The sequence below is a fragment of the Saccostrea echinata genome, unplaced genomic scaffold (genome assembly GCF_033153115.1).
Source record: "Saccostrea echinata isolate AGI-Se365-2 ecotype Australia unplaced genomic scaffold, CSIRO_AGI_Sech_v1 ptg000001l, whole genome shotgun sequence".
Classification (NCBI taxonomy): Eukaryota; Metazoa; Mollusca; class Bivalvia; order Ostreida; family Ostreidae; genus Saccostrea; species Saccostrea echinata.
In genome coordinates this window covers 3,373,779-3,517,957 of record NW_026889750.1, presented here as the reverse complement: position 1 = coordinate 3,517,957, position 144,179 = coordinate 3,373,779, and the positions used below count along the sequence as shown (strand labels likewise).

The 144,179-nt window shown below is 32.4% G+C and overlaps 9 protein-coding genes across 18 annotated transcripts in view; 4 read left to right on the top strand and 5 right to left on the bottom strand.

The window, feature by feature from the left end:
• Positions 1 to 8,287: 8,287 nt before the first annotated feature.
• Positions 8,288 to 14,622, bottom strand: LOC133179399 (uncharacterized). The gene is made up of 5 exons (XM_061314195.1): positions 14,560 to 14,622; positions 14,337 to 14,444; positions 12,998 to 13,222; positions 12,031 to 12,121; positions 8,288 to 9,256 (listed from the first exon to the last, which is right to left on the bottom strand). The coding sequence occupies exons 1-5, from the start codon at positions 14,612 to 14,614 to the stop codon at positions 8,383 to 8,385; spliced, it is 1,353 nt and encodes a 450-aa protein (XP_061170179.1). The 5' UTR covers positions 14,615 to 14,622; the 3' UTR covers positions 8,288 to 8,382.
• Positions 14,623 to 26,307: 11,685 nt separating this feature from the next.
• Positions 26,308 to 30,420, bottom strand: LOC133183259 (lectin BRA-3-like). Its single transcript, XM_061318223.1, has 6 exons — positions 30,280 to 30,420; positions 27,752 to 27,874; positions 27,442 to 27,521; positions 27,263 to 27,347; positions 26,528 to 26,743; positions 26,308 to 26,361 (listed from the first exon to the last, which is right to left on the bottom strand). Exons 2-6 carry the CDS (start codon positions 27,822 to 27,824, stop codon positions 26,351 to 26,353), a joined length of 465 nt encoding a protein of 154 aa, XP_061174207.1. The 5' UTR covers positions 27,825 to 27,874; positions 30,280 to 30,420; the 3' UTR covers positions 26,308 to 26,350.
• A 6,855-nt stretch (positions 30,421 to 37,275) lies between these two features.
• LOC133183232 (C-type lectin lectoxin-Lio1-like) lies at positions 37,276 to 61,144 on the bottom strand. Of its 5 annotated transcripts, none has more exons than XM_061318209.1 (6): positions 59,066 to 59,178; positions 58,901 to 58,979; positions 44,810 to 44,889; positions 39,168 to 39,252; positions 38,739 to 38,951; positions 37,276 to 37,307 (listed from the first exon to the last, which is right to left on the bottom strand). In XM_061318209.1, the coding sequence occupies exons 1-6, from the start codon at positions 59,132 to 59,134 to the stop codon at positions 37,294 to 37,296; spliced, it is 540 nt and encodes a 179-aa protein (XP_061174193.1). In that variant the 5' UTR covers positions 59,135 to 59,178; the 3' UTR covers positions 37,276 to 37,293. The 5 variants fall into 5 exon arrangements, 4 of the variants coding, with proteins under 4 accessions (XP_061174193.1, XP_061174176.1, XP_061174184.1 ...); XM_061318192.1 differs by lacking the exons at positions 37,276 to 37,307; positions 38,739 to 38,951; positions 39,168 to 39,252; positions 44,810 to 44,889 and adding exons at positions 39,656 to 39,735; positions 57,569 to 57,781; positions 58,066 to 58,150; positions 58,283 to 58,362; XM_061318200.1 differs by lacking the exons at positions 37,276 to 37,307; positions 38,739 to 38,951; positions 39,168 to 39,252; positions 44,810 to 44,889 and adding exons at positions 53,675 to 53,734; positions 57,569 to 57,781; positions 58,066 to 58,150; positions 58,283 to 58,362.
• On the top strand, positions 60,992 to 67,230 carry LOC133183206 (monocarboxylate transporter 12-B-like). The gene is made up of 6 exons (XM_061318157.1): positions 60,992 to 61,178; positions 61,353 to 61,429; positions 63,936 to 64,079; positions 64,231 to 64,377; positions 64,495 to 65,325; positions 66,184 to 67,230. Exons 2-6 carry the CDS (start codon positions 61,381 to 61,383, stop codon positions 66,357 to 66,359), a joined length of 1,347 nt encoding a protein of 448 aa, XP_061174141.1. The 5' UTR covers positions 60,992 to 61,178; positions 61,353 to 61,380; the 3' UTR covers positions 66,360 to 67,230.
• Positions 67,231 to 80,231: 13,001 nt separating this feature from the next.
• LOC133183217 (cyclin-dependent kinase 6-like) lies at positions 80,232 to 94,724 on the bottom strand. 2 transcript variants are annotated; one of them, XM_061318167.1, is made up of 8 exons: positions 94,595 to 94,724; positions 92,029 to 92,336; positions 88,309 to 88,444; positions 85,054 to 85,221; positions 84,722 to 84,831; positions 82,591 to 82,641; positions 82,244 to 82,379; positions 80,232 to 81,749 (listed from the first exon to the last, which is right to left on the bottom strand). In XM_061318167.1, the coding sequence occupies exons 2-8, from the start codon at positions 92,256 to 92,258 to the stop codon at positions 81,585 to 81,587; spliced, it is 996 nt and encodes a 331-aa protein (XP_061174151.1). In that variant the 5' UTR covers positions 92,259 to 92,336; positions 94,595 to 94,724; the 3' UTR covers positions 80,232 to 81,584. The 2 variants fall into 2 exon arrangements, with proteins under 2 accessions (XP_061174151.1, XP_061174158.1); XM_061318174.1 differs by lacking the exon at positions 94,595 to 94,724 and adding an exon at positions 94,325 to 94,528.
• A 2,110-nt stretch (positions 94,725 to 96,834) lies between these two features.
• LOC133183166 (programmed cell death 6-interacting protein-like) lies at positions 96,835 to 116,434 on the top strand. Of its 5 annotated transcripts, XM_061318121.1 has the most exons (19): positions 96,835 to 97,062; positions 98,636 to 98,690; positions 101,224 to 101,293; positions 101,477 to 101,604; positions 101,802 to 101,955; positions 102,398 to 102,507; positions 103,393 to 103,509; positions 104,368 to 104,593; positions 106,184 to 106,307; positions 106,535 to 106,712; positions 107,151 to 107,372; positions 108,992 to 109,151; positions 109,415 to 109,563; positions 109,928 to 110,062; positions 110,650 to 110,818; positions 111,250 to 111,456; positions 111,866 to 111,916; positions 114,391 to 114,450; positions 114,846 to 116,434. In XM_061318121.1, exons 1-19 carry the CDS (start codon positions 96,860 to 96,862, stop codon positions 115,103 to 115,105), a joined length of 2,778 nt encoding a protein of 925 aa, XP_061174105.1. In that variant the 5' UTR covers positions 96,835 to 96,859; the 3' UTR covers positions 115,106 to 116,434. The 5 variants fall into 5 exon arrangements, with proteins under 5 accessions (XP_061174105.1, XP_061174118.1, XP_061174111.1 ...); XM_061318134.1 differs by lacking the exon at positions 114,391 to 114,450; XM_061318127.1 differs by lacking the exon at positions 111,866 to 111,916 and having other exon boundaries at positions 96,836 to 97,062.
• A 4,787-nt stretch (positions 116,435 to 121,221) lies between these two features.
• LOC133183156 (protein HEXIM1-like) lies at positions 121,222 to 123,562 on the bottom strand. Its single transcript, XM_061318111.1, has one exon. The coding sequence runs from the start codon at positions 123,453 to 123,455 to the stop codon at positions 122,583 to 122,585; it is 873 nt and encodes a 290-aa protein (XP_061174095.1). The 5' UTR covers positions 123,456 to 123,562; the 3' UTR covers positions 121,222 to 122,582.
• Positions 123,563 to 132,123: 8,561 nt separating this feature from the next.
• On the top strand, positions 132,124 to 135,145 carry LOC133179286 (uncharacterized). Its single transcript, XM_061314104.1, has 8 exons — positions 132,124 to 132,200; positions 132,548 to 132,607; positions 133,249 to 133,296; positions 133,544 to 133,630; positions 133,738 to 133,788; positions 134,621 to 134,683; positions 134,862 to 134,951; positions 135,068 to 135,145. Exons 2-8 carry the CDS (start codon positions 132,554 to 132,556, stop codon positions 135,128 to 135,130), a joined length of 456 nt encoding a protein of 151 aa, XP_061170088.1. The 5' UTR covers positions 132,124 to 132,200; positions 132,548 to 132,553; the 3' UTR covers positions 135,131 to 135,145.
• An 876-nt stretch (positions 135,146 to 136,021) lies between these two features.
• The window catches only part of LOC133181754 (uncharacterized), a 12,063-nt gene continuing 3,905 nt past the window's right edge, over positions 136,022 to 144,179 (top strand). Inside the window, exons 1-8 of the mRNA XM_061316340.1 lie at positions 136,022 to 136,166; positions 136,829 to 136,897; positions 137,101 to 137,115; positions 138,925 to 139,050; positions 139,202 to 139,231; positions 142,981 to 143,134; positions 143,297 to 143,469; positions 143,746 to 144,179. The exon at positions 143,746 to 144,179 is cut by the window's right edge and continues 3,905 nt beyond it. Coding sequence (XP_061172324.1) covers positions 136,022 to 136,166; positions 136,829 to 136,897; positions 137,101 to 137,115; positions 138,925 to 139,050; positions 139,202 to 139,231; positions 142,981 to 143,134; positions 143,297 to 143,469; positions 143,746 to 144,179 — 1,146 coding nt within the window. The remainder of the gene's footprint in view (positions 136,167 to 136,828; positions 136,898 to 137,100; positions 137,116 to 138,924; positions 139,051 to 139,201; positions 139,232 to 142,980; positions 143,135 to 143,296; positions 143,470 to 143,745) is intronic.

Below are 144,179 nucleotides of genomic sequence, written 5' to 3'. Positions count from 1 at the left end.
TTGCCCACTTTTTAAAAAACTTTAACCTTGGCAATAGCTTTTGAATAGTGAGCACTAAGCCTTTCAATTTTCACAGGTTTATTTCTTGTGACAAGACCTTCCTTTGAAAACCACCAATTTTGACCTTGACCATGGAATTTGACCCACTTTTAGAAAACATTAACCTTGACCATAACTTTTGATTGCATGGTTGGAGCTATGACCTTCATATTTCTTGTGACATGACCTTCCTTTGGGTGCCAACATATTTGGTCTCTGGACTTTGACCTTGTAGTTTGACCAACTTTTGCAAAAATTTACCCAACTTCAACCTTGACCATAACTTTTGAACAATTGGTGCTAGGACTTTCATGTTTCACATGTGTATTCATCGCGACAAGACCTTTCTATGGGTGTAAAAATTCTGACCTTTGAACTTGACCTTAGAGATTGATCCACTTTTAAAAAAGTTTAACCTTGGCCATAACTTTTGAACAATTAGTGCTAGGGCTTTCAATTTTTACAGGTATATTTGTGACAAGACCTTTTTTTGGATATCAACATTTTTGACCTTTTGACCTTGGAGTTTGGCCTCCTTTTGAAAAACTTTAAGCTTGGCCATAACATTTGAACAGTTGGTGCTAGAGCTTTTATATGTTGCATGTATATTTCTTACGACAAGGTCTTCCACTGCATACCATTAATTTTGACATTTTGACCTTGACCTTGGAGTTTGACCTACTTTTAGAAAACATTAATTTCAACCATAACTGTTGAATGGTTGGTGCTTGGGCTTTCATATTTACCAGGTATATCCATTGACACAAGTCCTTTCTTTGGGTAACGACATTTTTGATCTCTTGAACTTGACCTTGGAATTTGACTTGCATTTGAGAAACTTTAATTTTCGCCATAAGCTGCCATACGGGGGCATCAGTGTTTCGATAATACATCTTGTTTTGTAGGAATTAAAATATAGCAATTGCACATGCTCAGTGCAGTTAGAAACTCTATGCACGCAAAAGAGTTTCCGATCTCTTTCTGTTGTGAAGAATGTAATACACGGTCTTGTTGCAGTCTTTGAAAAGTAACTGTTTTTGTGAGCTGAACTCTAGTCATCACGTACCCTGAGTTACCGTTCACCGCTATCAATCGAAGGTTTGAGAGCTCTTACTGACTCCTTAGACTTATATACTAGCATATAGATAAATAATTTTTCAGTGGTCACTGTTTGCATGAATATTAGATACATTGCAATGCATTACAAAGTTACAAGATCGAAAGCCCCCCACTCATTGGATTTGAATTAATTTTTATGCCCCCGTATCGAAGATTCGGGGGTATATAGTTTTTGCCTTGTCCGTCCGCCAGTCTGTTTGTCCGCAAGAACTTTATCATTGCCCATAACTTTTAATTCGTTGGAGCTATGGCTTTCCTTGTGACAAGACCTCTCTTTGGGTACCATCAAATATGACCTTTTGACCTTGGAATTTGACCCAGTTTTGCAAAATTTTAAAAAAACTTTAACTTTGACCATAACTTTTGAACGGTTGGTGCTAGGCTTTCATACTTCACATGTATAATCCTTGTGACAAGACCTTCCTTTGGATACCAACAACTTTGACCCTTTGGCCTTGATCTAGGAGTTGACCCAGGAGTTTTTTGGAAATCTTTAACCTTGGCCATAACGTTTCAACAGTTGGTGCTAGGGCTTTCATACTTCACTTGTGTATTTCTTGTGAGAAGGCCTTTCCTTGGGCATACGAGGGCATCAGTGTTTCACAAACACATCTTGTTTTTTCATGAATAACTCCTATTCTCTACCTGTTATGAAAGGTTTGATATTGAGTAATATTTTGCCAGATGAACTCTCGTGTTTTCGTCACTGAGTCCCTGCATTAATATAAGCTTTATTCCAATGATCGTTGTACTTACGTCGTTCAAAGGGAGATCATTTGAATACATCCAGAGTTACCATATGCAAATTTCACAAGAATACAGCTGAGCATTTGGAAGATAAGTATAAACAAGCAAATTTAAAGAATTGTGGTACCCCGCTTTAGGTATCTTTATATATATATATCTCTTATGCCATTATTTATGGCATGTTGTGTCAAGTATGAACGAATCATATGTCATTCAAAAGTAATAACCAAAAATATTTTTTCAAGGTCAAGAGATCAAAAATCATAGCAAGATCGGAAACATCTTCTCATAGGTAATGTTTATGTCAGATATTAAAACCCTATCTCTTCTCATTCAAAAGTTATAAGCAAAGATAACATATTTGAAAAGTAGGTCAAACTTCAAGGTCAAGGTCACAGGGTCAAAAATCATAGTATATTTGGAAAGGTCTTGTCACAGGTAATGTACATGGTTGAATTAAAAAAATGACCAAACACATATTTTTCAACCTGCACTAAAAGTACAGGCAATGGGAATAAATTTCTATGTCTCAGCATATGTCTTTAGATAGTGTCTAAATACCTGCCAAATATCTCATTGATATCTCAATTCACAAAAAAAGTTATGCCCCAAAATGATGCCAAAGATGTCAGGAGTGCAACACCTTATAGTGACATTTTGAAATTTCAATATTTTTTGAAGATCTGTGAAATAAATAATAATGGTTTATGGTGGAAATAAAGACTTTCCTGATAATATTCAAAGTATTAAGCTTTAAAGGTAGACTGTAGCAACTTTTGTTTGACCAAGTTGTGGTCATGGCTGATGTTGAAAAAAAAATGTTATACCATGTCAGGAGTGCAACAGAAAAAATGTAGTGTTGCTAAAAAACAAAAAACAAAAAATAAAAAAACAAACATCGATTTTAAAAATCTGAAAAACAATTAAGTCAAAAAAGAAATTTCAAAGTGTAAAACAATAACTGATATACAATTTAAAACTTAAAATTTTATATATAAATCACAAGCAGCATTAATGAGAGTCAAGTGTCTGTGCATACCCAATAATGTACGGAGTGCAACATTTGATGTTTTGTTCCCCAGCATGAAAAGAAAACTTTTATCTGTATACGATTCTCTGATTTTTATTTTGGAAAATAAAGACACAAAGAACATTTTTACAAAATAGATTTATCAATTACAGGGTCTGTTCTGTGTTTCAAATCTATTAATCTGGTCAGGTGTGCAACAATTATTTTAAAGATTCAATTTATATATATATGATGAAAAGGCTTCTACTCATGCTAAGAAATATTCTTAAATTAATAATAACCTATTTGAATAATTTAGTACTAAATTATTGACAGTTTTATTATTAAAATCCTCCTCTTTTTCAGTTTTATCAATTTAGATGTGTTTTTATCTTTTCTTTGATTTTTTTTAAGAATGTGAAAAATAAATACACAATGGAAAAAATTGTTATAAAGTTCAAGTAATTCCACCTAAACTTCACTGAAACAACAGAAAAAGTTCTGATATAATTTTTGCTTCACAACTCTACTTTAAAGACTCCCATGCTCTTGTTCAGGAGTGCAACAAATATGTTAGAATTATTGCTGATCAAATATGAATAAATATAAAGAAAAAAAATTATGAGTAGAATGTTTCTGGTTGAGCTCAGTTGCTAACAGTGTTTGTCCCGTGAAGGAGAATATGCTATAACAATATATTTTATCTTCTAAATATATATTTTAGCTAATTTTTTGACATAAATAGGGAATAATTCAAAATATAAAGTCAAGTTTAAATACTTTCATGTGTTTAATTATGAAGTACTGAACTTGCCGTAAATGATAAAAAAATATCAAATGACGAACTGAATCACAAACGAAGAATGGATTACTGTGTGGTATAATTTTTAAAACAATGTTAAAGAAAATCGGATATCAGATGTCAGGAGTGCAACAAAAAAAGGTAACTAAGGGTCACTTCAAAATCTAGTATTTTTTGTAAGAAAAGTTGTATGTCATAATTCTCTTTTGGCTTAAATTAAAAAAAACTGACTTAAATGGACAAAAAATGATTTGGGGGAAATTTTTTTAGTTTCATATTTCTTTCATATTAAAACTTTTCAAACCAGAATAAAAAAAACAATGTAAAATAACAATCAAAAAGCCAAATTTTTCCACATATACAAGAGAAGAAACTCAATCAAGGTTTAGATCTAATAATTTATATCCCTGATACCATTTTGAGGCCTAAAAAACTACCAGCTCTTTCGATTATGTATTTCAGAAAGTTTTCTTCTAGGACATAGTGATATTTTCTTCTTTACAAATAAAGTTTATCTAATAAAAATTCTGAAACTTTTTTTTATTTAATTCTCTATTCAATTGCAACTTCAGGAATTTTAACTAGAATGCATGTATAATATGATGATATAAGTGAAAAATATGTAATGGGTAGTTGATTTTTTTCAAAAAATTTCAATTTGGTGGTCATTTTTTTTTTTATTCACCCACATGCGAAATATGAAAGCACTGTCTCTTCTTGTTCAAAAGTTATGATTAAAGTAAAAGTTTTTGTGACAGATGGACAGACTTACAGAATGACAGACAGACAGACGAATGAGATTTAATACCCCTCGCTTTCGCGAAAGCGGGGGACAATTAGAGGTGGTGGGATAAAATATATTGAGGTTAAATCTTGTTTGCTTCAGGCATATTTTAAGGCACATGAAATGTACTTGCAAGTGTAACTTGTGCACCAAGAGTGCTCCATATCAAATAAGTCGCACTCATTATAAGTTTCACATTGTTAAGATTTTTTTTTTAACCTTAAAGGTTATTTTAGTTATTTTTAAACTTAAGATATTTTCCTTTCTTCAAACTAACGTGTTACTTGTATGCATGAATCAGAATTAAGACTGAGTTCTTCACTTTCCCGGTTCAGCCATACATTTTCTCTTTCCTGTTACATAATCTGGTGCCGATGACTACCCTTGGACTTGCAGGTGAAAGTAAGTAAAGTAAAAGTGACATAAATGTACAAAAAACCATGCACAGCATAACATAATAAAGCACCATCTTCTCATGAAATAACCACATAAGGCAGCTATGGCGTTCCATAGATCTGTGATGTCTTGCAATGAAAGCAGAAGCTTTTTACACTGTATATTGTATTATATAACAATTGATTTAAATACATTAATAAGGATTAATATAACGTAAATGTATATTAGTATAAAAACATGCAATTTTCTCTAAATGCCTGGATAGCTATAATTCTTTTCATCCTAAAAATATTTGTTGATCAATTTTCAATTAGAAATTATTAGATTTTAATTAGAAAATGTTTATCTGGTGATTTTATCCGCTTTTCCTGAAAATATTGAGATTTGGTAATTTTCCCTATATACATGTAATACGATTAACTATAATGACGAATTTTGAAGAAATACTGTACCATGGGTAAATACAGTTTACTTTATGAATTCAGTGTCATTTTGGTGATCATTTTCAGTTACTTAACTGCTGAGTCTCGGAACCTGCATTAGAATCGGACTCCCTGAAATTTGCATGGATTGAGTTCAGCATAAATATACATCAGAGAAAATTCAAAGAATTTCTTCCTATGAATCATTTTATTTACAGCACTGTACAACATACATTGTATGTTTATTTATTTCATATTCATTTTTATTTACGGAAAACTTTGATCGCCTTATACGTACATGTAGCTCACTGATATACCCTTGGATTTGAATGAACATAAATCTACATAAAATATTAAGAAACGTTTGTGAAGACAGGCTTTGACGTTTCTGATCCGGGGCAGGCCCGTAGAACGCGCGGGGGGGGGGGGGGGCACGGCCCCCACCAATCTGATTAAAGTCAGATCTTTGTTACGCTCCGAAATTCTGTACAGCGACCATTAAAAGATCTGATTTAAATCAGATTGGGTTGCTACTTTTTCTGAGTATAGTATTTTGTCATAGTAAATTTTCCTTTAGATGCTGGATGGCTCCCTCCTTTTTGTTGGGAAAGGTCAAGCTCTGGCAAATTCCAAGATTTGGACAGTTAAGGACCCTCTCTACACCAGCGCAAAAAGGTTTTTTGGACATCGAGAAAATTATATTGAGCAAAGGTGTAAATATTGAGCTGATCTATTTAAATTTTAATATATGGTACGTGCCATTTACCCCCGGGAAAAATGTTCAAACACAACACAGTATCTATGAACAGAAATCACAGTTGTTTACTTCCATGAAGAAAATACATGTAAATAATGTGTTCAATTAATTTATCTTGGCCTATTAAAATGTTAAGAATACTTGTATTGATTACAAATTGAGTAATATATTGTAAATTTCTATTTATTGGAATTTAGATCTAAGAGCAGATCACTCTAACTGCAGAAAAATACCGGTACCATAGAATCTGAACTCTTTAGTGTGCAGTTTAGAGAGGGTTCTTAATTTTTTTTCTATTTATTTATTTATAATTATTTTGTTTTTTTGCTTGTCAGATTTTTTGGGGGGAAGTTGGCCCCCACTTTTGAAACCGTTGCTACGGGCCTGCAGGGGGTTTAAGGGGGAAATAAAACTTTCGTATAATCGTAAAAAAAATGAATGACGCTTGAAATGGGTCCCACGACTAGGAGTGGACTCAGGATTCCTGACGTTGTCAAGGGTGAAAACGAAAATTTTAAAACGATTGCAAATCTACAGGACACCAACTATCATATTCCAAAAGATGAATTGGCTACTACCTATAGAATGTAAGAGGTGTTTCAGGAAGAAGATAATTTGACAGACAGACGGACCAGGATAAACAATATACCAGAACTTTCTTCAGAAAAATATGGCAAGGCCAGTTTAGTTAAATTTTTTTTGAAAGACTTACAAACGTTCATACCATTATTCATATAATAAATATTGTTCCATGTATACAAGAGAAATGAATTTTTCAAACATTCCTTCCATCAACAGATGCACACCATTTCTTAAAATGGAGACGGTTACTCAGCATAGTACATATATATGTACATACATATTAATGTGCACGCATTCAAGTTTATAAATGTTGGCAATGCATGTTTTCGTTCCTCAGACGTCAAAAGGGAAGTGTGTATGTAGTGGATAAAAATTTTTAAGATAATAGTGATTATATTTGCTTTTATTCACCAAACTTCATATTTTAATGAATTTTCTAGGAAAAAACATATAAATACTTAAACATTTCCTTTGTGCAATTGAAGGATTTAATAAGAATATTATTTGCCGAGGGCTCTCTAAACTTCTCTTCTAATTGCTTAAGGTCATTGAATCTATCCTGCAAGGGGAAATGTCATTCTCACGTTATCCAGTAAAAATGTTGTTGGTATCCAAAGGAAGGTCTTGTCACAAGGATTACATATGTGAAGTATGAAAGCCCTAACACCAACCGTTCAAAAGTTATGGCCAAGGTTAAAGCTGGGTAAAATTTTGCTAAACTGGGTCAAACTCCAAGGTCAAGGTCAAAAAGTCAAATATGATGGTACCCAAAGAAAGGTCTTATCAGAAGAAATACCCATGTAAAATGTGAAAGCCATAGCTCCAACCAATCAAAAGTTATGGGCAATGTTGAAGTGGCTACTACCTATAGAATGTAAGAGGTGTTTCAGGAAGAAGATAGACTGACAGACAGACGGACCAGGATAAACAAAATACCAGAACTTTCTTCAGAAAGTGTAAATGAAATATTTTTTGGCAAGGCCCAGTTTAGTTAAACGTTTTGAAAGACTACCATTATTCATATCATAAATATTGTTCCCTGTATACAAGAGAAATGAATTTATCAAACATTCCTTCCATCAACAGATGCACACCATTTCTTAAAATGGAGACGATTACTCAGCATAGTACATGTACATAAATATTAATGTGCACGTATTCAAGTGGATAATTGTTGACAATATGCTGGTTTTCGTTCCTCAGACGTCAAAGGGGAGTATATATGTTGTGGATAAAAAATAGTGATTATATTTGCATTTATTCACCAAACTTCACATTTTAATGGATTTTTCTAGGAAAAAAATAACATTGACACATACAAATACTTAAACATTTCCTTTGTGCAATTGAAGGATTTGATAAGAATATTATTTGCCGAGGGCTCTCTAAACTTCTCCTAATTGCTAAAGGTCATCAAATCTATCCTGTAAGGGGAAATGTCATTCTCATGTTATCCAGTAAAAATTGCACGTATGAAGAACGATCGAGCCTTTGAAAAAAAGAAAGTTTTATTCTAAGCGTAAATAAAGAATGCATACACTTTGTTGAATTCTAGTTTTAAATTTTATCTACTAATACTTCAAAATCTTTAAAGGAAAATCTGATAAAAGCAAGTAAAAACATCGAAGAATGGCTAATTTGAAATTTATTTAAAGATGCAGGAATAACAAATTATTTCTAAACATTTTTTTTTTGCTTTGAAATGCTCGAACATCACCAGTGTTTTCATACTTCGATGGTTTCCAAACTAGTATTTAATTTTTCCAAAGCTTCATCTTTTTTGGAGTCCCCTGTTGAATTCCTTGCATCACTTTTCACCGAGTCATCTTTTTCGTCAACGAGCTTTACAAACTCATATCCATTAAAAGTAGATTTGTTTTCATTATTAATTTCTTTTTTCACACCTTTTCCATCGGATTTAATGGATTTCTTCTCTTCATTATTATTCAGATTTGTATTTTCTTGGAATTTGATTTCTTCTTTTGCGTCCTTCGACTCCTTCGACACAACTGTCTTGTTTTCGGAATTTACTATTTTCCCGTTTGATTCCGACGAATCAGTGTTTTTATTTAAGTTTGCATCATTTTGTACCTCACTCTGATTAAAACCGGAGTTTTCTAAAGGATGTTCTGTTTCACAATTTTCATGTTTATGGTCTCTGTCGCAGACTATTCTCTTACACGTGTCTGTTGTATCGTATGTATCGGAATCGACGTCATCTTTTGAGCTTTTAAACTCTGCGCATGCATAATCACTTTCACGTTTCTCCTGTGTCTTTTTGTCTTCAACATTAAGAATATCGTATTCGCCATCTTCAATTTCATCATCATCGTTGATTTTTCTTGGTTTTTCGGATACCATTATTTTTATTTCTTTGTCGGCGTCTTCATAGTCTGGATCTGTGACGTCATACAAATCGCTCATTCGTTCATCGTTGTCCTCCACTTTACTGTGCGTACTCATAACGCCAGAACTGAGATCTTTATCAATAATTTCCCCTCTGTACGTGACTGCAGACGTTTTCCTTCCATTCATTTCATGTAGCAATACACCCTTTTCTGCATCATTTTCAGACTTCCTTTCAGATAATAAACGATTACTGCAAAGAATAACATTATATAAATATTGCATGTAGTTGAGTGTAACATTGAAAATTTTCACCCCAAGAAAACCATTTCAACCGAGGCGCATAATTTCTGCGCAGTCAATATTTTTTGGAATATCACCCGTCGTCAAGCAATGTTGACTGTTGCTACGCTGGAGGGCGTGGCTTCATTATTCAGCGGGTAATAGTTTTTTTAACAAATGTTTCTTGACAAATCAGATTCAACTAATTTACATGAAAGTATAATATTATAAATTAACTCATTTATCCAATGGATTTCAAGTCACCAATACATTTTTCATATCTAATACTTTTATTCCAACCCTTTTTTGATAAAACATAAACAAATAAATATGTTTGCAGTTTTAAACTCAGAAGACTGAGTGTAGCAAAAAATATGAATAAACGACACGAAAGATAATAGGCACTATTTTTAGAAATGTAATACCATGGTGTACATTGTTATTTGGCGTAATTCAGGTGACAGGAAAGCAAGAGAGGAATGAAACCATAAGAAAAGGTAAAAAATTTAAAAAAAGAACCTCTAATTTTGTGATTGAATAATATTTTTATCCAACTCGGGTTTTTTCCCCCATTGCTAAAGGCTCGGTAACAAGAATACGCGCACAACTCGATCGTGGAATGAAAATCATCTCTAATCAAAAAGCTATATTTGAAGATAATAATTCGCTAATGACAAACAAAACGACGATGGTTTAAGGGTTATATGAGCATCAACATATTGTAATTATACGTAAACCACTCTTACGCAACCTATGAAATGCAGGATCCTCGTACATGTTGCATTTTTATATATATGACCAAAACAAAAGACCCTAACAAAAAATACTAAAATAGTAAACTATAGTTAACTATAGTTTACTATAGTTAACTATAGTATCAAAGTGAAAACCTTGGAACTTTGATTTACTATAGTAAAAACTTTGGAACTTTGATATACTATAGTGAAAACTTTGGAACTTTGAATAACTTTAGTAAAAACTTTGGAACTTTGATTTAATATAGTGAAAACTTCGGAACTTTCATTTACTGTAGTGAAAACTTTGGAACTTTGATTTAATATAGTGAAAACTTTGATTTAACATAGTGAAAACTTTGGTACTTTGATTAACTTTAGTAAAAACTTTGGAACTTTGATTTAATATAGTGAAAACTTTGGAACTTTGATATACTATAGTGAAAACTTTGGAACTTTCATTTACTGTAGTGAAAACTTTGGAACTTTGATTAACTTTAGTTGAAACTTCGGAACTTTGATTTACTATGGTAAAAACTCTGGAACTTTGATTTACTATTTACTATAGTACCACCCGTGGAATTATGTTTTTGATTCCCATTCTTGAGATTTTATGATATTTTATTGTCAAAATTCGTAAAAGCTTCACAGAACTTTTTATAAACCCGACCCTTCACCTAAAAAATTAATGTACAAGAAATGAATTTTAATGTAAGGTTGTCTCTCGCGCCGATAGATGAGCAACATTTATTTAAATGTATTTAATTTAATGCAGATGTCGTGCAATTTTTTCAATAGAGAAAGGAAAATGATGTACTATAAAATAAAATTTGCGTCATTTTCTAACCAAAATACCTGCTCCATTAACTTCAGTAAACATGTATTTTTTAATTAATAAATGATAATATTGCATTTGAATAAACTAATTGGTAAATTTTAATTAACATGTACAACAACTCCCAGCCCCACCCAACCCCAACTCCACCCTAAAAAACAAACGTCAAAATAAGAAAAAATTATTAAAATACTTTAATAAGTTGATAAACTATAGTGAAAATTTTGGAACTTTGATTTACTATAGAGAAAACTTTGAAACTTTGATTAACAATAGTAACATTTTTTGGAACTTTAAGATTTAGTATAGTGAAAACTTTGGAAGTTTGATTCACTATAGTAAAACTTTGGAACTTTGATTTACTATAGTGAAAACTTTGGAACTTTGATTAACTATATAGTGAAAACTTTGGAACTTTGATTTACTATAGTTAACTAACTATAGTAATCTATAGTTAACTATAGTTTACTATAGTTTACTATAGTATTTTTTTGCTTGGGGAAATATGTCATTCTTAGAATTATGTTCTTTATTGTGTGAATAACTTACCATGCATGACATTTGACATGGAACATTGTTTTTCCAAGTTTTTTTTTTTTTTTAAATATGATTTCTTGTTCATTAACCACCAAAAATATTTTATACGAGTACAATGTCTAGAAGTTAACACTAGGATTTACAAGTATGATGTGTATTTTTAATTTAAACAACATATCATCTCTGGTCTAGAAGATATGAATTTTACGATTTAGATGTTCTACTAGATAAGAAAGAGTAAAGGAAATTATTGCAGATAATGAATTAAAATTTTCAACGTAAAAAAAATAAATGGATCTACCCTAAGCCTTGCACCCTTTCAAAATGGATATAATTTTCACAGGTAGAAGGCACATTACTTTTTGATAAACAAAAACCCGAGAGAAATCAAATTTATTCAGATATGACATTTTTCTTGATCTTTTCCCCATTATTTAAGACTTAAGATTCCGTGAATTAAGAAATGATAAAAATTTTAATGACAATGCCGATGGACACCGGATGACAGCACCAGATAATTAAAATTAACCTTAATGCAAACTGTGGATCTTTTAAAAGAATTTCAAGCGGATTTGATTTCTAACAGACTCTTTTCATCAAAATTATATTCCATGTAAATCAGTGTATATTATCACTTACAGTTTACGCCTGTACCACCAACAGACAAAGATACTCCAAACTATACTCAGCACCACGATACCTCCGGCAGCCGACATCACAATCAAGGTCTCTGGAAACGTTTATCAATAAATCTTATTATCTAATTAATTTGATTATTAAAAAAACCTTCGACAGGGAAAAAATGACCGGACAGTATGAAAGGAAAGACCTATTAATGCAAGCAAGATTTATTTTGATATGGTTCCATATGCATAGAATATATAATAATTCCATTATCAATGCAACTGAATTAGACAATTAAATGAAATTGCTGTAGGCCTAAACGGAAACGGAAGTCTATGAGTAATCTCATCCTCATTTTACAAGGAAGCAGTTGTCGATGTACAAAATGAATTGCTACCATCAGAAATTTTTAAACATGTGCGTTCTCTTGGTGCTAAAAACCTTTTTACAACTTTAATGAATGAAACAACATTTTTTTTAGAACTATATATATATATTAACGTTATCCAGAAACTCAAATATAAATATTTTCATTTTCAGATATTTTCCTCTATGATTCTTAACAAATTAGAAAACGGTTCATTTCATGAACTACCAGGAAATCATGAATATCTTAATTGAGACGTCATATTATTAAAAGCGTACTTGACGCTTAAAAAACTACATGTATATGGCAAACTGATTGGCAACAGATAAATGATGTAAATATAAGATATGAATTTAATTTTTGAAAATTCTTGAGATACATGAACTATGTTCAACGCTCCACGCCTGCTTGTTTATCTTGAAGAGCTAAACTGGCGTAAAGCTTCGTAGTTCATGTCCACATGAATTTTTCAAAAATTAAATTCACTGTTTAAATAAATGAATGTATAAAAGAAATAGATAAATTAAATAATGAAATAATAAAAATTAAATAAATAAATAAAAAAAGAAAGAAAATCAAAACAAAAGCACTTGTTATAATAGAAATTATGTTTACCGAATCTCATATTCCATGGTAGACTGGAATTGGTTGAATTGCAATCCTGTATGGTTGATGTGGTGCTGTGGTGTACGGTTGATGTGGTGCTCTGCTGTATGGTTGATGTGGCGCTCTGCTGTATGGTTGATGTGGCGCTGTGCTGTATGGTTGATGTGTTGCTGTGCTGTATGGGTGATGTATTCGTTGTTGGGGGAGATTCTCCTTTTGTTGTATCTCTGAAGGCTGTGTTATTTATTATATAGTTTATCTTTAAATAAATGTATTTTTACTCCCAGGTCAGATTGTGCAGTATTTTGCCTAAGATGTTTGAGTCCCCTTTTTCTGACCCCCATTTTGTTAACTGTGTTTTACTTCTTTCATCATTTACTTTAATAAATGACATATTTCACTTCTACATGATGTTATTTGTTTTTGCCTGCTTTTAACCAAAAACAAGCTCAGTCGTTTGGCAGGAGAACTAAGGAACATAAATGTATTTTTACTCTTAATGCACTTATTGTCCAAATGTCAGGACAATTGCTTGTTTTTCTCGCGAGAGATGGGGGAGTTGTGAAGACAATAAAAATGTATTATTGTTCCAAATAAACCTGTGAATATATTACAGAAGTTCAGATTTTATAGCGATAATGCAATTTTAAAAATGCCTATTGGATTGAACACTTTATGCATTCGTTCACATGTTTCAATGACACTACATTTTGTAATTATCTAGTGTTGTCACTTTAAGTATTTATATACATTTTTATACTGGGCCTGGCTTCAAGTGTATCTATTTTTATAAATTGTTAATTCTAAGCAAGAGCTATTTTTCAAGAAGGATGATATGGCGACATTCAATTTTTAAAACTGTAACTGTACTTTCCTTTTTTAAAGCTTGATATAAGTATTTGTTTTGTAATTTTAAATGACATAATTCATCTAATATTGTCTTTATTTTAGTATTTTTGGAATCTTTGAATTCAAACTCTACAATCTTAATTCTAATTCTATAACATTAGTGACTTCACCAAAATTTCATGACGTCTTCTTAAAAAAAAAAAAAAAAAAAAAAAAAAAAAATCTCAATCACGTATACGATTCATTTACCTAAAAAGTGAATTCGAAATTGTTTTGTTTATAAAAAAAAAGTCTCATTATCCTTAAAAATATTTTTTTCTGTGTATGTTGTTAAGTAAGAAAAAAGACTAACATATAGTTTTTAAAAGCTAAGTTTAGATACAATACATGACACAAAAATGTTTTAATATTGCTTGGTCACCAATAAGTACCCCATTTTTTTAAAAATGATTAATTATACTTAATATTGGTAAGGTCATCCCTACACATTGACACTTACTAGTTGTCTGTGTCACATTGTTATTTGAAGTAGAACTGTAATACTCCGTTACTGAGGCTGTTGTAGTTGACGCCGTGGTGTTTACTTTTGGTGTTTGATTTGTTGAATCTAAAGTAGAATCAACGTTTCAAAAACAAATCAGTTCATATTTAGCACGAAGAATAAACCGATGGTTACTTTAATGTATATGATTTCAAAGATATTTTCTTAAAATGATACAAACCTGAACAGGCAAAAAATTTCACATGGAGTTGTACCATGAATAATATCCATATCATTACCTTCACTTTAAACATTTTTAATTCAATAACACATCCAGCCACTGTCCCTTAAAAATAGTTTATGAACGACGGACCAGGAAGTAGCATTTGTATTTCCCTGTCAACTTAGTTTTACTTCATATAAGTGGGAAAATAATCATATTACGTTGTGTGTTAGAGTAGAATCGTCTTCATCGGACTAAATATTTATGTGGAGTCTAAATTATTTTTCCTTCCGCGTCGTCTTAAATAGAAAAAAAAGGATCTTTAAGATCTCCAACATTAAGATTTGAATTCGCCGTTTGTTTCACTATCATGAGAGCACTTTACAAACATGCTTATAATCTTAAGATAATTATATGTATATAATCTTGAGATAATCATCTGCGTATATCCTTTTAAAAATAAAACTGGTAACGCCCATCATATGTAATTGTTTTTGAGCGTTTATACTGTCAGTTTATACTTTTCTTAGTCCTAGTCATCAGATCTCACTATATAACTCGCATCGTACTCAATAAACAAGACCGGATATAATTAGCAACGCATATCCAACTGAACACCGCTATGGGTAAATACTAGTAAACTGTACACTATTTCCCATTTCTTTTCCCATTCAATTGAGTGAAATACACTAGACAAAATTGCTAACGCACCACCTAAATAAATTAACATTTTTCTTTTCAAAAATTGTTTATGATGTTTTTGATATATAATTATGTTACTTTAATAAAAAATGAGACATTTAAATGCTTTAACTGATAAATAAAAACAATGTTTACTGAAGCGTAACCACTTCATAGAAAAAATTAAAATCATATCCATACTTTTTTGGTGGAATAAATTTCTAATTTTTTCTTTGTGGTTGAGTTCTTTATGTTTGTACTAATTAAAAACTCAGAAAAAAAGTTACACCGTATGCGGCGTTTGACTCTAGAAGAGCGTGCTAAGGCAGCCAGTATGGTGTCTACAGGGGGTTCCTTTGAAGAAATTTGTGAAAAATGGAAAGAATTAAATGATTATGAATTTGTCTGGTGAAAAATTGTTGAAAATGAATAAACGATCATAAAAATGTTTACAATAGATATCGACGGCATTAAGTGAGCACCACACAATAATTTCAAGATTGTTCCACAAAATTGGGGCAACCGGAAGTTGGGTGGATTTGGTAGGGACACCAAGGCACTGGATGACTACTAAGCGGTATGGTAGTCAATCAGGGTATATCATTTGATATTTAAGTGGGAGACTGCTCCCGTCGCAACGTCACGGACCACCATCGGTAATCACCAACTTCATATCTTGGCAAAAACGGTGCGCAGGGCACGTCGGGAAATTGGTTTTTGGACAAGAAGGTCCTTTAAAGGTCTTGACATGACACCAAGACATTTGTCAATCCAACTTTTTTGGAAAAGATGGCATATTTTATTATACTAGTACCAATCAGGAAAATGATCAATTCACAAATAAGAATAATAAGTGGTGCGTTAGCAATTTTGTCTAGTGTAGTTATTTGACGTCCTCGATCACGACCTGGAAACTTCACGACAGTTTCTCTCTGGTAAACATATTTATTTCCCGTAATGCTACTCACATTGGGTTAACAATGAACACAGGTTTGTTTATTTGTCAAACGTCCCTTCGAGAATTTTTTTTACCCATATTGAGACGCCATCGCTTGCCGGTGGAGGGCTGCAAATTTAGACCTTTCGGCCTTTGAGCAGTGAGGGATATTTTCGTGCCAGCACTACTACGGGACCTCGGTTTATACTGTCTCAACCGAAGGACCGGTCTCCACGAGTTATGTCCAAGACACGATATAGTTACATATCGACAGATTACTATAATATAGTTTGCTATATTATTTCTCTAGTTTTGTGTGTATATTAGAATGCTTTCTGTTTTCAAGGTATCACACCGGTAATTGACCAATCAAAATGAACTTAGTCAGTTGTAGTTCCATACATAATAAAGAAATATTTTTTTTATTGTGAGAAATTTTATATTTTCCCTTATTCTATTTTTACATTTTTGGTATCTGTGCTGAGAATATTTTATGTACTTTGTAAAATATTAAAGGTTTTTGACAGGAACTATTTCTTTCGGGGCATAGGAGGCCACTTCCTGGGGTGCACACAGGATGTTTATAAACACATTGAATACACGTGGTTTTGAGGGTATTCCTGTTTGCGGATGGAAAAAATCAGAAAATGCCGTGTACGTACCCTATTTTTTGGTGTCAGCTGATGTGACTGGTAACGTTTAACATTTCCTGCTAAATATTTTTTCATGAATTCGAATACCTGATTTTTAATGATTTTTTATTCTATATAGAATTATATAGTGAAAACAATTACCGGTGTTATACCTTGAAGGTGATTGTGTAAAATCATCTACATCCATATTAAAATCATTTTTAATTTTAAAAAGGCATATTTCAACAAAATATGTCATTTTATGAACTTTCTGTGTGTGAAAGCACATATTTTTAAAGTTAGAAGTAGGGTTGACATTAATTTATACAGATTTCTATGTAAAATACTAATAATACATGTATGTCATGTTTTACCCTCAAAACTCCAAATTATGACTTTCAAAGTAGGATTATGTATCTGACATGTAGAAAGAAGTTAGAAAATGTTGTTGTTTTTTTTATTTTAGATGACTTTAAACTCTGTGCACCACCTGACCACAGTCAATTACAGTGTCTACAGACTTTGCCGTAAAAGTACTTTAGGCTGATTTTTTCAGGAAAAGACTAATTCTGGGTTTGCGAATGAGTTTTCAACAAAAGCGACAACTGTGATAAAATGTGAAGAAGTAAAACATGTTTTCACAAAGTGTTCAATTTTACAGAGACTGGATTTACTTTCATTTTATTCACCTTAAGTGATTCATTTATTACTGGAGTGAAGGAATAGAAATAATGAAATGAGTTAAATATGTCTAATGAAAGTAATGCACAAATAAAATTTATTAAGAATTTTTCAAAACTAAGAAGCTTATGACCAAAAAATGCATAAATACTATCAGGGCATGAGAGTGAATACTTATTCTGAGTGCTAACCATGTAGCACACATATTGTACAGAATGTCACTAAGCACCATAGTATGCCTGTTATGGTTCTCTAGACTTTTTCATGCTTTCTCAGCTGACATTCATGATTTTCCAGTTTGCCGGAGAATGTTTTTTGTCATTTTACCACTTTTATGTAGGTGTTGACCCTCTCTTTTAAATTAAGTCTCAGTCAGGGTGCTTATTTTAGCATGATTTGTTAAGAGCATTAATGTACTGAAATATTAATAAATTACAAATTAAAGTGATGAAGAAATTTGACATATTTACACAATCAAAATATCAGAATAACCATAATTCAGCTAATAAAGAGCCCTTTCGTTCTTTTGTCACTTCCTATTAATTTTATCAGCAGTTTTTGTACACCCACCCACCCCCAAGAATCATGATGAATGGCCTGATATTAGTCTCTTTGTTGCTTTTTTTCACATTTAAAAGTGTTAAAACCCATAAAAATGTTTAAGATTTATATTTTTAAACTTAAATGTTGAATTTTTATGTAAATTTGGTGAAACAAAAAGCTGTAATCTTGAATTAATCATGCAAATTCATCAAACACCTTTGAAATTCCTGAGTAATTCAATGAAAAGAGGATAACTATGCATGTTCAATTGGAATTTCATGGCTAATTTGTGTCTGCAGAGAAAGCCAGTTACATAAATCACAACAATAAGTTGCATCTGAATTGTTTTCTACATTTTCTTATCATCAAAGCAAGTTTAATGGAGTGTCAGAGCTGTCCAGAATCTCCCCAGATGCTGATATCATTTGAACTGCCCTGTGTTACAACACAGCTTTTAGATAAACTTCTGCATAGCAGGTTGAAGACATGTACCTAGGCTTTATTTGGAACATAAATTGACCAGATGCAGATTTTATTATCAGCCTAATATTTAACAATTTCTGTAAATTCTGTCATTCTTAGGAGGGTAAAATGCAATTTTGTTATGTAATAATTGCATAATGGTCTCAGACCTGTGAAATATATTTTGTTTGTTGTGAAGAACAATGCATATACTCTCCACGGATACAAAAGTGGATGCCAGGCTTAGTCTATTAAGGATGAAATTCTGCTTCAAAAAATGCACAAAAAAACTTCTGTCAGAGTGCTCTGTGTGTATTCTTGACTGCTCTGGAGTAAGGGAGATAAATGCATCATATCTCCAGCAATAATGGGAATTAGATCCCCAGACTTAAGGATGTTGATGACAGTTATTTAAGAAATCTCAGGTGCAAAGATGAAAAAAATCTGACAACTTCAAAGATCCTTCAAGAAGTTTTCCTTACTGTCAATATCGAATCATGATTGTTCAAAGGATTAAGGTTTCCACCCTTAATATTGTGTTTTTAACATGTGAGTTACTTGAAAACTATCACTTATAAAACTTTTCCTGTAGTGTCGATATCGACAATATCGCTTCGATATCGAATCATGTTTGTTCAACCCTTTTACCGTCCCTGTTTCTGTGTGTGTGTGTCAATGTTTAAATAATTTACCTTTACAAAGATTGTACTTGTCGTCGATATCGTCGATATCGACGATATCGTATCGATATCGAATCATGATTGATAAAAAACATAATGGTATACCAACTTTCACCCTAACACAAAACCTTACTTTTAACCTAACCCAAGACAATAACTTCTGTATTTCTTAATGCAATACTTGTGCAGATGTACTTTCTGATTAATAAGTTGACCCTACTGTCGATATCGACGATATCATATCCATATCGAGTCATGATTGTTAAATTGCTAAAAACATATTTACCAACTCTCACCATAACCCAACACCTTACGCTAAGCCTAACCCTTACCCTTTGTAGCTCATCCCAATATATTTTCATATTCATGCCAATAATGAATCAATATCTACATGGCTTGTGGCCTTGTAAAATTTTGTTATACCTCAATGTGAAAATGAATTGTACAAATTGGATCGATATCGATACGATATCGTCATGGTATTGTCGATATCGACGACATCGACATATCACCAAGTTTTATATATGGTATAAAGTATTTCCAGTTAATAGTACTGATCAGAATCGATATCGATACGATATCGACATAATATTGTCGATATCGTCGATATCGACATCGAATTCGTTCTTGGACATGTATGGTCCCCACATCCGGCAGTTGGATTCGAACCCGCGTCGTAAGGATCAACTCCTCCGTGACTCTAATCACTGCGACATGCGAGCGACCAATGATCATTGGTAAGACAGGCAGTGGATTTTAAAAGCCAACAAGATATATGGTGAACATGTTTGCAATAAAAATTGTCAATATATTATTTAGAAAATTTATATTTGAAAAAAAATGTGTTGCGCTTTTTAAGCCCGTCAGTATATATATTAAGAAGGATCGAAAAAAGAAACAATTGCAACGACCCTTCACTGAAAAAATTAAGGGTCCTCAAGAACCCTCTATACACCGTACACTAAGTTCTAATTTTTGGTATTTAAATGCAGTTAGAGTAATCAGCCCTTAGATCTAAAATGAAATAAATTGAAATTTACAATTAATCAGTCAAGCAATCTGTGATAGAATCAAGCATACTTAACATTCTAATCAATTTGAATAATTGATCTATTTATTTGCATGTGTTTTTCCCACTTGAGAACACAATTAATGGTGTTTTCTATATGTTTTATTTTGTTGTCTTTGAACATTTTCTTGGGGCCAAATGCCAGGTACCCTGTGTTGAAAATGAAATACTTGTACTTAGTAGACATTCAAGCTCAATATTCACTGCTTTATAAAATATAATTTTTTCTCAATATCCAAAAAACATTTTGCTTTAGTACAAAGAGGGTCCTTAAATGCATTTTCCTCGAAATGTTTGACACTTTTTAGAAGATTAAGTTTAAGTAGGTAGAAAAATCTATTTCAAAAAATGGAAAAAAAAAATTTATATCGTTAAAAAAAAGGATAATCTTTAAAAATTGCAAAGACAAGATAGTAAAAGATAATGTACATGTAACAAACCTAGTAAAAAACAAGATGTATTTGTGAAACACTGATGCCCCCGTATGGCAACTTAAAGCAACTTAAGGTTAAACTTTCTCAAATGCAAATCAAATATGTTGGTACCCAAAGTAAGGTCTTGTCTCGAAGAATATACCTGTGAAATATGAAAGCCCTAGCAGCAACCATTGAATAGATATAGAAAAGGTTAAAGTTTTTCAAAAGTAAGTCAAACAGAAAGGTCAAGCTCAAATGGTCAAAATTAATGGTGCCTTAGGAAAGGCCTTATCACAAGAAATATACAGGTGAAATATGAAAACTGAAGCACCAATCGTTCAAAAGTTATGACCAAGGTTTAAGTTTTTCAAAAGTAGATCAAACTCCAAGGTCAAGGTCAATGGATTACAATTGTTGGTATCCAAAGGTAGGTCTTGTCACAAGGATTACACACATGAAGTATGAAAGCCCTAGCACTAACGGTTCAAAAGTTATGGCCAAGGTTAAAGTTTTTTAAAAGTAGGTCAAACTCCAAGGTCAAAGGGTCAAAGTTGTTGTATTCAAAGGAAGGTCTTGTCACAAGGATTACATATGTGAAGTATGAAAGGCCTAGCACCAACGGTACAAAAGTTATGGCCAAGATTAAAGTTTTTCAAAAGTAGGTCAAACTCCAAGGTTAAGGTCAAATGGTCAAAGGTGTTGGTATCCAAAGGAAGGCCTTTTCACAAGGATTACATATGTGAAGTATGAAAGGCCTAGCACTAACGGTTCAAAAGTTATGGCCAAGGTTAAAGTTTTTCAAAAGTAGGTCAACCTCCAAGGTCAAGGTCAAAGGGTCAAAGTTGTTGGTATTCAAAGGAAGGTTTTGTCACAAGGATTACATATGTGAAGTATGAAAGCTGAAGTACAAATCGTTCAAAAGTTATGGCCAAGTTTTTCAAAACTGGGTCAAACTCCATTGTCAAGGTCAAAGCGTCAAAGTTGTCAGTATCCAAAGGAAGGACTTGTCACAAGGAATACACATGTGAAGTATGAAAGCCTAAGCACTAATTGTTCAAAAGTTATGGCCAAGGTTAAAGTTGGATAAAATTTTGCAAAACTGGGTCAAACTCCAAGGTCAAAAGGTCAAATATGGTGGTACCCAAAGAAAGGTCTTGTCACAAGGAATACACATGTGAAATATGAAAGCCATAGCTCCAACCAATCAAAAGTTACGGGCAATGTTAAAGTTTTTGCGGACAAACAGACAGACAGACAGACAGACGGACGGACAGGGCAAAAACTACATACCCCCGAATCTTCGATACGGGGGCGTAAAAATCTTCATTTAAATACAATTGCCAACAAAATACAATTGTTATTATTTAGAACGTCTTTAAATACAATTAATTACGTCTTTAATTACAACCTTGATGTTACCCCATACTCTCCCTTTGTGATAGATTTCTAAAGCACGGAAGAATTGTTTGGAACATATGCCCATGCAGGACTAGACAAAAATTAAAAGAAATGGCTAGTCACAGAAGAATACTAGAGCTAAGCAAAAAAAAAAGACATTAGTGAATTTAAATGATATGTATTTTAAATTAAAAATTATTACATGGTAAAATTAAAACAGAAGTACAAATCCCGATAATTCAGATATGTTAATATGATTTTTTTTTTAAAAAATTCAATCGATAAAAAATATAGTGAGTGAGGCGATGTTACTTTTGTTGACTTCTAATATCAGCATAATTTTAAGACGCTAATAATTTATTGTTTGCAGATTGTATTTTTACAACATAGAAAAGAATCAGAAATGTCCAGTTTAATGATAAATCTGTGTGATCAACAAACACTCTTAACTAACTCTCACATCTCTGAGAGAGAGAGAGAGAGAGAGAGAGGGTTTCAAATATGCTCATGATTAGGTATTGTTTTATTGAACGAGGAAAGTCATTGTTTTTAAATGTTCCCCCACCCCCCCTCCCCCACCCCCCAAATATACCCACAAAGAATTTGTTCAATGGATTTATATATGAAATTCAATTGATAGGTCGATCATTTGTCAGTTGCCTGTTAAAATAATAATTTGATATACTATGCATTGATTTTGCGGTGTCATCTTATTGACTAACATATTTATTACAAATACAAAGACTGAGACAATCTTTTATGTTTCCTTTCAGGAAGTATGGATGAACTTGAACTTCACCAACTTCAGGATATCCGATCCTCAGCCAGGAAGGATAACTCTAAAATTTATTATTTTATTTAAAAAGTCTCAAAATGAAGCTTGGAATTAAGATCTTTTCGTGCAACAATTTTCATTTTATGCATCTTAACATGATTTAAGGTTCTTTGAAGTCTTAGAAACGGTCTAAAAAGTTGACATTTCTACCCAATAAAAGAAAAAAATGAATTCATTTTTATAGAAATCAAATTTTCTTTAGTCTAACATTAGATACCACTGCTTATTAGCATGATATGAAATTAGATGTGATATGTGATGTCTAGCAATAATAGCACAAGCTTTTACACTATGTATTATATGACAATTGAAGTAAAAAGAGGAACTTAAATACTTTATAAGCATAAAAAAGATGCCATTTTCTCCAAATGCCTGAATACCTATATTTTTCTATCCTGAATTATATTTGTTAATCAATTTTCAATTAGAAAATGCATAGCTGGTGGTTTTATTCGCATTTCCTGAAAATATATTTGAGATTTGATAATTTTCCCTATATATGATTAACTATAATGATGAACTTTGAAGAAATTCCATGGGTAAATTCACGTTACTATGTGAAATCAGAGACATTTTTGTGAGCATTTTCAATTATTTAAAAGCTGATTTTCAGAGAACCTGATGATTGGACTACCTTAAGCTTATATGACGATATTTTCTAAAACATTGCTGCTAGTACAATAAAAGACGAAGCAATATAAAGAGATTTTTAAGGTTGAAAGATTTTGAGTGGTGTGACGGAGATGGATGCAAAACATTTGATTAGATGGACAAAAAAAAAAGCTTGGGAAATGAAAAGACTGGACCCCAAATCCTACCAGAAAGTCAGAATAATTATCTTTTTAAGAACTCAAAAATATCACATTTACATTACATTACTCTTTCATGTATCATATTCTTAAAAAAATCAGATTTCAGATTGTACATGAATATGTTCGATTTTAACTAAACTGCACACTCCAGCACCATGCATGATTGATTTAACAGCAGTTTTCTTTCATGAGTTGCAACAATGTTAAAAAAGAGAGGCGTTTTAAATTCTAGAACAATTTTTTTAAGATTCCTCCACATGGGTTAATTTTACACTCGTTTTATTACGTGCATCTTGATAATCAGTTGAGCTCTCCCCGTACGTGATATCTGTCCTAAAGAATTCTTTTTTTAACTCCAGCTCAGTAGAGCATCAAAAATAATATCGAACAACCCCATTGAAAAGTTATCTAAATGTAGATATATTTGACATTTTTCAAATTCTTTGATATAAAATGATAAGCAGAAAAATGTAGTGATTAAGTTTCTTAAGTTTCTTCCTTTTTATGGATTTTGTTTCAAAAAGAAATTTGTTGATGTTGTATGAAGCACATTGACAGAGGAACAACAATAGTAATCAGGAGCCCGTTTTACTAAAGAACTTTCGACTGAGACTAATAATTTTAGCGTCATCTAACAATCTGCCGAGCAAAACATATTTTATTACATTTTTTCTGAACAAATATATTTCCAGCGTCATAAAAATAGATTTTATACCGTTTTCAAAATTATTCAAAGAAGCAAAATGTTATGCAAAAAGATATTTTGGTCTTTGTCGTAATTTCTTCTGTAAAACGAGTCCCAGTTTATTTTTGCAAATCGAATTTATCTTACGACATCTTGAATTTAATTTTCCAGTTTAAAAAAAAAATGCAAAAGTAGAGACTGTTATAAAGTGAGTATTTTGTCATCCAGGTTTGCTCAGCATATATTACAAAGATTGGGGCCATGTTTCACATCTTGTTCAAATGTCATAAATATTACTCAGATTTCATGTTTCATGTTTTGGCTGTAATGGGGAAGAGGGGTATCGATATTTTTTTTTTATTAAAAGAGGTTATGATTATATATATATATATATATATATATATATATATATATATATATATATATATATATATATATATATATATATATATATATATAAGCTGTTGTCAAGTAAAAGAAATATTGGGGGTTATTAGTACATGTAGGTTCCATCACTTATATTAACAGGAGCGTTGAAGATATAGGTGCATGATGTTTATTTTTTAAGAATCAAGGTAAATCACATTACATCACGAAAAAAGGTAACATTAGTTTTTATGTTTAGATTTCCAAGGTTGGCACAGGAGTGACTCCGAGCCCCTATAATCTTAGCGGACCATGTAACTACCATGCTAATTAACTTGTGAGTCCGAATAAGACAAGAAAAAAATGTCTTTTACACTCATAAAATGCAGAGTCAAGACTGGGATGCTAATATTAAATTAAGCACATTTGAGGAATTATGATGGAAGTCATTAAATTATTTAGATGTAAAATGTTCTATAGAATATATTCTATTCTTTTGCAGAATCTTTGCTCCGTACCCATGTTTTAGATATTGATACAATATGGTTATGAAATTTAGAAAAAAAAAACTGGAAGCAGCAATTTTTACACTAAAAAATTTGAAAGTTTGGCATAGTTTCGCACTCGATATGGGATTTTTCGGGAAAAAAAGCCAATATCTGTAATCTGACTGTGAAAAAAATCTGTTGTCTACTTCCCCTGTCTATGTAGTATAATATTCTAATATCACTGCATCTAGTGTTTACGTTTCCTAAACTGATTTGGTACACGAGAGGATGTTATGAGAACGATCAATTCTTAAACTGAGGTAGGCTTCTGACAAAGAAATGATGCTATAATGCTATCAAGATTCAATAAATTTTAAAGTCAGCATTTTGCAAATTCTATGGTAGATATAATGATCTTGTTAACAATTAATATTGCTGGGTCGTATTTTGAGTGAAATGTTTCATACAATATTTTAGGCATGGCCGTAGGAACCCGGGGGCGGGGGGGGGGGCCCCAATAATTTTGCCGATATATAGAGGACTATAGAAAACATATATACTATATGCTTGTGCCCCCTCAATAAAAACGTCTGATGACCTTTTTTTTTTTTTTTTTTTTTTTTTTTTTGCTTGTCAAGAAATTTTTGGTAGTTGATAGTGCCCCCTCAACTGAAAATGTATAGCTGTGCCCCCCTCCCCCCCCCCCCCCCCCACCCAACTGAAATTGCTTCCTACGGGCCTGTTAGGCCATTGTTTTAACACTAAATTGCTTACGGATTACCGTTATATTGATCGATATAGTGTCTAACGGCGGATGTGACAGGTCGTCATGGGATGCTTACTTCTCCAAAGCACCTGATTCCGGCTCTGGTGTTTCCAGAGTCCGTGTTTTTGCCCTGTTAACGGTTCGCATTGTTTACAAGACTTCTAAGATCGATCACCATTTGATATCTTCATATTTTTCATTGTTTCTCATTTAGGTACCAAATATCTCTCAATTTTATATTCACAACATGCATGTACACTGTACTAAACATAACAATGCTATTTACGTAAGGAAGTCCTTGAAACCTATTAAGTTGTTTTAATATTCAAATGCAAAACAGACTGGGCATATTTCAGGATCATTCAGGACCTAGAAAAGGGAAACAAATAAATGCGTAAAACAACTGTTTATGAAAGTTCCTGTTAATAAATTTGATGAGAGTAAAAGGAACACAAAATTTGAAATTTGTCATTAAATTGAATGCTTAAATTATAATTACATAATTATTTTGAAATCAATGTTTCAATATGTTAACCTGAAGATTCACAAACGAATGCAATAGACCAATTGCAGCCACCGTCATCCCACAGTCCGAGCTGTTTTGAGAAGTTATTATACGCACAATCCTGGTCATGTTTCCAGTCATCAGGCTGACCTTTGCTCCAGCTTTTAAACTGAACAAGCTTTCCTGTGGAAAACATCATCCATTTCCCCTCGACTCCAGTATCAGTGAGATCGATCCAGTAAGGAACTAAATTAAGAATTAGACTCAGCTCTCCTTTTTTATCTACTATTTTGTATGTGTTAAGCTCAGACGACACGTTCCTCAAATTATATGTTTTGTATCTCTTATGATTATATCAAAATTTATTCATAATTGTCATTTTCTTGTGATTTCTACATTGTTTTCCACATGTTTTTAAATATAAGTACACCATAGACATAGGCAATTCAGAAGAGTACCCACAAGGATTATATAAGAAAATCACCTTCTGGTGTCTTGTCTAAATGCTTGGTAATGTACCTTAATATTTTGTGAGGAAACTTGTTTAAGTACCTATACTTCAAGGACAAATTCTTTGGAAAAAATATATATTTTTGAGAAACGTGTCGTCTGACCTTAATGTGTTTGTGTAGAATTTAATGCGTATATCATTGGAAAGGATAAATTTAATAGATCCTGTTCTTCGGAACGAATGAGAGCAGCATGTTTTCTTTTGGGTATATAATATCATTGGTCTTGATTCATAAAAAAAATCATGAAATTTACCATTTGGAAAATTCTTTGATAGCCACATCCTTTCACTTGAATCATCAATTTGCAAAAGTGTCGCTCCTTGATTTCTACAATGCATCTGTACAAGGATTTAATTAATTTTTAATCTTTACATACAAATATATATGAAAAATATATATATATGAAATCAGAGGTAGCTTTCGAAACATTACCTGTGCTTCAAACCAATTTTTTTTCAAATTGAATGGGAAATAGCAATGACCATTGTACCTTTTCCATCCGAACTTACAAGCTACAAAAATACAAGGACAATTATACTAAAAATAGATGTAATCTAATGTATATTGAAAATAATTGACTGTTCTTTTTGTGTTGTTCATTAAAATAATTAGTCCTCTGAGCTTCTTTTTTGTGATCCAATCAAAAGTCGAATCCTTTCATTAACATTTTTGATATGTACATGTCGTTATCTGTCCGTGAACCCATTTTTTTTTTTTTACACAAATTATTGTTATTGCTTACGTTTGAAAAGATGATTGATTCTGGTTTGGATTTGGTTAAGCTTTGTCATGTTCCGCTTCCACTCGACTCGCATCCATTAATTTTGCAGCCTCTTCCGTTGCACTGAGTTTCAAACACTGCAGCCTTTAAAATTAATTGTCATAAATAGATTCCTGCTTATCATTACACTTATAATTAAAATTTTATGGGTGAATTAAAAATAAATGACCACCAAACTGAATTTTTTGGGCAAAATTCAACTACTTATAACATATTTTTCACTTATATCATCATATTGCAAATGCATTCTAGTTTAAAATCCTGAAGTGGCAATAGAATAGACAATTGGATTAAAAAGTTTAAGAATTTTTATTAGTAAAATTTCTTTTGAAAAAAGAAAATATCATTACACCTTAAAAGACTTTCTAAAATACATAATCACAAGAAATTATAGTTTTTTATGCTTCAAAATGGTAAAAGGGGTATAAATGATTAAATCTAGACCTTGAATGAGTATCTTCTCTTGTACATGTGACAAAAAATTCGCTTTTTGATTGTTATTTTACATTATTTTTTCAATTCTGGTTTGAAAAGTTTTATTATGAAAAAAAATATGAAGCAATAAAATTTCCCAAAATTCACTTTATTGTCCGTTCAAGTCAATTCTTTAAATCTAAGCCAAAAAAGAATTGTTATATACGACTTTGCTTACGAAAAATACTAGATTTTGAAGTGACCCTATGTTACATTATTGTGTTGCACTCCTGACATCTGATATGTATTTTGTTTAACATTGTTTTAAAAATTATAACACACAATAACCCATTCTTACTTTGTAAATCAATTTGTCGTGTTGATATTTTTCATCGTTTACAGCAGGTTTTTCATATTTTGAAGACCTTAAAACATGATTATTTGCAAAGTGTAATATATATAAATTGTATTTAAAATATATGTGAAATGATGAAAACTATTCCCTGAATTGACTGTAAAATTTCTGTTGATAGACATAGTGTTTTGAACATCAAATAGTATCAAGAATTTTTTTCAACTTAATTTTTACTAAAGATAGTTAAAAAGCATCGGTAATTATGAAACAGTTTAGTTGCACTCCTGACTGCAGTAAAGTTTAAAATTAAAACCATAGAACATAAAAATTCATAAAGTGTTGGCAACATCAAGTGGTAATGAAATTGTGCAATACTTATAGTCCAATACTTCATAATTAAAACAGATGGAAGTATTTAAAATTCGCATTTTATCTGGAATTATACCCTATTTTGTGCCAAAAAACTAGCTTAAATGTATATTTAGAAGATAAAATATATTTTAAAGCATATTTTCCTTTAGAAGACAAACACAGTAACCCACCAGAAAAATTCTACTCATCATTTTTTTCTTTATCTTTATTCTTACTGGATGATTTATAATTCCAACATATTTGTTGCACTCCTGACCAAAAGCATTGGGGCCTTTAAAGTAGAATTGTTGAAGTGAAAATTACATAAGAACTTGTTCTGTTGTTTCAGTGAAGTTGAGGAGGAATTACTTGAATTTTATGACAATGTTTTAGTGTGTTTATTTTTAACGTTCATTAAAAAAATCACAAAAAGATAAAATCACATCTGAATTGATAAAATTGAAAAAGGAAGGATTTAAATAATAAAACTGTCAGTAATTTAGCATTAAATTATACAAAAAGATCATTATTAATTAATGGATACTTCTAAGCATGAATAGATGTCTTTTCGTCACACAACTTGAATCTTAAAAAAAATGCGTTGCACTCCTGACCATAGAAATATGGATCTGAAGCACAGACAGATCCTGTAATTGATAAATCTATTTGGCAAAAATGTTCTTTGTGTCTTTATTTTCCAAAATAAAAATCAGAAAATCATATAATGATAATAGTTTTTTCATGCTTGGGAGCAAAACATCAAATGTTGCACTCCTGACATTTTTGGGCATGTACATATACTTGACTCTCATTAATGCTGCTTGTGATTTATATAACATTTTTAAGTTTTAAAATGTATAGCAGTTATTATTTTACACTTCCAAAATTCTTTTTTGTCTTAATTTTCTATCAGAATTTTACAATTGATGTTTTTTTGGCAACACTACATTTTTTCTGTTGCACTCCTGACATGGTGTAACATTTTTTTAAACATCAGCCATGACCACAACCTGATTAAACAAAAGTTATGACAGTCCACATTTAAAGCTCAATACTTTGAATATTATCAGGAAAGTCTTTATTTTCAACATGAAGCATTATTTTTTTTATTTCACAGATCTCCAAAAAATATTGAAATTTCAAAATGTCACAAAAAGGTGTTGCACTCCTGACAATTTTAGCATCATTTTTGGGCATAACTTTTTTGTTAATTGAGATATCAACGAGATATTTGGCAGGTATTTAGACACTATCTAAAGACATATGCTGAGACATAGAAATCTATTTTCATTGCCTGTATTTTTAGTGTGGGTTGATAAATATGCGTTTGGTCATTTTTTTTTAAATTCACCCTTATACTTAATAATACCTTAACCAGCTTTGTTTTCTTTTGAATTGATGTAAACAGCTGGAAATGTAGATCTGAAATGTTTTTCAATAGGATGTCCTCTCTGATTTCGAGTGCGTGAATAGATCTCTTAGAATTCAAATCAAATGAAATGAAAAACAAAACAAAGAGATTACAACTTTTGCATAGTTTTTGCGTATTTGAAACACAATGGTGTCCAACTGGTTAAAATGAATTCCTGGTGCCTAGGACATGTAGTTATAGATATATTTATATAACTATAGATATTACACCTGTTACAGATGAACTATATTGCGTTTTTGCATGGTAGAACATAATTCTAAAGCAACATATGCAAAACATGAATTCAAGTATGAAAATATGGGTAACAAAGATATATTGAAGTGATGAAGTCCGTAATTTTGCTCTCTCTTTTCCCAGATGAATTAGAATTTCAAATTCAAATGTATTTTGTTTGAAGCGTATCAAAAGAAATTGTTCATCAGTTGCCACACGTAAATAATATAGTATTTATACGAGCATATGCATGTAGTTGAAAAAGATTTTGAGAATATTTATTTTTTCGAGAGAAAAAAATTGAATGACTACAAGGATCATGTACACTCTTCCGAGGAAAAAAGTAAGAGAAAAAACTATTAAATACCCCGCCTTTATGTCACAATTAAGAATCCAACACTCCATTCTATTTAAACGTTGAGACCTTGATTTGAATAAATCAATTTTTTGTCAATCTTTCATTCAATTAAACTCGACTGTCATTTCCTTTCTTTATCGCTCAATGCAGTCTTTCTTAAATAAAAAAAGGAAAAAAAGTAAAATATTAACAAAACAAAAGGAAAAATATTATCAAATGGTGATATCTATAGCTTTCTATTACAACTTCTTTGTTGTTTCTTGAGATTTGTACGAGAATTAACATCAACTTTTAAAAAATTATAAGTGATGAACCAAACTCTTTACTTTTTTTTTTTTACAGGTGCTATATGTGAATTTAAAAAAATCCAAAAAGAATAAACTCACCATAACTTTACCAAAGTCCTGTATATGAATATTAATAAATATGTGATATGTATAAATATGTATCACCTATCTCTTTCGTAGCTTCTAAACAGTTAAATGAAATCCAACATTTTAATTTTTTTTAAATAGTTTGGCTTTACAAGTTATTATTCTTTGTTTTCGTTTTCTTGCTTTTAGTATTAATTAAGTCCAATGTAGCTAACCTTTGCAGTTTCACGGAGTTTATTTTTTGTATCAAAACTACAGAGATAAGCAATTTAATGTGCTTTTGTTCCCTTTCAGATGACAGGAAACACACAAGAGCAAGACAATTCTGAATAAGTTTTGTGTTTTCCCCCACAGATAATGTTGAAATATTTCCAATGAATAAATCTAATTCTGCTTTTGAACTTTTTTTCTTTTGGGGGTGGATGGGTTGATGGATAGATGGGTGGAAAACTACTATCTTTTAACAACCAGTTATGAATTTCCAGAAATCATATATTTGCAAGATGTTACTAATTGGAATCAATTGTGCTCCTTTATTAGCCGATCTGTTTTTATATTCCTATAAAGCAGAATTTTTCAAAACCTTCTTCTTGGGAAGAAGAATACTGTTCTTGTGACCTTCAACTCAACATTTAGATATATCGACGACGTTTTATCAATTAACAACAGTAACTTCTATTCATATGTCAACTCGATATATCCCAGTGAACTCGAAATAAAAGACACTACAAGTATTGCCACATCTACATGTATTTCCTATATGTTTTACTGACTAAAGACGGTAATGACCAACTAATACCTACACTGTATGACAAACGGGATGACTTTAGCTTTTCCATCGTCAACTTCCCTATTTTCGTAGCAATATTTCAGTATCACATGCATATGGTGAATATGTCTCTCAATAGCTGCAGAACTGTAGCATAATGGTTTTATATATTAATCTTTGACCATAACGCTACAGATCCCCCCTATGCAAATATTGTGCAATTTACGGCGCAAAATTTTCTGCGCACGGTTGGAGAAAATTTCTCCACTTTCCAGCATTGGTCAACCAACTACTTTTCACGCCCTAATTCTAGACACAATCTTTAACCAACCTGTATATTTTATCCACCTCCTAACCCTTTATAGTCGTCTCTACAGATCAATAAACTCGTTTGTTTTGAATTGACAAAAAAATCAAAACAAGCTAGTATATAGATGGAAAAATATACATATTGGTTAAGGAATATGTCTGGAATTAGGAAGTAAAAGGTAGTTGATTGACCAGTGCTGGAAAGTGGAGAAATTCTCCCCAACCGTGCGCAGAAAATCTTACGCTGTAAATTTCACAATGCATGTATTTGCATTAGGGGGATCTGTAGCGTTGTGGTCAAAGACTAATATATAAAACCATTATGCTACAGTTCTGCAGCTAGTCTCTCAACTGACTGGATACGCAAAATCATGTTATGAATACGAACAATTTTTAGCTCACCTCAACGAAGTTGGGGGAGGTTATGTAATACCTACGGCGTCTGCGTCCCAGGTTGAAGTTTTAGGATTTCTTTTCAACTACTTTTATGCCAAATATTGATCAGAGATGCATGGAAGATACTTCTATTATGTTTCATTGTACCATTAAAGGTTTCAGATGCTGCAATTTCAGCTAGAGAATGACCATGTTAATGTTTTTGCAGCAGGTTAAAGTGTTGGAGCAGGTCTCATTTCCAAGTAACTTTAAGCCCTATATAGACCAAACTTACATGGATGATACATCTAAGGATGTACACTATTGGACTTCGTACGGATGCTGGATCTGACCTGCATTTTCCGGATGAGTGACCAGACTAAAGGTTTTGGAGCAGTTACTATTTGTTCTACCTGGACTAAACTTAGATTATACATCTAAGGATGCACACTGCTGGACTAACTTCGGATGCTGAATTTGACCTACATTTTCCAGATGAGCGAACAGGTGTTGAGGTTAGCTCTGTAATCTCTGATTACCTACGTTTAAACGAGGCAAGCTGCTAACAAAAAAGTTGATATTTCAAGGATTTCAACAACCTCGTTTAATGTTTGCAAATACAGCCTATCGTTGGGTCGTATTTTGTCTGACAAGATTCATACCATTTGTATTGTCATTGCTTTTATACTAAATTTTACTGCGGAGTACTCCGTCTACTTGATCAATACATAGGGCTCACGGCTATTGAGACCGGTCGATAGGGGATGCTTACTCCTACTCTTCCTAGGCAACTGATCCCACCTCTGGTGTTTCCAGGGCTCATTGTTTTTGCCTTGTTCACGATTCTATTTGTTTACTGGATTTATGAGATCGATCACAGTTCGTTATCTTCACCTTTTACATGTTCACAAAATTTCTTATACGTACTAGTTTAGATCTGTTTATGTATTCTCTTTTCTTAGCAAAAATCTTAGTCATTCAGAGAATATTCTATTATAAGAAAGCGTTAAAAATAAAAGTTTTACAGCTTCTTTACCAACAGAATGATTCAGATAAACATCCAAAATAATACGGATTTTTGTGAACAATTACACAAAAAAGATGGTTAAAAGACGGCCTTTGGCTCCATGGATAATGCAATATTCTTCGATTTTGAGAAGCACTGCTGAAGCTGAAGGCTCAAGGGAGCTTCTCTACTCAAAATTTGCCCGTTGACTGTCGTCGTTGTCGTCGTTAACTGTTCACATATTCATCTTCTCCTCCAGATCCACTTTAAACCAATTTTAACCAAACTTGCAACAAAGCATCCTTGGGTAAAGGTGATTCAAGTTTGTTCAAATGAAGAGCCATGCCCTCTTCCAAGGGGAGATAATTTAGAATTAGTGAAAATCAAATGTCATCTCTCTCAAAAACCACTAGGCCAAAAAAAGTTTAAATTTATGTAAAAACCATTTCATAGTGTAAATTCAAAATGTGTTCAAATCATGCCCCCCCCCGGGGGGGCTAGGGCGGGGACCCAATAGGCCCCGCTCTACCTCCAGGGGTTATGATTTGAACAAACTTGAATCTACACTATGTCAAGAGGCTTTCACATAAGTTTCATCTTTTCGGTTCAGTGGTTCTTGGGATTTTTAAATGAACCCACTAAAGTTTTAATTTATCTTAATTACCTCCCCTTGGCAGAGGGTGTGTCCCTACATTTGAACAAACCTGAATTCTCTTTATCCAAGGATAAAATCAAATCAAAAGCTCATACTTCAAACTTTTTTTTATCTTTTTTATATGCATTCTATAACTTTTCGCATATTTCTTGGATACTTTGTCGTGTTCTTTAGCCCCCATAAAAATAAGTAATTCTTGCTTTAAACATTCAAACATTTTATAAACATTCATTTTTATACATATTTTATACATATCTTTAAACTTCTAAAATCATTTCTTGAAATACATTCCTCTGTTTGACAAATATAATGCTTTTTCGAATGGCATTAACGAAATCAATATTGATTTAGACGGATTTTCATGAAACTTGCGTGTTCACAAAGATTCATTAAATTAAGGGCGTGATGAAGTTTTTGCATACCGTATTTGAGGGGGGAGGGGATTAGGCCCTTCACATAATATTCAAGTACCTGCTCGACTTTTTATGAAACAGGCCATGTTGTTTTGAAACACGAGAGAAAGAGAGAGAGAATATCAAAACAATCGAGGAGAGGGAACAATCACATCTGTGTTCTAGACAACGATTTCCGGCATCAAGGAAGGAATAAAAAGACACGTTTATTACAACTACAGAGTCGTTGATGCAATCAAAAAGGTGTTAATTTAATTAAAGTGATACATGAAAAAAGCAGAAAATGATGTGTTCGAAAACATCTACTGTAGTAAGATCCTTAAAAATCAGCCTTTTTATATGCTGTCTAAAATTCTATAAATCTGTTGAACATTTACTCAACATATTCAGTGAAAATTATACTGTGTTCGCTCATACCAGACCTACCTACCTTAGTTGGAAGTTATCAGTAGTTTTCTACCAATTTTGTACTTAAGATTAAAGATTGTCTACTTTCGATGCAAAAAATTTATGCAAGTTCACCTAAAACATAAAAGATGTTTATCATTGTACTTGCATACGACACACCTTCAAATGATCTTCGACATAGACACGGTATTTTTGTTTTGAACATATTTTATTGACAATGTGTCAAAGGGATTGGACACAAGTTCTAAAAACTTAGATAGTCCTCTCCAACGGTATTTTGTTTAGACAACAATAAGTAAATGTTCAAAAATATTTCCACAACTTCACTGTTCGTCAATGTCAATTTGTATACCCTATACTAGTATTATGCCTATGTTCAGGGATCTTCACAAGAGAATAAACATGACTAGATCAACGCGTATTAATAATCCTTAATTAAATATGAACAATTAATATATATTGTATAACGTTTCTGGTATGATTTATATATTTGTCAATTGATTATCCTGGTTTCACTTTTTCCCCTTTTCCCGTTCCGCTTTCCCTCCCATGTTTTAGCACAACAGGCATTCAGGTTTGTCCTTAGATATGGCTAGGTTTTTCTTTCAAATGGAAATAATCGAGAAAGGGTGAAAATAAGTTGGGGACTTTTAAAAATTCTCCTCAAGAACAATCGAGTAAAGAAATGAAAAGAAAATGAAGTGGTATCTTCTTGTTCAAATGAAATTCTTTCTTTCCAAGCACAGCAACTGGTGTATAGGATGGGGTAATATAAAAGGGTTCCATTGTTTAATTTGAGATAGTCTTCTCATGAACTACAAGACTAGAAGTTGGCAAACGTATTCAAGCAATTTCATAATGTGTAGATTCAACTTTGTTAAATTTTACATAGAAAATGTACCTGAAAAATAAAAATTGCTCAAGAACTATTAAGATACAAATAGTCAAAATTATTTACAAGCATCCTCTGGTTGTGTAGTTTCAGTTTTTTTTTAATTAAAGACCCCTGGGACAGGGATGAAGCCAAAAAGAGGGTCCCTGGTTTTACATAGAAAATTATTGGGAAATATCTTCCTATTGTTTAAATAAGTAATACAACTTTACAAAACATCAAAATAATATACAAGCATTTCCATGTGGTAGAGTGTCTATCTTATAATTAGTGGCAGTGTGATGGCGCAACAAAGGGATCTACAAGGTTTTTTTTAAGGAATATGTAAGCAAAATCTTTAAAATGTTCTATAGAAACAGAAGGCTATAAAATGTCAAATTTATATACTAATGTAGTACTGCTTCAAATCTTTTAAATCATTATCCCCGGGGAAAGGGTAAAGCCAGAAAAGGGTCAAATATTCACATAGAAGTACGAAATAAATCAAGACTATTTAGCTCAAAAATTGTCGAATTCATTTCCAAACATGCTTCTAGAATAAAGATTGTTCAATCTAGATGTACCCCTCAGGGCAGGGATATGATCTCAAAAAATGATCTAAATTTTTGCAAAATAAAAATAAATATATAGAATAAAATCTCTGCAAACCCTTTTCTCGGGAATTCAGGGGTTCGAGTTTTTAAATTCAGTCATATCATGCACTGGAGAAGCAATTTGGGGTGCTATGAGGTTGGATTCTTCAAAATTTGTTATAAAAAGATTTAATTTAACTAAATCTTCCAAAAAGAATCTTCAAGCTGTTTAATTAATAATTTTTCTAAAAATCTTCACTTATTGTAAATTCCAATCATTGTTCGTTGTACAAAGTATTTGATGCATTACAGCAGTTAGGTTTCCCAGAGTAGTAGTTATGAAGAAAAGAACACATCACAGGACGTAGTAGAAGAAAAAGTTCACATTGGCGCTTTTATGATCATTAAGCTGACTAATAGCTTTATCATTTTTTGTTATTTGTACAAACACATACTGATCAGCATAAATGGAGGAGATAATGGAGCATGCAGTGTATACTAGTAGCTACTGAAATCAGCAAACAGGTGTAAGAAATAAAATAAATAGATAGAAGTGTTATAATATTATGAAATCGTATTTTTATTATTTTCCCGCCTTCATACAATATCAGAATCCAGATCCTGCAAAAAATAAATACGCAATCGATGAATATTTATACAATTTTAAAGCAACTTGTAATATCTAATTGTAGTTATTTCTAAGTATAATAATTGCATCAGGTTCATCCCAAGAAATCCCGTCCGTTTTAGCTTTGAGTTGAACTCAATACAAGTGCTATAAACGCTAATCATCGATATTCCTCTAAGAGTGAATCGAGACAATTGATGGCAGAATCTTGGAGAGGTGGAACTAAGAAAAAAAATTACTTTTACAAATATTTTCTACGGATGTCATTGATAATTATAGCATTCATTTCCTATAATATGCTCAATTATTTTGCTACCATATATACATTAATATTTGAAACTTTAATTCTTTTCCCCAGACACTGCCCTTCCTATCTATGCCCTAAAATCAGCCCATTCCACCCCGTATATATCCGAAGACATATTTATGAAAAAACCTGTTTTTAATTGGCACTACTTGCGTATTAGTATGCGTAGAAGAAAATTAGTAACCTGTGATATACTTATTTCTAACATCAAATTAAGAGTTACAAATTAAAACATTTATTTTAATTTCCTTTTTATTTTAATTTGTTTATTGTTTACTCGTTTATTTTCTATAATTATATGTTTCATTTTAAGCTCGTTATTATTATTGAACACGTAGGATATTGAAATCACCCCCCCCCCCCCCCCCCAAATGAAAGGCCTCAAATTGTTCTCTGAAAATAAAGTTTTAAATCTTTAATATTAAATATGAAAAAAATGTTGGATCCTTCCCTCAACACTGCTGACATCATTTGTCTCGCATCGCTCTCATGGGTAATATAAAGATTAGCGTTAATTGCGCTTTGATTGAATTCAGTCTAAAGCGACACCGGAGAAAATCCACAGAATTTCTTCCCATGTAACAAGATTGAACCCCCCCTTTTTTTTCAGGTTTTTGTCTTGAATTGATTTTTGAAAATATGCATATTTTCCCTATGTTCCGGATTGAGTGAAATTCGTGAAAATGGAGAGCTTCTTAATTAAAGGCTTGCCATTTCACTTGTTAGCATTATCCATGCGAACGCAGTTTTGAAATCCAGATATTTGACTAAATTAGACCCGGTCCAAAGTCAAAAAGATTCTTAACAATACTTTTGAATCAGAACTACGATACATTAAAAAAATTCTCTCTCTATTCAGGAGATTTTTTTATTCATTTTTTATATTCACATAAACCCTGTTATAATATATCTATTCGCGTTAGATCAACAGTAAGTTGTTATACATGTAAATGCAATCGTTATTAACAAACAAAAATTGAAATTAACAAGTTTGGCAACGGAGGAAAATTGTTCTTATAATACAACTATGTCCTAAATAATTTCAAAAGCATGTTCTTTAAATTTAGATGATAAAGTGATATATATATGGTGGCATGCAGAGAAAAAAAAATAAAACCTGATAATTCACACATCACTTGAGTTTTATATGTACATCCTCCGTCGTCCCAGTCACTACGCCCTGTCCAGTTATTATAGGCACAGTGTTGTTTTCCCCCACTGTTATCCGGTTGTCCTTTAGCCCAAGCAGTAAATGTAGGCCCTTTTCCAGAAGAAAATGTCATCCATGTCCCTTCCTTTCCAACGTCAGTCAAATCAATCCAGTAAGGAACTATTTCCAAATTTTATACAATCAATACAAAACTTAATAAAAAAAATTTAAAAAATTAAAAAATATATTTTTTTTAAATAATGAATATTTTTATAAGAAGACAAAAATATTATTTGAAAGAGTTACACTGTATATTATTCATTTCTACCCTGAAATATTGAAAGAGTGTGGATTTTCGTTGATTTTTTTCCTTTTCGTTTCGGTCATAATAAATACCTTTTGGAAATTTCTTTGAAAGCCACTTGCTTTCTCTTGCGTCGTTGATTTGCAGAAGAGTGGCGCCTTGTTTTCTGCAAAACATCTGTAAGGATAAATAAAGTTTTACTGTAAATATCAATTCTGAATGAAAATGAATTTGGAAAGAAAAACTAGAAAGATATGATAAATTAATAATGTTTCTACTTAGAAGGCTACCTGTGCTTCAAACCAATTCATATTTGTACTGAACAGGTAATAACAATGGCCGTTGTACCACTTCCATCCCGGACTGCAAACTGAGAGTGAAAATAATTGCAACTGTAAACGGATTTTTAAAAAAAAATCATTATATTGTTTTCATTAAATTATCAAAATGGAAGTTCAAAACTTTTTGAATACTCTTTTTTATTATTTCAATTAAGAATTGTTTTGATGTCAAAAGTTAAAATAAACATTGATCAGTACTGTTATATTCAACGTGTAAATACTTAAGAGATGCATACTTGCCTAGTTTTGTCGGCTTTTTTGAGTTGCAGACATTAAATGTACAACCTGATTCAGAGCACTGAGTTTCGAATACAGCAGTCTATGATAAAATGAATAACAATTAGCTGTTGTTTTTTTAAGTATAGTGAATACCTTAAAACTTTAAACAGTAGATTCTTACCTTTATGATTTTTGCTCTCTCTTGAATGGAAGAAAAAAGTTGAAAATGTAGGTCTGATATATTTCTCATAAGAACCTCCTCCTTGTTTTGTAGTGATGGAATTGAACTTTTTGCACTTCGTGCAAGTACAGTTAACCCAAACCAAATACTTATCACCAGTAGCTGCATTATTTAGGTTTCTTTAGAGGTAAATTGTTACAATATACTGTGTATTCGATTATATTTATATACATGTAGTATATTAATTCCAAAACCTAACAGATGGATGTTACAGAGATCAATTTTCAATTTAAGTGGTTACAAGTGGGCGAAAATCGCATTATCTTACAAATTGATTCAATTGTTTTTTTTTTTAAAAGGTTTCAGACAAAATCTAACAATTTGATGGTGACCAAATATTGCGAAAAAATTGGATATTGCATAAATTTCAATTTTTCTTCTCCTTAAAGTTACGTTTCCCATACTGTGACTTCGATTTCTTTTGAATTCTTGTCACGGTTCAATAAAAGTTCATGCTTAAAATTAACTTCCTATTTCATATATATATTTTATTTTTTGCACGCTTCTTTGAATACTATTTTGATTTTTGTTTACACCCATTCACTCAATTTGCATTTCAAAAAAATTCCTTTCTTCTAATATTATACATTTCTTCTTATTAAATCAATAACCACTTTCATGAAATAGTTTATACAGCTGTATGTGTTAAGCATTTTCGAATAACTTTGCAAAGTTGATATCTTCTGGATTTTTTTTTGTAGATTTACCCCTGCTTTCTTATTAATTCTTTGATATTCCAAGACAAAGCTAGAGCAGAGTAGACGTAGAAATTATTACAAAAGCCAAAAATGATTAGAAAACCTTAAAGTTTGTTATTTACTTTCATCCATCTGGATAAACTTGCCATTTGTAGATCCCTTCAAGTTGAATATTTCAAATATTCTTTATTTGTCCTTGTAAAATTGAAAATAAAAGATGGAATCGCACAATATTTCCATGTTTTGCATAAATATGTATAATGAGATAGTTAAATTATCTTCTAAAGAACTATAAGCTACAAGTCAAACATATGCAAGCGCTTTCAAATTAAGTGGATTCAACTTTGATTAAACCAGGACCTCTTGGGTAGAAATGATTTTACAAAGAGAATCAAACTTTTTCATAGAAAATGTAAATGAAAAAATCTTCTTAAGGTCAAGATCTAGTAAATGAAAGGTGCCTACAGATTTCCCAAATTTGAGAAATGAATTCTTTTGATGATACTTTATAACTTTAGCTTGGTCAAATGAGGTATTTCGGGTCATAATTTGTAGGTAAACAATTATTCTTCAATATACCCTTTGGATAATTTTCTGAAATCCGCTTGCTTTCCCTTGCATGGTTGATTTGAAGCTTAAAAAGAGTGGTGCCTTGTTTTCTGCAGAAGAGCAGATCTATTTGAATGAGAATTTTAATTTTTTGAAAGCGAAATCTGAACATGGAAAGTCAATATACATATATTCCTCTGTTTGTAAAATGCTATCTCTACATAGAAGGTTACCTGTGATCAAACCAATTCAGAAACTTTGTACTGAACAGGTGATAGCAATGGTCGTTGTACCGCTTCCATACCTGATTGCAAACTTAAAGTTTAAAGAGAAATGTTTCACTAAAAATTTATATTTTTCCTATCAATTAGTTTTTTATTAATCAAAACATAAGTTAACATACATTCATAAATTTTTAACTCAGGAATTGCTGACTCACAAATCTCAAATTACACTGAGCAGCGGTATTACATGTAATTTGTAGGCATTAGGAGATAATTATTAACCTGATTTTAAAGGTTTTCTTTTGTCGCAAGCATTTAACATGCAGCCTGATTCAGAGCACTGAGTTTCGTATACAGCTGTCTATGAAAGACAAATCCAAAAATCTTTAAAATAATTTAGTATTAAATTTATTCCTTAGTAGGCTTAACAACTGCACGAGAAGATCCTTACCTTTATGATTTTTGCTCTCTCTTGAATGGAAGAAAAAAAGTTGAAAATGTAAAACTATTTTTAATAAGAACATCGTCTTTGCTTTGTAGTGCTTGAATTGGAATTAATCGTTTTACTTATTGCGAGTACAAGGAACCAAGACAAAATACAGATTACCAGTGATTGCATGGTTCAGGATTCCATATTCAAATTGTCACCGACTACGAAGTTTTTAAATATAATAACAAAGTATTTCATTCCAAAAGGTACCTGACATAAGTTATTCATTAACGCAGGGAAAATATCTTTGTAGATCAAACTTCATTTTAAGAAAATATAAGTGGCGGAAACCGTATTACGTTAAGATGATTTGATTGTAATTTTGGTATATGTTCTTAAAAGCCTTGTAATCCATCTTACAATTTTATAATTGCTAAATATTTAAATAAAATGTTTAACTTCATATCAACCTGCAATCTATTTTTATATTTCTTTTTGTTTTGTATTCAATAGTGTTGACTCTTAGATTCTAAGTTTTTCTTTTGTTTATTTGTATTTTTTCTGGATTGCCGGGTTTTTTTTTCATCACTTGAACAAGCGCTAGTGTTCTTTCTGACTAACACTGCCCAAATATGATTTTATACGAATTTTTTCATAGCATGTACAAAAACTAATGGCGCAAAATAGGCAATTTTCCAGCGTTCAGCCCAAGGGTGGGATTTTTCATCTATTGAAAATAAATAAAAGATAAAAAGATATCCTCTGTGAGATAAAATCCATGAAAATGATAAGAGTGTTCAAGAAATTGTAAAAGTTTTATCACATAAGCACATATCAGTTTTAGGTGGGCCCAAAATGGTCATATCTCCAGAAACCCATGTGACCGTCTAGCTAGGCCCTAGGTCCTTCTCTTTAATTGAAACATTAGCGTGGCCCTCCGGTTGCGAGAGAATACTTATACGTTCCTATGAAACCTGATTTGCTTATAAAAAGATGTTAAAATATTTAATGAGGAAATAAAAAAGACTTCTTGCACAGACATACTTCATAAACTGCACATTAGAACTTCATGAAAAAATGCCTCTGTGAGAAGTTTATACCCTCATAAAATTTCCAAAATTATAGGCATTACTTTTGAACAATTAAATATTTTAAACAAATATACGAAAATTGAATACCTGCGAAGGGATTTTTGTCTTGCGTAGTATGAAATGTATCTATGTAACTACAGTTATTGTTTGTTTGTATAGAGGGAGGAATTTAGGGTAATTTGAAGTCAGTTGTAATTGTGTAAAATTGAAAAAAAAAATCCTAATTTTTTCGAAGTTCGTAGGAGAATGGACTTCTTAATTTTTAAGAAAAAAAAACTTGGAGAAAAAACTATTCTTCGCTGTCAAACTTACTAGGACTGAAAGTAGTTGTTTTTATAATGATTATCCGATTGTGAGTTCCAAAATCTCAAATCCATTTACAAGTGTACGTATTTATAAAATGTAGATTAAATTTATCAAATTTATATATAATCCCTTGACACAGAGGATCTTAATCTTAACAAAAAATACATATAAATAATCATTTTTATATTATTCTAATGAAGTATGTATCAAATATCCCCAAAAGAAGAGTTCAAATTGTCAAAACAATTTCTTCAAATACTAGTAGTGAAATACGATTTTGTCTAAATCACGTTGTTTTTGTTTCGAGCTGAGATGGATAAGAACTCTCAAATTTCACTAAAGTATACATAAGAAAAAGAACACATAATAAGACCTACTGAAAAAAACTGCTTCCTGACATTCTCCAGATCATTAAATTGAATATTAGCTTTCTCCTTTTTATTAATATCAACACTTGTTACTCTGATCAACAAAACAGAAGGTAACAATCAAGCATGTAGTATAACTGCACAAATCAGCAAACACACATAAATAAAATCATTGAGAAAACGGTTCTTCTGTATTTTTATTAATTTTCCTCCTTCTTACCGAATTAAAATCCAGATCCTGAAAGAAAAATGACACAATAAAAATAGAAGTAGCATTTAAAATTGAATTGAACGGATTTGTAATAGAATTTGTGGTAATTCATTAGTTAAATGGCATCCAATTCTGATAATCTTGTTTAAAATTAATTTCATTAAAAATCCTACTATCTAATAATTTATTTATTCACTGGTAAGTTGTTGAATGCAGGTTAATGCGTAAATAGATGCTTTACTTTTAATTAAAAGCAAACAAAATTAACTACTTTGGAAAGGGAGTAATTTAATCATTTTCATATGACCATTAGTGACATTAGATGTTTTAAACTTTTTTCTTTGCATAAGGGTAATAGAGATGGAGGTATGCAGAATAAATATTACAACCTGATGATTCACACATCACTTGCAAACTTGCCATACAGCTTTTATCGTCCCAGTCACCAAGCTTTGAATAGTTATTATGGGCACAGTCTTGATTTCCCCCACTGTTATCTGGTTGTCCTTTACTCCAACCGGTAAATGTTGGTCCTTTCCCAGTAGAAAATGCTATCCATTGCCCTTCCTTGCCAATGTCAGTCAGATCAATCCAGTAATAAACTGCATTTTATTTTTTCATACAATCATTTAAAAATACTTGAATATATCTAAATACTTGAATATATCTAAAATTCACGGAATTTGCTTTGTAATTTGACAAGAAGATTAAGATTGGTAAAAAGAATCTACCATATAATTTTTTATTTTCGATCTAAGGACTTTGAGACCTTATAAATTTTCATTTTTTTGTATTATTATTATTATTACCTTTTGGATAATTCTTTGAGAGCCACTTGCTTTCTCTCTCAGTATTGATTTGCAGAAGAGTGGCCCCTTGTTTCCTGCAGAGAGTCTGTAAAGAGAATTATGAGTTATGGTTCATCTTAATTACTTGTACTTAATTTAAATAAAAAAAATTAACTGTTTGGGAGGAGAAATTCAAAGACTAAATAGTAAAGCTTTGCTAATTATTCTGTTTGTAAAATCCTCGTCTCCTTATAAATTAAATTGCTACCTGTGCTTCAAACCAATTCATCTTTGTACTGAACAGATGATAGCAATGACCGTTGTACCGCTTCCATCCCTGACTGCAAACTTAAAGTAAAAATGATTGTGACTGAAAACGGATTCTTATCCTATCAAAGTGCTTTTCTTTCAGGTATGAAAATAGAAGTAGAAAACTTTTTGTAGATTTTTATTATTTTTTCAATTAAAATTGTTTTCATGTCAAAAGTTTTTCACAAAATTAAAATATACACTGAACAGTACTGTTACATTCAACAAGTAATGACCTGGGAGATGACTACTTGCCTAAATTCATTCTTTCTCTTGAGTCGCAAACATTAAACGTACATCCTGACCGGGAGCACTGAGTTTCGAATACAGCCCTCTAAGATAAATATGGAGGGTAATCGTGTTCAAAAATTGAGACTTGTAAGTTTGTAAATCAGAACATCCAATCGTATTTCATGAGTACTGAGTGAAATATATGGAGATAACGAACAGTATTCAAGCTCAAAAGTCCATTAATCAATACAAAATAGGAGCAGAGCAAAACGGACCTCCAAACATCAGAGGTGGGATCAGGTGCCATGGAGGAGTGAGCATCCCCTGCCAACCGGTCACACCCGCCGTGTGCTCCTTGTCATGATCGGGAAATAATGGAGAAATCCGTCGACAATTCAGTGTGTAAATGGGGCGAAGTTAGAATAAATTCTTAAGTATCCATGCCGGAAAAGCATAGTTTACAAACATCAAAAATACACATTCGCCGAAATATGGCTGAAATATTGCCGACTCGGCGTTTAACAATAATAATCAATCATCAAAAATACACACATTCATAGCGTAAACTTGAAGTCAACGTAGTTGTATGTTCGAAACTACATGCTATATGTAATATGTCAGAATAACCTACTTACATGTCTAGACTATGACATTGCATGTTCGGATTTAAAAAGAACAAGGTTCACATAGAGCCTTTCTTGGCCTTGTGAATTTCCGAAAAAGTGAAACTGCTTAGATTTTGTTGATAATGTATTTATAGTCATTTAGACCATTGGTGATTGTGTATCTATCAAAAATGACGTAATTTTCTGGCTAGTCAATGCATTATGACGTCATGGATTGCGGCATTTTCCTCATATGCTGAAAAATCTACAAAAACGGCCTATCTTTTAAGCATTTTTTCAATATTTCATATAGAGCGCAACCTCTGATCTAAGATATGCAATCAATAAACGATAGAACTGTTTCTGAGGATTACGAAACGTGTTAGGTTTTTTGGATCAGGGAGTGCGCTCATATTATTTTCCTTCTTTGAAAGTATTCAAATATACCTGTTTTTCTTAAAATTCAAGAACATTGCGATTTCATAAAGCTTGTTTTCCAATACCTGGACCTTCATAAGAAAATTTATAATAGGAAATGAAAGCACTAAGTCTCTACATTATCTTGATTTTTGAAATGGAACATAGAGTGTTAGTCAATAAATTGGTATATCTACAGGGCCATTTTATGCATAAAGTGAACCTAGCTCTTTACAAGTCTGGATTTTTGAACACGATTACCCTCCATAGATAAATACATGAATAGCATTTAGATTTTTCAAAATATAATATTGAATACTTCAATGCATTAAACAGCTACATGAGTAGTTTCTTACCTTTATTATTTTAGCTCTCTCTTGAATGGAAGAAAAAAGTTGAAAATGTAGGTCTGATATATTTTTCATTAGAACTTCATCCCTGTTTTGTATTGCTCGAATTGAAATAGTTGCACGGAGTGCTAGCACAGTGAATCCAAACCAGATACTAAAAACAAGTGACTGCATGTTTTAGTTTTCCACTGAGTTTAAATTGTCGCTCTACCTCACTACTGAGTATTTTATTTATTCCAAAACCTAACAGGTGGAAGATAGTCATGACTGCACGGAATATAGCTTAAGCGATCAAATTTCATTTTAAATGACTATATAAGTATATAGATATATTCTACAAATTGGTTACTGTAAAACACGCATCACGTAAAACACATTCGATTGTTTATTTAAGTATGCTATCCTATCAAAAACTACCATTGATGAGCAGAAAAAGAATGTTACTTTAAATGTTATACAGCTATGACGCGCCAAAAAAGACAAACGTAAAGACGTAATAATGACTGGACAATATTTAAAAATATCTCAGGCCATTTAAGTAAAATTGTCCTTTCACAAGTTTTCAATTTATATGTATTTGAATAAAAAAAATAAAAATTAATTTGAAGAGTAAGAATTTTCACAAAGACTCTTTTTCATGAAGCACTTAAGCCCACTTCAGTGTAAGGTTTTGAGTCTCCATAGGATGGGATGTTTTGACCAATCACTATTTAGGGATGTATACTTGCACACTACATGTAAGTTGACAGTCTTGACACCCTGCTCCGTGTAAGGATTTTTAAGACATTTTCCCTGTAAATATCTATTAAAAGTTTAAAACCCTAATGCAGACTCTTCCTGATGCTAGAAGCCATGATAATCTACGTATGAACTCTCCCATATGAACACTTTCAGATCATTCTTAACGATAGAAAATAAATTTTGATTTGTAACGACAGAAAACATTAGGAATTAAATATTGATGATTTTCAACCATTTAATTCATATTGATGCATACAGGTACGTGTACAATATGAAAATATGACCAATAGGATACAATTTTTCTAAGTCTGCTAGAAAATTTACAACTATAGTTTTAGCTATTGCTGTACATTGTACTACGAGAGGTTATCAAAAAGTTCGTGGACTAGCGCCATGAAATTAAAACCGCTTTAGGTACATCAATGAATTTTAACACAGTTAGTTGTGTCATCTTTTCTATCTATAGAATAAACAATAAATCATCTGATTTTTTTTTTTTAGATAAATTGTTAATGTTTTTGTAAGCAATGGTATCTCCAGGCGGCGCAACCTCGAAATATAACGGGTTTTTTTTTCTACCGGGGTGAAAGTGAGAAAAACTATTTTGAGATTAATATTTGTCATCCAAAAATTCCGTTAATTCAGGCATGTGGTATAACACAGTTGTTCCGTAAAATCTGCAATGTTTACATCATTCTGTTTGTTCTATGAAATTTTATATGGAGTGTCCAGACAATTAAGGGCTTGAAAATGACGTCAAAAAGGGGGAGGGGTTTCTTTTTCCAACATTCTTTTAAGTTTTGCCCCTCGAAAAACAGGTATAGACCTAGGAAATGTTTAAATGGACTACAGAGAAAAAAAAAATCCATCCCAAGTACTTGTTTTTAAGTACCAAAAAAGATTCAAAAAGATGAGAAATGCATAGTTAATATGGATTTGCAGTTGGGGTGTCTAAAGTCAGTCACGTCGTAAAGTGACGTTGATCATGTGTGGTAGATATTGAACTCCGACTAGCAAAATATGCTGGCATTATCAAGTGAGGACAATTGCATATGTATTAATCCATTTACAACATTATATGCATTGAAAGCAGCTGTTCGTGACATTGTAAAGTCATATAAACTAGACGGTTTTAAGTCCTTATTTAACTCCAGGGAATCTCATCAAGATAAATGTGTGAGCTAGAGAGATAGGATATTGAGAAACAATGGCGTCGTCGGACGTGATGAAACTAAACGGCGACAGCGCCAGTTGATCATATAATGTTTTTTTAATTTATAATAATTTGTCGAATTATCAACGTATCAAGCTAAAATGTTCAAATTTCTTAAACTTTTGTTATTTTATGTCCCTTACGAATTTTGTAAGCAAAGACTTTTTTGTATAAATTTTATCGCATCAGTCCACGAACTTTTTTAATAACCCCTCGTAGATAGTACTTGGTCGTTATTTGCTGTGATAAACTGATAGTGAGTTCTAAACTGAATCAAAGCTGACATTACGTTACTTACAGCAAGCAACTGAAAATAAAGACTTTTCCAAAGGTGGCAATCTTTTCTTATATTATCTCCCATAAGCATATGCATGTAAATTGAAAATTCAAGCATGTGTAGTTATTTTACAATTGTATTTATATTAAATCAATATGAGATATTCTTACAACAATGAGAGAAAAAGGGATAATTTTTGAAAGAAATAAAATTTTACTACATGAAATATAGAGATAACGAACAGTAATCAAGCTCAAAAGTCTATTGAAATAATGCAAATCGGAAGCAGAGCAAACACAGACCTCTAAAAACATCACAGGTGGCATGTGCCATGGAGGAGTAAGCATTCCCTGTCGACCGGTCACACGCACCCTATGCTCCTTGTAATGGTTGGGCAAACGGAAAAATCCGTAGACAATTCTGTGTGTTTGTTTTTGTTTGTTTATTGTTTAAAGTCCCTCTCGAAATTTTTCACTCATATGGAGACGCCCCAACTTGCCGGTGGACAGCTGCAAAATTTGACCTATACTTGGCACTTAGGGCCATTGAGCAGTGAGGGATCTTTTTCGTGCCAGCACCTACTGCGACACGGGACCTCGGTTTATTATTATTCGGTTTAATCCACAGTGGGATTCGAACCCGCGACGTAACAATTCTGTATGTAAATAATGGCCTAACAATTCAAAAACGTCAGTCAGCATTCACCTTAATGATTGATTGTATTTGCTGAAAAGGTCAATGTACTGACCATAGAACTTGCGAAACGTTGACATAAACGAGACTGTCGAAGTGAGAAAGTGAGATCGGTGCTCTTGAGATATGTACTCTTTGAGTGTTCTCATGTTAGTGACAAAGTCATAGGAACAACACTGTTCATTTCAAATTTTTACTAAAATGTGCATAAGAACAAATTTCTATTTTTGTAACTATTAATTTCGCTTGCGATTGATCAGTGTACCGAAGTTGTGCAAATTCTGTTGATGATGTATAAATAATTATCGTAGTTATTTGAATGCGATTGCTACTATTTTCTTAAATTGGTGAATTGTTCAACTATATTTCATGTGGTTTACCAATTAACTTTACTACTTACACAAGTTAAATTGATGCAAAGCATCAAATCGGCCGCAAAAAAAATATAGGAAAGAAATATATGTTCGGCAAATTATTTGATTCATACACCAATGTAACAAATATATAAAATTATTAATTTTGAAGGTCTGAATGATGACAAAAAGGGCGTAAAACTTAACATTCTGATACCTTTGCAACTTTGCTACCCAAGGGTTTACGATCCGCTCCACTCCTGGAGCGGATCATAAACCCTTGGCTAGCGAAAATGATACCTTTGTCACGTGATAATATGTATTACAATAACTGTGAAGTTCAGAAAAAAATTATTTTGTTATTTAAGTTTTGAGTGTTTTCAAGACAAAAATTATCTTTCCTTAAACTTTTTTATAATTCATTAATTATTTTAGGCACTGCAATTCATTTCCGGAAACTTAGTACGTTTTGTTTTTAAATCTTAGGCACGCCCACGTTGGGGAGCAGTTCATGTAACAACATTTATAAAATCATAAATCAATAAATATCTGAAGCGGAAATGAAAAACAAATTGAAAAGTTATAACAACCATTTAGACTTAATATTAAGCAACTTTTAAACTTTTTAAACTTTTATTTATAACTTTTATGTATGTTATCAATAAATATTCATTCCTTCAAGGCAATGAAATAATAACGTCTCATATCCCCATGTGCACATTCTAACACAACCACAAATACTAGTAGATCGACCGCTCCTGCGGCCAATTATAAATCCTGAAGTCTAATGTTACAATGATCATAATTCTAACTCAAAAAATGTTACAAAGTATCCTTTGATAATAAGCATATAAGTTGTTGTCACACAAAGACCAGGTCCTTTTTCAAATGAAGACATTAAAGGAAAAGTTAAAATAGCTCACTAAAAATCTTCAGAAGATAAGTTAATAGTAAGGAATTACAAAACTTAAGTGGAAGCTCCTTTATAAAGAAGAAATTTTAACCGACTAACACAATGGTTCCATGTTTTACACGATAATCTGTAGTATATATATATATATATATATATATATATATATATATATATATATATATATATATATATATATATATATATATATATATATATATATATATATATATATATATATATATATATATATGGAATATGTTTAAATTATCTTCTAAAGAACTATAATGCTACAAGTTATCAAATATGCAAGCGCTTTCATTTTATGTGGATTCAACTTTCTTCAAACCAGGGTATCCGGAGGTAGAAATGATTTTGCAATGAAATATGGTGATATCGAACAGTAATCAAGCTCAAAAGTCTATTGAAACAAGACAAATCGGGAGCAGAGCAAAAATGGACCTCTAAAACATCACAGGTGGGGTCACGTGCCATACCTTTGGGGGGGAGTAAGCTTCCCCTGTCGACCGGTCACCACCGCCGTGTGCTCCATCGGTTAAAGAAAAATCCGTAGACAATTCAGCGTGTGTATATAATGGACTAACAATTAGTATGCAAATTGTCAGTCCGCATTCGACTTAACGATAGATTGTATTTGCTGACAAGGTCATTGTAACGATCATAGAACTTGCGAAATATTGACTTCAAACGAGACTGTTGATATCCTTGTTTCAGCAAATTGTTTGTCAATAGCTTGCCTCGATTTAGACATTGTACGCACGTAGAGCATGCTCTTGCGTATCGAATCAGTTGGGAAACATAAACTCATATGCAGGCGATAAGGGTAAATTGCTACGTTAATAAGGGAAGTTGACGATAGTCAAACTGAAGTCAGACGTTTATCATAAAGTTTATTTGTAAGGTTACCGTTAACGTCTCTTTCCAGTAAAAATATCCAAATATGAAACAAATGTGCCAGACTCTGTGGTATTTTTTAATTCAAGTTCACTGGGATATATCGAGTCGACATATGAATGGATAATATGTCGTCGATATATATAAATGTCGAGTTAAAGGCCACTGCAAGTGTTTTCTTCTTCTTATGTAGAAGTTTTTGAATAAATTTTGCTTCATGTGAATATAAAAATAGGTCTGCGAATAAAGGAGCGCAATTGGTACCCATGGGATTTACGACAGATTGTATGAAGACTTGATCTCCAAAAACTACATAGATGTTGTTAATCAGAAACTCAAGCATCTTTTTAATATTAACTTCAGAGTACTTGTGTGTACAATCAGAATTTTTTTTAATTTTTTTTTTACAAAATGATTAGGAAATGACCTATGACAAGGTAAGTAAATTTAAAAGTTCCATTTTTTTTTTTTTTGGAAAAGCAGATCTCTCTGATTTCAAAAAGCCTGGACTTTTAAGTTTTTGTTGGGAATGGTTGTATAAAGTGTTGAAAAGTCGTACGTTTTTGATGTTATTGATTTTTTGGTAAAATTTTAAATTCAAATTTTCTGAAAGTTCCTTGGAGTTTATAAGTATCCACAATTGATTAACACCACTTCTGGAATATATTGTTGTTAGGGCAGGGCAATAATACCGATATTCTGGTATATTGCGGTATGTTGAAAAAAAAATGTCGTATTGCAATACGTTTTTGTAATACCGGCAAAATGCTTGGACTCAGGAATTCTATCATAAAATATAAAGAAAAGTTGTCAGAAAGGTTTGCGATCATGCCAAATAGCAAGCCAAAAGCAGTTGTATGCGTGTATTAGTTGCATAACAGTAATTCTATCAACAAAATATCTTTTATTTGTTATTTATCATAGTTATGTACATTATACATGTAAAAGAAAGTGAATATAATAAGTAAATACCATTTAAATTTTTTGTTGAAAATATTGCAATACGTATCGCAATACAGTTAAAAGTATCGCAATATATCGCAATACGAGTCTCTAGCCAATATCCAGCAATAATTGTTGTTCAGTACAAGTTTCTCCTTCACTGTTGTTAATATCTTACTGGGGTGTATAGAGAGAGGCTTGGTAGAACATTTACTTGAATCTGCTATGTATCCTTGTTTGTAAGGAGTTTTGTGTAGTTTAGGAATTCAGTATAAGTATGGTAATTTAAATTCAATTTGATTGTTGGGAATATCAAAAAATTGCAAAACTGACATATGAATTTCCTCCTTAGAAAGGGAATTATGGGTATAAGTTGGAAAGAGAGTCCAAAATACTTTATAGAAAATATAAATTCTAGAATATTTTTGGTTTGTTCAATGTAAGGCGCTAGAGAAGAAATAAAATTACAGATGGTTCAAGGCTTCACATAGAAATTAAGAGGGAAAATCTTTAAAACTCACCATAAGATTAAAGATTGTTATTATACAGATTGAAAATTGTTCATTCTATGTATAGCCCCTTGGGCATGGATGGGGTCACAAAAAGAATCTACATTTAAAAAAAAATGAAATGAAACAGGAACAATCTCTTAAAATCTTTATCTCAGGAATTCAGGCCTAAAATTTTTCAAATTCAGCACATTTCTTGCTTTGTTAAAAATATTTTCTCGTGGAGAATTTTAATCACTTTTTCCCAAGACTTCAAATTGCCAAAATATTATTGTAAAAAACCCTAACAAACCAAATGGTTAATAATTAAATTAGTCTAAGTCAATTTTTTTTGTGTGCAATGTTGAAATATGTTAAATGTTTTAGGTTTGACAAAGAAGGACACAAGGAAAAGACCTGAATTGCAACACTTTCATGATTGTTAAGTCAGTCACGTAGAATTGTTTTTCAAAATATAAACAGCAAAAAATTAGACTCTGGAAAAAGTACAGAGAAAATTACGTGACAGTACTCACCCCAACCCCGTTTCTACGTGCCTGGTTAAGCTTTCGATTTTTTATTTGTATCAACACTTGTCAATCTGATCAAAATAAAGCAATATGACAATCATGCACGTTATATATCAGCACAAATCAGCAAACACTTGTACAAAATAAAATGAATAAAAGTGTTTGTATAAATTTCTTTTTATTTATTTCCAGCGTTCCTACAATATCAGAATCCAGATCCTGAAAAAATAAAACAATAAATATAGATACTAAAAATGGCATTCGGATATACATAAAGCCAATCGGTTAAATGACGTTCCGACCTATTGATCGGTTAATCATATAAAATTCTTGACATTTTTTTTTTTCATGTAAGCTCTATTCAAATAAACAAAAAGACTTAAAAAAGATGTTAGTAATTAAAATATTGTGTTTATATTTGATCATTACGGAAGCCCGTTGAGGCCAATTCAGAAAAAGAAATATTTTTTTATTGCGTTTAAACGCAATAATTATTGCGTTTAATCGCAAAACATTGCGTTTAATCGCAAAAATCATTGCGTTTAAACGCAAAACATTGCGATTAATCGCAATGTATATTGCGTTTAAACGCAAAACACTTTGCGTTTAATCGCAAAAGATTGCGATTAAACGCAATCTTTTGCGTTTAAACGCAATACTTTTGCGATTAAACGCAATAATTTTTGCGTTTAATCGCAATGATATTTTTGCGTTTAAACGCAATAATTTTTGCGATTAGACGCAATACTTTTGCGTTTAATCGCAATAATTTTTGCGTTTAAACGCAATACTTTTGCGATTAAATGCCATACTTTTGCGATTAAACGCAATACTTTTGCGTTTAATCGCAATAATTTTTGCGTTTAAACGCAATACTTTTGCGATTAAATGCAATACTTTTGCGATTAAACGCAATACTTTTGCGTTTAATCGCAATAATTTTTGCGTTTAAACGCAATACTTTTGCGTTTAAACGCAATAATCTTTGCGTTCAAAGGCAATAATCTTTGTGTTTAAAGGCAGTCATTTGTATCAAACCTTGCAGAGTACAATGGACCCACGCATACTTTTATCTTTTATTTCTTTCTCTTTTTACTTATTAGGAAATTGTGTGTTGTCTTTATAGAATCAGATTTCTCCGAGCAAACACTCTCTGAAAGGTAAATCACTAATAAGAATTTATAGAGGAAAAAAAATGTCGGGTTGTAAAAACAAAGGAATCCTAAGAACGAGACATGTCTTAAGCTTATTCTCTACATTTTTAATGAAGTTTCGGTCAGTTGTTCTGCTAAAAAAAAAACTGTCCCATACGTTGCAGTCACAAGTTTAAATCATGTATAAAGGGATTTTTGGAAAGGACTGAGAAAATGTTGGAATTACGTACAACATGATGAAGTATTTAGACTTCAATGTACATTCATAACCCTTCCTATGGTTGCATACAGTAAACACAAGAACATACGTGATGGATTTATATGAGGTCAAAATCAAAATCAAATGAAAACAGATTGATCGCTGTGTACTACATGTATCAAATTGACAAGTGCTATTAATACCACTGAAACTTTCTCTATAAGTTGTGATACACGTAAGCAATTGATCAGAAACTTCATTAAGAGTTTTGGGTTCTAATACATTTAAGACATTCAGGTTGTTAGGATGCCATTGTTTTATTACAATTTTCAAAAACTGGAAAATTTTGCAAAAAGACACAGAACAAATCGGGATCTTCTTATTTTGAAGTTTCGGGTCCTAGTACATGTAATTATAAGCTTTGACTAATTCATGTTTGATTTTGAAACTACAGTATCACTGTTTTTAAATGCCAAACAAATCCTTATAAGGAAGGATTATTGCGTTTAAACGCAAAGATTATTGCGTTTAATCGCAAAATTATTGCGTTTAATCGCAATACTATTGCGTTTAATCGCAAAAGTATTGCGTTTAATCGCAAAAATTATTGCGTTTAAACGCAAAAATATTGCGTTTAAACGCAAAAATATTGCGTTTAAACGCAAAAATATTATTGCGTTTAAACGCAAAAAGTATTGCGTTTAATCGCAAAAGTATTGCGTTTAATCGCAAAAGTATTGCGTTTAAACGCAAAAGATTGCGTTTAATCGCAATCTTTTGCGTTTAATCGCAATCTTTTGCGTTTAAACGCAAAGTGTTTTGCGTTTAAACGCAATATACATTGCGATTAATCGCAATGTTTTGCGTTTAAACGCAATAATTATTGCGTTTAAACGCAATAAAAAATATTTCTTTCTCTGAACTGGCCTCAACGGGCTTCCGTAAATCATAACACTATAAACATTTTTTTCAATTTCAATAGAAAAAGAAAAAAAATAAACTTAAATCTTGAATCATTCTTGAACCATCAGATTTTCTTTCAGATCAGATCAGACACACAAGTTGCATTGACACCATAATCAAAACCAAGTCTGTACTGTCGCTTAATTTACAAAGTTTATAAAATAAATTAAAAATATACTTTGATAGGTAACTGCAAAGGATAAATGAGGTATAGTACATATTATATTCAACGATCATAAAACTAAAATCATAATAAGAAATACATGTCAGGCTGGGTAACAACATGGGTTTAAACAGCAAAATACCTACAAACTTTTTTAATTGAATATTCCGAAAATTGCGTTCAAATTTATACATATTTTAGTTTTTCTCGACTAACCGATTTTCAAAACGATTACATGTACCATCGTTTCAAAGTAACGTCAACAGGTTAACCGATATGTTAAAATCCCCAATAGATACCCATTTTGGAATTGAAGGGACTATCAGTATTTGTTGTAGTATTAAGCTCGTATTATTGTTTTCTACAAACGGACAATGCATGTATTTTTTCAATTATTCATAACTATATTTTTTAATTATGAATTTTTTAAAACAGATATCGTACTGCTTATTATCTACAAGTATATGTATTAATAGGTTTAATTGAGATAAAGCATTTAAATTGAAAGCCGCTTGAAAGTACACTCTCACTCATATATAGAGATGTCTTCGAGTATTCATTCGATGAGCTGATATTCAGATAAGAATTTAAGATCCGAAAATTTTGATTTTTTTTCACAAAATTTCACGAAAGGTGATAACTATGGGGATTTTGATCTGAAACAGTTTGGTTCTAGCAATCAAATTCGATCACCCGATTTCTTTCTACCGTGTTATTTTGAATCTACTAGATGGAGATAAATGCAATATTTACAACATGATATTTCACTACTTTCTGGTCTTAGAGATACAGTGAATTATTCCGTTTTGCGTTAGTTGTTTCAGAAGAATAATTTAATCCACTGAAATGAAATTTATGACTATATTTCAAAAGGGGTAGTACTGGATATTTAGATGTGAACACTCAGTGTTGTATCTAGCGAGGTTTTTCTGAGATTTGAAGATGGCATCGGATCATCGACAACAATAAAATGAACCCTTGTAGACTTTTTAAAAGATGTGAAGAATGTACTTATCAAATTAAATTTCATTGATCTTTGAATCAGATGTTTAATGGAATAAGTTAGTTATATTGCAAAGGGCTCAATTTCAGAATAAGTGCATTACTTTATTTTTTTTCGGGTTGTAACTAAGTTTTAATATCATTATCGGTAAACCAATTGAATAATTGTCTATGGAAGTTTGTTTATATTTTCAAAACCTTGTATCAAAGATAAAAATTAAATCTCTCATTAGGCAGATAATTAGATAATTGTAACTAATACATATATCTAAATTTGATCGGTTCATCATTTACACCCAGTTGACTTCCAAATACCGGCGCAAAAACTGTCACGGGGTAGGATAATGCATATTGAAAATAAACAAGATTTTATCGAATATTCGAATATATTCGAATACTTTTATTGAATATTCGAATATGAATTATTGACAAACTTGACACCCCTACGTATATATAACCATTAGCAGCCAAAATAGTTTCATAACTACATGTATATTTTATTTATATCGGTAATTAAAAAAAAGGAGACATGTAAGAAAAAATAAGTAAAAATACAATAAAAGAATTCGAACCTGATGATTCACACATAACTTGAAAGGTAGAACTACATCTTTCATCGTTCCAGTGACCAGGCTTTGACCAGTTATTAATTGCACAGTCCTCATTTCCCCCGGCATTGTCCGGTTGTCCTTTAATCCAAGCAGTAAATGTTGGTCCTTTCCCTGTAGACAACGTCATCCATTTCCCTTCCTTTCCAGCGTCAGTCAGATCAATCCAGTACCTAACTGCATTGTTTATTTGTACAATCATTAAAAACTCTTCAATATATTACAAAATCAAAGACTATGTTTGTAACGAGACTGTAAGATCTTAATATGGTAAAGATAATTTAATCTTACATGAAAATTTTCGACTTTTAAAACTTTTAGAGGGAATGGACTAATGGATTTTGGTGTATGAAGGTTAAGTATGGTAGAGAGAAATTTGCCGTATACATGTAGTAAAAAATTTTAATTGAATCCTTAGAAATTTTTAGGATTTTTTCTTTTCTGTGAATTTTCTTCCATACCTTTTGGATAATTCTTTAAAAGCCACTTGCTTTCCACTGCGTCGTTGATTTGAAGAAGAGTTGTGCCTTGTTTTCTGCAGAAGAGCTGCAACAAGAACCAGAAATTTTCAATTTTAAATGAGATTTTAATTTATTTGAATGCAACATCTGAATTAGCAAAGGTCAATTTACATAAATTCTTTTATTTGTACAAAGCTTATTTCTAATAGAAGGCTACCTGTGCCTCAAACCAATTCATCTTTGTACTGAACAGCTGATAGCAATGGCCGTTGTAAAGCTTCCATCCCTGATTGCAAACTGCATTGTAAAAGTTTCAAAAGAAATGTTTCAATGAAAATGATTTGTTTGTTTGTTTGTTTGTATGTTATTTAACGTCCCTCTCGAGAATTTTTCACTCATATGGAGACGCCACCACTTGCTGGTAGAGAGCTGCAAATTTTGTCCTATACTCGGCACTTATGGCCTTTGAGCAGTGAGGAATCTTTTTCGTGCAAGCACCTATTGCGACACGAGACCTCGGTTTATACGGTCTCATCCGAAGGACCGGTCTCCACGTCCCACAGTGGGATTCGAACCCGCGACGTAAGGATCAACTCCTTACTTTGCGACTCTAGAGCAGACGCTCTAACCACTGCGCCACGCGACTGACTCTCAATGAAAATGAACATTTTCCCTATCATTTTGTCTTTTCTTTTCTTAATCAAAACGTAAGTTTACATTTATTCATATACAGTTGTATTTTTAAACTCAGAAATTGTTGACCCACAAATCTCAAATTACATTAAGCAGCAGTGATACAACTAATATGTAGGTATTAGAAGATCAGGAGATTTACCTGATTTTAAGGGTTTTCTTTTGTCACAAGCATCAAACGTACAGCCTGACTCCGAGCACTGAGTTTCGAATACAGCCGTCTATGGAAGTCAAATGCATAAAACTTTAAAATAATTCAGTATTGAATTTCGTAATAGGTTTAACAACTGCACCAGAAGACCTTTACCTTTATAATTTTTGCTCTCTCTTGAATGGAAGAAAAAAGTTGAAAATGTAGATCTGATATATTCTTCATAAGAACATCATCCTTGCTTTGAATTGAAATCTTTTTACTTATTGCAAGTACGAGGAAGCAAGCCAAAATACAGATCACAAGTAATTGCATTGTTCAGGATTTCATCGTCAGATTGTCACCTACTTCTTATCATTTAAATACATTTAACAAAGTATTTTATTTCAAAAGGTACCTATTGCAAGTTATTCATTACAGCACGGAATATATCTTTATAGATTAAATTTCATTTTAAGTGGTTATAAGTGGGCGAAAGTCGTATTGTGTTATGTTGATTTGATTGCGATTTTGGTATATAGTTTTAAAAGCCTTGTAATGCATTTTACAATTTGATGATTGCTAAATATTTAATAAAACGTTGGACATCATATCAACATGCAGTCTATTCTTATATTTCTTTCTGTTTTCGTTTAATAGTGTTAACTGTTAGATTTAAAGTTTTTCTTTTGTTTGTTCGATTTTTTCTGGATTGCCGTTTTTACATCACTTGAACATTCATTAGTGTTCTTTCTCAATAACACTGTCCAAATATGATTTTATTCGATTTTTTTCATAGCATGACGAAAAACTAATGGTGCTTATTTATGCTGGTGCCAACTAGTCAATGTGCCATATTTTTTTTCAAAATACCCAAAAACAGTAATATGTACATGTCCAACTACATGTTTATCACTACACTAATTTTGTGGGTAAGTTATACGCAATGATACAATTAAAATATTGCTTTTGACTTTTGAGTGTTGTGTTTAATAAGAAGTTTGATTGAATTCAAGTACTAGTTTTGATTGCATTTAATATATGCTTCAAGGGAATAAAAAAGTTTATATTTGATTTTGTAAGAATCAAAACTTTTTGATCTCTTTCGCAGTTTAATTTGCTGAAACGTATGTAAAATGTGCATGTTTATACTTCCCCCATTTTAAAATTAAACTACAAGGCTATCGACCAATTCTTGGACATCATAAATTCTCTAGCCACTCAAACTTTTCTAACTACAAGTTTTCAAAAATCTTTTCGTCAAAAGTAAATCATAGTACGAAAGGAGTTTACAACATTTTTTGACTGTTTTCATGTCAAATTATCTCTGAAAAGCTTTTATATTTATATCACTCCCCAGAAGAGCAAAGTACATGTACATCAAATAATGATTTATATTCTACATAATGTGTCATCTTAATTTCCTCCATTTAAGACACTGCCTTAAATCTTATTATTAATTTCTTTTTCATTCACATGAATAAATTAAATAAGAAATTGTTCTATTCTAACCAGGTCATCAGAGAAAATCCAATATTTATATATATCACTGTCTGATTATTCGAACTGAACCAGTAAACTGTAGAAATTATCACGCATGCTCAATACTATTTTAAAAAAGCGAGAATTTTCTTTTTTTTTTTTTTTTTTAAATCTGTTTCAATCAGGAGTTAAGCAATTTTCTTCATACTATTCCTTTAACTGTTCATCAGCCAGTATAATATTTTTGTATTTAAAAAAGGCCCTCTAATTTCTTTTGTTTGATCTGCCTCAAAATCTTTATAAGATTCTTTCTTACTTCTAAGTAACCAATTTATTCTAGAATAATTTAAAATTTGTCGTAATATGCAGATAGATAGACAGACAGAACAATTACACACATCGCGCAAACTTTGATAAGAACATGATCCCATGAATATTTTTATTATCAACCAATAGACTGCTCATGATTTGTAAACGTTCCTATTTATCTTAAACGCAGATGAAATCAATATCTCTGCACCTAAACTAAAAGGCAGTATTATATCTCTCTTACCTTGGTGTAATACGAGATTTAATATCCTGTTTAACAGCGAAACTGGAAATATATTACTAAATGCATTGAAGCATATCAATGGTTTTGTTTCTCCATCTCGCCATATACATTCGAGAAATAAAGTAGTGCATGTAGCCAGTTTTCAGAATGAAGTTGAATGACGCTGTGGTGCCTGGAAATAGAATGTTTACTTGTTTGTAACGCAGGAGTTGTTACTTGTGGAACCAAATAGAAAAAAAATGAAAAACCACAGAGGTGCGTATGATACAATGGTGATTTATTTCATATGTGAAAATCGTTTCAACAGTAACTTGGAGGAAATATTACAACCATTAAATAAAATAATAGTTAAAGTTGAGTTGAAATGGTAAAAAGACAGAAAAATATTCAATCTGTCTTTTTGTTTATTTTTGAATTCAATTTGTACAGAGCTTGAATAGAACACAGAAACAGAATAATGTTGATGAAAGAAGGAGGTAGCTGTTACACATACGTGGTGTTGCTAGGTAATTATGTTGAAACTGGGAGTGTATTGCCAGACGGCTCTCCACTGACGCTTTCAAGATGTCATTTATCGTGCATGTATTACATAACTATAGCTATTGCATAATATACATTCAGTAGATTGTGTCTCAAAGAGTAATTAAAGAAACTTCCTCATCAAATTTTCTATAGGTGTCGAGATCTCTATTTAGAAGCGATCCGTTCCTGTTGGAGTAATGTAATATAGGGAAGTTTCAAGAAAAATGTTTAACTTTTTGGATGCCTTCCAGCATGTGTTTTTCTCAAATATCTAACACACCAGCACTGCACCTTTTTTGTACTTTAAACCCATTTTGTCAATCAATAAATTGCATGCTTGTAAATGTTATATTACCTGCCTTAAACTAGTCTACTTTTCATTATATTATCCATAATGTACGTTCTATCACTTGCTATCTACTAACAGTAGTTTTAAAATGTAATGTAAGTTTGTTACTACATGCAGTACTCACTCATTTAAAGCTTAATGGCAATTACCATGAAAAAATAGGTCTCTTAATTCTAAAAAAGTATTTTGACATATATTTGACTTTTATAGATATCCCTCTAGAGATCGTAATTTGGGTAAATTTGGTATATGTCATGGGTCAGAAATACCGGTCTCATAGAGGAGGCCTTCCCCTCTAACCCCCCCCCCCGGAAAACTGACTCTAGAGAAGGATTTTCCCCGGAAAATAGACTCTGGAGTATGACTACCACCAAAGAAAAATAACTCTAGAGTAGGATTTTCCCTAAGGAAATCACACACGATTCACTACTGGGAGGGAATTCTACTCTGGGTAATAAGTATGGAGTGCGATTTCCCCTAGAGCCAATTTTCCCCAAATAATATATCATGGCTGTACTTACGTATGATGGGGAGGGGGACACATTGTTACAAGTGTCCCTTCTTCAAAATTGCGACCAGTTCCATGAAACATACGAAGTATGAAAATTGAAAATTTAAAGCCTCATTTTTTCAGCAACTGTCCAACCAATTCTTTTAAAGCAATAAAATCTTAATCTTTTATCTGATTAAACTTGCTTCTGAAAAAAATTGGTACAATGTAAATCCAGATGCGCATTTCGACAAATTATGTCTCTTCAGTGATGATCATGCCGAAACATTAGAAATCTGAAATATTTAAATTTAAAAAATTGAAGAGCTGAAAAAGGGGGTGCAAAACAAAAAAAACAAAACAAAACAAAACAAAAAACAAAAAACAAAAAAAAAAAAAAACAGCCAAATACGTCGAAGGATCAGAGCTTTGCAATGTAATCGGTTGGACAAATTTTTAACTGTATCCATGGAAACAAAAAGGAAGTTTATTTTAAATGTTTTTTTCTCTCTCCAACTGCATTTCAAACTACATGCACATAATATTGATGTGTAAGTATCTCTCCAAGATTCTGGTGTTTAAAATATTCAAAATAGCTGCCGTTGCTATAGAACTAAAAATGAGTCATTTACTTCTAAAGAAAAAAAGAAGATATTTGCAAAACTTCAAGAGAGTGTTTGTTCGCTGCCTTCAAATCCAATAATACACAGCTGGGGCTTGCAAAACCAGTGTTTCTTGTATTTCTTTGCTCCTGCTTTTGTTTTTGTTTTGTTATCTTTAATGAACAACTCGATTCAAATAATTACAAAATGGTAAATGGAACCTATCAATAACATAAGTTTTAGAATTTTCTCACACACTCTTCAAAAAAGGATCGATGCATGAGACTCAATGACTTAAACTACGTATAACCACTATATATCATGAGGTTTCATACTGAAATTGACAATTCTTGAATCAAAGACACTCATATTTTCATTAAAAATTCATATGACTTTCATATAAATTTTTAGCCAAAATATTGTCGATATGACTTCAGCGCTGATAAAAGAGGGGAAATCCTACTCTGAGAAAGAAGGAGGGGGAAATTTGGCTTTAGAGTGAGATTTCCTCTCATGGGGAAAATCCTGGAATACATATTCCGGGAGGAAAACTGGCTAAGGAGGAAATCCTACTCTACAAGATCGGTAGAAAAACCACAATCCAATTGTCAAAAAGATCTTGTTTTTATAGTAGAACTATCGAACCTTACTTCTCTTCTTACCTTGAGTTTGCACATGAGACTTGGAACTAGGAAACTGAATACAGTGTACTGAATACCAACCTTCCTGTGCAAGCCTTTTTTGTCCACAAATAAGAGTTTTCATTCTTGTTAAAAGCTTGAAGAGATTGTTCTTTCTTTACTTATTATCAAGAAATAGTTTAAAAAACAACTCAATATTACGTATTGTATAGACTTATGTCAACATTATTTTTTAAAAATCTATATCAAAAATGTTCTCTTTCATTGTATATTATCCAGGTCAATATATAGAGGGAAAATAACTCACATCGATGGATGAAAAAAGAAAACTTTCTATTTTCAGGGTAGGTGAAGGTTGGTTTTGTCTGGCTGTCCTCTAATTTAAAAATGTGTTATTTTTCATCACAGCCACAACAATAACAGCAACAATATACATTGGAGGAGTGACTTCTTTCGGTATTATATACAAGGAGCTGCTAGATTTCTACCACACCAGATCCGGAGATACTGCAATGATCCCAAGTCTTTCTAACTTTCTAAGTTTTGCAGTGGGTGCGTAGAAATTGTCACATTTTCAAAACGAGCAATAAATAAAGATAACAGTAATTTAAGAGATACAAATTTGAACGTATGTTGTATTTTATTTCATACATGTGTTCAGTATAGTTTTTTTTTACCATATGCTTATTTTCATCCTTTATAGCGCCGTTTGCTAATTATGTCTCAGAAGTCTTCTTCACCTTCCGGTCTGTCATGATGATTGGTGGATTTCTGGCGTCTCTCGGAATGTTTCTCAGTGCTTTTGTTCCAAGAATGGAGTACTGGATCATTACCTATGGAATTTTATCAGGTTTGTCACAACGTTGTTGTTGTCATGCACTAAAGATGATAAAAGTCTTGTCTATCATTTTCTACCAAAATATCAATTGTAAACATATTTGCTAAATGTTTTTGCATTATATTTCAGGTTTTGGTTTTGGATTGGTTTACAGTCCATGTTTTACTGTGGTGAACTTTTACTTCAAAAGACGACGTGCTCTTGCAATAGGCATAGTACTGCTTGGAACGGGAATAGGATCTGTTTTGTTTCCAATATTGTACAAGTTTCTGATCCAAACTTACGGATTACGTGGTGCAGTCATTGTGATCAGTGGTTTGTCGTTGAATTTATGTGTTTGCGCAGCCCTCATTAGGCAACCGAAAGAACTTACAAAGAAAATTGCGCTAATACATCTTCAATCTAAATCTGGACATAATGTCTCTCAGGAGAAAGTTGCTGTGTTGAGAGAATCTGTTCACAATCACATAGATAATCACCCGAAACGACCTCTATTTAATTTTTATTTATTCCATAACGCTTCCTTTGTAATTTACACCTTAGCTTTTATGTGTAATATTTTGGCATATTTATCTAATTTCGTCATTATACCTGGTCATGCTAGGATACAAGGAATGACCAATGCTGACATTGCTGTATTTTTATCCACTATTGGCGGATCAATGATTTTTGCTCGTCCAAGTATAGGATGGCTTGCAGACTCTAAACTCATCCAGAAAAGAAACATCATAGGAACATGTGCTTTTCTCGGAGGAATATTTTCTCTTGCTTTACCTTGGATACAAGGATATTGGTGGATGATAGTCTACTCGGTAGCCGTTGGGATTTTTCCTAGTTCTTTCTTCATGTTTATTCCTCTGCTGTTATTAGAGATAGTTAGTCTGGAGAACCTTCCACAAGCTCAGGGACTGTTGTACCTTTGTCTGTCTGTTTCTGCAGGTTTATCACAACCGGTTGCAGGTAATTTTGTAAAGCTATACGAGATTGATTGAATGTAAATTGTTTAACGTCCCTCTCGAAAATTTTTCACTCATATCGAGACGCCACCACTTGCCGGTAGAGAGCTGCAAATTTTGTCCTATACTCGGCACTTACGGCCATTGAGCAGTGAGGGATCTTTTTCGTGCAAGCACCTACTGCGACACGGGACCTCGGTTTATACGGTCTCATCCGAAGGACCGGTCTCCACGTCCCACAGTGGGATTCGAACCCGCGACGTAAGGATCAACTCCTTACTTTGCGACTCTAGAGCAGACGCTCTAACCACTGCGCCACGCGGGTGACTAAAGCTATACGAGAGAAAAAATATGTAAAATTATCAGTATACATGTAATATTACTTTTCTAGGATGTTCATTTCACTACTAGAGCAATTCAAAATCTCTCAAGTTTCCTCCCTATCTAGATGAGCTTTCTAACAATTAAATTTACCCTTGCAGTATTTAAAAAAAAAAATTAAATAACAACTTTATCAATGTCTTTTGATTATATAAAAAATCTTCCTCGCTAGCCAAGGGTTTCTGATCCGCTACTCTCTTCATAAACCCTAGGGATTATAAGCTGAGTAGCGGATCATAGACCTTTGGCTAGCGAAGATGATGAAAAATATATTGTATCATCTAGCTTATTAATTTAATTTAAACAGGTAACAAATGGAAATCTTGATTGTAAAAATGGTTTAGGTTTATATCACCATAGAAATACGAAAAAGAATTTTCTATAAAAATGCAAGTATTGTTCAAACAGCAATAAAAAAATTCAACTTAATTTGCATGTGCAGGTTACTGTTATGCATCTAATTAAATTTCTCCATTTATAGGTTGGATAAAAGATTCGACAGGCGACTGGAACACTTCTTTCCATGTTTCTGGAGCCATAAGTATTTTGGCTGGTGTACTATTCATGTCGGAACCAATTTTACGTAGATGTTATCGAAAACAGAATGCTGACAATGACAATCAGTGTGATGAGACAAGTGGAAATCACAACTTGTGAAGGACATGATGTCATTTTATGATTGAATATAACTGATTCATAGGGTATTTGTAAGTCCCAAACCGGCGAAACTTGAGAGGAACTGTGTCTCTGTCCGTCCGCCAAATATTTTTTTATTGTTTTTACTGCAACTTTGAGATAGTGATTTTAGTACAAGTTACCTTTCTGTTTAGTGGAGTTGTAGATCAAAGTTAAAGTACATAGAATCTTATCCTTCTTTAGAGGATTCATGTGATTCTATGATTTTCTCAGCTATTTTAGGCTTTATTGAAGCAGATTCAGCAAATTAGGGGATATTAATTTTAACCCTACAAACCATCGCATAATTACAGTCTATATATGAAGCCTCAGACTTCTCGGATTAAGTTTCAAGTAAACAACCTGTATGAATGAATGCAATATGAAGATTTAATGGGATAAGTAGATGACGTGGAAAGCTTTGACAACAAAACTCTAAATGTGCTTGTTTTTTTTTTTTCTTTTTTAAAAAAATTAGATAATTTGATATTAACTGCTATTGATACTTGGCCTAAGATTGCGTACTATGGATTGGAAAGGGGTTTCGGGGATGTGGGAGAAAATGAAGGAGTTGATGAGAAGTGGGAGGGAAACTGGAATTTCTAATTAATGTACGACCTTTCTAGTGTGCTTTTAATAATAAAAATCATTTCATTACATTACCTGTGAAAGATCTTTTCGAATGTGCTATGATTCTTAACAATCAAGTTTGAACCCCCTTTCCAACACCATAGCTTTTGCAGCACCTGAAGAGGCAAGGAATTGATAGTACATCTGTTAGACTAGAAATACAGCTTGATATTCAATGAAGCATTGCACTCCAACAATAAACCCTGAAAATGGGGGAATATAATTCTCTGAATTTGCTTATTTGTATTCGTTGGCATTTGAAAGTTAAATCCGCAAGTAGGTAAATGAAATTTACATAAATCTTTTGCCATAAACATGTAAATAGCTAGGTAATATGGAAGACAGCACAAAATTCAAGCTTAACATTAAATATTTCATATTTTATCTAAGAACTTTTTTGTAAACAAAAAACAGCAAAAAACTTTCATTTTTATTATTATGTGGGACCGTTATGAAGCGTCCGTAATGTGATTAGAGAAAATTCAATTAAATAAATTATGAATCTCTCTCTTTCGAAAGTGAGAGAGAGAGAGAGATCATGTAAAGTCAATAGCCAATGAGAATCAAGTATGCTAATTAGAAAGGTATAAAAGCGCTGTATTCTCAGTGCAGAAATACACACTACGAGGGATAGTCGAGCAGGACGCTGCTGAGGAAAGCTTAGGATAAGGTGAGACAGGGATTTGTCATGTCTGAAAAAGTCTTTCTTTCCCTATCATACATTAATCTTTTAAATAAAGAAAACTTGGTCTACAATAAGCGAGAGAACAGGTGAGACATAATTGAGACAACTAACTAGAGCTATGCTTCGACCGTCTATAATATATCTTAATTAAGACTTAGATTATATATTACCCCGTCCCAAAGTTTTTGTACACAGATTCTCTTTGTTAAATTTTCAGAAGTTATTTGAGCTTTCCCAAGAATCACTTTTTGAGCAAGTTTGGTTTTCTCACTACTCCAACTTATAACAATTCTTGCATCTCAACTGAGGATCCTTGAACTTCCTCTTGTACCAATCTTTGTTCTTTGGGAGTCTCATTCTTTTTCTGTGGCGTATCTTCACCATTTGAGTCTTCTGTAATACACTCTCCCTACTACCAAAGTCCTCTCAAAGTTTCCATATCATAAATACCACTTGGATCAGATATCTGGTCATCATCTGAGAAACCATGGATGTTGTTCTCTTTGAACATGTCTCTTTCTGTGTCATATCAGTTTAACATTCTTGCTTGATGCATAGTTACACAATTCACATCGAATTCTCTTTTCCAGCATCTTCAGTCTACATTCTACAATGTGTCTCTTCAGGTTTTCTAAGTCCAGCGTCTTGAATGGGCATATTGGAAGCTTCTGATCTTTTCTAGGCGTTGTTTTTCTCTCTCGGCATGTTGATCCTTCAATAAAATTGCATTACTTTGAATCTGTTTTCCGACTACTATGATATATAAGTAATACAATTGTTAATTTTCAACTACGTAGTCCTACCACCAATACGGATGACGTTAAGTTTGAACATGCAGTTTTGGAACTGGGACATTTTCAGGATCATTTACTGATTCGTTTTCTGAAAGAATTTCTTTATCATTGATCAATGTATCTTTCCCCCCCCCCCCCATGTCTTCAGAATTTGCGCTTTCTTAATTCAGTCTTAGTTCAGACACTTTGCTTTTTCTGTCAGTTGGTGAAGTGGTTTTGCAATTGATGCAATTTTTTTAATGAATCGTCTGTTATAGCCACAGAGGCCAAAACCGATTTAAAACTTTTGTTGCAATGACTCGCTCGTATGCTTGATTGCTTCTGTTTTCTTCTGATCTGTTGAAATGCCTTCTTCAGAATGGCCTGACTTATGTAATCAACTTTCTTGGAGAAAAGCAAACATTTTGATGCTTTCAGTTTGAGATCAGCAGATCTCAATTGGTCAAATACAGCTTCCAAAAGGTTTTACCATTTTTTCAAATGATTTGGCTATGAAAATAATGTCATCTAACTTCACTAAACAAATGTCCCATTGTAGTCCATTCATTATCGACTCCATGAGTCTTTCGAACGTCGCTGAGACATTGCATAAGCCAAATAGCATTACTTTGAACTGAAGGAGTCCTCTTTTGGTTGTGAAGGTGGTTTTCGGCTTATCTGCTGGATCCTTTTCAACTTTCCAGTATCCAGAGCAGATACAGACCAACCGGGCTCCAGATAAATGGTCTCGAGACTCGTAGTATTTAGCTTTCTGTAATCTATAAAGAGTAGTGCACTGCTATCTTTCTTTTTCACTAGTACTATTCCTATTTCAACTGCTCAGAGGCTCATTGACGGCTCAGTAACACATCTTTCTAACATTGCATCTATGTTTGGCTACTCCCACGCATATGGACAGGTATTCTGTGCAGTGGTTCTTTAATAGGCATAGCAGATCTGTATTTATTTTATGCTTTATGATATCAAAAATATGATACCAAAATCCTTACTATCAGTAGCAAAAGGAGATGAATGTTTCTGAAGCAATGATCTGAGCTTTATCGTTTGCTTTGTACTCAGATTTTTGCTGAATCTCTCATACAGATCCTCTACTACAGAATTAAACTGATTCAGGTCTGTGGAATTTGTATTATGCGTAACTCCGGTCCTATGACTTGCTCAATTATATGTGCCCGTGTGTAAAACTTTTACATCTGACGTCAAGTTCATGATTCTAATGAGAATGTCACTTTCTATATTAGCAAGCACTCTATTAAACCTATCTCCGATCTGTTGAATCTGCTGAACCAATCGAATTCCACTGTGTGTGTCACCACTGAGAAGTAATGATTTTTTTTTCTAGGTGGGACGTTCAGGGTATTTGCTATTGCATCTTGAAGTAACCACCAACACCTTCTGATATCAATGCTTCTTCATTTTTTCTGATCCGTATTTTTCTGTTTGTCAAGTCTATGGCAGTTATTCTCAATCATGAAATCCAGTACTAATACACCATCTACAGACAGTTTTGCTACAGCTAAGGTATTTTCTTATGATCTATATCCAATGTGGATGTATTCCGATACAGTTCAACTAACTCACCATTTGCAGAGAAAATATCTCTGGTGGGTTTTTTGAGTTCCTCTTCTTGCACTTGCATTTCTATACGGTTCTTTAGAGACAGTAGCTCCTGTGCCGGCCAACATTTTTCTCGAGTACAATTGAATAGAACTTAAATATAGATACTGATCACTGATTCTGTTATTTATACCAATACAAACAATTTTTATGTTCTTGCCTCGCGTCCCAGAATTTGATGAAACAAACTGTTTGGAAACTTGTTGGAGCTCACTTGTTTTCGTTTGAGATTTGGCTCTTTGAGCATGATCATTTTTCCTTCTCTTTGGAGTTTGCACTTTCTTTTCAAATGATCCTTCCAGCAGGTTATGGCAAGTTGCCCTTTCCTTCCTATCATTTTGAAAAGAAGCCTTTGGGACTTTTTGGCTTGGATAGTTCCTTCTTTGAGACTTGTTCTACTTTACGGATTTTATTTCTTGTCTCATATCATTCATCGCCTTTCCCATGTTTTCAAACAGATCGCTTACATTAGATATATTTCATGGTGTCTCATTGTAGAAACCTTCTGTAGAAACCTTTATTTTCTGCTTTAGCTCCGCTTTGCTATAGGCTTCTATTTAGCTCTTTAGCATTTCTAATAGCTTCATTAAATGTCTCTTGGTCTAGCCTGCTTTATACCGAGTCTCATATCTGAGTCGAAGAGAGCATCAAGGATGCTCCTCAGCTAGGGATTCCCTGACGTCAGTGGGTGTCGTTGGATAGGCCAAGTTAGTTAATCTTGTGATACTTTGTCCAAGTTCTGTAAGTGATTCTGTGGCATTTTTGCATGCTTGCAACTCAGTCTGATTTGAAGGCTCAAATTTCTCACTTAACGCTCCAACTAGAACATCATAATCATTAAGAGCTTCACCGGACAAATTACCAAGCACTCTATGTGCTTGTCCTCTTGATGAAACAGCTAGGTATAGACCTTTCTTAAGTTTGATCCAATTTCCAAGCATTGAACATACATCAAAGTAGATTTATAATTCTGCCATGAGGCTCAATTATACGTAGCAGGTTTTCTATTTAGTCTGCTTCCACCAAACGTTTTCTGTTGTGTTTCAATCTGAGCTGTTATCTTAAATTTGCGCCCTGCTCTTGTATTATTATACCCTGGTCCGTCCTCTGCTTTATTTTCTTTTGGCTCTGTCGGATCGATAAGTTAAACATGGCTCATACTTACCAAATAGAGGTGTGCTCAATTTCTTTCACTAGATATGGTCTCCAATAGAACTAATTCAAAGTTTTCTCCGTATTTGACTTGGCTCCAGCACAAGTGATTTTCAAGTATTTTCTATTAGTTCGTCTCAATTTCCTTTTTCTTGTACAGAGGAAGGGATTTGATGTTTATTCAATTCTCGATTCTGAAAGTCTCTTTGTCTCAAATCTGGAATCTCGTCTGATCTTTTGATCACCTAGTTTTGGCGTAGAATGGTCTAAAAGCGACCGCTTCATTGTCTCACTTTCAGGTTCAAACCTGACTCCAGGTCGCCAATTGTCTTCAAACAATGATCTACCTTCGATAGTCATGGTTATTCGTTTCTGTCTCCTTCGTGATCGGGAAACCGGGGTTCGATTCTCGTTCACCGCGCCGCGTCAAACCTAAGACGTAAACAGAGGTAGTGACTGTTCCTTCGCCAAGCGCCCGGCACTAGAGGTGAACGTCTCGGATGTTTCGGAGGTTTGTTTGCTTCTTTGTTTATTGTTTAACGTCCCTCTCGAGAATTTTCCCGTCATATCGAGACGCCATCACTTGCCGGTGGAGGGCTGCAAATTTAAACATATACTCGGCACTCAGGGCCATTGAGCAGTGAGGGATCTTTTTCGTGCCAACACCTACTGTGACACGGGACCTCGGTTCCCAGGTAGCACAAAACATTTTCAAAACATTTTACTGCAGTTATAAAAAGGTTTTTTCAAAACATTTCAGAGTAAACATTTTTAAAATGTTTTTAAAACATTTTTCTTTCCCATTGTAACATTTTAAAAACATTTTTAAAATGTTTTCAAAATGGTTAATGTAAAATCTTTAAGGAACATTTCTATAAAATGTTTTTGAAACGTTTTAAAAACGATTCGAAAGGTATGTTTTGTTTGCATATATTAAACAGTTTCATATTACGTTATAAAAATGTTTTTAAAACATAATATAAAACATTCCTCTTCTATAAATCTGTAACATTGTAATGTTACTTTTCTAAAACATTTTGAAGGAACGTCGTCAAAATGTTTTTAAAACATTCTACATACTGCTTATAGTATAATGTTTTCAGGTGTTGGTCGTGAAAATGTTTTTAAAACATTTAACAAAACGTTTTCTTCTCCTACAACTGAAACATTTTATTTATGATTTATGCAACATTTTATAGAAACATTTTCAAAATGTTTTTAAAACATTTGTATCATTTTCAATATTAATGCATTTATTTATTTTCAAAGTATGTTGTAAAAATGTTTTTAGAACATTCACTTTAACGTTTATTCTTCTGAAGACTTTAACATTTTATTTAGCATTAATGCAACATTTTGTAATGTAATTTTCAAAATGTTTTGAAAATATTCACGACTAACCCAATTGTCTGAGAAAAAAAAAATGCATAGAATATCCAGAGAAGATTGGGATTAAATGAAAAATTGCTTTTAAAAATTTTCCGAAGACATTAATATTACTGCAACTCGATCACTTGCATATCCCGGTATTTTCTTTCTTTTTTCAATAATACATTTTTTCTTTAAAAAAGTCTTATTGAGTTCACAGACTTGTAATCAATACAAAGTTCATTGAATAAATTTAAGATACTTTAATTTTAAAAAGAAACAAAATAATAAACCAACTGTTTACAATAATTAACACAGCCTGATTTATGACAGTCTCGCCTGTTTGCATCATATTTCTTAAACTCCAAGGCAGCAGATTAGGAGTGGCTTCACTGGTCAGTTTCAGTGTCAAGATAACCTTGTTATGCAATTCTCCTGCTGGGCAGAGCGTTATAGAGTATAGTGGTTTGCAACTTATCTAGGCCAAAATTTGAATTCTGGTAAACAGGATGTGCGCGTTTTCTTGTCGCTGATTTTCAAACAAGATTTTTGCATCATATAAGCCTGGAGAATGAGCGCTGGATTATTAACATCTGAATTGTGAGTATACTTTAATCAGAGATTTCAAAAGATAATTTTTTAAAATAACCTTTATGTTACCAGTACATCATTGTATTCTTGTATGTATATGTGTAGCAAAGACAAAGCTATGTTGTATTTGAATTGAATACTTTAGGCAACAACAAATATACCTCCTTGTCTTACGTTGATCATAATTCAAAATATCTTATTATTGAAACATGAAATCATATTGCAGTTAGATGACAGTTCCAGCAACAGACTTGAATTCCATTCAAATTGCCACATTTGAAAGAACCGCCTCTAGCTGACAAAGACAAAGGCAATTTTTTTGTACGTGAATATCTTTGCTCTTCAGTAATATTATTGTGTTATAGTTATGAACAAGCAACAACTCTAATTCTTTTCATAATGCAAATGGGAAAAGTTCTTGTGATTTTATGATTTAATTAAAAAATGTTCTTGTATATTTTTATCATTTAAAGATCTGAAGTAAACGGATTACTTAAACACTGTTGTCTCCATGTTTACAGGTTCTGCTTTATTGAAAAGATCGAGCGACTTGTTCAATTCTTTCCGAGGACAGACTTCTTGTGAATTTTATGTGTGCGATTCCATTTACATAATAGCTAGATCCGCCGCTCTGTGGAACCTATACATATACATGTAGATACATGCTATGCGGGATCGTAATTGATAACAGTGATCTAGGCCTGGTTATTCTTTTTATGGGAAGGATTTGTGTGATTCTATTGTTTTTAAATTCAGTGAATGGATTTTTTTTCTTTAAAAATACCTGTTGGGTTAAAACAATATAACTCAGAACTTGTACTGGAAATGGAACTAAAATGTGTTTTGCATATTGCATAAGGGTTTGTATTAAAATTTGTAAAAAAAAAAAATGAATTCGTTCAGTTGTGATTTATTCTTTGAGAGTTATAATTAAGATGAAATGTATTAAAAGCGCTCTTAAAATCATACAAAATGATGTTCTCATGTCATTATTGGAAACGTCTATTGACATTTCAGGAAAGAGATGCCATTGCGACATTTGGGTAAAATGTTTTAAAAACGTTTTAAAAACCATACAAAATCACGTGAATAAAACATTTGCAAAAATGTTCATGTAACATTTTAGGAAAATGTTCTGATAACATTTGCTGTAACATTTGGGTAAAATGTTTTAAAAACGTTAAAAAAACCATACAAAATCACGTGATTAAAACATTTTTGGAAAATGTTTTTGTAACATTTTAATTAAATGTTCTGATAACATTTGCTGAAATATTTTGCTGAAATGTTTTAAAAACGTTTAAAAAACCATACAAAATCACGTGATTAGAACATTTTTGAAAAATGTTTTTGTAACATTTTAATTAAATGTTCTGATAACATTTGCTGAAATATTTTGCTGAAATGTTTTAAAAACGTTTAAAAAACCATACAAAATCACGTGATTAAAACATTTTTGAAAATGTTTTTGTAACATTTTGAAAATGTTTTAAAAACATTTTTAAAATGTTTTTGTGCTAGCTGGGTTTACACGGTCTTATCCGAAGGATCCTTCAGGTGAAACTTTAAAAACCGAGGTCCCGTGTCACGGTAGGAGTTGGCACGATAAAGAACCCTCACTACTCAATGGCCCTGAGTGCCGAGAAACAACATTTTTGTGCGCAATAAATATACACTTTTTTAAATTGAGTTGAACTAGCTTTCTGGTCAACCATCCCAATCAGCTAGATCTACAGATCTACAGCTTGTATCCACTCAGAGTTGGCACCAGTAAATGTTGGCATGTAACCGAGTCGAAAAAATAATCAAAAAGCTTAACGATGTTATCATCATTTCAGACTGAGTTACTTGCTCAAAAAGTGATTAAAGGTAAAGCTCAGATAACTTCTGAGAATCTTACAAAGCAAATTTATTTACAAAACTTTTAGGACGGGATAGTAATATAAGTCTCGATATAGCTCTATTTATGAAGGTCTCAGGATAGCTCTATTCACATGAAGATGTCTCTACTGTTGACTCATTTATAACTAAATTTATTTTAATTGAAAGTTTAACTTAAATGTAAGATAGCAAGAAAAGACTTGTTCAGTCACATCTAATCTTGTCTCACCAGATCTTTAGTTTTTCTCGGCAGCTGTCCTAATGACTGACCTCTCTGCAAAAGTCGTTGCTGAAGTCAGCCCGTAGAAAATCGTATGAAATTTGTCAGGGGTCTAACGGCAATGTGTTTACTCGGGACGCTGTGAGGATGTTGCACTGTGAAGACTGCGTTTTTATACTTTTCTAATTAGCATACTTGATTCTCATTGGCTATTGACTTTATATCCTCGATTTTCTCTCCACTACAGAATTCCCAATTTCTAGCTTGAATTATCTCTAATCATCACAAAAACAAAATATATAATGACTAGCTCTCAGACAAAATGCGATTTGTTAAACCCTCGAACCAAAACAGTTGCATTCAGCCTAGGGCCCCAGGCAAAAGTTTGGTTCTTGGGTCCGACAAAACGCATATTCTCCTCGAATCCAATCAATAAATGTTTTTTATTTAAGAACCTGCCCTATTTCTGTAGCTAAACAAATTGGGATGGTTGACCAGAGAGCTACAGTTCCACCAAGTGAAAAAAAGTGCGCTGCTTCCCCCTATATTTAAACTGTCACGTCAAAATATTTCTAACCGTGTGTTTCTAACATATTCGTATATTATTTTCACAACAAAACTTTCCAATAACCGTTGTTAATAGCCCTCCTGGGCCTGAAATTGAGACAATGGAAAATTTCGCTTATCTAAAATGCCATTTTCGGTGGCAAGACAAATTCGGTCCAACGCCATTCGTGCAGTTGTCAACTATGAGAGAAGTTGATAGAGGTCTAAGGAATTTTTTGAAATCAAAATTTTTGTGTAGTTGAGGTAAGAATTTGGAGACATGAATCCAGAATCCAGCGCAACTTTCTGTGCGCAATATACAGTATATTTTCTATGGGTGGCACTGTAGCTCTCCGGTTTCTCAATAACTTTTTTCTTAGAGCTACAGTTCTGCAGCTACTGTAACTGCAGCCTGCACACTCAGCAAAACAAAAAGAAGTGATTAATATACTTTTCCATTAAAAAAAAAAGAAGAAAAAAAGATGGCGACAGGGCGAGCGAAGTGCCTATAGTGCAACAAACATGAAGGTAAAAAAAAAATCTCAATTATATAACAAAATTTTCTTTCATATTTCATCTAACATTGAAGTATAATTTATGTAAAATCTCCAAAATTTGCAGAAATCTCACACAGATAGAAATTATTTGCCTACGAAATAGCATACACACACTAAAGAGGGCAAAGAGGATCATTTTCTCATACCATAACAATTTTTCGATATGAGTGGGTCTTCCTTCCATTTTTTTTTAAAGTTTATCCTCAAAGTTAGCGTAAAAATATACATTTTTTGTTAACAAAAACATGGAACAAAGACCTACTATACCTTAAAAATACACTTTTATGACACAACATTCGCATCTTCTGAGAAATACTTGATGTCCATTAATCAAGGGTCATATCACAAACATAATTTACACGCCGCTATTCATCAGGAGTTTGTAGCGTAGTAGATAGCGTGTTAGTCTTAAAGGAAAATGATATTCAGGATTTTTATTGCTATAGGGTTCGAACCCCAGATATACCACGTATTTTTTAATAACAGAATATTTTTTACCGAGAAAATTTTCCTCAGAAAAGTTTTGTTTATCATAATTTCATATATTTCAATAATGATAACTTTACTCTAAATACTAAATTCACAAACTGAATATGATTTTCACATATCTGAAGTTATAGGCATTCTTCACACCTTCTTCACCCATCTCCTTTATACACAATTTTTATGTGTATATTCTGATGAAACACATATTGACAGAAATCAGTTAGACTAACACAGATGTTAATATAATATTCCAAACTTTTTCTGGGAAATAAACGGTGTATTGACTAATATATATACAGTAGGTTCATTAAAAGGAGCATTTAATTAGATCCCAGACCATGATAATTGAAGCATGCCTTAAAGCATTTAAAATCTCTCAATTAATCACTTGAGTATTCTTGTTGCTAAAAATTATGTACACCGAGATGCTGACTGACGTTTTTAGGCCATTATTTACACACTGAATTTTCGACGAATTTTCCTGTTATTTCCTGATCATGAATTGGAGTACACGGCGGGTGTGACCGGTCGGTAGGGGATGCTCACTCCTCCATGGCACCTGATCCCACCTCTGATGTTTTGGAAGTCTGCTCCTCATTTGTATTGTTTTAATGGAGTTTGAGCTTGAATACTGTTCGTTATCTCCATTTTCATACATCGTAATATTTCTTGAATACTGGTAGTGTACTGTTAATACATGTAGTCTTAAAAAGTATAGCCTTTTTAGAAATATTTTTAAAAGTACTACAGTGATAAATTAAAGCAAAGTAATACAAACAAATTGGCATCTTTATATTTATTGTTTATATCATACAAAAATGCCACAATTTGTATAAAAATACCTTAAAACATAAAAATATAGACATGCTTGCATATTAATAGACAAAACATATATATACAAATTTTACATGATTTTGTGAGAATTTGTGATTTAGATATGAGCAACCTGTGAATGCCTTATGTGCTAACATTTAGAACTTCAAGCATAAATCAACTCACACAAATAAAAATTAAATTAATGATAATCAATGTTTCAAATAAGAAAATATGCTGATTGAATAAATTTTCCAGACATAAATTTCAAAAATATGAAAAATCACCATAAATCCTAAAAGTGAGCATTGGTCCCTAAATCTTATGTAGATGCTAAACTGTAAACAAATAGAAATTACCCACCATCATACCCTAGTACAGAACATTGTTACAACATAGAATAATTATTAAAATGTTGCTGATGATTTAATAATAACAACACATCAAACATTGGAAGAAACAGGGAATGAAATAAGTCAATTTATCCCAGTGTATAAAAAAATCTAATTTTATTCAAAGATAAGTTAATGAATTAAAAGAAAGGTCTTTTTAATTCCAATTCTTGAGACTATAATTAGAAACACAATATACAAATTAAAACTCAAGGTTTAACTGAGAATTAACCATTGTGTGTATAATTATTTGGGCAGGATTTATATCTTAGATCCTTTTGCACTGGATATATAGTACAATTATTCTATAACAACAAAATATAAACTGCACATAAAGGATAAACAAGGACCAACCACTGTTGTGCTATTCACTCCATGTACTTCATATATATGTGCTCAATTTAAAGTACTCTGAAATAAATGTACTTATTCATTTGTGCAACAGAAGTAAAATTTGTTCAATTTATTACTGCAGCTATCCTTTCTATTAAAAAAAAATGTACATATATTGAATTTTTCTATTGGATTAAAAAAATCTTTTTCTTTATCTTATATTAGAACTGGAAAAAATATCTATATTTATAGTAGCTGTCTTGTGGGAAATGTTTTATCAATATTATGGATATGAGATCTGCTTTTTCTAGATTTACCGGGGTGAAACAAAAATATCAAGAAATATCAATTTATAAACGAATATTTTTCTCAAAAATATGAGAGACAAATGTATTTCTTATAAAAATATATACGAGAAACAAATGTTTGCTGTGAAGTCTTTGATCTTTAAACAAATTGGTGATGCTGGAATGGTATATTAAGGTATAGTGACAAATAAACAACTTGTTGAACATCAAACTTTGACAACCACATATCTGGCATCAAAATGAATATTTCTTCATGACCTACTGTAGGAATTTTCACAAGAGAATACATGTAATTCTGAAAATTAACTTCATTTTACATACAAAGAAATGTAAATTCAACTTTTCATTCTGTACAAAAGTTTGTCTACAGGAGTGGCATTATATAAATGAGTAAAATAAAAAAAAACTACTTGTATTTACAGTTTTGTACATTGCATTATCTTGGTCAATGAAGTAATAACTACCATAGTCTGTTCCAACAAGAAACAATAAAGAAACAATAACAAAAGGCACAGAATTTGCCTTCTTTGTTCACCTGAGAAGTTGCAAATCAAAGAAAGACAGGTAAAAATATATCTCACAATATTATCTTACCTGTAAAGAATGCAAAAGTCATGCAATTACCTTCCAATGCAGTAATAAGTTTATAACTGTATGAAACCCAAAATTCTCTTAAATTTTGAGATTATTTTTATGTTCATTTATTATCAAATGTATGAATAGAGTATTTGATGTTCTTGTGTATTCCTACTAGTACAATGTACTGTTTCAAAACATAGCTCTCTATGCTTTTTTTATGAAGTTTATTTTCCTTAGTTAATAAGATATATTTCATATACAGCTTGATATTTTTTTCAGATTGAACAAAATCATCCTCCGCAGACACTTCTGCAATGGGCCAAAGTCAGGATTGTTTTTTTTTTTTTTTGAAAAGTGTTAAAAAAAAATTACATTGGGTACTTAAAGGATTCATTCAAGTTAATATTCTAATTCTAAATATATGGAGTAAATATCTACCTTAAAAGAAAAACATAAGAAGAAGCATCTAATTATAATGAATATAAACACACTATTTAGCGTGCTAATTGAATTTAGTGATATTAGCAAGCTTATACAGAAGTGAATGTCTGGGATAGCAGAAAATTATTAAAAAATATAACAGCTAGTTATTTCCCCTTTCTTTTCTGCTGAAAGATATATATCATAAATTTGCAAAAAATGGATAAGTGAGTTTAAATCTTTGATCATAAAAGTTTCAAAGAGCAAGCATAAAATATATTACAAATATTAATATGAATAACCTTAAAATATATTTTTTGGCAAGAACAAAATTGCAATTTAATGCATTGAGAGTTTGAGACCAATTAATTTTCCTTCACATGATAAATTTAAATGCAAAAAGAAACGAGATGTGCATGGGTTTTATCTAGAAAAAAAAAGTATAAATTCATAAAAAGTATTCAAAATATTAATATTTAAAAAATTAGACCAAAAATTGTCATATACTTCTGTAAGATTAAAGTTTGAATGTATTGTTATGCCATTCCAAGTTAACAACCTTGAAAGATCATGATTATCAAAATAAATAAAGAAAATCATACAGAAACACATATAAAAGTCAACACCAAGTACTGCTTATACAGACAAAAAATATCAAACATCTCTCCAAAGAAATTCCATAATTTCATACAGGTTTCAATCTAGGAGTAGAATGAATACTTGGTTTACTTACACTTATACATGAAAGCAAGCATTCTTCATGGTAAAAATTCAAAATCAAGTTTCGCATTTCAAAATCAACAACATAATAATATGCATACCACTCATAATAAATAAGCACACAGTATCAAAATTTCATTCAGTTTGCTCTATAGTGCCTCAAAATTTCATTAAAATCATTTCATTGTACAAAGTACAATTTTCTATTTCCCTCATATTCTCAATCTGATTAAAATCAGATCCTAGATCCACTCCTCTGGGGTTTTTTTTGGTTTTTTTTTTTTTTTGCGACAGTCACAATAAAAAAAAGAGGAGCGGATCGAGGATCTGATTTTTACCAGATTACTCATATTCTCAGTAATGATTCATTGTACAGACTTCATTTAACTTACTGTTCATTGGAAAAACTACGGTATTATTTAAAGACAAGCATTTCTTAAGTTACCTGCTCAGGTAAATGTTAAATTCATGGGTGTTTAAGATAACATTTTTTAGAAATTACTCAGTTTCTAAAATTCATTTCTTTGTTAATTAAAACTGTGAATATAAAGAAAACTAAGAATGTGAGCCATTTTCTCCCAAACTAGAATTTTTATTACACTTACTAAAGTCTGCACTTTGCATCATCTACATAGAGCATTTGTGCATAATCAAACTTTTCAGGATTATATAAATAATGCAGTTACTGCTACACAATGTCTGCAGTATAAAATATATTTTTTTCTGACAAAATATCAAATAAAATTTTGAGAGATCAAAACTTTTTAAAAAATATGTACTTAAAAATATGTGAAAGCAGTAAAAATATGTATTTTAATACCCAAGAATGTTTCTTTCATTTTCATTACTAGGTATAAAGTATAACAATATCACAGATCTTTCACAGTATTGCCATTGGAATTGTTAACAAACCATTGTATTACAAATTGAATGCATAAACTGAAAAATAACATTTCATTTCAAGAACTATAAAGGTGATAATTTCGGACTTTGTGATATCATAGTAAAACATGTAACAAGTTTCCATTCTTAGTAAATAATCATTTGTTCAGTGAAGGGAAGAGATATCTTGGAGTCTAGGTGAATAGAACACTAGTTTAGTGGAGAACTAGTTTTCACTTGCTGACGGGCGTGTCGGAACGGCAGTCTGAAGTGTCCAGAGATTCGCTCTCGGAGAGAGAACTAGATGTTCGGATTCCATCCAGTTCGTCTTTGAAATACGGATGCTGCAAGGATTCGTGAGCAGTGATGCGATTGTGTGGGTTGAATATCAACAGTTTCTACAAGACAAATTTAAAATTTAATCCCTAAAATAATATCATTTTATAGTATTGAATTTTAAAATAACATGTATCACATTTATCATATATTATCACCTTACTCGCTTTCTGATCCCCTCTCCTATGCTGCAGAACAAAGTCAACAATATTATGCTGCTAAAGAGAGTGTATGATGACTGACAGAAAGAGTATAGTGAATACAATGCAATACATTTACCCTTATATAAATGTAGTGCTTAACTACACAGGGCTGATTTGGGGAGGGGCGGGGAGGACAGTATTCCCTATACACATGAATTAGCCGGTCCTTTCAGTATTTCCAGATCCCTGGCATCTGAATCTATCTCTGGTATGTCTACAGTATGTCTACATACCTCTAGGAGATTCCTGGCATCTGAATCTATCTCTGGTATATCTACAGTATGTCTACGTACCTCTAGGAGATTCCTGGCATCTGAATCTATCTCTGGTATGTCTACAGTATGTCTACGTACCTCTAGGAGGTCCCTGGCATCTGAATCTATCTCTGGTATGAGGTGACTAATGGGCTGTGGAGCTTTAGATTTAAATGAATTGTACGGCAGTGTAACATTTTCTGGCCAGTCTCTTTCATTAGGAAGACCCAAAGCACTGAAAAAGACAAGTCACAAGGTCATATCAAAACGCTGCCTATTTTCAGGTTATATCAAAATATTTAAAATGTATTCCATTACTTTCAGGTTACCTTTTACACATATGAATTTAGATATCATCAAATTTAAAAAATGGGTGGGCTGAGGGGAGGGCAACAATTATAATTATTGAATTATGGATTTTTCTCCACTATCATAAAAGTACTTACTCAAATATCTTAGTTAGTTGGTCAATATCTGATTGTCCACAAAACAGAGGCCTGCAAAGAAAACTATATTTTTTTATCAGGAAAAAAAAATGGCTGTTTTCCAATCTTTCAAAAGCAATGTTCAATAACAAAATAGCTTTGGTGGTCACAGAGTTTTGTTATAGATTTCATTTTGTTTAAAGAGAATGAACCTCACAGCCCTTGTTAACTATAATGGAATTTTTATAGAATTACACACTTATGACAAGATGGAGTTAAAAAAAAATCAAATGCAAGCAAGACAAAATTTTAAACAAATAGTGCCAAAGATGAAAATATGTAAAGGAATTAAAGTTAACGATGATTTTTTAAAATATTTTTAACAGTGTACATTAATTTATCCATTGCATAAAACTCATATTTTTGCCGACTTGTTGCCATTATTATACTTAATTTAGTGGTGTTCATATTTTAGTGTCTTTTGGCTGCTTCTTGTACATGTACCCTAATTCAAGTACACTCCAATATGTTATTAAAACAAATACAGTTGAACTTCAGTATCTCGAACACTGATATCTCGAATACCATGGATATGTCAAAGTGTTTTGGAAGTCCAGACCACTAACTCTTTTAGTATTTTACCCTCAATATCTTAAATCCTCAGATATCTCGAAGTTTTTTTGTTGGTCCCACTAAGTTTGAGATAACGAGGTTTGACTGTACATAAAGAGGCTTGGCTTCAAATGTACTAATTTATGATTATGCAAATCGGTTGATGAGGAAGATCCCAACAAAATATTGAGTGCACTAATTTATATATGCTTACAGTATTTTCACTGAGAAAATAATAAAAGTTTTTATTACAGTGTGAAAATAATACTCTTTATAAATATATAATGATAGTGTATGAATACACAATTTTGATGCTAATTAAAGCAGATGAAACTGACAGAGTTTGTCCAAATTTGTGCAGTTAAAAATCTATGTTTACAATTCTCAGTCTCATAATTGCTCAGCTTAAACCACTGTATACGGAAAAGACAGCTAATTAGTGATATGGGGCAAAAGAAAAAAAACAAATAAAAGTGTAATAAATGGAAAAAATCAATGGATAATGAATTAATTTCACTCGTGAGACAGGATTTTTTTTTCATTTTCACTTAAACATATTTTCAAAAAAAAAAAAATCATGTCCCACTGGTGAAATAAATTCCATGTACAACCAAAAAATCATTTCTCTATAAAATGTAAAAATAATGCTAGGGGCAAATAAGAACTTGGGTTGTGTCTTCGAGGGCAGAGACAATTTAAGGAGGGAGGGATGTAATGGTTTGGGCCATGGATATCAGCCTGGATAGCTCAGTCGTAGAGAGCCTGACCAGTGATGCAGGGTCTTGGGTTCAAATCCTGGACCAGTCATACATTTTCTTCTTTCTGTTCCCTTTACTTTTAAATTGCCAAAAAATGATTTCTCTAAAAAATATAAAAACTAGTGTTCGGACATATTATTTTACTTATGTGAATCTTTTATAATCCTAAAGCTCTGTTACATCCTTGTTCCTAGAAATCAATTCTATCTACCTGTCTGCATTTAGTAGTGGAAGATATTATGCAAAAATTTGCCATATAGGACTAAAGTGTGTTATGGTTCTGGACCAAAACAATTTATAAGGGTTCAAAATTTATGCCAAGATCATAATTTGGGATCATAAAAGATTCTAACTCAGTATTTTACGTCTAGCCAAAGGACGTTTTATGACTAGATAGACGATCAACTGGTCAATACCCAAGTTAAACAAAACAGTAGAAAATTCATGTCCAGGTCATGTTTGTAAAAATAATAGGAATGTGCTAAATGCTTAATAGATTGGGCATAATTTAGATTTACAAACAGAAAATGCCAGTTTTAAAGATATGGTGAAAGAATTCAATCATGCAGCATCTCTTATGTACATGCATCCCTGAGTGTACCCCTAAGAGGATGCAAGTCCCATTAGGACAGACAGACATTAGATTTTGATCATGTTTAGGGCCTTCATCTAGGCTTAAATGGATTCTAATTTACAATTTTGGGAACAAAAACAGTCATGAATTAAAATGAGGGATACTTAGTCTAAGAAATCTTAAAACATCTAAATAACAATTAATTCACCTCCTGTTGAAGAGCTCCGCAAATATACACCCACAACTCCACATATCTACAGGCGTGGCATAGGTGTCCTGTAAAATAACCTCTGGGGCGCGGTACCACAAAGTAACCACCTGTGGATATGAAGGACAATATGGTAAAATACGACTAGTTCACAACAGTTTACTTATAGCTTTAATTTCATATTCAGATCATAATTATTTCATGCTCATGTTTAAATTTTAAAAATATTTTTAAATTATATTACTACTCAATACGGTGTAATTTTTCTCTAGAAAACATTCATAAATAAATATTAAGGACTTTTTTTTTCATCAACGAAACTGAAAACTAACAACAGATGTTAAGGCCATCTGAAATGCATAGACTCTGGCGAGCCCGAAGTCGGCGAGTTTGAGCTGTCCTTGACTGGTTACGAGGATATTCTGTGGTTTTAAGTCTCGATGTACAATTCGATGAGCGTGAAGGAAATCCACTCCATTTAACAGCTGTAACATCAGATCCTACAATAAATGCAATGATTATTTAATTATATTGCACAAGGAATTTTACTACCTGCATGAATTCATATTGTTAGAGAAACAGCACTAAAAATTTTTTAAAGGTCAGCCCTTAAGAAGAATATATAACAGTATTCAGGATAGCTTCTTAATTGTAAATCACAATTTTTAAAAGAAAAGAAAAATATAAAGATCTGAAGAAATAACAACTTTTCACAGTTATATAAAAATGTCACTTTTGCTCTAATTCATACAGATTTCATCTGCAAAACATATCACAGACACACAGGTAAATGGATGGGCATGCAAGCATTTTTATTTATTACGCATGTATTTTTAAACATGTGAAAACAATACTTCTTCATTTAATCTCTTGTACATTTTTTTTGGAAAAAAGAATACAGGTCATATCATATCCTCTTTTCCAAGTCATTGTCAATTGAAATTAAACAGTTTGCTTTGCAGATGAGGTTTGACGGGAATAAAGGTATTAGATCAAATTCCTTCACTGAAGAAAACTCTCAGATAGATACTGCAGCCTACATGAATGGACATGATGGAGGGTTTTTAAATCTTAAATTACAAGTTTCCCTTACAAGTTTTCATTCATGTTTTTTATTCTTGAGCAAATTTGATTTGCTCAAATGAAAAATTCAGCATTTATGCAGCCTTGAACACATCACCTGTGGTAGCTCTCTAGTTTAAAGGTTAACGCATATCCTAGGGATATGTTCTCACCACACAATAATAACAATATATGTAAAATATACTGAGAAAAATCACACTTAGGATGGGCTGATTAATGGATAGAAAGCATTAGGATTGGAATGAATGGAATTCGTTTATATTATCCTATGTGGGTTTTTCCATTTCTGTGCCATTTATAGCAAAGTTTTATGAATGAAATTAAAATACTGCATGTCAATGACTGCACTTCAATGTGCTTATTCCTTTGATCTTTTTGTTAATTTATTTTAAGCAGAATTAGATTTTTAATGCTACATGATATAATAGATTTGAAGTATACATAATATTTGCAAGATTGATCATTGATTTCTTTGGCTACTCCATAAAGGTTTGTTCATTTAGAGTGAACAAAATCTTAAATTTTGAATTCCAGTAAATTGGTGTTAATTTATTTTTGCAAAAAGTAACAAATAGGTCCAATATAGGACATGAATGGCCAGCTCAGGGAACATTTTTGACATGATACTAAGAAATTAACCTTCTTTCTTTGGTCTAAGATTAATTCATCTCATCTGATATCTATAACATCAGCTACATATAAATGAAGTCTCCTTGCTTCACAGTTCATTTTCTCATATTTAGCAAATTTATTTATGATCCTTGAAATATGTATGGTTAAAATGTTCTCACTGAGATTTATCAATATACATATTAGTTTTTTTTAAGTAATCCTTTATGGAATTAAGTAAGAATGAACCAAAAGCAAATTGAGGGGGAAAAGTGAAATTCAATGTCAAAGGGAAGGCCAAGGTAAAAAAAAAAAGACACACTTTAATTGTTCTCTCCAATTTGTATCAGTATACAAACTTTGATGAAAATATCTTGAACACTTTTTAGAAACTTGGGTAACTGCAAAATGAAGGAATAGTGAGGTCAAGGTCATTGAAAAGGCCAAGGTAAGAAAATAATGACACAGTTGAATTGTTCTCACTAATATGTATCTAAAGTATATGAAGTTTTGATTTTAAAAAAAAATTCAAAAGTGAAGTTTAAGGTCATTGGAAGGTCAAAGTCATAAGGAAGGTCTAAGTCAGAAAAGAATGACAGAATTTACTTGCTCTAACCAATATGCAACTTTGAGTAAAGTTTTATTGAAATATCTTAAGATAAGGTCATAGGGATGGTCAAGGTCAGAAAATTTTACACAATTGAATAGATCTCACCAGTATAAGTGTATGAAGATTGATAAATTTTTTTTTTTTTTTGAACAGTCTCTTCTTAAGTTGCTAAACACAAAATACATGTATTATAAGGTGATTATCATAGGGAAATTGAAAAAATTTCACAAAGTTGAATATCTCTTATCAATTAGTATTTTTGTATGAAGTGTGATGAAAATTACCTTGATCAAATTTCTTTGAAATTAAGGTAAATACAAAATAAGGAATAGTGGGGTAAAGGTCATAGAAAAGGTCATGATCAGAAAATTATGTTTTAGCTCTTATCAATTTGTATTTTTGTATGAAGTTTACTGAAAATATTTTGAATGCTTTTATTGAAACTGGGATACATGCAAAATGAGGAATGGTGGGGTCAAAGTCATAGGGAAGGTCAAGGTCAAAAAATTTTGACACAGTTGAATAGTTCCAACTCATATTAGTCTTGAATAATTCCTTTGAAAATGAGCTAAAGAAAAAATAAGAAAAAGTGAGATCAAGGTCACAGGGAAGGTCGCAGTCAGAAAAGTATGACACAGTTTAAAAGTTCCTACCAATATGTATTGCTGTATGAGTTTTGATACATAACTTGAATAATTACTTTGAACATAAGTTATATAAATGCAAAATAGGAATAGTGGGGTCAAGGTCTTAGTAATGTCAAGATCACAAAATTATGACACATTTGATTTGTTTTCACACAGAGAGGGATCAGTATTGATAAAAATATCTTAAATAGTTACTTTGAAACTAAGCTCAACACAAAATAGAGAATAGTGAGGTCAAGGTCACAAGGAAGGTGAAGGTGAGAAAATTATTCCATAGATGAATATAGTTCTCACCATTATGTATCAGTATATGAAATTTGGTTATTATATCTTGAATATTTTCTTTGAAACTTAGTTGAACTTACTGTGTTATGAACAGTCGGAAGAACAGAAGAAGGACATAACAAACACTATATACCCCAGTCATATTCATGGCAAGGCATAAAAAAACAAGATCTTGGAAGGGGGCCATTGGGTTTTTAAAGTGAATACGAAATAAATTTGTAGGCTTCATGGACGGAGAATAAAGTACACTATAAAGGAAGCATTTTTTTCATGAGTGCAAATCTCAATAGCTCTTGTATTTATCTTATCATTATTCCTTTTCACACAACTATTGGCCTCTCTGAACCACCTACCCTTATCCTCTCCGGCCCCAACCCTGGACTTGGACATCTCTGGAGATATGTGGACAGGTCTTGGTCAATGTATTCAAACACTAACATCAGCTGGATTTCAGTGGGACTTTGCTGAGCATGACGCACATCTAACAGCCTACAATCAGAAATATGTTTGGATTATCATCAAATTATTCACAAAACATGAAAAAAAGGTTATAAATAATGACTTCATGATTGCATGCACAGCCATTGAAAAAAAAAAAAACAGAAAATACACTTAAGTCAAGATTTACATTTATCAGAACCATTTTATTAGACTTAATTTATCCATAAAAGTCACATCTTTGTAAATTCATCTGGTGAAATAGAAAGAGATCTGGACAGATAAATACTGTACAGTAATTTTTTTTAATTCTGAAGACAAATGAATATATGTTGTTGCTGGTGTGAAATTTAGTAACATTTAAGCATATCCTATTATATCTCTCTCATTTCATTTTTTAGCATTTCTGCAAAAAAAATACCCTAGTACAGAATTCATATTCTGCCCTTAAATATAACTAAGTGTACGGCAAGTGTAATCTATAGAGACATATGGCCAGATCGCTAAAGTAGACATTACTGGTAACCATTGACATTTATATACGACCACTAAAGAATAAGGTGACATTGAAGGATATACACCTACATACCTATCTCAGGGACAGTCAATCAGTGCAGTGTAATAGAACTGTACCGGTAGTATCGAGAATTTGTGAATTCTTACACATGTATTAAAATATGTATGCATAATTAGCATAATTACTACTTAATGATCATGACATTTCTGTAATGTATGAATGAGAGTATGTTCTTTTCTTCTTTTTTTTCTTTTTTTTTTGCAGAATCAGCATTGTATTTTTTTTATTTGCATGGCATTTCAAACTCTCATTAATTAGGCACAACCCTTTTCTGTATACATTTCCATACAGAACAGGAAATTGTGTCCACTTTAATGGGACATATTTTCTAAAGAAAAAAATATTAGTTCAAGAAACTCAATACCATATCATACATCAAAGCTACCCCCTGGGAACTTTACTTTGTGTATTTAACCCAGTCACTGTATATAAATAATTAAAAAAATGGAATTATAAATTAATTTGTTTTTGAAAACAATTGTCCACACAATATAAATTGGTATATACATGATATATCCCCCAGTATTAGTAAATTGTTCAATACTGTTTTGAGTACTATAAAGGGACTGTGCACAAGCTAGAGCCTTTAAACAGTCACAGTGCATGAACATAACTGTATATCTAGGCATTAATGTCAACAGATCTACCCTACTTATATAGGTAAAGCTTGGCATATCTCACATACTTGTTGCATAGATTATCGTGGCTCTGAATAGCTCACAATCGATCAGGTTTTTAAATGTCTACCAGCATATATTGAACAGGGTTCTGTTTAAGCATTACTTTGATAGCCCTGTTTTGTAAAACACATTCTTGTATGATTTGGTTTGTGCGTAGGTATTATGCCAGCACATTTAAAAATTTTAATTGAAAATACACCTACAATTTGAAAATCCAATTCTCAATTCTTGTGATATTCATTTTTTTTCTTTCCAGTCATGTGCTTAAGCCATTTTCATATACGCAATTATGTACTACATGTAAATATATACAAGACACTTTATCAATTTCAAACCGTGAAAGGAGTTAAATAACTGCGTATTTAAACCTGTCCAGTACATGGATTGAAAGACTGAAACCAAAAATGTCTGCAGTACGTGGCAAGTGACCTACAGTTAGAATTACATATTTACCGCTACATACATGTGTTATGTATATATTTGATATTTTGACAGCAAAAGCAGTGCCCTTAAAAGCACAAGCTTGTCATGATATTAAAGCCTTCCGATACAGAAGAGTTACACGCCCTTTTTTTGTTTCAAGATTCTGCAACAAAAAAATATTTGAAACAAAATAAAAAAAAAAAAGATGCAAGTGTTGCAATAGATAAGGTTATGGTTCTTTGTTTTAATTTAGATATTTGCTAAGTTTCATATACATATAAGTGCTAATTATAGACTAATTGATGAAGAAATGTCAAGTTTTTTTTTTCTCCCCCAAGTTCTGACGCACTACCGCCTCTTTGATCAAAAAGATTTTTGAGAGATGACAAGAAAATGATTTGTTACTTAGTACACAAACAGGTCAAGTAAGAGAGGAGGAAATTCATTATACACATACGTGATTTTACAAACTATCAAGTACTCTTTAAAGATTGTTGATCATCAAGTGATTTTATTTTGGAAGAGATTCAAAATGGTGACTTATTTCATCAAAGAAAGATCTTGTCCATCCATGCACTGCTAGATGTAATGGAACATACAATATGTTATAATACTCCTGAAATTTTTTATGGATTCGTTTGGGAATTTTTTTGTACAAAGGTATAATATATATGTTGGGAAATCTGTAAGAGTTACATTCATTTTCTTGTAAATGCTTCTTTTAGGAATCCCCCTCATGTTCAATAAATTTCAACCAATGAACTCTTTTTCCAACTAGAGCCTAAGTTCCCATTAGCTAAGACACCTATAATATGTCACTAAAAACTTTAGTTTCAGCAGAATTCCAAACAGATGATGGCAGCTTCCTTATCTATCTGTAACACGCTTAGCGACTTATTGACACTCGTAATTGTATCACTTTGCTCACCACTTATCCTGTGACTATAATACGTATATGTATATACTTACAGCACTCCGTAATTACAATAAGAAGACCCCCATATCCTCCCCTTCTGTGGACTGAAGTTCAGATATTACATAACTTTCACCTATAGTCCAATCTTTATATATGTTTCTCTATTAACAGACAGACAAGAATATTCAGGGAGTTCTTTTGTACTAACAGAGATGCAGGACAAGCAAAGTATATATAATTTGATATAATATGCACTAAAATAGAAAAAATTTAGGTGAAAACAACATATTCTACAGTGTATCATTATGTGATGTAATGTGCTACCTGATAAATAGCATAATTGAGCAAATCATTGGGATGAAGGCCAGGACGTACGATGACACATCCTTTTGTGGTACAGTTATATATATATACATGTATATAACAGTGTGCTTTGTTTATCCGTACTAATATAACTTTCTTTAAAAATCTAGGTTAAATGTGTTCAACAAAATCAATGCAACAATAACATTAGATTTGTTTGGGCCAAGATAAAGTTACAGTAAATCTTGTCTAATCCAGACACTACTGGTTCAACAAGACAACATTTTTAAAACAACTGAGTTTCATATTTTGACCGTAATAGGCAAGATTTCAGAATACACAGCATCTGGATAAGACAAGTTTAACTGTATACCAATCTAACCATCATCAGGGATATTTGAAGATAAAACAAAAAGATGAACTTGTTTGCATACAGAAAACAAAATCCTTTTAAATATAATAGATGAAAGTGAATGCAAAATCGGTAAACATTCAACATTTTCATTTACCATGTACTGGTAATGCTCAATAAGATTGATAAATATTTGCAATCATTTCTGTGTCTTGTGCGTGGGTGGGAACTTCTGTGTTTTTGTTTGGGTGGGAATTGGGGTAGTTGGGTTGTAAAATTAGGTGGGTGGTGAAGGTAAACCGTGGCTCCACTTTTAGTTATTTGGCAATTACCATTTTATATTCTAAAGTTAAGACTTACTGGTATAATAGATATAGTATATACCTGACAATATTGGGGTGTTCATAATTTTCTAACTGTTTGAGAAGAGCAATTTCTCGAATGGCACTCATGGGCATGCCTTCCTCTGTGTTCTGGATCTTAATGCGCTTGATGGCCACCCAGCCTCCCTCGTTACGGGTGTCCTTGGCCTTGAAAACCGTGCCGTACGCTCCATTGCCAATTTCGTCAATTTCCTCGTAGTTGTGGTCGTACTTTTCTTTGTGTGATGTCATGATTTGATCCAGCTCATAACGGAATTCTACCACTTGTTGTGGGCTGATTGAACATGTTTGCTTCACATGGTGTCAAATCTGTTTAAAGGAAAAAAAGAGATAATTATTATGTAATGTTAGCAGATGTATTATCATCTGTTCATAAAAATTATGTCTAAAAAAAAATCTGAGGGCCAAGAGGAATGTCTTGCATACCGAACAGGACTTGAACCTTGTAAAAGTTTTTAACTCACTGATTACTACTTTAATTAATTTTGGCTCATAAATATCTGTTGTGAGGAAAAGTTTTAGATTAATTGATAAAGTTACATAAAATTAATTATATATAATATATACAAGAATTCCTTTGTACAGCTCAAATTCTAGGCTTTAAAGTACATTGTAGATTAATTAATTTCAAAAGATAAGACAATGATTTCTGATTTTAAATACATGTAATTATGAAGTTTTTCCAAATTATGAAAATATTTCTGCACCATTATCCTTCAACTAATTTCAGAAACTACATCTTCATGATGTCACCATAAATAATTCGACAGCGTGTAGCAAATATTTCTTTTCATATAACATGAAGTTACGTAAATATACATGTCATATTGGTACCTCTGCATGCATTATGCTTGTCAATGAATGAATACAATACTCTGCCCTTTTGATGCATAATTATGCAAATTATTTAGAAGTGGTTATGGTAAACAAAAATTTTGAAGACCGTGTTGCCATGAAATAACGACGAAAACTGAAGTAACTACAACTAAGTAAATCAATGTGATCAAAAGTTTTTTTTTTTTTTTTATTGTGAATTCAAATTTGTAATACCAAAAAAATTTGAGTGGGGAGAGAAAATCAAACCCAGGTGAAAAGAAAACAAGTGTCTTTACAGACCTCGGTATATGATTCAACTAAAGTGGGGGATTCCTTACTCCCCCTCCCACAACTCTGATTCAGGTCAACTCCTACACTGCCTTTTTGGCTAGCACACACATTTTCTAGCCTGTACATTTCTGGCATACATTTCTCCAGATAATGCGCCATGTGAAATTGATTCAAAACATTCTGCAATACACATTACGTCACAGTTTACATAAAACATTCAGGCAATTAATGTGATGTTACTTACTTGTACTTTTCGTACAAATGTAAGTTTGATTCAATTTAAAATTTGAAAATTTGAAAACAGATCAGTGAATCTAATAAATTTATCTCTGTCATTTTATTCATGAATAATTTTTTTTTGTTTAATGTTCATATTTATTTGTACACACCAAAAAAAAAAAGTAAATTAATGTTATATATATCATTATTCAAATCAAATTACGTAATGACATATCTGTTTATGATCATGTCAACCAAATCTAATTTCTTAGACCTTTATATAAAGAAATTTCTTAATTAGCCAATATTTTTTTCAAGTAGAACACATCAAGTTCAAATGGAAGTCACGACGATAATCAACCAAAAATAATTTGCATTATTAAGCTTGCAAATGTTACGCAATTTTCAAACCATTTGACATGAAAAGTATATGCTATAAATATTTTTTCAGTTTTACTTTTTTCAATAGTAAAATTTTAAATGTTATTTTTTTTTTTAATATTTAACAATTTATTTGCTGCATATTCATAAGATTCAGAAATACAAATATTTAGATTTTGAAAGCACTCAGGAATAAAATAACAGCTAATATATGCCAGTGTCATATTCTTCTGTAAATGAAAATTATTCTAAACCAGCTTAACTGTCAGTTATTAAAAAATTATTACCAAAATAAATGTCTTTACATACAAGTCACGATATGAACAAGATTTTTAAATTATGTATTAAAATAAAAAATAAATCAACATCGTCTACGAAAATTATAGATATACGAGCTGAAAGAAACTTTTAAATATATATTAATTACTTTAAAAAAAAGATCCTTTTATTCTATATTTCACAGCTATATGGCACGTGTTACCTAAAATGTACTTTGTTTTATACAATAAGATCACCTTGCTCAAAGATCTCCGAACATTTCATTTGAAATCAAATTAGAATGTGATTCGTGTAAAAATATTTAAGCTTACCTTTTCATGCCTTTTTCGAATATCTTGGCAAGAATAAATCTTATTTCAGACACAAAGAGATGGCATTACATATTTTGTGTACATGTGAACGTATGAATGAATGGAGTTTCTTTCGGATGGCATCAGTATTTGCCCTTTGTTTGTTAAACGTGTTCATTGACAACTAACGCTCACACGCATTTTATTGCATGAAATCAACATCAAAAACAAAAGATCAATGTGTACAATTTTTCTTTAGGGTGATATCTATCGAATGCCTGCATTACTTACTTTGACAAACCTCCATTTGATTTTTCCCGATTTTTTCTTTCTTTCGGTATGTTACTCCAGGGAAAAACTATGAAATATTCCGCGTATCGAACAGCTGAAAGCCGTAGAAATGGCGAAACATGATTGGTCGGCGAAGAATAAATGCATTCCTTTGTTAGTTTAAAGGTCAAGCTTGTACTTCGGACGAGTTCATTTTCATAGTGGGGATTATCAGTGAGCCAAAAAATATCAAAGTAGTTTTATCAATTTGAAAAAAAAAAAAAAAAAAAAAAAAAAAAGATTTAGAAAAGAATACATAATAGTGACTCGCGGTCAATACTCGGAAATATTTCTTTTTTTATGTTTTAAAATTTGAAGAAAACTCCGGATCCAAAACTATTTGATATAGATTTTTTGTGATTTTGATACTGTGCGAGAACTATCCAAATAATATTTTATACGACAAGGAAAAGAAAATACTTTGTAGTTATTCTAAAATAAGATTTTTAAAGATTAATCAGCTATTATAATGGCAAACCTGAACTGAAAGTTCAATAAACCATTCTATTTACAAAAGTATATTATGATTTCCAGACCTGCATTTTCTTCTAATATACATGTACAGCAATATTCATAATTAGCTGAGAAAAATCATTTGTTTTGGGCAATTTAGATGAATTAGTTGTTGAAATGCTCTCTCTCTCTCTCTCTTCAAAGGAGGGAGGGTAAACCTTCTCTTCTAATTTAACGGGTCATTTTAAACATTTTCACCTGATCTTTACACTATGTATAAAGGTAAGCTTCCAGGTTTTGAAATGTTTCATGATTTATGCCATGAAAAATTCGCACTAATTTCTAATCATAAACATAGGGAAAAGGTACCCATTAAGCAAGCTCTAAACACTGCACACTAAAGAGTTCTACTTATAGGGTATAGTTTTACGCAGTTATAGAGTGATCTGCCCTCAGAAGTAAGACAGAAAAATTGGTTATTTAAAGTTAATAACACAGTTTGTAATAGATTAAAATATTCTTAGCATTATATTAGACCAAGAATCAGTGACTGAATTCATTATTTCCATTAATTTTTCCAATGTAAGTAAACAACAGTGATTTCTGCTCACGAATAGTCCATTGTCTTTGAACATTTTTTCCTGTAGAAATAAGGCAGGTACTTTATGTTGAAAATGAATACTAAATGGACTCAATATGCACACCTTTATAAGATATATTTTTCTCCCAGTCCAAAAAGCATTCTTTTGTTGTTAGTGTTTAGAGCTTCCTTAAGTTTGAACAAATCCAAATCCCATTTACTTTATTCTGTTTTGGCCAGATATAATTTGTTTGGGTTTCAATTTTTTTTTCACAGAACTTGTGTCTCTGTCAGTCCGTCCTTTCGTCTACTTGACTAGGGGTCATATCTTCAACTTGAGGTTCAAAGGTTGTTCAAAATTTACACAAGTTTTGAGGATAATGAATCAATTTCATCAAAATTAGATGTTCCGAATCCGCTTCCTTTTCTAAAACGGAGTACACCGGAGTAAAATCAAGGCCTTTTTGTTATGTCACATTATGTAATGGCATACATGAGCTTGATTCAAGGACACGTTGTCAAGGTAAAAGTAAAAATCAGGAGTGTAGCTGAAAGATGTACAGTTAATCTTTTTTTAGGGAAGGGGGGTAGTAGTTGATCCAATTGATATTTCTGATCTCATAAATTTGAAAAAATAAAAAAATCGACAGACATTACATTCGTGGCTCTCAATATATTGTAATCCATGTTTAACACTGCTTACGCTTATATGAATACAATAAGTATACGCACTTCCAAATTTACTTTAAACAATTTTAAATACTTTATTCACAAAAGTGAATGGGATTGGACAGCAGACACACCCTTTTTAACCCTAAAATTCTAAAAAGTCAAATATGTTGACATAATAAATACTGTTTTATAAATTATTGGGTTTGCTTTATTTTTTCTTGGCCCAAAGTCTCACATGAATTTTAAACACTAAATAGAATTTATTTTTTGAACAAAGATATATAACCTTATCCCCCTTCATTCTTTGTGATAAAAATAAATAAATAAATGACGGGTAAATGAACGAAGCACATTTTTTTATTACTTAGGGAAAAAAAACCATGTATATGTATATGACATCAAAATATTATTTGATCCGCCACCTGATGAGTAAAACCCGGGAGAACCTGACTCAGTTTTTGACGTCACAGAAATAGCTATTTTTAAATGCGGAACCATGTGACCAAACATTATTTACCAAGATGGCGACGTTCCTTGCAGTTCCTCTGAAACAAACTCAGGAAGTTGAACTGACAAAACCATTGAGAAGTTTCATCCAAAATACCTTTACACAGGTGGAACCAGACGATTATAATCATGCAATCAATGAGTTCAGCAAATTGAGGAATTTAATGATCGCCAAATCTGTTGACAAACATGAATCAGCATTAGAAGTCCTGTACCGGTTTGTGTGTCTTTCTCGTAATTTTTTTTTATCATGATATAAGTAAAACAAGAACAGGGTATTGTATTTAAGAAATAAAAGATGTATATTGTTATGTTAATTGAAAATTTATTATGCATCGTTTTCACAGTATAGTATATAGCTATAGAGATGTCTATATACACAGTGTATAAATGATATTTTTACTGTTTCGCAATTAATGAGTCACATGTCCCTGAGGATGGTGCTTTGTAACCCAGGTCTACATTATCTACAAAATAACATTATAAGTGAAATGATGGGTGAAGAAAGACCTGTAAAAATATGGGACTCAGTAATGGTTGTTCATTCATCATTTCTGTCAAAATTTTCTTTTCATAATGTAGTTCTGTATATTATAGATGGATGCTCGGCATACATGTAAATTATGTCTTTGGATGAACCTATTTTTTTATCATCTGATAAATTGTTTGAAATTAAATATGAACTACATATGAATATGAAGTTTTTAATAGACCAAAATGTCATGGCCATTGGAGCAATCATCAGACATTTGTTCCAACATGCAGCCTTTTGCTTTTATGTTCATTAAATTAACAGGAGAATTATTAGCCACCATTGTTGAAATAGCTCAGCTGCTTCAGAGCACTTAAATTTTTTCTTTGGTTTCCCTATTGCAATATTATCTGTAAGTAGAGAGGAGAAAAATGTGACAAACCAGACCAGGATTTAAACCTGGGCCCCCCTGAATCTCGGGTCAGGTGCACTACCAACTGAGCTATCTGGCCAATGGTGATCGAACCCATCTGACTGCCACATTCCTCCCTCCTTAAAGGTCTTTGCACCCAAAGACATGAATCCAGGCTCTTCCCTGGCAGGTCTTTTACCTGTCACTTCCCAGGGCATGGCACCAAATGTAACAGGAAATGGAGAGAAGTGCAACAGACAAGGCCCGGGTTGGAATCCCAGTCTGGTCCATCGCATTTTTCTCCTTTCTTATTATATATGCAGTGCATTAACTGTCTTAAGACATTCTTTATTTTAGAAAAAGGAAGGAAGAATAAACAAAATCAACTTTGTGTGATAGAAAAAAGTGATGAACTGTGATTAATATAGCAAAGGATACAAAAAAAACATTACCATAACTTCAATTTATACAAAGCACTATTCCTTAGCTTAGTTAAATTAGATTTACTAAGTTGGACTTCTTACAGAATATATAACTATATATATAAAAATGTAGAAATTCAGCACGCCTTTCAAAATATGCCGGTACCCGGCACTTTTACCCGGTTGAAATCATGATTGTACTGGCCAAAATATTCATTAGAGAAAAATTTGATACATAATAAAACATATTTATTAATTAGAATCCCTTCCACAAGGTAGCTCCTATTTTTGTAAAAGTACCGCCCTCTGATTCAGTGTATCAATAATGCCAACTTTCACAAAATAGATTCCATGAAGTGCAGATTAATAAAAGCTGGCAAAAAAAAAAAATATTAGACAAATGTCTTAATCATCAAAATATATGATAATTAGTTGATTCAGTTTTACTTATTTCAAGACTAAATTTTTGGTTTATTTGAAACAGGTATTATGACCAACTGTGTGCAATAGAGAACAAGCTACCCATAGCAGAAAATCAGGTAATGATTTCAAAGAAATTTAAAGTGACAGTACGGCGCACCTCATCAAAAAACTGACTACATAAAATTTTCCGACAAGATTTGGTATTTTTTTTACAACTCATAAAAGTATAAACTTTCAGAAAATTACAACTTTTACAATTAAATAATTTGGATTATTTCATTAAAATTAATAGTTATTTATGGGATGTAAATATATACATAGCAACGTGTTCGGGGTTCCACATTCCATGCTATGCACGCCTGCGTAGTTTTCATAAACAAAACAGCATGGTTAGAGAGGGAATCCCGGTAGGCCTGCTACCAGGGCTCGAGCTGTGATTCGCCATTTGCGCCAATTGCGAATTTTTTCCAAAAGTGGCGAAAAGAAATTCAAAAGTGGCGAAAATGATTTTTTTTGGGGGGGGGGGGATATACCATACAAAAGTGTGTGTACTCCTGGCTATCTCCTTTGTTTATTCAATGTATACAGACTAGCCCCTTTGTTTATTTAATGCAAGCAGACGTGTGAATTCAGGGTGTGAAAACTCCATGAAACTTACAAAACAATGTACATGTAGGAAATCACGTCTCGCTTGAACGCACACAGATGACTAGGTAACTTTAGCCTGGAGCAGTAAGGGGATACAAATTAAATTACTTGAAATAATATAAGATGGATTAAACAAGGAAAGACAAAGTGTTTTGGGGAGATGAAGTTAGTTAATAAAAGATTTTAATCAATAAAATCTGGATCTATATAGATTGTTTTTTAAAACCGAAAGTAGGAAAACATGACGAAAACTGCAGAGCATGGCTGCTAATTTTACCTGATTAAAGTCAAAATAGTGTGTTCATTATACCATAAACTGACAAAGAGTGAAAGAGATACTGGCTTGGAAACAAAACAATACTTTTGTCAATTACGCTGAATATCTATTATTTTCAATTATATAAATTTACATGCATACACCCATGCAGTGTTGAAGTTGTTAACAGGTTAAATTAATTAAGCCAAGAATTGTTGATATAATTAAACTTTTCACTTATTTTATCAATTTTTTCATTTTAAAAAAATGTCATATATCTTTACTAAGCATGTAACCCCCCTCCCAGGGCTAAAAACATGTTATGAACAAGAGGACATCTATTGTCAAAAGTTGGCTAATATCAGTATCAATTTAATTGTATAAATGTAGAATTGTAGAAATAATTCCTATATAAGGTTTGTAAGTGGATATTGTTTTAAATTTTAGTACTATTTTAAAACAATGCCAGTGATATAAACAAAGTGAAATAGTGCTATTAGTGGAGTGTTTAGCATACACAATTGTCACGATGAGATGTAAGAATGCGATTCTTTTCATCGCGAAAAGTGGCGAAAAATATTTTCGCTCCAGTGGGAGCCCTGCCTGCTACATTGACAAAGTCAACCAAAAATAAAAAGAAACTGAAAATAGAACTTGAAAAAGCAACTTTCCTGACTAAAATTTAGTTTGGGGATTAATATAATCGCTGGATAAGGAAGAAACGGGAACTCGGCGACACTCACGCAGGGCTCTCGAAGGTTCTATTCGACAGGTTTGTTGATACTTGTTATCATTTCTCATTTTTCCATCGCTTTCAAAGAAAAAAAAATAGTGTAAACTCAACATAAAAATACACCTTTGACTTATAAACATTGTTGCCATTTGAAATGCTAATTTTTTTTAACTGTGCAGAAAAATATTTTGTTTGACATTTGCCGCGATAACGTATGATTAGTTGGTTTTTCCTTTCTCGGACCCCAATACACAAAACGTCAACATTTGTACTTTTAATTCTGTTAAATTCGCCTGAATGCAGACTAAAATCTTCATGATTATTATTTTAGATTATTATATCAGAAAGTTATGATAATTTGTTTTTGAAAATTGCTTTTACCTAATATTCATTATAATTGTAAACTCTACAGTGTAGGCACGTGCCGTTTTAGAATTCACGTGGTACAAATAAACAGATCTAAGATTGCTCAAGTTCGTACGACCCTTGATTTTCCGGCAGATTCTAATTACGTTAATTTTGTTTGAGTAGAGAATATTTCTGTTTCTCAAACTGCTTACATAAACTTTATACCTTATTTCTTAATGACATATTTGGTAAATTTGAATGAAAAAGCATACATTTTGCAGCCGTACTGTCGCTTTAAACAAAGAATTTAACACTGATAAACTGAATTATGAGATCAGTGAAGAGCCATTTTATCCAATGATTTGATTAGATTCATGGAAATTAGAATTTTTTTTTTTCACAAAAAGTCTTTCATTTTACAATCAGCTGTGTCAGTTTGCTTGGAAAGAAAAAAATCTGCAGCATAAAGCTCTATGCATGCATTATTGATTAGTCATATGATATATTCACCACCTGTAATTCTGCTGACATGAAATTTATGCTGAATTTTATATCTGAAACAATTCTGATAAAAATGTTCTTCATTACACATACTTAATAAGAATTAAGATTTTTTTAAAATGACAAACTCACTGTATTTATTGTACATTTTGATTGTTCCCAGATTCGAGTGAATTTCAAATGGAGAAATGCCTTTGATAAGGAATCTTTATTTGGTGGAAAACAGATCTTGGGTTTGTAATAAAAATTCTACATTGTATTTCTGAATGAGGACAATTATGGAAACTGATCAGCATTACATGTCATTGTTTACTTTCGTTATCACTTTATGTAATAATCATCATATTTAATCAATACTTGATACTTCCTGTTTTGATTATCTGCACGCCAGTACAATGGTTGTTTTATCTTTTCAGGTATTGCGTCTGGTGCTTATGAGAAGGTGTGCATGCTTTTTAACATTGCAGCACTGCAGAGTCAGATTGCTGAGGTCCAGAACCATGATAGCGATGAAGGACTCAAAACCTCCGCCAAATATTTCCAGGTGATCCATCAAAATCCAGCATCTTCATATTGAAATTTATGTACCATAGTTTTAGAAAATTATACCCAAATAATTTTTTTAGAGGAGAAAGTCTAAGCCTAATTCTGTTTGTATAAAAGAAAAAAGTCAGAATTGTCATAACAACAGAATTATGTTACATAAGAATTTGTGTTTATTTACAAATGTTATTATGACAGATGGCTTCAGGAATTTTTGGACATCTCAAAGACATTGTACTTTCACATGTCCAACAAGAACCAACCCCTGACCTGAGTCCTGACACACTCAATGCCCTGAGTGCACTCATAGTGGCTCAGGCTCAAGAGGCCATTTACAGAAAAGCTGCTGCTGGTACACTGATTTGAGTATTACACAGCATTGTAAAAAAAAAAAAAAAAAAAAAAAAATGAATAAAATTATAAAGGTAATAAGCTAAAATGGAGGAAATTTAGATTTGTACAATTAAAATTTTTATTGTTCTCCAAGTATGTGAGTTGTAAGTACATGTACTAGTCAAGATGGAAATGTAAATTCTTTTAATATATAAAAAAAACTTGCATGTGACAAGAAGGTTACATCTGTTGAGAGAGCATATTGAATTAATAACAGAATTTTGTGCAAGATACTGAAGTGACTTCAAGGTCCTTGAAGCTCAAACATTTATAATTGAAGTTATAATATACTGGATCATGCTGAAAAGAAAATACATTTCAACCCTGCACACAGAGAGGATAATGTAGATTTAAACAAATAATTTGAACTTGTTATCATTTGAACTTTTCATCCCTTACAGACAGGATGAAGGAGGCCATGGTAGCTAAAATAGCTTACCAGTGTTCAGATCTCTACAGTGATGCCATGAAGCTGATGCAGCTTGCCTCCCTCAAAGAACTCTGGCCAAAGGTTATTATCATAATAAAAGAGTTTATTATACTTTCATGTTAAATACTAAAATCTGATTGGTTTAGACTCATTTAACAATCCGTAATATTACCCTCAGCGTTAGCAACACACTTGACAACGGGTAACATTACAAAAATATCACATGCGTTCAAATCATGCGCGTACGGTTCACCGTAGAATTCTCAAAACGTCGGTTGTGGGTTTGAAAGAAGCCGAATAAACGACGTCAATAAAAGCTTGCGTCTGATGTAGCTTACTTGAAAAAGACAAACGACAGACGAAACATCCTTGCGAGTGCAAACTTTAGGTGATAAAGGACTTTTTGAGTAGCAAACAAATAATAAAGAGGTTGGTAAATCTTTTACGAAGCTTTCCTATTGAGAAAAATAGAAGCGGGGAGTTTGAAAGCTTTCGACGATCTCCGAATTTTTTTATGACATCCGAAATCAATAAGACATTCAGTATAATAAAATAAATAGTGCACGTTTTTGAGGGTAACAGTTGAAATAGACACCCCTCGGAAAACCATTGTCAACCTCCGCTGACGCGTCGGTTGACAATAGTTTTCCTTGGGGTGTCAATTTCAACTGTTACCCTCAAAAACGTGCACTATTTATATAATATTTAGATAGATGTTACATGTATATTTCTGTGTATTAGAGAGGTATAAACATGAAAAACATACAATTTTTGCATTTTAGAACACTTTATTACTTTCTGCCCATTGTATCCATTTAAATTGTATACATGTACATGTATATTGACTTAAATTATTTTTTTTAATTTTTCAAATCTTGACAAAGTTATCGAAAAAATTATATTAAAACAGACATTTAATTGTAAATGTTCTGTAAGCTCAATACATATCGGTATATAAATACACAGGATTGGGTTCCATTGGTGGCTTGCAAACAAGCTGGCTTTCATGGGATGGCTGAGTTCTACCAAAGCTGTGTGGCACAACAGAGCAAGTCTTATGGTGAACAAATCGCCCGCTTACAGGTACTTCAACTACCAGCATTTTAGCAGCTGATTGTGTTAGAATGTTCACACATGATAAATGATTTTGTCATAGTGAAGTATTTTGCCCTATCTTAGCTCTTAGAAAATTTGAAGTCATTTTGACAGTTATGTGTAGGTATGGAAGCAAAATGTGTAATGTACATGTAGGTCAACAAAAAAAGTGAATTATATAAATTATGATTTTTGAGGTACATTGCTATCAGAAATGAAGTCTCTATGTTGTCATTCTCACAGATTCTATCCACACAGTCAAATTTTCTATCCTTGACCATTTGAAAATGATATAATTCAGTTTTTCATTTATTAATGTTAACAAATAAGGGTGTAACGATGCACCAGTATAACACAATATGCAAATTGTATCGCTGTAGAAGATTGTATACATGTACATTTTGTGCATTTGCTTTGATTTCAGGGTCCTAAGTTAATATTTTTAAGTATATCCATATCCATTCTCAAGGAACTATCAGGCATAACTGAATCATAACTGAATGCATTTGAGGCACCTAAAGATGCTTTATAGTAAATAAGGGTCTCGCTTAAATGTTCTAGTCTTAATTTGGATGGGGTTTTTTTATGTGCAACAATGAACATTAATCTTTAATGATGAAATTAATGAATGAATATTCACTAAGTCTGCAACATTGCCCCCTTATACATATACTGTACCTGTAGCTTATATCCCTGAAGGTAATCTTTGTTTACCTGTGTTTTACCTATGATTTGACCTTCTTGTGTAAGTTGAACGTTTGGTAAATAATCATTTAAAAAGAATTTGATTTGTGATTTCTTAATGTGGTGACAATTTTATTGTAGAATTTTGTTTGTACATTTTAGAAAGCCAATGAGCTTCTGACAGCTGCCCAGAGCAGGGGAGGTGCAGCCTTTGCCTTCAAAACAGAACAGGGCCGTGTCCAGAGGGAGCTGCAGGCAGCCAAGAAGGACAACGATTTCATTTACCATGACAAAATTCCTGATCTGAAGAACCTTCCTACTATTGGCAAAGCTGCTATTGCCAAACCGGCACCTTTCCCTAACAAGCCAATGAGTGAAGGCTTTACAGGTCGGTATTTGTTTCTTAAATTTTTATCAGCTAAAGCTTCTGTCACAGTAAAGAGTGTATATATTGGAAAGTGTTACAATTTTTATATGAATCATCTTTCAAGTCTATTTGTCAAAATAATTGCTTAAGCCTTAGAGGGGCTTCAGTTATCTAAAGTGGTGCTTGATCATTTACATGGTTTATAAACAGGAAACCATTCTTTGGTCATATTTATTTTCCTAGTAATCATGGTAATATTCAGATTTGATTGATTCAAGATTATTTTTTTTTCCTGAACAAAATAAGCACCCATTTTATTGCAAAAGTTTTTGATAAGATATAGAGTACTATTTAGGATATTTTCCGGTTTACTGATTAAATAACTAAGACAGAAACCACAGGATTTCAAGGAAAAAATGTCTTTTTATATACCTGTCGTAAGACTGGACGTATTATGGTATTGTGATCTAGTCTGTCTGGTAGCTTTTTCGTGTCTTGTTTATAACTAAAATACTATGAAGCCTAGAATAATCAAACTTTGTCAGCTGATACATGTTGGGTAGAAGGAGTGTTGCACATTTAAAATAGGTCGCTGTGATTTTCATAAGATGATATGGCCAAATATGGCAAAAATAATATGGCTCATAACTGGAAAACTATTAGGCCTAGATTCATCAAACTTGGTCAATTGATGCATCTTAGGTAGAAAGTGTACATGTATCACATCTTACTTTAAGTAAGTAAGTCACTGTGACCTTAAATTAAGATGAAATTTTAAAAAAGCTATGTTTTTAAGTTACACAATCCCAACAGGTGTAAAAGTATTGCAGTAACCTTATTAAAAATAGTATATAAAGAAAATAGACATAATTTTCATGGTAAAGAATACAGTAAAATTTAAATATAACAAGAGAAATTCCACTTCTCAGTGTTTCAAAGTTGCTTCTGTCAAGTTAGAGATTAGTGAGTTTAGTGCAAGAAGATTTCTGGTAAAGTGTCTCTGATCAAGCAAGTTATCTATACCTCTTGGGACTGGGTAGAAGAATCTGGCCTCTTAATTTGCAGTTGATAGCATTTGTCTAATTAAAATAGTTCTCATTCAATATTGGCTATTCGTTACTTTCAAAAGTTATTCAAATTCATTTGATTATGAATAATATAATATTTTTTATTTTAATTTTTATATCTCAACAAGAAATTGCAGAGTGTCTTGTCTCACTAAAATGACAGTTTAACAGTCTAAGAATTAAAAGAATGATCAGTGTTTTGATGCTCTATTAGGTTGTAGCATTGTTCATTATTCTGAAAAAGACAATTAACAGAACTGCAGATGGGCATTTGTAAAACTCTTAACACAACCAGATGAGAAATATATGATGTATTTTCTGTTCTGATTGATTACTACACTATAGGAGAGGTACATCAAACGTAAGAATAGAAAAATCATTGAAATCTTTGTCCCAAGGTTGACATAATTTTCTCCCTTGCACTCTAATCTGTTTATGATAATTGAACAATATCTGATGGGTGTAACATGTGCTGTGGCGATGCACTTTATTTTTTAGTGAAATTGCTCAGACTGAAGGTAATTCATTATTTCATTTATTACAGATTTGTTTGAAAAGCTTGTTCCAATACCAGTTTATGAAGCACTCACAGCTTTTGAAAACAGGAAGACACAGATAATGAATACTGAGATTGGTAGATTACGAGAACAGACTCAGCTTATGAACAGGTACAGATATTATTTAGAGTTTCCTCCCTTTGATTGCTCACTCGCAATAGATTAAAGTAAAATGGCATAAAAAATGATGAATATATATATTTGTCAAAAAGAAGTTTAGATATTGGGAAGTAAAAATGTCAGTATTAAAAGGTTTAATTTTTTATGTATCAGAGCATAATTTTTTTTTTTTTTTACCTTTTCACAAAAAACTGGTATTTGTTGTATTTCCATTTCAGTATATTAGCCTCTTTGAACCTGCCTGCAGCTTTGGAGGATTTATCTGGAAAGAAGGTCCCCCAGTCTGTTATAGAGAAAGCCCAGCAGATTAAGGATATAGGAGGAATACAATACTTAGATAAACTAATGAATGAATTACCAGAACTACTACAGAGGAATAGAGAAATCCTTAATGAGGTAAAACTTTCTGTATGATTAGGGGGTTCTTGGGGAAATTAAAAGTTCTGGCATACATCAGAATGGATTAGCCAGACAGAAACACATGTATTTAAAATGTTATATGTTAACTGGCCTTCCATTCCAAAAATTATAAAAGGAAATGCATTTCATTTTGGTTTATTAAAGAAAATATATATGAAATTGATGTGCTAACCAGCATTTCATTTCTTGAATAATAAAGGAATGCACCACATTTCTTTTCCTTGTTACTAAGATAGTTTTTCTTTCAAAAAAAAAAAAAAAAAAAAAAAACCCAGAGGAAAGTCTAGTACTTGAACATATATATCTTGACCAGATGCATAGGAATTACACATCTTAAAAATGAACATTTGTTCTACAGTAGCTAGGTTTCATAAATGAGGTGTGAACAATTGTATAAATGAATTTTCATTTCAGTCAATTAGAATGCTAGAAGAGGAGGAAGCATCAGATAAACAGCTGAGAGAACAGTTTAAGGAGAGGTGGACGCGTACGCCCTCGGACAAACTGACCCAACCCATGAGAGACGAGAGCATGAAGTATAAACAGATACTGGACACGGCAATAAATGCTGACCGCATAGTAAAGGAAAAATACCAAAAACATAAACAGGCCATAGAACTGCTGTCAAAATCACCAGTGAGTGGGGAGAGCTGCATTTAAGTTTATGTTGCTTTCCATTTTTGTTCAGTGTTAATTCAGTGTTTTGATATTTTGATATACATATATATGTTGATGGCTATAAAGGAGGATGGGTCATACATAAAGATGCATGTATACCCATATTATTATGCCCCCTGATCGAAAGATCCCGGGGGTATATTGTTTTTGTCCTGTCTGTCTGTTTGTCTGTTTATCTGTTTGTCTGTTTATCTGTTTGTCTGTTTGTTTATCTGTTTGTCTGTTTGTCTGGCTGTCTGTTGTCAACTTTAACCTTGCCCATAGCTTTTGATTGGTTGGAGCTATAACTTTCATATTTCACATGTGTATTCCTTGTGACAAGACCTTTCTTTGGGTACCATCATATTTGACCTTTTGACCTTGACCTTGGAGTTTGACCCACTTTTGCAAAATTTTATGAGACTTTAACCTTGGCCATAACTTCTGAACAGTTGGTGCTTGGGGTTTTAAACTTCACATGTGTATTCTTTGTGACAAGGCCTTCCTTTGAATACCAACAACTTTGACCTTTTGACCTTGACCTTAGAGTTTGACCTACTTCTAAAAAACTTTAACCTTGGCCATAACTTTTGAACGGTTGGAGCTAGGGCTTTCATACTTCACATATGTAATCCTTGTAACAAGACCTTTCTTTGGATATCAACAACTTTGACCCTTTGACCTTGACCTTGGAGTTTGACCTACTTTTGAAAAACTTTAACCTTGGCCATAACTTTTGAACAGTTGGTGCTTGGGGTTTCAAAAGTCACATGTGTATTCCTTGTGACAAGATCTTCCTCTGGATATCAACCTCTTTGACCCTTTGACCTTGACCTAGGAATTTGACCTACTTTTGAAAAACTTTAACCTTGGCCATAACTTTTGAACGGTTAGAGCTAGGGCTTTCATACTTCACATATGTAATCCTTGTGACAAGACTTTCCTTTGGATACCAACCACTTTGACCCTTTGACCTTGACATAGGAGTTTGACGTACTTTCAGAAAACTTTAACCTTGGCCATAACTTTTGAATGGTTGTTGCTAGGGCTTTCATACTTTACATATGTAATCCTTGTGACAAGACCTTCCTTTGGATACCAACAACTTTGACCTTGACCTTGAAGTTTTACTTACTTTTAAAAAACTTTGCCATAACTTTTGAACAGTTGCAGCTGGGGCTTTCAAATTTAACATTTTTTATCTTTTGGCCTGGATTTTGACTTGCATTTGAGAAACTTTAACCTTCGCCATAAGATGCCATACGGAGGCATCAGTGTTTCACAAACACATCTTGTTTTTGTTACATGTACTTGTATCACTGGTCTTTTCTGTTCAAAAAAATGCAGCCAATACACTGTACAACAATTTTTAGTTGTATATGTGTGCAATAGTTTTCAGAATTAAATTCTTTTCCTTAGATTCAGTGTAACTGTGGTTGCTACAGATAGCTTATTGGAAATAAATGTGTACTAATTAGTACATGTTTACTTTGCAAAAACTGTCCTTTTGGGGTATTATTTGTGTCAGGAAGTCACAATAGAATAGCATTTTTTATATAGCAGTGAGAAAAAACACCATTTGTTTTGCTTTTTTTTAGGCAGAAATAGATAAAGCTCTACCGTCTGGAGGTGGTGCTCATGCTTCAGAGAGTACTGGGGTGGTTCAGAAACTGCGTAAACTCATGGACGATGTAGAAACCATTAAAGCCGAGAGAGAAGCCATAGAAAATGAATTGAAAGAGGCCAAGTTTGACATGAGTAAGTAAAGAAAAAGTATATGTGATAGATTGATTTTCTGAAATGTACCTACTTATTATCTTACATGTACCTCCCCCTATTCTGAGTGTAGAAGAATGTTATAATATCCATATACTATTTTATTTCCATAAAATTTTGGTGTGGAATTTTTTTAACATGAATATAGAAAGAAGCTGTCAAATATATCAATGAGCCTCTATCAACATGCATTTTAAGTTGTAATTTTTTTCTCCATCTTATATATATTCTGATGTCTTCTACAGCTAGCAAGTTTTTCTCAGCACTGGCCTCAGAGGGTGCAATAAATGAGGAAATGTTATCAATGAGTGAGCTAGACAGAATTTACGGACCTCTAAGGGAACAAGTCAATGAGAGTCTTCGAAAACAAGATTCTGTTATGGCCCAAGTTCAGGTACAGTTTTCAGAATAAAAGATTTAATCCATCACATTAGTTAGATAATATTATGGTTTGAATTGTTTGAATTCTTTAAAAAATTACTTAAAATTATATGTGAGTATGTTATTCTTCGACTCTTCAGTCTTGTTAAATTTAACAGCCTTGAATTGATAATATAAGTTTATACCAGTGCGATGTTTATGTAAATGTGTACCATATTTGATGCATTTAGCTTTTCTTGGGCAACATTGCCATTACTTATCCTAACTCTTGTTTCATAACTACCAAGCACATGACATTTACCATTGAAATGTTATTTTATGTGAAAGTAATGAAATGCTTTAAAAAAAAATTTAAAAAAGAGAAATTTTCCATGCAGCCAGCAAACATGGAGTTTTGTCAAGCCAAGGCCTCTGATCAAAGTGGAGCACAAAGGGAGGCAATGCTGAAGGACCTCGCTGCTGGGTTTGATATGTTTATGGAGCTGAAAAGCAACTTAGAAGAGGGAACAAAGGTGTGTATTGTACACATCATGCTGGTACTATTCTAATGTTAAAGAAAAAGCAGGGGGGATCATTTTGTCACTTTTGTAATATTGATGAGAAAAGAAAAATCCTGGAAAGCATTGGTGCTCAAAAATTTAGATTGCAAGACTTAGTTCAAAGTAGTTAGGAAGATAGATGTATCTACATAACTTTTCTGAGTATGAACATTAGGGCATTAATCTGAGAGCTTATCAATGCCAGATATAATGAATATAATGAATATAAAATTATAAATAAATAATGTAAAATATAAAATACAATGAATGTACAGCTGAGCTTCGGTATCTCAAAAACCAGTGTCTGGAATACCATGGATATATTAAAGTAATTTGGAAGTCCCAACAACATATTCCTTAAGTATTTTACCCTTGATATCTTGAATCTTCAGATACATGTATCTTGAAGTTTTTTTCTCAGTACCATGGAGTTTGAGATAAGGTTTGATTGTAATCAAGTCATGAATGAGAAAAAAACAGGTTTGTTATCCATTTGTTATTTTTTCTTTGAAACAATTGGAAAACGTGGATCATATCTGGTATGATTATTTTATTTTCAGTTCTACAATGATTTGACACCCCTACTAGTCCGTCTACAGAACAAAATTTCTGACTTCTGTTTTGCGCGAAAGACAGAGAAAGATGAGTTGATGTCTGATCTGCAAAAATCAATTGCCAGTCAGCCAACTGGACCTACACCTCCACCACCCAGCTACCAGAGTCCATCAGGTATGGTCGTACAACATTATTCCCAATCTTGGCTGGAATATTTGCCGTGTTCATTTTTGTATATAAAATTTCAAGATTTTTTTAAAAATAGTTTTCATCTTGACTTCTGATTGTTAATTGAAGAGCACTTTCTTTAAAATGAAATGTCGTGGTATTTCATGCACAACTTACTAGTACAAGCAAATTTATTTTTATAAATTATGTGAATTTATTGGAGACATTAAAAAAGTAATTCAAGGTATATAATGATATTTTTTAATTATCTTGTCCTGAATTTGCTCCAGCTCTATCATGCTGGGAAACAAATGCTCTTCAGTTAGCAACACATTTTTTTTTTGCACTGATTTTCATTTTTTGTTGTGCACTTCATTGCTAATTCAGGTTCTATGGTTTTTAGTTTGTTTTACATTTTGACCTGTGGGTTGTTGTAGCTACCACACAGAGTCGGGCACCACCTGCTCGACCGCCACCACCCCAGTTCTCTTCTGCTTCTCCAGGGCCTTCTCCCTCCTCCTCCAGTACTCAGAGTGGGCAACCAAATACACAGTCAGGGCCTCCTTCATACTCTAGTGCCCCATCAGGGCCTCCTGTAGGTGGTTACTCCTACCCTGGAGGCCCCCCTCCACAATATATGTCTGGTAAATATCTTAATTACTGTCCTTCACAGTGGTTAAATGTGCATGGGTCACTATTCTAAGTGGATTGATTAACTAATGTAATTTTGAGTTATAGTAGCAGCATTGTGATTTCAGGCTTGAATTGGTCATGAAATATATGTACTTGTACATCCCAGCATGTTGCTTGAACATGCATCCATAGTTCATTTGTATCTCAAGCGGTAAACTCAAATACGCTGTAAATATACCGACATTTAAATCATTTAAAGGTTATTTTCCAATCAGTTGAATATAAAGGTGTTTATTTTTTAATGTCCCTTGCTAATTTATGAATGTTAGAACATGAAGATTTTATTGCTTTGATAATTTCATCATCACGTTTAAATAAGGAAACGTTTGGCTATTTTATGGAGTACAATCCTTGTTATAGGACAAACAAGTGGCACAACTACTAGCACTACTAATACAAGTAGAACAGAAGGTACTAGTATAGAGTCCTCAAATGTACTAATATATATACCAAGGCACTATCCAGTCAGCACTTTATCATCCTACACTGTATGTCTGTAAAGCTTTTGTCTTTCATATTTCCTTTAAAATACAGTTGAACTTCGGTATCTCGAACACTGATATCTCAGATATCATGGATATGTCGAAGTGATTTAGAAGTCCCAGCTACTTATTCTTTTAAGTATTTTACCCTCTATATCTCGAATCCTCAGATATCTTGAAGTTTTATCTCGGTCCCATCGAGTTCGGGATAACGAGGTTTGACTGTATTAACATTCTCCAAGTATTGCATTATTGTTAAATTTCTTGCAAGATTAACATTAATTCCATAAGTATACAAAATAAGTAACTTACTTGTACTTGAACCATATAACAAGTACAATTTTCTTAATGAAAACTTTCATGTATTCAGCCATTTAGAAATGATAAGAATTAAACAGTGATGAATTTGAAATTTACATGTGAAAAGGAATGAAATAGAAAAAATACTTTATACAGGGAAATTTTCACCCTTGAAACCCTCGTCTTCAATGGATGAATTCAAAATGGGGCGAATTTAAATGAGGCAGAGTTATCTCTTTTTAAGTCAACTCATGTCTGATAGTTTCAAGTGTGATAAGGGGAAAAAATAACCCTGTTATATAGTACTGGTATACTCCAAACCGAGTATCACATATATTTGCATATATTTAATATGAGCATTGTGTGATAAAAAAGCAGTATATTTCATACTCTATAACAGCTGATGATGCTTTACATGTCCATGTCCCCTTTAGGAGAAGCTGTTGATTTTTAGGTCAAAGGTCAAGTGGTTTTCTGCTATATCTCTGACAGTTATATCCTGAGAAATGTTTTTTTTAGATTGCATCAAACTTTATACATGGATTAGCTATAATAAGCAGATTTTCAGATCAAAAAAGATAAAAGATTGTGAGGTTTTTCTGCTACATGTTTACCCACATCAAATGATTTCTCACCCACATATCTTGAGGAACAATGTCTTGATTATGATCAAACACCAAAAGATCAAAGGACACATATTTATATTCTATATCCACATTGAATATTGATCAGCTATTATCTTTGAATTAAAATTCTTTGCTATATAGAGGATGTCTATATGGTATATAAATGACCCTGGCCTATTGATTTTAGACCAAAGGTTAAAGGTTTTAAATCCACAGACACTTGTTTCTGTAATAGAAGTTTACCCCCATAGTATTAGTATATTATAGGGGTAAAATTTTATTAAAGAAACAAGTACCTGTGGTTTAGTCCATCAAATCCCTACAAATTAATATCTTAAAAATTGTCTAGTTACATGTAGTCATCAAACTTTATACACAAGTTGAGAAATGAATATGTTATGATCCTTTTGATTTTGGGGTCAAGGGTTGGCAGGTTTTCTGCTGTATTCAATATTTTGAAAATATTGTTTCATCAGTATCTTTGAAATTTATTAAATTTCATACAGATATGATAATTAGATAATAACTACTTAATATATACAGGTATTTTTTTTACTTGAAAAATAATTTAAGGGGGTATATATGTATGTATAAGCATTTTTAAGATGTCAGTAAAATGTTAATTGAAGGTTATTTCAGATAATTACGGTATGTAGACTTTTTGAAACAAGCATGAAAGGCTGAAAATTAACATTTAGTATTTTCCTGTATTTGAATTGCTGAGGACTTGACATTCAAATATCAATGACTTGGCTGTGTTTACATTTTCTCTTGAAGGAGAAGACTGAATAACCTTGTAAAATTAAAATCTGAACTTATGAAAAGGAGGGGGGGAAATGTGCTGTAGATTGCTAGTAGATACCAACATTTTGTTTCATATCCATGTTCCAAGCAGTAGGAAGTTAAAACCAGGTTCTTTATAAACTAGCAGGAAGTTTTTATACAATTACAGTTGAAAGAAAACGTGATTTGTATATACTTGTACATACTATATGTATGTCACATACATGACCTATAAAACTTCCTTTTATTATTGTTTTTGTTGTATGCTAATCGTAATTTTTGAATGGTGCACATTTTCAAGTCAATTTTTAAACATATTCAATACTTTGATATAGTAATTATAAATAATAAAGAGATTTGAATTCAATTTTTTTTTTCAATTTAGGACTTTCCAAATATTCTAAAATAGCAACTCATATAGTTATATTTCTGTCTCTATACAGAACTTCAATTATGATGACAGATATTGTGAATATATGATTATTTTAGATATATGATATGTATTTGAGAAAAAAAACATGAAAATTGTTTAGCGTAATAATATTTTATATACATGTATAACAATAAACTTAAAAATTAAATATGCTTTGAGACTGCTTCGCTGTGTATTCTGTACAATAATAACCACACTGTTTATACCCGTATAATGACAACATATGATTGATCGCTTTCTTCCTTTTTTTCTCGTCAATAGCCAATCATCCTTCTGCTCCACCCCCTGCCCAGCCTTCCTCACAAAACTATGCAGGGCCAGGTAAGTATGCAGCAGGATCTCCATTTAAAGCCTCTCATTTACGTAAAGCACATCTCTACATGATAGGGAACAGGAAGATATTGTATGATAGTATTGGAAAGTACATGTACTTTATCAGTAAAATGAGCTTGTAGTAGTGCATCGTCATTGTGTGTTTTTCATTGGTGATTTCTTAGCAACTTATCCTTGATACAATATAGCATTAAAAAAAAATAAGTTGCTCTTTGTAGATCAGAATGGAGTTTTTATTTTACACATATTTTTAGTATAATACATTGACACAGTTTTTAAAATGGGGTCAACAAACAAAATGTCCCCTTATGAGATAAATTAAGAAATATTTTTATTTTGTGTTTAAAGTTACTTTTTTTATGAACGATTTCTTGATTTTGTAGGTCAGCAATCATGGGGTAATGCTCCTTACCCTCAGGCCGGAGGAGGGTACCAGGGGATGCCTATGCCAGCCATGCCCTCGGGCTTCAACCCATACAATCCTTATACATATTCCCAGCCCTCTGGATACCCCACACAGGGGTATCCTCAACAAGGCTATCCACAACAGTATCCAGGCCAGGGCTATCCACAACAACAATATCCACAGCAAGGCTATCCTGGTGGAAATCAACCATATCCACAACAAAACCAATGGAGATAGACAACTATTATAAGTGGATAGTTTAGACATATTCTCATATTTAAAGAATTGAAGCAAGACAAAAAAAGATTTTTCTGGGAAAAGAAAGATTAAGTCATATTATGCTTCTCTTTTTGGTGTTTAATTAGACCAATGTGATACTATTTTCAATTATTTGTATATTGTGATTATTTGATTTTTTTATGTCATAATAACATGATTATGATACTGTGAATCCAATGAAAAAGACCTGTTGTTTGATGTGTCAAGCAGTTTCAGTGATTTTGAGTCGAGTGAATTCAGAATTAGTTTCACAGTTGAACATGTCTCTCGTTAGTTTGCTAAGTTTTGTTTTACAATCAGTAGAAGTGGCAGAATTTTACTGCAGATTTGGAAATGAAACACATGTGTTATATACATGTACATGTAAATGACTTTCAAACTTCATTTTGCAAACTGAGAGAGATGACACCAGTATGTGTAAATGAGTTGTAGGAAAGAATTTCTGCTGGATGAATTTTTTTCAATAGTAATGTTAAATATCATGTATTGAGGGATAAGCACTGTATCTCTGCAATGTAATCATATCTTATTACATGTAGTACTGGAAGATAACAATTAAAATTTACATGCATACCCAACAATATGTACATGTCATGGTCGAAACTACAATAAATGTTTTACATTTTGATGTATGTGTATAATGTTAATTCAGAGCCTGAAACCTGGTGTTAGGAAACAATATGATTTCAATCATCCAATCATGCTTCTGTTGAGTAATTGAAAGTTATTGTAATTTTTCTCCATATTTGGCATGTAAATGTATTGATATGCACTGACGAACCTTTAAAAGATGTAAATTCAGAAGAAAAGAACTGTTACATTTACAAAAGTTTATGCACATTTGAAATGCACTTAAGAAACCTTTTTTTTTTTTAAATTCCTTCAATACCTTTGAAAAATTATTGTCAGAATCACTGTCAGATAACACTGTTGAGAATAATAAATTTCTGTTAGAAGATTATACAGAAATGTATGTTATTTCAACAGCACAAGAAAAAAAATATTGATTTACTTTTTATGGACTTTATGTACAATTGTATTTGACTCAAAATACATTTTCCTTTTTACACAAAGTACATTTTCATTTTTTTCCCTTTTAGAATATTGCTTGGTTTACCATGATTGCTGTGATTTCCGTAGTATATGTACTAAGTACAAATATCAATCTGTGCAGTTTGGAAATTGAAGATTTGCATGCAGGATATTTAAAATTTTCTGTTATAACTGGTGTCTGTAATGATTTCTAATGACTTAAAGCTTCATTAAAATTTTATACCCTGAAATTTATTAGAAGACTATAGTTTTTAATGAAAAATTCATTTAACAGCAGTATTAACTCAAGATATGTAAAATGGCAGCCCTTTAAGATTTTGAAGAAATGCTTGGAAGACCTGAATTTCCTACTTGTACCAAATTATTTCAATGTAATTGACACTGCATATATTTATAGTGTATTCCAGTTACAGTGATAATTTAAGTACCAAATTACTTCAATATAACTGATGCTATATGTGTATTATTGTTAGTGTATTCCAGTTTTGGTGAAAACATACAGTTAAACTTCAGTATCTCGAACACTGAAATCTCGAATACCATGGATATGTTGAAGTGATTTGGAGGTCCCATCCCCTTATTCTTTTAAGTATTTTACCCTGGATATCTTGAATCCTCGGATATCTTAAAGTTTTTTCTTGGCCCTATTGAGTTCAGGATAACAAGGTTTGACTGTACATGTAAGTTAGGAACTATTTTGTGAAATGATGAATTCCTATATCAGTTTTTTGGTGGTATAGGATTAAGAATAGCATCAAAGGTGCCAATATATGAACCTGATAAAATAAGTAAGCTTCCTACAGTAGTTCTAAACTTTCATTAGATGGTGACATGTAAAACTTTCAGACTATCAATCCTAGAACAACAAAAAAAGGAAAAACACAGTATTAGCGAATTGCCAGGAAGCTAAAATGGCTTTATTTTGAAATAAATTGTTATATTCAAGCTTTTTTTCCCCAAATACTCAGTGAAAAATATAAGTTTGTAATAAGCACTAATTCACAATACCTGTTTTCACAATAAAGATGTTTTACTGCATATATGAAATATACATGGAATGTGCAAAATCTTCTTATATCTATATATAGCTTAAAGATTCTGAATTTGCAAAAATCTACAGTTTGTCTTTTCAAGTTCATTTTTATCATGAGCATCAGGAACACATCTCTGTTTTAGTTAGCTACTAGCTCTCCCCACATGAATAATCTTGGGTAACAGATTAAATATGCATGCATTTATTTTCAGAGCATAAACACTTAATAGTCATATGTATGTGCAATTAAATGTATACATAAATTTAGTGTTAAAATTGTTGCTTTTTGTCCACAGTACATCCAGTTTTTTCAAAAACTATTTAAAATGACTTCAAAATCATCGTAAGCTCAAACAACAAAACTACCGGTACACATCATCAGGTTGTGCTCGCTTTTACTTCATGCATATTCAAGTTTGCTCACCTTCGTATGTCCCATCTGGTGAAAATTTTCACACATTCTACTTTAAGCGGCAACTCATTGGAACACCTTGAAAATTTAAAAACCTATATATAAATTTATAGATTTATGTACTGTAAACTTAGTTTTTTCCCATTCCATAGGGTCATAATTCCATGGAATAACATTTTCTCTTTTATCTGCTGGAAAAATATGGATTGCTATTTTATGTCTTTATTACACATTAAGTCCACTGTGACCAATTTCAGCAGAAACTTTAGTGACCTGATGTACATATAAGTGAAAATGAAACTTATGAGCTAGGAGTAGCAATTCGAAAGAATATTTGAGAAATTTTGATTTTTAGGTCACTCGAGTCTTCAGGTGACCTATTGCTATTGGGGTTTGTCCGCCATGCTTTGTTCGTTAACATTTGAACATTTTCAGCTTCTGATGACTGGAACTGCTGAACCATTTTCAACCAATTTTGGCAATAGCATCTATGAGTAAAGGAGAAATTGTGAATTTCATGGTCCCTGCCCCCCCCCCCCCCCCCCCCCCCCGACTTGAGGAGTAGGGCTAAAATATTCAAAATTAAGGACCCTCTCCACACTCCACCCTAATTTCAGGGTACTTTTGTGTAGTTAGACTGACCCATCATTTGATATAGAAATAGAATATATTGTAATCTGCACGGCATAACACAATTAAAAATAAATCCAAGTTTTCTAAACATTATATTAGACCAAGATAGAGTAGTTGAAAACTTTATTTGCATGTATTTTCTCCATTTTAGTAAGCAAAAGAAAATTTTTTCTATAATTACTTCATTATCTTTGAAGATTTTTTTCTGGATAAAAAAGGCACGCTCCCTTATATCAAAAATGAATTAGTTAATTTCAAAATATCCTCCTTTACGCTATATAATTTTCTCAAAGTCCAAAAAACATTTTTCATCAGTGTATAGAGGGTCCTTAATGCAATCTTTAAAAATCTTTTTTACTCCTGGAACCAAGCAGTCAAACTGTTGGCATGATTGTTAAGCACTGAGCCCTCTACCAAAATTTTGAAATTCATGAAACCAGGGTTGGGGTTGTGTTGTTAGGATGGGGCTCTTTACATCATATGATGAAAATGCATTGTTTCTTTAAAATTCTTCTGATGAGGCTGAAAATCTTAAGTGCATATAAAATATAGATATCATGAGCGAGGGTGTTTCTTCCAAAATTGTAAAATTTATGGCCCCTGAGACTGGGGTTCTGTAGTTTGGGCGAGGCTCTATCATGATCATTTATGGGAATTTTTCGTCAAATTTAAGAGAAGTTATGTTTTAATCTAAAGCACTGTTGTCTTCTTATGTTTGGTGATAGTGATGGGAGTGTAGATAGCACTTTCATATGCAGGCAAATTACAGAGTTGTTGCAGATTACCTACCTAACTATTTTGATTATCCCTGATGAGCTTATTTCTCTTGTTTCTGTTTAAAAAATCGTTCTCCAAGCCATGAGGCTCCTAAGGCTGGGAGCTAATGTACCCAGTTTCTGTGGTGCTAAGTGGATGAGAGTCATTGACTCCCCCTGGATGGGACACCGGTCAATCGCCTGTTACATCCCAGCGTAGCCGGTATACCCATTTCAGCTGGGTGAATTGAGACAATGCAGATTAAAGTGCCTTGTCTAAGGACACAACATACAAGTGCCCATGGTGGGACTTGAACCAGCGACCTTTGGGTAATTGCCCAACACCCATGATCACTGACCCATGTGCTAGCGCTCCACTTGTTTCTGTTTTCTTAGCATTATTTTATTATCCTTTCCCATTCTATGAATCCCTTACAGGGTTGTATTTTCTCCTGCTGGTAACTGTTATTAAGGCCCTTAATTGGGCCTCTTTTTAGTACATTGCATGCCTAACCTTTTATAAAAATTCAAAACAGATGCACAAATTTTATGCATCTTGGTATAATCTACCTGTGTACCAGGTATTATTGAAATCGGACAAAACTGTACAAGAACCATTTTAAAAGAATTCAACAGAAGGATCACACATGGGCCTCACTTTTCATAGCAATCAAATATGGATATGCAGAACTTTATTTGTATCTTTGAAAAGTCTACTTGTGCATCAAGTATCACTGAAATTGGGTTAAAATTGTGGAAGGAGTATTGTCTACAAACATTTAACTATTGCATAAGATGATAACAGACGAGAGCTAAAAACAGCTTAATCAGTGTGCAGACAAATTGATTCATGAAAGATTTGTCATTGAATGCAGACCGATACCTTGTTTAAGAAAAGTTTTTTTATGGAAAAAAAATGTGCAGTTAAAAGTACATGTAATTATCGGAATACTCCACACTGTGCATCACATATACAATGTACACTGTACTTGTAGGGAAGTAATTTAATACAAGGCCCTGCAATTTTCTTGAGAAATGCAAGCGCCAAGTTTGACTATTTATATTATTTTACAAGCATCTTAAACTTCAAGTAGGTCATGGCTACACAAGTAAGAGGCATCTATTGCACAAACATTGAATCATTGAACATTTCTTGTTCTGAAGAGAGCCAACTTGTAGGAATTTAAGGTGAATCATTCTTTAGCTATATCCCATAACTCTTGGAATAGACTAGTAATATATATTTTTTTAAAGATCAAAATGCAGTATTTCATTGCAACATTGTTAATATTTTATGGTCCTTTTCAGCAAAACATTTTAAAGGTCGCCCAAGGACCAACTGCCAGCATTCCATATACTTCATGAAATCGCTGAGTTATACATCATCTAAAACAGTGCAGTATTTCATAACTTTATAAGTCTACTGGTCAAAGACCAGACTATAGGTGTCATTTCATCTGTAAACATCTTTTTAAAATGCTACACCTTCTAGTTTTGATCCAGTTTCAAAACCAAAATTGGTACACAAGTAGACTACACCAAGAATACTGTTGCCATGGTTACTACTGGTAAAACAGAAGTTACATTCTTTCAAAATGCTACTCTTCCTACAGCTTAGGTCCTAATTTTAATAAAACCTGCCATACAAAGTAGGTTATTCCATATTGTATCTTTTTTTTTTTCATTTCAAAGACTATACCAAAGTTACCAGGGTACATAGTTCTCTTTACTGGTTAAGAATTTTATGGTGTTGCTATGGCTATTAAATGTTAAAATATGAATTTTTGGCAGTCCACTCCAAAACTTGTACCAAGTTTAGAAAAAAACATCAGAATATCTGATTCTGTATATTTAAAAGATAAAGGTTAAGGTTCTCCTCTATTAACAAGTATCAGTAAACCCAGTAGAGCTTATGGGTTTTTTTTGGGGGGGGGGGGGGGGGGGAGAAGGGGGCAGTGGCAAACTAATTACTTTCAGTACTCCACTGTCCATCAGTGGTTTAGAAGTCCTTATGCTTTCTGATCTGTAATTGCTATTCCTTCTCCAAATGCTACTCTTCACATCTTACCATTAAGATGTAAACACCTGAGTTAATGAAGTTAGTACATATACTTTGAAGACAGTCTTTCTTGCTAACTGGTTATTTTTTTTTTTTCCAGTCAGGCATTTTAGGAAACAAACAATGACAGGATTTCATGTTCCTTTTTATTAAAACATAACCTTTCAACATTTTATATCAAGAAATACAAAATATTTCTTAAATGCCCAGATACATGTAAAATGAGTCTACACTATTCCTAACTCTAGGAAAATACAGTTTCATTTAATGCACCACATTTGAACATTTTTGACAAATTTGACAGTACTTACTTGGTCCCACATTTCACAATGTTAAATTTTTATCATTTAGATGTGATAGTCACAAGCACTAAAATTCCTCTGCATACCTGTAAAATGGGACTTTATTAACTGATTTTTGTACTTTGGTTCTCAGATGAAGACCAAAATGTCAAAAATTGAAACACATGTACACATTCATTCATTCATCAGCTGTAAAGAAATCCTTTAAAAATTCTGCCATTGATGACTATGCAAGTCTTTGCATAACAATGGCCATTGACCCAAACAGGTGACATTTCAGGAGACAGCTGCTAAGGAAGTTTTTATACATTGCAAAAAATTTTGTCGTTTTATTACAAGCGCATTGAAATATTTTTTTTTTATTTTCAATGCAACTTATTATTGACAGTGTACTGTAGATGCATCTAGAGAGGCTAGACAAAATTCTCACCCCTTCCTCTTTTATACCAAGCATACAATCAACACAACTTTTACAGAATACATGATTAAACATTTAATGCATAAATGTTATTGAAAAAGGAAAGACATTGTGGTACACCATGTTTTCACAAATATTGTGCTTTAATAGATATCAACAATAAGTGTATAATAATATAACAAAAACATTTAAAAATAACCTAATATTTTCATGAACTAAAAAGTTATGAGATCAATTTGATAATTTTTTTCTTATTTTGTAATTTTTTTTTCCAATAAAAAAAATCATAAAAAATATATGAATTTGAAGAAAAAATAATAATGCCATGATTTCATGAACACAAAGTAAATGGCACATATTTGCTGCACATTGAAGTGACTAAATCCACTCTTTCCCTTTTCAATGCAAAATTCTTAACATCTTCAGACAGAAAGAGATCTTTTTTCTTAATTCATTTATTTTAAAAACCTTTTATAATTACCATAATTACTATCCCCCGATTCCCTTTCTAAAACCAGAATTTGATCACTAGATCTCTTCCTGCATCCTGTAGTGCGAGGAAAGACAAACATGTATAGCATCGATCAAACTGTAGTAAAATATCTTTAAAGTTAAATCTTCAAGGGAAAAAAATCCCACCCAATTTTTTTTAAAAATGCATTTAATAATATTATCTTTATGCCGTTTTCCATTTTTATAAAATATAATAATATGCTTAAACTCGCCTTCAAATTGATTCCTAAAAAAATTGTAAAAAATTGTTAGAGCTATCAGCTGGATTTCTTCGTCATTTTTAACATTTCTTTTTTTAAATGTTCATTTTCCTTTTTGAGTTTTTCTTGTTCCGCCTCTAGTTTTCGCACCACGTCCATATCAACAAACTCCTCGCCGCCGCTGCTCAATGAACCGGAACTTTCGTCAGCTGTATCATTGTTGCGTCTATTGCGTCGCTCCAATCGCCTCTGCAGTCTGTCCAATTTAGTCTCCATCTCGATGTAATCCTTAATTAATTCGTCCTTGCTCATTTTCTGCAATCTCTCTGCGTGCATATTATCGTAGGTCTCCTCAAATTCTTTCTCCAAAAATTCTTCCTCCTCTGAATACATTTCTTCCGACGAGTCACTCGTGGATCCGCTCCCGTCGATCGATTCCCGAGAATTATTTCGATTGAGTAATCCATCATCAATATTTGGATCCGCCTTTCCGTGATCTTCCATTAGAAACTGGGTTGTATTATAAGGCGCTACCGGGTGGCCACTTGCAAACGCCTCCTCACGTTTCTGGTTTGCTCGCTGCGTTTCCCTCTCTTCCAATTCACGGCGCTCATTCCAGCTCAATTTTTCGTACGGCTTCCACTTTCGGTGATGTTTTCCACCCTTCAGCCGTCTCCTCCTTTTCTTTTTCTCTGCTGAATCACAATGGTTGTCCGACTCGCTCCCTTCGAGTGCCTCACTATTGTTTTCTATCCCCAGGGGCTCCACACGAGTGTCTTTTCTTTGTTGACATTCACGGGGGCTACCATTTTCCCTTAAAACGGAGGCCGAGTCCGACGTAGTATGGAAAATAATTTCATCTGAGCTAATATTAAAACTGTCACCCTGCACTTGGCCCACTATCATACTTGTAATACCTTTCATTGACATAATCTGCAGTCCTATATATGTCGCTTCTAAATATAGTTTGGAAAATATCAAACATTATACTATCGTGGATCTCAGAGATTTCGTTGTCCGTATGACAACTAATAGCAAATCGGCAACCCCGTTATTTATACTAGAACTGCATTGTATTTCTACGCCTCAAAATATAGGTCCATTGGCAAATACTTCAACGAATATATAAAGAATTCGGGGTAATCGTCTGTTGAATCTTTATTAATTGTGTTTATTTAAACAAAATCTCATGGGCAAAACCAATGACACATTAAAATAAAGCAATTCAAAGCTAAAGTATAAGAATTCGGAGGATGTGGTATTTATCATTGAAAGAAAGTAGTTCCATTTTTTTTTTACCTCGGAGGAATATCAAAAAGGCCCATCACTCTAATTTCCTCTAAATAATTTTGCAATCTTCTAAGAAGGGGGTGGATCAAACATACATGCTAGATTTTTTTTGCAAGTTATAATGACATACGTACAGAATGTATTTCCTACATTCGTTTCTATAAAGGGGTTCCGAACGCGGGTGGAGGTACTTCCCGTTCAATAGGCTAATTGAAGAATCTTAAATAAAATCTGTCCCAAGTAGAACTTCTTACAAGTAGATTTTGCATGTCAAGAATATTTGTAAAATACCCGTTACTCATAGCACTGACCATGGGGGGGGCTTGGTTTCAGAATTGTGCATTTTGTGTATTGTGTGTTTTTCTATGTCTCTCTAAATATACTGATTATAATAAAAATGGAAACTGCTGAAATTCGCAGTTTTAAAAAAACAAATCGTATTTCAGTGTACATAAAAAGAGACTTTTAAAAAATCGTATTTCAGTGTACTTAAAAAAGAGAAGAAACTTACAACCCCTTCCAAATTCCATTGTCTTGTGCTCGGATTATATTCAGAGTCATTTACCATATAAATAGAGAAACTGAGCACTTTGTAAAAAGTGAGTGATCAATTGTGACTTTGCCACACAGCGTGCTTCTTTGAATTCTATGGAAGGTAAATTTCATGCAGCTCCTTTAAAGTGATGCCAATTTGAGGCTTTATGATATCTTTCTTTCCCATTTTTACAGTAACAATATAAACAACCAGAATCTGGAAATGCGACGGTGTGAACCTAAATCAAAACTAAAGTTACAAACGGACATGATGATCGAATTCGAATATGATAAAAAAAATACTCCTGTACACTATTTTGCATGATATAAGACATGGGGCAGTTCCTTAAACGCCTTCAATGTGGTAAAAAAAAATCAAAAGCGGTTAGGGAAGGAAGTTGGGGAGGGGTGGCTGGGTGGGCTTTCCAACAAAGTGCCCAGTTTCTCTATTTATACGGTAAATGATTCTAAATAGAATCCGAGCATAAGACTATGTGAATTTGGAAAGGGGTTGTAATTTTTTCCCCTTTCCCCCTCAAAATAATCCTTACCCGCCCAGCATTTTCTATTTAAAAAAAAAAAAATTGAGGAAGAATGGGAATGGTCTGATTGTGACGTAAGATTTATTTATAGATTATATTACTTGAATGAGAAATTAAAAATCATGCTGATGGAATTATCAAGCATTTGAATCAATGTAGATTTTATAACCCAATAAAATGACAGGAAAACCAACACAGTACCTATTTGTGGAAGTATTCTCTTCTGAACGTAGTTGAAAAAAATAGGCCTATTAAGAAAAATTTCCTGATTCATGGATCGACATAGTCATGCTTTACGTATATTTTCGTTTTGATGACGTGTCTGTGTTCAATTGAAAAAATACCTAAGACCCCCCCCCCCTCCCACCTTTTTTTAATATACAGGATCGATGGACCTAAAACAGTGAATGTTAAATTATGTACTAATATCTATTACATATTATGAATAGAATAATACTCAATACTGCGTTACACGATGCCCCATTGTGCCTTCTATCAGATTTATGGATTTAAATTAAAGCATAAATTTAAATGTGAAATATACATTGTATGAAGTCTTGTCTTATGGCATATACTTGTATACTGATTTAGATACTACACCAGTAATATTCCGTTCAGATTTAGAAGAACCATTCCCCGGCCCTTTGTAACACTATCTAAATCTATTCATTGATTTCTTAATGTGGAAGCAGTACACGTGAATATCTGCCGATAGATTGTCCAGGCACGTAGTAAAATTTCGGTTTGGTGGACAGAGTAATGGAGGAAGGAAAAACCCCTTCTATGTTATATTTTGTTGAGGGGGGGGGCTGTCCCCCGGTTCCTACGGGTCTGTCGTTATATATAGACGGTATAGTTTATAAAGAAGAAGTCCAACAAAATCAGTGATTAGACTGACTGTGAAATAACATTAATTTCCTTGGTTTTTTTTTTAATTTAGAAAATCTCAATTATGTTGGTACGACATCGGATGCAAGCCTCTTTTGTTTGACTTTATATACTTCTCGTGGAATTTCTTAGTCTATAAACAGGTACACATTTGTAATAGCATTTTAATTCCATAGGTCTATTGAATTTTACTATTACTTTTTCCTGGAAAAGAAATGACATAGTCAGACATTAAATAAGTCTGTGATTAAGAGAAGCACAAGGGTCGTTCAACAAGTAATGCAACATACGGTTTATCATAATAAATTTAGAAGCAGTCAATTTCATTTTATCAGTCTTTTATAGAACTCCTAATTATGACCGAAAACCGCATGCTTTTTTTCTACTGTCTTCGCAAAGAAATTCACTTCTAAACTAAGCATGGTCACTTCACTGAACTGAATTTTTTTTTAAATGGTCTTTGCCAAAAAGATGCAAAGGAGGGCGTATGTGAAAACTGCTTCATTATAAAAATCGCTGAAGAACACATATGAAGACCAGTAGCGGATTTAAGGAGGGGGAGCGCCCCCTAAAATTCTCAAAGTTGGCGTAAATCATAGTTTCGTCGAGAAAATGTAAAAATGTCCACTCGGTAGATCTCATTTTTGCCCTACAAAATCTCTAGAATCCAGGAGCTTCCGGGGCCTAGACCTGCCTACTTTTTGCGTCCTCCCTCCTAACTTCAATTCCTGGACCCGCGCCTGAAGATACGTTTTTGATATACTGAAAGGACTAGTCTTTCAACACTACGGTGTTAGGTGGATTAAGAAATTCAAAAGTTAAAAAGGAGAGTTAAAATCTGGTGACACCAAAAACATCGATGCTGCTGGCAACACGATATCCGGAAATGTAAAATTTACAGTGAAAGACATCGCTAAGATATTAAATACCAGTATTTTCTCACCATAACAGTTCATAGAATCCTGACAAAGGAAATAAATCTGAAACATATTTGAGTTAGATTGGTATCTCATTTCCTCAAAAATTGGTGTCTCATTTCCTCAAAGTCGCCCGCGTGGCACAGTGGTTAGAGCGTTTGCTCTATAGAGTCGCGGAGTAAAGAGTTGATTTTTACTTCGCGGGTTCGAATCCTACTGTGGGACGTGGAGACCGGTCGTTCGGATGAGACCGTATAAACCGAGGTCCCGTGTCGCAGTAGGTGCTGACACGAAAAAGATCCCTCACTGCTCAATGGCCCTAAGTGTCGAGTATAGGTCAAAATTTGCAGTTCTCCACCGTCAATTGGTGGCGTCTCGATATGAGTGAAAAAATTTCGAGAGGGACGTTAAACAACAAACAAACAAACATTTCCTCAAGTATGCCTAAAACAAAAACGCGTTAAAATTGCAAGGAACTATTTAAAAAAAAATAAACATTTTAACAAAAATATTTCCTAAACTTGGGTAATTGGTGACGAAACATGGGTGCACTTTCTAGAACCCAAAGAAAAGATCAATGTATTAAAATGTGGTTCAGTCTTTGTAAGATCGTGATTTGTGGAGATTTCACATATAAAGTACGATATATGTAAATGTTAAATGAAATATCAAAAAAGTTTTCATCATAATTGAGATATTTTTTTTATTTTCTAAAACGAGGCAAACTATTGAAAAATAAGTTGATGAAACAAGAAAATCAACAGTCTCGTTTAAAGTCGACGTTTGGCAAGTTCTATGATTGATACATTGACCTTGTTAGCAAATACAATCCACAGTTGGGTCGAATGTTGGCTGACGTTTTTCATACAAATTGTTAGGCCATTATTATTTCACACTGAATTGTCTGCGTATTTTTCCGTTTTCCCGATCATGACAAGGAGCACACCGTGACCGATCTACAGGGGATGATTACTCCTCCATGGCACCTGATTCCCCCACTGATGTTTATAGAGGTCCGTGTTTGCTCTACTCCAAATTTGTATTGTTTCAATGGACTTCTGAGCTTTACTGTTCGTTATCTTCATATTTCATTGAGAGATTCAAGATATAAATTAAGAGTTTTTCATATTTTTTGATGACCTTTTGTATATTTCATATTGATCACCCCTCATACATCCAAATTGATAGTTACAAACAAAATATGTAGCACAGATTTTTTAGACACTATTCGAAAAATGAGAAAGCATATGTTGATCAACCGCAGATGAAATGGGGGTGGGGTAGGGGGTGCGGACACACTGTCATTTTCTAGGGTTCGTCGATGTACGTGCCACATACATGTATACTATCACAATTAAGTAGGAACAAACAGAGATCTATCAGGCTGGGTAGAATAGGAGGGGACCTGTAGGAATGTCTTAATGAACGAATGCTATATAAGATTGATGTTACTAGTCAGCTAAGACCGATCTGTGTATAAGTCTAGGTGTTTAATCATGTGTTGATAATTTACGTCAGAACACGTGAGATTAGGACAGAAAACACATCGCTCAACCGGGGCCTCTTTGTTGAACAACTTGCTTTTGACCTACTTTTTGAAGGATTTTAAGAATATTTGGATCTTGTTCTAAATTACTTAATTTAAATACCTTTAAAAAAATAATGGTTAGTTTAAATCTAGAAGTGCATTGTGGCGTCAAAAGTAGAAATGTACAGTACTTCAGGCTATAAAGTAGTTTAAAAAAGGTTAAAGATGCAAGAGGCTACGATCTATAGCTAGAATAAAATATAAAAATAGAAAATTTCGGTAATCATATACATGTGTCTAAAAATACATTTAAATAGGCCTGTATTTATTGTAGATAACGCTCCAAGAGGGTTATAAAAAAATACAAGGCACAATGTGTATAACTATGCTGATTTTCTTTTAAGGTTATTTGTCCAATAATTACCATTCAATACATGGCCGTAGGAACCGGGGGGGGGCACCCGGGGGGGGGGGTGTCCCCCAATAATTTTACCGATATATAGATTTCTATAGTAAACATAGATACTTTATGCTTGTGCCCCCTCAATAAAAACGTCTGATGACCCCCCCCTTTTTTTTTTTTTTTTGCTTGTCAAGGAATTTTGGGGAGTTGACCTTTTTTTTATTTGCTTCCTACGGCCCTGCAATAGGAAATAAAGAGAACAGATTCAAAGCAGTACTGCATGCTGCTGCATATTTGCACGTTAGGCCATAAAATTATTATTATATAGGCCTGTATACATATAGCGATGTTCAGAACTCCTTCACACACCTGAAATCGATGTTTTTACATATATCGCTACAGGTAAAAATAATGGCCATACAAAAACATACGTGCAAATATCTTATGTGTCATAAAAATCTTTATTATTATTTTTTTATACAACGATTTAAATTCAATTTACGAATCACAGTCCTATATACTTGCATAAAAAAAGTTATTTTAAGTAAACAATGTAAACAGTGTACCGTCAGATATGTATACTGGTTTGTAAACATGGCACATGTAAGTGTATAAGCAAAGGGTATGTGCACATCTAGGTGTGTTGACTTTGTTTACTAATGTTTACACACGGCTAGTTTTCACCTTGACACTGTCGGTTTTCACAAGAAAAATTGTCTTTACAGATTACTATAGTATGATATTGCCTTTCGAATGATGCAAATTAAGCTGATAATGATCGCATTTTTATGGCAGATAATTAATTAAATACTGAAGCTGAAAATTGAAATCGATGAAAATATTTTTGCTAATTATATGTAACTTCATTAGACAATTTATCAAATAATATCAAAATTAATGGAATTAAAGGGCTGTTTTTATTTTTAAATAGTGCATTGAAGTCTGTATATATGCATATGCATGTATATATTGATATAGATTAGATCGAAACCCAGATTTGATTTTCCTCATGATCTTCTCCTTATGATTAAGTTAATTTGTTACATAAAAACATGTCAAAACTTACATTCCTTGATTCCATATAGATTAAAGTAATGATAAATGGATATAAACGCATTGTACGTTTCGTATCCATATAAAATAGTGGAATGTCTTAGATCCGCTCCTGTGCAAAGTGTACAATGTCATATCAAATGAGCTTTGATTAATAATTTTCCAACTCAAATAGCCAATGTCTGGATGATAAGGACATTTCTATAAATCTGTACTTTTTTCCAAAATAAAATGTTCTCTGTGTGAAATACTACCGACTTGTTTTTGCTGCCACGAAATAAACAAGGTCCACAAAAGTATGGGGTTCATTAGAGGGTAGGATTTAAATAATTTTATGATATATGGTACAGTTTACTTACGATACAGAAAAAAAATCTGTTTGTGTACCTTTAAAATACAGCATTGCTTCTTTACTTGCAACAGTAAGATTTTTTAAAGCGATTTACACGGAATAGTATTTTTTCTTACACAAAAAATATTGAAATGTTCCCCATAACAACCTATCGTGTTAAAGCTGATATCGGCCAATCTGCAGTATATCTATAGCCTGCTTCATACTTCTATTTGAATCATTGTTAAATTGTTGGTATAGAAAAATCTAAAACGTGATATATTTATAATTACACGCTGTTTAATTATCATCATTCCACAGGCTTTTTACTCTGGTTTGCACATCAAGGTTTATCGATATCGTCAGACATGCAGGCATACATACATGTATGCAGGTCACAGTGATGTATGTTTATACGAATGAACAATTTACCTCGTGAACTTATAAAGATGATCAGTATACATGGTTTATTTTACTGTCATTTGTGTATACATACAGAAGATCCAATTCTTCCAGTAGATGAAACCTAGAGATCAGAATTATAAAAAGTACAATAATACCATTGTTTCAAACAAACCAGAGCTTTGTTTTCTATATGAACCACTGCATGAATGTAGAGAGAGAGAGAGAGAGAGAGAGAGAGAGAGAGAGAGAGAGAGAGATTTTGATTGGGTAGAACGTACAGTGAATCAAATTAAGGGTCCTTCTTCTTCTTCTTCTAAAAAAAAAAAGAGCATGCTGGCGATTAAATTACTAAACTTAATTATCGGTATAGAAAATTTGGAATATATGTACTTTATCTAATAAAAAAAATTATTTTTTTTATTGTAAAGTCATCAAAGAACGAATACTCTTCTTGAAATCGATCGAACCCCTGAACGTCTTATTAACCATTCATTATTTGCAGGGATTTTGGACATTCCGTATTTTTAACAGGTAAACTAGTATGCAATTGATATTTAAAATTCAGTATGCTTTAAATTTATACTTTTTCAAACTGACTCCGTTCCAAACTGGATTTCTGCACTATAAAGAAAAAAAAAATCTGGCTGACTCGGGTGTGTGGGAGATAAAATAATAATAAAAAGAACCTTGGGCATGTTCTTAACAAAGTACAAGTTAATTACCTATTTTATAAACAGCGTTTTATGCAAAGGTACACTTACACATATGCATTTATGAGAGGAGGGAACTCACATTCGTTTAAGACCTTTGAATTCACATCAATTTACGAGCCTTCTGATAGCTCGAAATTAATAATCTTAATCAAAAGCACGTGAGATGAAAACTTAAATTATTTGAAGATAAAGCACGCTCACGAATTTTCACAAAATTTTCTTTTTTAAAAAACACAACCATGCCTCCAACATGTAATTTAAAAGTTTTTTTTTTCACGTTAAGAACTATCTTTTATTATAATGTACACGAATGTAGTTGTATGATAATTATGAGACAACCCTCAGCGAAACCATGAAAAAACGACGTGCAGTTCTTCCATTTTTGAACATTTTTTTACTGATCGAACGAGACAAAGAGAAACAAATACTTATTTACGTAATTTTGCATATATAAAAGCAATTGTTGCAAGTTCGAAGCAAAATGTTAATAAGTCTTTGAAACTGCAACGCAACACGTTCAAGGAATATAACACACAGCAGACTTGCAACTTTTATGATGCATGTAAGTTATATATTTTAAACAAATTAACCTTTAAAGTGATTATTTGATCTAAATCTTAATTTCGATTCTTCTCCGATTAAGTATACCTTTTAAGCTGAGAGAAAAGTAATTTTTCTTTGCTTTTTTCAGATTTTCATCGCTTTTTACATCTCTGGTGGGCCTTAAATTTGTTTTAAAAAATGAACGGTAACTCTAAACACTGAAGAACTTTAACCAAATTAGAGTAACCGTCCCTGGTATTAACCACGTGACGTGTAACTAACCCGTGACGTCATAATAGAGACTGCGGTTTCAAGACCTCCGATCGCAAATTTTGTGGTAAGAGAAAATTAAACAATGATTGCTAAATTAAAACATTTTCATTTTAAGTTGCTGCGTTTGACAATAAACTTTATTCTTCTATTAATTTTAATTGACAGATTTGAGAAGCCTTTTCCAAAATTCAGATTTATTTTTTGGATGCCATAAGTATTTGCTGTACGAAGAAGGAATATAGTTTTTGGAGTAAAGTAAGTAAAAGTTGTTTGCATATAAGCAGGCACATTTTACATTACCATTCTTGGAGGGTGTAAAAAATGTATTCATTTTCAACTCAACCATGTTTGTTTTTCAGACTTAATTGGGAGAGTTTGTTTCCAAACACTATTATATCGAAGACACCATATATTTGATTCTACAATTACTTGTTCAATTTTCTTGGGTTCTAAGTTTATTCTTGTCGGAAGAAATCAATTTCATATCTTTAATTATGTAGGTCATAAACTCATTATATTGTGATATATCAAAATTTCTGTAAAATCATTCTTTTATTAGTCTTTCTCTTTTCTACTTTCACTCTTAACATTTTTTTTTTTAGCTTAAAATGGATCATAACGTGAGTCCATCGTTGAAAGAGTCCCATCCAGGGAACACCGAGGTATTTTTATTATGGATTTTCAGCCCCTACTCATACTGCCGTGATATTTTCAAATTTTGAATTTTTGAATTTTTGAAAGCTAGTGATGTATGACTTGTACACTCAATTATAATCTTTGTTTACTCATGCACAATCCATGTTCCCTTTCCGCATCCTCTCTCATTTAGGGTCTTACTCTATTTTATTAAAGTATAGCACACTTCTCCCGCCATAAAATGGCTAGGTCATTTTATTTTGAAGTTTTCTCTGTACCCTCTTCACTTCTATCATCATTGTTAAATGAATAACAAAAACTTATTTTCATTAATTGCCAATTCTTTCTCAAATACACGAAGGTGTAAAAGTTTGAAGTTTGGGTACCTTCGGGGGGGGGGGGTCAGAAATACAAAACTGTTTTCTGGCATAAGTGCGAAGTTGAGCACTTTGTGGCACTTTGATTTTAGGATGCGTAGGGTTTGGAATGGGAGGCACGGGTAATCTATTTCTGATAAACTCTGTCTAATGATAAAAAAAGTTGCAAATTTTCAGAGAAAAAATATAATTACCCGATTCACTACATTTACTTGTATCTCGTTGGTTTGACATGATAAGGTCTTTGTATAATTTAGCTTAACAACTTTTTTTGTATTTGTTAACAACAGAGTGAAGAAAGCGAGATGAATGGTCCTCCTTCTCAGAGGAAGGATCTGGTTTGTATTAATCTAAAGATAAATATTGTGTTTGTTTCAGTAGTAAAAGTAGTACCAGTAGTTACCAGTAGTAAAGACAGCATACACTTGATTGAAAACAATTATATCTATTATAATTATTTATTTTACCATTTTATCTTCTATTGAAAAAGATAATTAAAGATAATTGTGAATTAATGAAGATAATACGGGTAGAAAAATGAATTGTATTAACGTGTTTCCACAAAAAAGTATGTTTGTCGTTTAGTGCACCAAAGCTTCCATGATGATAATGATGGTTGAACACGACGATTCTGACGATGAAGATGAAAGTCCGGAAGAACTTGACCAGGCTGTATGATTATTTATCAAATTTGTCACGTTTTTTGAAGATAGATTATATATATATTTTTTTTTTCAATAAATTGAAATTTGTTCATGAACTCTTATTTTATATAACAGACGATGTCAAGTTTATGCAGCTTGCCTGCAGAGATCGCCTTGAGTCAACAGGTACACATCTCTTAAATCTGCAACATGCATGTTCTTATTAGTCCTCTACCGGTGAAACCGGAGGGGACTATAGGTTTCCTCTGAGTCTGTCCGTCCGTCTGTCCGTCCGTCTGTCTGTCTGTCCCTCTGTCTGTATGTCAGTCTGTCCCACTTGGTTTTCCGCACTTTTTTCCTAAACGCTTGCAGATATTGAGCTGATTTTTGGTATGTGAGTGTATCTTGATGAGTTACAAATCAAGTTTGCATTTCGTTCCGCTTCATTGATTTTTGACGGAATTACGGCCTTTTCAATTTTTAGGGGTTTTCCGCAATTTTCTTCTAAACGCTTGTAAATATTGAGCTGATTTTTGGTATGTGGCTTTACCTTTATTAGTTATAGATCAAGTTTGCATTTCGTCCCGCTTCATTAATTTTTGACGGAATTATGGCATTTTCAATTCTTAACGGGAACGGAACCAGATTACACTTGCCGGTAGGGGACTAGTATTGCTAATGCAATACTCTCAGAATGCTTGTTACATTTGCATAAATGTGACTGTAGATTTAAGAAGTCTAGGTACGTAGTATCATGGACACCGGGGGGGGGGGGAAGCTGCCCCTCCATGTTTTACGAAAATAGTCTTAGGATTGAAACTTTCACTTAAAGGACGATTAGTCCCTTCTTGTAATTTGTCGAAAAGACCCCCCTTCCCTCCCCAACGTAGGTTTCTCGAGTTTGGGTATTTTTCTCCCCTTTTTTCCAATAATCCGCCCAAACACCACCACTTCGAAAAACGATGCTTCGTCCCTCAGTACTATATATAATAACCCCTGACATTATTCAATGTCTCAGGCTAGGCAACTTTCTGAACTAAGCATCAAAGAGGCCCTTGCTGAAGAATTCATTGAAATAGAGGTAAATATGAGAGTTTAAACATTTTGATCACTGAGATACTGAAAATAAAACTTAACTGGATGTTTATAAAATTATATTTTCTTTGTGTATATCAATATGAGAAATGAAAAAAAAGTTGATTGTTGTCAACTTTATAACACTGAAGGGTACTGACTACTGAAATATACTTCATTTACAGACCAGGCGAATGTCCCTAATTTCCATTCATTCAGCCTTTTCAGCCGCAATAATGTATCAATCCGACGACAGTCGCCAAAAGAAACGCAAGGTGAGATTCTAACTAATAAATCTGTGAGTTTGGTTTTATCGATTCGTATTCTACATGTTATTGCAGCTTTTGAATAAATTCTTTATATTAATAATTGTTTTTTTTTATCTTTTCAGCCCAACATCTTCAGGAGATTTTTTTCATGTTGTATTTCATGTACTGGTAGAAGAAATCAATAAAGTGTTCTCTGCAAATTCAAGTCTTTGTTTTCATTGACGACAACATGTACAAATGTTTTGATAATTGTCATAAAAACTAAGTAGGTAACATCGCAAATTTGACCTGTTCATTTTTAAACCACATACTCGTTCCTACAACACAACCAGAATAAAACAGAAAGTTTTAATGTAGTTATTGTAAACTGTAACCTCAACAGATTTCTACTATATTGACAATTTAATGAAACTTGCATAGTTAGTGATTATATATAAAAAAGTTGTGTACCTTTACCCTCTCTTTACTGATTTGTTTAAAAATAATAGACAAATGCTGAATTGACCCTCTCTACTTCGTTTTTATTTTCATTTTATACTCGATACAGACCCCCCCCCCTTTCCAAACACACGTATACACATCAAGTGCTAAATCCCCTGTAACAATTTTTCTGTTCAAATCTGAGAGAAAATGCAGTATGCAATATTATTTTCATCATATCTACAGGTGCTTGTGGACAGGATCGTGCTTCTACGATGCACCCCAACCCCTTTAATCATTTTTATATGATTTTAAAAAAAATCTTCAATTTTAATCTTTTATATGATTTTAAAAAAAATCTTCAATTTTAATCTTTATCCATTTCATCTATATTTTTCTGTTTAAAAATCACATTAAAATTACAACCCAGGCGCAAATTCTATATAACATTTTTATACAAAATGTTTATAGTTGTAGTGAATTTGAGTACGGGTTGTTATCTTAATGTAATTTTTAAACAGCAAAAATAAAGAAAATATTATTTATTGAAAAAAAAAATCCACAAGTACTCTTGTGTGTGTGTTTTCTTTGACATTTTTAACTGTGACGTTTACAGGAGATAGTGATGACGTCAACACATAAGTGAACAAACAGACATGTTTTTGAAGTTGATATTTTTTGTGTTCTCAACATATGGATCTTATGCTCTAAGCTCTTCAAGTAATACTGCAGCTTCAGGCTATGGTGAAAGAGGCAAAATTGAACTGAATACCTGTTGCAAAGAAATTGTCAATACAGTTGGTAGGTCTGTTAAAGTTTCCAAATTACAAATATGGCCTATATCCTCAATCTGATGATTAATCAAACAGTGATGTGATGAAAGATAAAAAAAATGTGTAACGTAGTGAACAATATATATGCATATGACAAATCAATGTCATGTTTTAAATGTTTGTTTACTAGGTGGTAGTAATTGCAAATTTGATAACAAACATAATTTTGTGTTTACAAGTTTGAATTTTCCACTCCTGTTCCAGAAAATGTAAATTTGTAAAATTTACAGCTCATCATATGGGTCCGCTACTGCTGCAGAACTCATTAACGTAAAAAATTGTCCAGTCTCCCCAAAATTGATAGGAAAAATCTCAATTTATTCGAATAGTAACATCAATATACATTGTATATATTTATCGTATGTCATTAGCAGCCAGTGGTACATTTTTTAAAAAATAAAATATATTTAGATCTCTCTAAGTTTATTTAGTTCAAGAGAATGTAACAAATGGCTTTACACTGCTGTAAAATTTTATCGTCATACTTATAGCAAAATCAATTTACATCTTGTTTATTTCAATCATTATGATATCCCATATCCCCCCAATCTCGCGATGTATGTAAAGACTAAAGAGCGCTCGCGATGTATGTAAAGAGCGACAACTCTTAATGCTGTCGTACTTTTTCAGAGGAAGCGGGTTCAGGGAAAGTTCACAAGCGATCCGTGGACAATAGAAAACCAATCAGGCCATTAAAAGGTAAGGAAGAATTCACTTGATTAAGACCCCCTCCCAATTTTTTTATTATATTAAGTTTATATGATTTTGAGTCTATGTCAATTAAATAATATGTTCATTCTTTAGAACCTATGTTTATATTTTAATTATAATACCAGTAATATCATGAGCTTTTACATGAATTTGTATTTTACATTACTTAATTCAAATTTGAATTTTTTCAGCGTCAGAAGTATTAGGTAAGACTTTAATCAGTCATACACACTATGATGTGATGGTAATAATACTTTTCATCATATCTTTGAATTTTAAAGTTTTTCATTTCTCAATTATCCGATATATATCACGGTATCAAAATCAAAGTGAATACAGTAACCCTTGTAGCAACATTACGAAAGCCCATTGAGCTCATTTTCGTAGGTTAGAAAAATAACTTTTTCGCGTTATAACGCGAAACTTTCGAGAATAAACGCGAAACTTTCGCGTTCTAACGCATAACTTTCGAAATTATATGTATTTAGCAATGTTACTCAGGAACCTTTGATCATGATTGTCAGATAAGAAACATAAACGCAGACGGGGACTTCTATGAATTTATAAATTACATTTCCTCAGAAGATGTAAAAGAGAAATGATGCGTGAATAGGATAGATTAGTCTTCAGAATTTTGCATTTTATTTCAAAACCCTACGAATTAATAAAATGAATATTCCTTTAAAGATTTTCTTGTTTTTTACTTTTTGAATCCAAGAAATTCTTTAGACTGATTTTTTTTCAGGAAGATCTCCACTTGTCACTTTTTTCAAAGTTCACTACAACTGTACCACTAGTAAATTAAGCAATCCATCATTTTGGACTAAAAATTATACACTGTAGAAACCAGGGGATCGTAACATAAAGGGTACTTAAGTCTAAGACCATACTTAAGCAGGACTTAGGTACAGTCTTAGACTTAAAACCGTAACTAAAAGCATGCTAAGATTTGACAATCTTGGCAAAACTTAGGCGGCCGGTAGAGGTGACTTAAGTATGTCTTAACTATCTTATACACAAATTTAAAACTATTAAATGTTGAATCTCGACGTTAAAACATTCTTCTATTTATATTATGCATTATAGAAATAATTTTTTGCTTGTAATACTGGTATGTGAATTTTAGATTTATTGATCACTGATTCCAAAATCACTCTCAACATGGCATATATGTGCATGAAAAATTATATTTTGGGGGATACTTTTAAAAAATCGAATAGGTTATAAACACTACCTACTATAAGTAACTTGAACAAAGAAAATCATGAAATTGTATTTTCGCTGTGAAAATGTGAGATGAAATACACTTTAAGAGACAGAGAAATTATTGATGAGTTAGAAGTTTTCATCAGATGTTGTATTTCTACAGTGAGTCTAACGAAAACAAATTAATATTTGTCATCCAATTTTCTCATTAGGTCACCCATGTGATGGGACACAATTGACAAAACCTCATTCTGTCAATTTTCTGAGATCTTAATTTTATTTCAAATTCTATAGAGAGTGTTAAAAAATGACACCGGAAAGGGGTGATCTTTTCTCCGAAATTCATAATTATATAATTTCACTTTGGAAAAACTCGCATAGACTTTGAAATTTTTGAACAGCGTTGAGAAAGACAAAATATGACGGTAAAAAGATTTAGAAAGAGGAAAGACACATTCAATGTCGAGAAAACTTAAATTGTAGCTTGTGATGGTCCAAGTTCAAAATAGCCTTTCGTTTTTCATTGTAATGAATAAAATATATCATAAAATCAAGAGAAAATGGAGACTTCTGCAAATGTCTCGGTTTTACAGCGAAAGTTTCGCGTTATCACGCGAAAGTTTCGGCGAAAGTTACGTGTTTATTCGCGAAAGTTTCGCGTTATAACGCGAAAAATATTTTTTTTTACCTACGAAAATGAGCTCAATGGGCTTTCGTACAACATAAAATGCACACATGTAAAAAATTATTATATGTCTAGCATTGTTTATCATATTTCTAAATCAGTTTTGAATTGTTATCAAATGTAGATGACGCAAATCCTTGTTTGCCCAACCCCTGCCAACACAGTGCACTATGTGAATGGACACCCAGGAGTACCCCTCCATTTATCTGCCACTGTCCCGTGGGTTACGTGGGAGAATCATGCGAAAAGGGTAACGTACTTGAAATCTTGAAATCAATACCGTGCAAGCAGAATGCATCACCACTACTTCATAACAACAAAATAGCAAAAGGTTAAGAACATATTTTGACTATTAATTTAAATTTTAACGTTTTCTTCATATAATTTAATTTCTTTTTCAGAATCAGGTGGCATCAGGCCAGAAGGGGGCGGTTAGTATAAAGTTTTGTTTAACTTAGTGTATATATGTATCTGTTTTTCATTTAAATTAAGCAGTGTTTTATTTTTCATTTTATCCATAATTGAATGCACTGCAAATTGTACAATTATATACATGTACTAGGTGAAATCCCGCGCAAGCGCGGGGAATTGAATTTATACCACTACAGACAGAAAATATATTGTAGTTTCTACTTACAGCCTACAGGCTTATAGCAGGAAGAAATACTTTGTTCAAAATCCGCATGAAGTATATGTACGTCTCCACCCCCCCCCCCCCCCCCTTTGTAAAAACTTGAAAAATAACAATTTTATTAATTGATGTTTATTGTGAAACCTGTTATACTATATTATGGATATTGTACTTCAGATGCTGAGCTCTTATTACATTTCTGTCAAGGATAATAGCAGCGAATATGTACATTTTGCTGATAAATTGATTGGGGGGGGGGGGAGGGGGGGTTAAAAATTCACAGGTACTTGGGTCTTGGTTTATAAATATTTATGTACCTTATTGATATGTAAAAATGTACTTTACTTTTTTTTTTTACATATCAATAAGGTGTATACATATTTTTAAACCAAGACCCAAGTACCTGTGTAAAATTAGCTTTTAACGCCTTCTGAATAGGCCGAGTATTTGATACAAAAGACTGTATTCAGAAAAAAAAAAACTGAAATGTATTGATTAAAGCACAAATTTTACATATTCAATTGTATTTAAACAATATCTTATTCATTATTTTTTTTTCTTTTCATGTAAGCAAGTTTATTACGAAGTACAAATTGTACTTCGGGTTCGTTGTCACGATGCTCTCAGTAAGGAATAAAATACAAATTTTACCGGTAAATTTATTAGGAAAACCTACTACATGTATGTGTAATATAGTCTTTCGATATATAAATATATTCACAACTTAGAGTGCGTTATCAATGATTTGCCATTATTTCAATGACCATTCACACAAAAACTTTTTTTCATGTTCATCCAGCTTCTGTTTTCTCTTTAACATCGGGCTCGATGCTATATGATGTTCTAGAAGCTTCCGTCAATATCAAGATCGGTGAATGGTGAAAATAATTTGCATATCTCTCTTTTTTATCGGTTATCACAACTTATTTCTTTTATATCATTTAAATCAAGTTTTGATTGAATAATTCAGTGATGACGTTTTATGAAATAAATAAACGATTGCTTGTTGTCAGTTTCGTTAAATATTGCCAGTAACTTAGATCCGCCAACCGGAAACGCCACCATACTCACGTTTTTGCTATTTCATGGCTGTTTATAGAAAATAAAAGTAGACTTTTAATTTAATGTACGATACTTACTATGCGAGTGAAATCTAAATATAGTTTACGGACATCAGCTTGTATCTAGTGTATTGTTAGAGGAGTAAGTAAGAACTCTGGTGCACCCGTTTCGGAGTTTATTTGCAAAATTTATTAATTTATAAGTATATAGATGATGAAAGTCAAAATCCTGTAATTGTTTAAGGGAAGGACGTCATTCAGCATTTGCTGACAACTAACTCAATTTTTTTTGCCAAAAGGCAAAACCTCACAAAAAGTTATGTAGTTGGGTTTCCTTCTGATGAAAGGACACGCTCCTTTCAAAGTATTTGAAAGCTTCATAATAAAAATGTAGATTCAATTTAGTTCTTACCTTGAACCTGGAGGACTTTGAAAAAATCTTGCATTATTGAGATGTTAAAAAAAAGGCGAAGGGGACTCACTATAGACAAAACTTCCGATTTTCAAAGATATAAGCTGTCTGACTTGGAGATTTGCGGGGCTGCATGGACTGGTGCCCCCTACTAAATTTAGAATGAAATGATAAAGTAAACGTATCGTTTATCAGAACTGAGATTTCAGCTTATAAGAGGGTTGTTAAAAATACAATAATGTACGGGAAAACAACTTTACTATTACTATTACTATTAGGAACGAAGTTTGTTTTATCAAATCATAAGTATACACAAAATCATGTGCATTCCTTTGGGGTGGGGGTGGGGTTAAGGTTCCAACTTTTTCCACATTACCAGAGGAGAATTTGACTATGATGTACATTGCAAAAACTTGGGGGAGGGGGAAGCAATCAGCCTTTCAATGAACACAGTCATAAACTAAACTGTAAAAATTCGTTTTGGAAAAAAGTTGCTCCCCCTCCTGCACTGCCCCCCCCCCCCGAACTTCATGTGATCTCCCCGATCGTCCATGATAAAAACGACGCTCCTTCCATCCTTAAAACGCTTATACCGTTAGAACACTTATGATAGAGTCATCTCCAGAAGCATTTCGGAGATTTTCCTGCATATACACAAAATTTTGTAACATTTACGTGATTCAAGATGTTCAGTGACGTTTCTGTTTTTTGCTTTGCTTTTTTATGTGATGACCCTCTATATTAAGCAATAAAACGGTATGCCTTAAACTTCTTTAATTTAATACAAATTTCCCAAAATGAAGTTTAATTAATATAGTGGCGTCAAATAAACCATCTTAAATTTTTATGTTCTCACTGATAAATAACAAAATGTCTACATAGAACGCGCAAAAACATAACATAATATAATTATGTCATCTTAATGATATAACTGTATTTTTTAATTGATCGCCGGAAAACAACAAATCTTTGCATCTTTATTGGAAAATACGCAAATTTTTGTCTTTCTTTCCTCTTTTTTTTTTTTTGCTGCAGAGTTTAAGTAGTGTTTTGCATGCTCACTGACACATTAGAATTTGTCCGCGAACTTTTTAAACAAACCTCGTACACTTATATACCTTCTTTAATAATCATTGATAAAACTACATCTTAAAATATTATAATCACGACTTTTTTAAAATTTAAAATAAAACTTGGATTGACTTTTTTTTGATTTTTAATCAAAAGTTTGATTCCAAAAACAAAAGAAGAAACAAGTCAGATTGATACTCAAAATCTAGACACCATTCAGATTTTCCCCTTAAGGTATCCGATCCATAATAGCCTCAGATTCAATGAATCTGAATGCATTACAGATATATATTGCCTGAATACTCAGTATATGTAGACATAATCTTCATGTTTTAGTATCAATATGTAAGAGCGGAATATGTCCTAATTTTTGACCTTGTCCTGTCCTTGAAGAGTTATCCCCCTTTGCTTTTAATCAATAAAAATCAATTCTAAAATAATCGATCTGGTAAAAAATTAGTTTTCAATCGTTTTTCTATTCCTAATAATTAAATACATCTTTCTACCAAAGCATTGTTTTGATATTCTTAGTATTTAACTTTTTATTTTCAAAAATTTCCTTGTCCCCATAGACCTCAGTGCATTCTTCATTAACTAATTACCGCTTAGGTAATTATATTTTTGAAAATTTCTCCTGATAAATCCTTTTCTACTCTAAAATGCTTTGAATTAATTTCCGAGTATTTAATACAGGATGGATACTTAAGGTTAGAAAATTATGTCCTTTTATGGATCGGATACCTTAACTCAATACTTTAAAATGCTAATTTCTGTCTGCATGGATAAAATATATTTACTTCTGATTTTAATTTTTGGGGGGGTGGGGGGGGGGGGGTGAAAGAGATCACCCTTCAGACAGATTTTATACATGTACAAAGTATAGTATAATATAAAATATGATTTTTTTTTTTAAAAAACAAAAACAGCTACAGTCCAAAAAATATTTTTGTATAATTTATTTTTTTATTACATACATTGATTTTTTCTTTAAAATCATTTTACTAGAAACTATCCGACAGGATAAGGATTTGACGCTTGTTAACGTCATAAAAATGATCGATGGTCCAACAGCTACCCGGATGGCGATCATATTTGGTGCAACTGTACTTGGGATTGTGCTTATTATCATCATCCACTGCTGCAGGGTGTTAAGCAGAAAGCAAGTATCTGTATACATGAATCATTTTAATTAATGTCAGAAACGTCAAAAGTGTAAACATATTTAATGAAGTTATTTCAAGAGCTATAATTTTGATTACCGGGTATTTATATTAAAAACAAATGTTGTGAACTAAGATCAACAAAATTTTAATTCAATCAGGAAAAAGGAGGACGCGGAGTATCTGAAACGCCTTCAGACAGGGGACATCCCTAAGACCCTACCCCCGGGCTGTTGTGAACTGAGTAACGTGGTGTTCTTTGAAACATTGTGCTGTCTGGGTGCCATTAAAGACAGCATAAAGAAGGAGACAGCCGAAGTGGATGTTAACCAGTGTAAGTGATACATCATAATTTGAAAAGTAAATTCTTAAGCGCTTTCGTGAATTGAGATTTAAATATACCAGCATAACTGGTGCACCGTCCATAAAGTAAGAAAACTTGAATCCGAGATGTGCTGTCTAAAAAAGTTTCGTCTAGACTAATATCCGTAAAAAAATGATAAAAAATCTCCTAATTGTCTAAAGCAACAAAAGAGCTAATAAGAACAATATTTAAAAAAAAAAAAAGAATCATTAATTGTTTTAAGCAATCAAATGACCTCCATTTCAGTGGTTTCTGAATTAAAACTCGTGAGAAGTATGTCTAGGATGTCAAGGGCCCCTGACAGATTGATCCCAGAGGAGAGAGGAAGCAAGCAGTCTTTAAAATCCAATCGAAGCAAAAGAAACTCTGATCAAAGAATTCACCGAGAAAGGAGAACAAAACCAGAGTCTAAAATAAGTCATTCTGATGAGAAGAAAGACGATTCTTACGTCATCAATTTTGAGGGTGGAGAAACAGGTGTGGACAACACAAAAGTAGACATTGATTATGCAGAGAGTCTTAAGTTTTCAACGAGATCTCAGCCAGCATCCATAGATGACAATGAACAGATTATCAGAGAAACTATATGTAGCTGTGGTCGACTAACAACTGCTAAGCCACAACCATATGAACCAAAGCCTGAAAGATCCAAATCTCAACAGTTGAATGCATCAAAGTCT

Bases quoted from the DNA above. Each gene is read 5' to 3' on its own strand.
- LOC133183259 (XM_061318223.1), bottom strand. From the start codon at position 27,824: ATGCGAGTCGAGTGGAAGCGGAACATGACAAAGCTTAACCAAATCCAA. The intron at 27,522-27,751 runs GTAAGCAATAAC...GTATTTTTGTAG, and splicing joins AATCAATCATCTTTTCAAAC to CTTGTAAGTTCGGATGGAAA. The intron at 26,744-27,262 runs GTAAATTTCATG...TTCTTAATTTAG, and splicing joins ATCAAAGAATTTTCCAAATG to TTCCTTACTGGATCGATCTC.
- LOC133183166 (XM_061318121.1), top strand. From the start codon at position 96,860: ATGGCGACGTTCCTTGCAGTTCCTCTGAAACAAACTCAGGAAGTTGAA. The intron at 97,063-98,635 runs GTTTGTGTGTCT...TATTTGAAACAG, and splicing joins GCATTAGAAGTCCTGTACCG to GTATTATGACCAACTGTGTG. The intron at 110,819-111,249 runs GTATGGTCGTAC...GGGTTGTTGTAG, and splicing joins CAGCTACCAGAGTCCATCAG to CTACCACACAGAGTCGGGCA.
- LOC133183206 (XM_061318157.1), top strand. From the start codon at position 61,381: ATGTTGATGAAAGAAGGAGGTAGCTGTTACACATACGTGGTGTTGCTA. The intron at 64,080-64,230 runs GTGCGTAGAAAT...CATCCTTTATAG, and splicing joins CTTTCTAAGTTTTGCAGTGG to CGCCGTTTGCTAATTATGTC. The intron at 65,326-66,183 runs GTAATTTTGTAA...CTCCATTTATAG, and splicing joins TTTATCACAACCGGTTGCAG to GTTGGATAAAAGATTCGACA.
- LOC133183156 (XM_061318111.1), bottom strand. From the start codon at position 123,455: ATGTCAATGAAAGGTATTACAAGTATGATAGTGGGCCAAGTGCAGGGT.
- LOC133179399 (XM_061314195.1), bottom strand. From the start codon at position 14,614: ATGATATGGATATTATTCATGGTACAACTCCATGTGAAATTTTTTGCC. The intron at 14,445-14,559 runs GTTTGTATCATT...ATTCTACTTTAG, and splicing joins GAAATTTTTTGCCTGTTCAG to ATTCAACAAATCAAACACCA. The intron at 12,122-12,997 runs GTAAACATAATT...AAACGTTTCCAG, and splicing joins ACCATGGAATATGAGATTCG to AGACCTTGATTGTGATGTCG.
- LOC133179286 (XM_061314104.1), top strand. From the start codon at position 132,554: ATGGATCATAACGTGAGTCCATCGTTGAAAGAGTCCCATCCAGGGAAC. The intron at 132,608-133,248 runs GTATTTTTATTA...TGTTAACAACAG, and splicing joins CCCATCCAGGGAACACCGAG to AGTGAAGAAAGCGAGATGAA. The intron at 133,297-133,543 runs GTTTGTATTAAT...TTTGTCGTTTAG, and splicing joins CTTCTCAGAGGAAGGATCTG to TGCACCAAAGCTTCCATGAT.
- LOC133183232 (XM_061318184.1), bottom strand. From the start codon at position 59,134: ATGAAGAATATATCAGATCTACATTTTCAACTTTTTTCTTCCATTCAA. The intron at 58,151-58,282 runs GTAGCCTTCTAT...TTCTTGTTGCAG, and splicing joins TGAATTGGTTTGAGGCACAG to CTCTTCTGCAGAAAACAAGG. The intron at 57,782-58,065 runs GTATGGAAGAAA...TAAACAATGCAG, and splicing joins TTTAAAGAATTATCCAAAAG to TTAGGTACTGGATTGATCTG.
- LOC133183217 (XM_061318167.1), bottom strand. From the start codon at position 92,258: ATGACATCACACAAAGAAAAGTACGACCACAACTACGAGGAAATTGAC. The intron at 88,445-92,028 runs GTATATACTATA...TTCTGATTGTAG, and splicing joins GAACACCCCAATATTGTCAG to GCTGTTAGATGTGCGTCATG. The intron at 81,750-82,243 runs GTACGTAGACAT...TTTGTCTTGTAG, and splicing joins ATGCCAGGGACCTCCTAGAG to AAACTGTTGATATTCAACCC.